We start from the raw sequence: 109,727 nt of genomic DNA, 5'->3' as shown, positions 1-109,727 counted from the left end.
CTATAATGCCATACAATAATAGATCGAAAATACATGCATATTCATGATATGCCTTTAAGGTATACGATGTAGGCCTTGTAGGGCAAGGATTACTTACACCATCCTACGAGCTACAGAGTATGCAAGACGATAATATTAATAGCCTATTTATCGATTGCCAATATTGTTGACTGTTAAATTTTAATATGATGCAAAAAAGTATCGTATAATTTACGTTTTGCAAGTTTCTATTTAAAGTGCAAAATTAACAATTGGGATATAAGAGCGTTTTAATCCTGTATTATAGTTTTATCGAAAGTTTATTAGATTAGATTATATCGATCTATTATATTTAGTTTAGTTTAGTCCTGCTTTTATTTAAATTTAATCGAAGTAGCTTCTTTAATAATAAAACAAACGAGTATTGTACAAAGTAATGTCTGTTAAGCATTAACAAAACTTAATTAGAATTAAGGCACAATGCTTATAAATCGTAATTGATATATAAGTAGTTTTAGTTGCAATTGCACAAAAAGCCCATTAATTAATGATGCTTTATGGATTTACAGTCATTAACAATTAACTAATTCTTTCACAGAACACGTAAATGCCATAACAGGATCCAAATGTTTCGAAGAACTCGTGAGTGAAGAGTAAAGTCGTATGCTAATTTGCACAAGCGTGACAAAGACAACGAAAGAAGTAGAGCCTTTCGCTTTAATGCCAAGTAGCTAAGAACAACGAACAAAAACTATTATTGCCAGTGCGCTGTGGAGCGCAGCACGAGCGTCAGTTCCCTAGAGTAAAGTGTTTTAGAATACGAAAGATGGCGTTCAGGTGCAAAATCATAGTGTTGGCGTGTGTTATAGGTAAGTAGTGATAGTATTTGTATAGTTGGGATATGTCAAAACTGAACCTTGAAAGTAACCTGCGAGTTATCGCGTGTCGAGTCGGATATTATGCTTGCACTATAAGTTGTTGAAGCTTATTATTTTTAGGTTTGTCAAGATTTTACACAAGAATTTCTAATAATATTTATTTTATATTAAGTGATTGTCAGTTATATTAGAAAGCTGTTAAGCTCGAAGTGACCTTCAATAATATTGAAATGTCAAGTAATTTATCCTTTAATTTAATTCAAGAATGTTGTTCAAGCTAAATCGTGATAATATTTAAATATTAATAAGTTGAAATTAGTTTTTCTAATATTTCAAATTAGGAAACGAGTATTTATCGTGAGACTCAACACTTCATGATATAATGAAAAAGTGTGCAGTTGAATATTTACATAATTTTTGAAGATATGCTATTCCCATTCCATTTTTAAACACATCGCATTATTGCTTTTCCTTTTTCGAACGAATAAAAAATGCATGGTGTAAGTCGAGTCTTAAATGTTTATACATCGGCTTTCTATAAAACTCGAAAAAATATTTGACAATTGACGTGGCTTGTCACTTTCGAACCGTTATATTCGAAACGTTTTATAGACAAACATTAGACATTGACATTCTCGAGTAACTTATTCAAGCGTCCTAACATGTGTACCTTTTAACACAAAATATAATACGCAATAAACTGATTGCTTATTAGATAATCTAAATAGCATTAGTAAACAAGGAAAGCCTGTTTAAATATTATCATAAACAAATATTTTTTTTGTGTCTGTATGACAGATCTATAAGCCAACAGTAGTAAAAACTGTTTAAAGTATACAATTTTTCCTTTATGCAAAAAGCATACATCGGAAATATACTAAGTGATTTCATTAGGTTTGGTAATAGCTCATACTTCAAGGATAAATATGAAATTAGAGTGCTAAAAGGTGGCTGTGTTTGGCACTTTCGTATATAACGCCTCGTTAGGTAATAGTGAAACGAGCGTGTTGCCAAACTTTTGTGGGCATTTTGTATCTTACTTATCGGTAATATACATAATTAATTGATTTATAATATCCGTTTTACGTTGCTTAGCTTGTTTTTTTCTTAAAGGAGGGCACGAATTGGACAACTGCACATAATTTAATGTGTTGTAAACTGCATACAAAGAGAACAATGATCACTTCAGTAAAAATAATGAAAGTGGTCTAATTATTTTTTTATAAATAACGGGTTAAGTAGTGATATATCACATATCATAATTTTCTGATGTTAAATCCAAGGGGTTTTGATCAGGTTCTCGGTTAACAGTTTCCGTACTTTTTAAGCGGTGTTGGATAATCTATTAAGCCGTAATTCTTTAACCATCTAGTAAAATGTAGATGACCCTGACCACTGAGATATGGAAAAAGTTCTTCTTTAACCTTAAAATGTTAACGGAAGTCTGCGCCTTCAAAGTGAACTGCTTAATTATTATTACTTTGCACATGGCTGCAGGAATTGCATGCCAGTTTTTAATTAAACATAACATTGACATTCCAAACATTTCAATAAGGTCATATTAAACGTATAAGTTAAGATAAAAGAAAAGGGGTCATTTCATTACAATTAGTGTAATTGTTCTGGAATATTATAACATAGAATACTTTACAGTGTTACTACTTGAATATCAAATTGATTTTTCATAAGACTGGCTGAACAGGCTGTTTTATGGGTTAGGTTCTTGGCGAGATGGAGGAGTCTCTTCATATCATATCATTGTTAGTAGGGTATTACAGTAAACCTATTCGTAGCGAGTTATAAAAGATACAACAGAAAGAAAAGATCGTAAAATTTTCGATACAGTAGTAAGAATGGCATAAGATCGTTTCTTCATGTAATCCTGAAAATACGTTTGTCTCCAGCTTTAGCCTCATCACAAGGATTTAAGAGCTCTAAACGGAAACCTGCTAGCCCTGCACCACCAGCTCATGCGGCTTCAGATCCCGAGACGGAGATCACCAGCTCCTGCCCTGAAGATGGTTTCTTCGCTGATGCAGAGCAGTGCGACAAATATTATCAATGCAGGTAAATCCAAAATAACAAAACAAATTAGATTTATTGATTTTTTACCTTTTGTCTTCTTATAATAAAATCAATGGCTATTTAAACTCTGTATTTCCTACAATACAGTATTTTTATCTGTGCACCACAGGCATACAACACGCATTCACAATTTTCTTTATATTTGTCAAATCGATATAAATAGTAAATATTTATAAAACATTGAATTAAGATTGGTTTCGTTACTGTGCATCTGTTACCAAACGGACCAAAAAATATATTTTTTTTATTTCAGCAATGGAGAAATAACTGAGAAGCTATGCCCAGATGGTATGGTGTTTAACGATTACAACCCTCAGGACGAGAAATGCGACCTTCCCTTCAATCTCGACTGCTCCCAACGACCCAAATTACGTAAGTATTTCAGATTTATCGTATAAAATATTCATGTTACTTACTATTTACTGTAGTAAATAGAAACTAATAATCGATTAACTGGTTCAATTATCAACATGTGATCACATAACCGTTTGGAAAAAGCACGCAAAATGACGGTACAGTTCTGCAATTTATTATACAAAATACATGTAATAAAACGCATTTTTTCAATTAAGTGTATTTGCTATGCTACCAATTTACGTGAGAAGCAAATAACTTTTATTGAAACCGGTCTATAAAATCCTTTAAATCTATTTCACATGTCAATAGAAAAACATGTAGGTATGTTCCAATCAGACTGTATACACGTGATTCTTCACGTGTTGGCATTTGGTCGCATCAAATTATAATTCAGTGCTAAAGGTTAACTTTGCTGAGAACAACTTTCCATTCTCAAGGGAACAACGGCCTTGGCGCGGTAGAATGTATTGATAATAGCTTTTGTAATCAAAGTTTTCACAATATTATTATTTATGACAGGATAAAGATTTTGTCTCGTAGCACAGAAGGATTCATTTTTAAAATCTATATATATCGTCTAGATTTATTGAAACTCGATTAGATACAGACTAAATTACCCATTGATATTTTTTCCATTGGATATATTTCAATTTATGCTGTTTTAAGCCCATTTCAATTAACTTTTGTTTAAGAAATATGCCAAGAAAGAACTGTGTAAACAATGCCTGGCATAATATTTGTTAACCACTAATCTATTGGAGGTTTTATTACCATTAACTCTATAATTTGAGAACTCTATTATGTATTATTTTTATAAATTTAAGCCTATCAACCTAATTTACAGAGACCCCAATCCCAAGTCAACATTGCGTCCGCCAGAACGGGTACTTCCCTCACGAGGAACCCCATGAGTGCGGAAAATTTTTCTACTGTGTGGACGGCAAGTTCAACATGATCACCTGCCCAGAAGACCTTGTTTATAATGAGAAGACAGGCATCTGTACTTGGGCTGATGAGGCAAAGAAGAAGGGGTGCGGTGCTGCCGGTTTGTATTTATTTCATATACATTTTTGTATTTTTATCAAACATATCTATAGGAAATGTATTGGACAAGCCACACTATTAAACATACATATTAATCCACACGTAAGAACGTCTTGGAAAAAATTATCTGGACTTAGTAAATGGATTATGTACTATGGGTTTTTGTTAGTTGAGACTCCGATCAATTAAAATTAAAATTTATTATGATGTTTTCTCTTACAGACATCTTCCAATTCAAATGCCCCGAAGTGAACGAAACTTTCGCCTTGACTCATCCACGTTACGCCGATCCTGATGACTGCCAATTCTTCTACGTATGCATCAACGGTAATGTCCCAAGACGTGGTGGCTGCAAACTCGGACAGGCCTTCGATGATGTCCAGAAGAAATGCGAGTGGGCCAGAAAGGTCCCAGAATGGTAAGGACCAAACAGTAATTACAACTTAGTTTTTTAGGATCTTTTTCAGACACAAAGAAGTAAATTAGGAATAGTGCTACCATCTCCGTGATTTAGTAGGTAGGTGGGTAGGCATATGGCCTATAACTCGCTTTGGAAAGAATTAATTAATATCTACGTATTTTCAAAAATAGCCATGAAGAAAATTAGAAAATATAAATGCATGTAACGTAATGCTGTTATAATGTACGCTTACATTGTACATATGCATTGTGTAAATTAATTTCTTACTATATTTACATATCAAAATGTCATAGCTGGGATTCTGTCAAAGCATTAAGAAATCTATCATAAGACCAGAAAACTAATATTTTTAAAGTATGGGTACAACAGAGACATTAATCTGCCGTTCAGATTTTACTTGTGTTCATTAAATTACTTTCTTTTTCAGCAAAGACTGGTACAAAGACCGTCTCACAGACGCTGAACTTGATGCCCTAGAGAACCCACCCGTAGCAAAACCTAAGCCCTCAGGTTCCCCATCTCGTCGCAAGCCACAAAGACCTAAACTTGGCAAACAAGCAGAAACAGTAGAAGAATAATTATAGACTAAACTTTAGGTTAAGTAGAAATTAATAAATATTTTTATATTATCCATGGATTTTTCTTAATCATTCATGTGGGTTTTGTGACAGCTGATTTATTCACAAATCTAAGTGCTAACCGATCCTAACAAATGTGTGAAAATTGCTCGCAACTGATTTTTCTATGCTTTGCTTTTTCTATATATATAAGTATGACAAATTACTATATATTTGGGTTGTTCACTTAAAATTATCCGTTGTATCGCCAAGGTTTAATCGCTAGACTTTAGAGATAAGAGTACAACCCTGCACATGAATAATACTGCTTTTATTATTACATAAGTTTAATATAAAAATCAAACAGATTATTTAAAACTTTACTCCCGTTAAGGTCGTTACTACTACATGCAGTAGTAGATTAAGTTGTATACATTGTTTACTCAGTTAGTCTAAAAGGTGATAATTAAAAGTTTTGAGTTTATTAAGCATAAACTTCGGCGATTACTTAGTATAATAACTGTTAACTGATAACTCCAGCGCCTTGAATATTGCAGTCACCAATGTACTCGTCCTAAACAAAGCCTCTGATTTATAAGCGTCTCTCATTTGATTGGGGTTATCTGACCAACAAAGGTAAAGTAGAAAACTTTCTCCTCCTACTATCAAAAAATTCGCATAAAAAACGGGCTATGGCAGTTGCCTAGCATTTGTTCATTTCAACTCGTGCTTTTTACGATTCAGAAATATATTATTTCTACGTAACTATTCAAGGAAGTCAGATTTCATAGCTGAGTTTAGTTTTGTCTAAATGTCATGTACCACTTGGCAAAGTAAACAAGGTATTTAAATCATATTGTTTATATACAACCAACAGGAATTGAACCAGGTGTGGTGGAATTATAATCTCGAATTTAATTTTTTTTCGAGCAATCTAGAGGCTTGTCTTTGACTGTGCGCTTCTCAAATTAGGAGTTATACGTTCGACACGACACCAATGGACATCCTTTTTAATTGATTCTATAATGTAATTTTCACTTGCTCGTACGGTGCAAGAAAACATCGTGAGGAAACTGGAATGCTAAGGCATATGGTCTAAGGACCAAAAAAATCAGCAGCGGGTATCAGGCACTGGTGACTATCCTGGCTATTTGATAATGCGTGATTTCAACTCACAAGTCTCATCGCTAACAGAACACTCTCTTCGTCACTCACTGTACTTATGGTTCTAACGTCAAATAATTTCATGTCGTAGGTAAGTTTTTTTGTTTTGTTGGTGAATACAAGCGAATTATGGCTATTATGGTAGGCATGTAGATAAATTTTTCACGATTCTAGAAATAGTCTGGTCTGTAAAAACGTACCCAATTTTTTTCAAAACAATTTGAAGATATTTTCCTTTATCTTACGAGGGTTTCAACACGGCTCTGGGTAACATCATTTAGCATCGTAATTGTTCACTAAACGCTACGCTATGCTAAGCTACGTTATTAATTAATCATCTTTTCAGAGGTTACAAACACTACTGTACAATGATTTTAAGTGGATTTAATTACATTTAAAAGGCATGGTTCTTTTAAAATCCAAGGGAATTCTTAGATTATTAGTATTAACATACTAACCTAGAACATAAACAGAATAAATCGCGATTTAACACATGCCTGCTAGTTTGATATGGACGATTGTCTGGATTTTTTTAAATATGCATTTTTTTATGAATACCGTGACCATAAACCCATTTTACTTATGAAAAGTGTCAATTATCTAAATTTCCTACTAGTAAACAAAACATTTAAAACAAACAATTTCATTTGATAAATATTCGTTTGTATTTGAACGGAAACAATCACATCAAACTTAAAAGCAACACCACTTTGAAACACTTTTTTAATTTAGAGTATAAATGTAGAAAAATATCATTGCCAACCTTATATAGGTAAATATTATGAAGATATTTCTAATCATATTGTTACAAATGTAATAAGTTTTTTTATTTATATTACATAGTTGATATTTTGTATTACGTTACCTGTTCTGTTTATCACTTTCCACAAAGAATTTAAACTTACCATTACCCGACAACAATATTTTAGTTTTGTTTCAGTACAAATCTCAAAATAAAAAAAAAGATCAACATTAGCTGGAAAATATTATGATAGAAATGCCTTTTTATGAGCGGTAGTAAAAATCATATGAATTATGTATCTATAAAGTAATCGTACAGCTATCATAAACTTATATAACAAAAAACAATGACTAACCTTAAAATATAACAACTAACACATATTATTAAAAAAAGGTTCCGAAATTTAAAATTTTGACAATATCACAACCTACCACAAAATACCAACCTTTAACAAAATAATAAAAATATTATCGAAGTCAGCTAGTCTAAGCACTAAACCAAAACTCTATTCTGGATGCCTAAATTCCGTTAAATCTCCAAAATGTCGTTAAATGTTAGTTCAACCTTGAAAAAGCAAGGGTTGCATAAAATAGACAAGGAATATTAGAACTGTTAGTTGCAATATTGTATAATTTATGTGTAATGCATATTATATGCAATCTATACTGGTGAAGCGAATTTAGCGTGTACAATCCGTACATACTAAATTGATTCATTCAGATATCCCTATAAAAATAATATTACCCATGTTTTGTCAACATTAATAAGACCTGAAAAAAGTTCATGTATAATAAATAAATTTATTGAGATAATGGTACTATAGTAAAATAATGTAATTGGTTCTTGTTGCTCATAAATACATTTATTAATATAGGAATAAGTTGTGTCCAGAGAAGTATTTAGCATGTTTATACTGAACGAGTGGTGAACAAAACTTTGGTCACTTTTATCTTGAATTAGAATGAATGTGGTCTTTGTCCAATGGTTTGTTGAAAATAAACAAAATTATAAGTTTTTTGTTTTATTTTTCATATATGAAATCTATTTACATTTTTTGTATTATATTACCTTTATTTACATAAATCTTCATTACATATATACAGAGAAGGAGAATGACATATAATTTTAAACTATGGTAACTAATATCACTCAAAAATGGGTTTTAGTATTATATAGCATATTAAATATGACCAATAAATTATTTGGTGGAAACAATTTTCTAATACTTTAGTTATAAATGTCAGTTATATAAAAACAATATATCTTTAATTGTACTTCGTGGTTCAACAATTAAGTGTATGTACTGATTAAAACAAGGATTTAAGTGTATAATTAAAGTGGCCTGTGATAATAAATTAGCAATTGTGATAGTTTACTTTATAATAACTGATTAGTGGTAACTGATAGGAATGTTGGTTCATGAAACTAATACTTTATATTATTTTTACGCGTGACCACAATGAGGAACCAATTCAGGGTCTTCGCATGTCAGGTTCTGGTCATCAAAGACCTTGCCTTCCTCACAGGTGATGAGACGTGGATTTCCTTCAACGCAAGTGATAAGTCTGTGGCAGTCACCAGGTACGGGGAACCGAGGGAATGGCCAGAATTTTGCTGACTGCGTGTTCGCTGGTACTTTAGTTGGGCACTTGAAACCTACGACGGCTGAAAAAATCAATGAGAACGTGAGTATTGACTAAACAATTTTTATGAGCTTATAGTAGTAAAGGTAAGATGATAAAAATGCAAGATAAAAAAAATACTTCATAATAATAACTTATGTTATCTATTCTAATCTCTTATTCTCCACATTGTCTTGACACATTTTTATACTGTAAAACCGATACGGATTTTTAAGTTTTAATTTTGACAATCTATTATCAATATTTTAGAGTTTTTTTTACCTTCAGGGTTACAGAAAGGCTGTAGAAGATCTGGCCAGTTACAGCCATGAATCCTCTCATCATAAACGAGACCGGGCGTGCAGGGCTCTTGCTGAGGGATTCCAAAGGCACATTTGACGTAGCTGGTGGAACATTCCGCGCTGTCTGGGTAAATTCCAAACTGGTATTCGCATCCGGGAGTTGAGTATGGGGTCACTGAAAGTTATTCATTATTGCAATTAGATGGAATGAAAAGATTAGTAATACTTAAACTATATCATATTATGTTTATGGATAACATTGTGTATGTTTAGTGAAAGTATAATCCTATAAATAATAATATGACATACCATACGTCTATTATAAACAGCTATTTAAAAGGTAAACGTTATAAAAACATTTTTATACTACCGGGACATAGCAAAATGATACCAGTCGCTCATACAATACATTTTTGTAGTAGTCGCACATCCTTGTAACCTTTTGCTGGCTTATAAATCATTTAAATCTTAGAACTAACTAAATGTAACACAATAATATAGATTTTTCAATGTATACTAGTACTTACAATCGGCTTTCCTCTCACCACAGTCAACAGCCCAGTTATAATTGCAGTGGTTGTGTACAGCTCCTTTACCATCGAATAATAAACCATTCTCGCAGGTTTCCACTGTTAATGTACCGTTGATACAGAGGAAAAACTGATCGCATAGCTCGGGATGCGCGTACGCCTGGAAATTAGAAAAGAATATTGTGTTACGTTGTTATTACTATATCATTGAGAAATTTGTAATACACTTCCATATATATTTGAAAATAAAACGTTCCAAATTTGAATTTAGTGCATATCTTTGCAGTTTATGATCAGCAGTGGTCAGCATTTTTACTTAACAAAAAATCTAAAATTATAGTACCTGGACTCCGTATTGTTCTGGGCAAGCTGGTGCATGTTGCAACAGTATTCCCGCGTTTGCTGAAATAATTATTATACTAATTAATATATTTTATATTAAATATTCTACGTAGGTACGTAACGTTCTTAATATTAATATTTTCTTTACTTTAATTTTGGTTTTCTTACTGAGATTTCAATGAGATTTTCTACTCACTCGAGAGTTAACTTGTTAGGTGATTAAAAATAATATAGCTAGCATTTCAAAATACTCAATACTTAAATCACGTTAATTAACCCAGTAATACCTCTGTCAATTATAAATCAGGGCTAAACAAGACGAGTAACTTTCATGATAATAAACGACATTATACGAGGAGGTGAAGCGTGGCTTTGCGTAACGTGAGGTCGAGCCACTGCGTGTGTTTGATTGATTGAGTAATATAGGAATATCTAAGCTTATAAAAATATTTTATACTAATAAGCAGCATTGCACTTTTTGTCCTTTGAAAGCTTGCAACGCGTCTTTGAGAAAATAATAAATTTCATAGAGAACGGTTCGACTGAACTACTAGCACAAAAGCGCGGGATATATAAGATTCGGTGATTTTGTAATCAATATTTAACCTGGGCCTTGGAGAAATTATTAAGAATAATAGTGAATGCTCTTATTTACCTTTTTTAATTTATTTGTCTATACACTCACGCCTCTTTCCCAAAGGGGCAGGTAGAGACCACGGACCTCCACCTGCTACGGTCCTAACACTTTTTAATATATGTATATATAAATATCGCACTTTTATGTTTTTAAATGTAATATATTGGTTATAATTATTATGGTATCCTTTTTAACGATATTTTAGTCATTGCGACAGTAAAAACCTTGTATCTGATTGATTTCCGCGACCTTGCTTTAGTTACTAAATACTGTATAACGTATTGATTGTCGTCAGGCATGAGTGAAATAATAAAATGCTGCATATTACAAAATTATAATTTAACTGTTACATTTACTATAATTTGAAATAATACGCAATAAATTCAATAGCATAAGATAGTACAATAAAGAAAATATCATTAATACATTAAACACTCTAAATTATAACTAAGAATGCAATGCCAGCACGCTAAGCTTATGGCTAGAATTTAGATACAAAATATTTGTATATAGAGGTTTTGTAATGAATGCCTATTATATCAACTTGTGCTGATTTTATAATAGTTTTTAATAAACCATTCGCAGCATTTTACTGGCACATGTAAGCGAAAGTCGAATGGGCGAGTGGACAGCCTTGAGTCAAGCGACTCCGCGTGCACAGGTAATGTTCTGGATTAGATCAATGATACAATACACTCTTATAATCTGTCTCTGGTACAATAGATACGTATCTTTGTTTCGGTAACTATAAAATATCCTAATAAGAAATTGAACAAATTGATAATTTAAATCTAGTTTTACTTTAATTAAAATTGAACTGTTTTAGAGGTCGATGATTAATTGCAATTAAATGATATTGACAGGTGTACAAGAACCATAAACAGAGATGTAGCTTCCTAGAACAGAAATTAAATCTTATCTTTATTAGGATACACGGCATTGGATAACTCAAGGGTTATTATATAACTGGAAAGTTCTTCGTCTCACGTTATTTACGTAATGTACAAGAGATTTAGACTTCACAAATCTAAGTTATATTACCAATAACCTTTTGGATAAATCAAATGTAACAATTTTTTTATTCATGTAAAGATGGAAAAGATTTTTTGCAGTGAAACTTCTTTACCGACACATCTTTCGGTTACTCGCCATCGTTTTCTTGTCTCTACCATAACTAAAATATATAATAACCATAACAATGATAGTAATAATTATATTACAATTAATGAAATTCTGTAATAATCATAGTAGTAATAAGGTAAAATGAAATAATTGTATTATTTGTATTCATGTCTATGATAATAAAAGCCTTTTGTTAAACTTTATCTAATTTAAGTTTATTTAACCAATTTCTACGTTGCATATAGTAGATTATTTTTAGAAAAATAAGGTCAAAAAGAAGTTTCACTTCTTTTGTGTGTACACTAGTACACGCACACATTTTAGTTTTTTCTTAGGTACACATTTCCTCTAAGAGGTACATATAAAATGACTTTACACCGTTTAATTTCTAGAACCTTTTATTGATGATTTTAAAATGTGGGCCATAGGGCTCAAACCAATAGGTCGCATCATCCTTAACCTAAAATAGATTAAATTAATATTTTTCAAGAGAATAATTCAAGTAGTTTGTATTTTATTTAAAGTTTTTACGTTTTAGAGCGTACTTTATTTATTTTTTACTAAGCAATCCTCCTCAATGATCTCGGGATGTTTTTATAAATGATAAATCAACAAATAAATCAAACATGTATGAAATAAATAAATAAATCTTGATAGAATATCATGATCGTTATCTTAAATATATCACAAAGGCTAATGATGAAGCGGAAATATAAGTTTATTACGTAATTTTATTTGCTATTCTAGTCAGAGAGGGAAGTGAAATTTTACTGTTTGTGGTAACGTTAACCTCTTTGTGTATCTTCAATCTACACAACTAACGGAACAAACGTCATGCATTTTCGGAGAATTTATAAAAAAATCTATTTTTTTGTGTAAGATACATATAGAACGTTAATGTTAATAACTCGTGAGAAATATATGTTCTATTAAAAGATCAGTACTTTGTTAGTAATCTATCAATAAACATGTTCATTCACAACGTATTACGTATAAAGATTAGATGTGTAAAATCAAACAACTTTCGCCTCATCGCGTAACAAATATCTCTGGAGACCACGATAATAGGCTATTGTCTGGATTATGTAATGATGTGTCACTAGCAACACACCTGTAATATAACTTCATGTGAATTATCACATGTAAGTTTATCGTCTAAATTATGTAATGTAAACATATTTATTTTATTATTTTGTATATTTATTTGTTCGTTCCAGGACAAATAACGTATATAAACTTGAAAACTGTTTTGTAATTTCATGTAAATATATCAGAAATATTAAGATTGGTTACATAAATGGTTAATATAACTAGTAAAATAACTTTTAATAGTTTATATAAATTTAATTTTTTTCTTATATCACAGGTAATTTGAATAAATTTAATACTGTAAAAGATATCCGTTTGAAGAGACAATTATTACCTATTACGTATAATGCGTGCTCACGACAATGCGCGCGTTGAACTCTTTTGTGTGATATTATCTTTCGAATTAAAGCACCGTTCATATATCACTGTTGTAATGTAGCAATTTATGTTATAATTGAATTATCTTTAGCTCTATATATTATAAATATATATTTATAATGTAACAGTCAGGGAACTATTTTTCTCTTATTATTATGATATATTTACATATATTCGATGTCACATATAGTGGAAATACAAGGCGTATTTAAATACTACACTATAATATGTACTTTATACCAAATAGTAATTATTTTAATATGAATAAAAGTTTATGATAAAAAAATTAGAACAGTGTAATGGAAACATTAACTCGCTTTAACTATGTGTTAAGCACATTAAGATGTTTTTTCAATAGTCGCAAGTAGGCGTTCAATGTTTATATGATGTCTCGTTAATCGAATACCATTTAACCGAATAACTTTGATTTCTTAATTATTTCATATTGTTAAGGTCTTAAAATTACCTAAGCGAATGTTACTCTTTATAATTAACCTTTATATGAATGAAAAGTTTCGACTTAAATGGGAGCGAAAGTGGCAACAATTACGAATATGTCGCAAACTTAATGTACTTAATCAAAGGTTGCAGTGTTTCTGTATCTTGTTCAAATTTCGTAATTATTTTGTTTTATTGGGGAATAAGTACTAAGTTTAGTCTAGTAAATAAAAAATATATTACTTTTGTACTATACTAGTTTTTAATTAAGATTTTTTTAATATATAATGCTTTATACTTAAAATGACTTGAAACATTGCCGATCAGTTTACACTATATATGCTGATCGGGGTTAGACATGTTGAATTGTGGATTTTTACACTTTCTTAGCCAATCGAAACTCTTATAATAATAAATCATATAGGGAAACCTATCATAGTCAAACACAGCCAAATGGTTGAATAATACTAAGAAAAATTAATCATTACATATAGCCAAAAATAGAACTTGCAGGTTCTTTAATTTGTAGGTTATATCATAAATAGTTTTAATAGTTAGTGTCGGTACATGTTCAGAGCCTTGAGTTTTAAACAAACGTTCCGGTCCTTTCCAATCGTGTTGTGCAATACTTAAACAAAATTAACTCCAGTTTTAATTAAACCACTTATGATCAAATGATATTAATAATTTATCTTACGTAAAAAACAAATAGTATACTGGTTTTAGTTTCTATTAAATGTTGCTAAAGTTGTTTTAATAATATAGTTTTGGTTAACGGTTTTGTAAAGAAATTCAAGTTTGGTCTTATTCGTCTGAAATAATTAAAATACGGCTCATTAAAACGCATTATATATTTGATAATTAAGATCGAATTAATCAGTACAATCGTTTCGTACTTATTTATCTATAACACAACACTAAGCCCTCGAGCAGTTTTGTTAGTATTGCGAAGTTAACCTATATTATCAAAATATGTATATCGCAGGTCCTTTCTAATAGTTTAGTTCTTAGGCAACTGTTTTAAATTCCAGAATGTTGCTTTATATTTTGAAATAACACCTTCAACTGTTATCACGCCTATTTAAAATATGAAGTATGAATAATGTTGGCCTCAGTCGTTGCGTTATGAAAACTTCTAAGGTAATAATAATTCATAATCATGGTGAAATAAATGAAAATTTACTTTTTTATATACGTAAATTATAATGAGAATCTCCATGGTAACAACAACAACAATTTCGGTGGTTTTGTGTAACGAAATTTCTAAATTTCTTAAAATTAAAAAGATTTAAAGAAGAAAGCAAACCGCAAAAAGAAAGTCCAAAACTATTAAGTTCTTAAACAGAAAGAAATATGTTATACATACATCATAGAATTGATTACGATTACGCACGTACAATTCATTATTATTCATTATCATTCAATACTAGGAGATGCGATATTTACCTCGTAATAACTACCTGTTGTAAATACACAATTATCTCTTTACTTCATGACGCAATTTTCTCATCTTAATAACAGTTGTTATTTAATTTGTAATGAATGAAAACTTGCTCCTTAACACGTTATGATTTAATAAGATTATGTTTCTTAATATGAAAAGAACATTTTGAATAAAAATGTCACTCTAAAAGATTAAAAACACGCCGATTGTATATAAAATTAAATATACGTAACCTGTTACCAACATAATAAATTGTCAAATCTTAAAAGGTCACTGGATTTTAATGTAAAACTAGTTTGTAATTTGAATATTTGTATATGCTAATTGCATTTCAATCGTTTAACGATATAAATAGTTCATATTTTAACGTAGTTTTGATTCAAAATTAGAACAGATTCTGACGAAATGACTTAAAATAATAAACTTGCCCTAAATCATTTTTTAACATAACTTTGATCATATACAAGTGATTTTACATTGGTTCTCCTTATTCAAATGCATTTTAATCAGTTTTTGTAAAAAGATATTTCGTTTGGAATTATAGCTTTATGTAAAAATTGATGCTCACCCACGGCAATGCAAGCGACGAAGGCGTATGCACAAAAAATCCTCATGTTGATGTTTGACGTCCGCGCGTTACCTCAGTCCGGCAGCACTGCGTGCGCACTCAAACTATCGCTGCTACCACCCTCCTACATCTATAGTTCATGCATTTTATTTAACTATATCAAAGAAATTTGTGTGACGATTCTTTTAATATAATGATATATATTGTAGTACCTATATTATTTAGGTTTGGACTTTTTAAGGTGTTATATATAGGATATAAAACACGTTTGATTTAATTTATAGTTCATTTAATTATCTTTAAACCCAAAATTAGGCTGTAAAATATGTAGCTTTTAACACGTATATTATCTTGCTATATTTCCTTATGTTTATTGTAAGTCGGAACGCCGAGGTAGTAAATTGGCAATTTTCGTACTTTGTATGCGTAATGAATATTTTAAGATTCTCACTATCTGTCCAACTCTTGCAAGTTATTCCTTAACAGTAGTACTCCCAGCTGTGCATTAAATAGTTGCTTACTTTTAATTGGTCCATAAACAGCAAATTCTTACTTGTTTATTAGTTTTCTAGTTAAACATTTTTTAGAACCTATTGTTTTACGATGAGATAGATTATTATTGAAGTGAAACTTCTTTATCGGCGTTGGAAAAAGATTACCGTCACATTTTTCCGTTACGCGCCATCTTTTTCTTGCCCCTACCACGGTTGAAGCCATTAATACCAAAAATATATAATAACGATAAAAATGATAGTAATAATACTATTACAATATCTCTAATAATCTTAGTAGTAATAAGGTAAAATTAAATAATTGTATTATTTGTACTCATGTCTAGGATAATAAAAACCTTTTGTTAAACTTTATTAAACCATTTTTTGTAAAGTTGTATATAGTAGATATTTTTTAGAAAAATAAGGCCATAAAGAAGTTTCACTTCTTACGAGTGTATACTAGTACAGGCACACTTTTCTTTTATTTATATTATTTATAGTGCTTTAAACCATAATATAATATTACAGCTGATACATCCACGCTTTTATAAAAAAATCTGATAGTTTTTGATAAAAGCACCGTAACAAACACGTTACAAACATTAATTATTTAACTTAGGAAATGATATTGCGTGGACTATATATAGAGCACATGTCACATTCAGTCCGAGTCACCCATTACGAAAACGGGCATATACCTTGCGGCGTGCTTTGTGTAACAGATCTTATAAAAAGATATTGTATTTAAATTATTGGTATTTTTTGTCTAGTCTAGGAGATCATTTATTCCTTTGAAAGGAGTCCGACCACATCCCCAAACAAGAGGATTGGACTTCCTATATAAAAGGAGACGTTGTCGTAAACAATCCTGATGACTCTCAGTTGTGTTAACGCATGATCGCAACGATGGCAAAGCATTATCGACGCCCTCTGCCCCATTTAGAGGATAATGGATAATAAGTCAAGTTATAATAATTGATAGGTAATATGCCGTCTGAGCAGTGTTGGCCTAGTGGCTTCATGTGACTCTGATTCCTGAGGTCGTAGGTTTAATCCCCGGCCGTGCCAATGGACTTTCTTTAAATTTAAGTGCATATTTAACATTCGCTCGAACGGTGAGGGTCCTATTAACATCATGGTCATGTTTGATTGAAGCATAAAAATTGATCGAATGAAAAGCCACTCTCTTAAAGCTTTTCGTTTCCTGTGAAGACAGAATTCATAATTTCTAACAGTAAATCTGTAATAATCTAAGTAGTAATAAGGTAAAATGAAATAATTGTATTATTTGTATTCATGTCTATGATAATAAAAGCCTTTTGTTAAACTTTATTAAGCCTTTTGTTAAATTTTGTAAAGTTGCATATAGTAGATAATTTTTAGAAAAATAAGGTCATAAAGAAGTTTCACTTCTTACGAGTGTACACTAGTACACGCATACTTTTCTTTTATTTATATAATTATATTTATAGTGCTTTAAGATTACAGATTTTTATTTATTTACACTTCGTAACATAATTAAATCAAAAGGAGGGCAACTGGCGATCTCTTCCAGGCAACACTGTGAGTAAAGAAAAAATAAAAAATTTATTAAATTACATAAGATAGACAAGTAGTGCAAAAATACATGTTATACACATTTATTAAGACAAAACTAATCAGGAAAAAAAAACAATCTAAACTAAAAAGATGATACATTAAAAATAGAAAGTAAAAAGATTTTGTATATGGTTGTTGGTTGTAAATTGTTGCAACAAATATATTTTCGAAAAAACAAACAACTATGTTAAATCTACAAAAGACGGTAATAATGTGGAGTATTAATCGATGTAAAATGGGGAACCGATTCGACTGTTTAAATGCGCCCAACAAAAGAACGCATGAGATTACTCATGCCCACTCATAAGTGCCACATTTGCTAGAAACATAATATTGCTTTATTAAGACTACACTTATTATACTGACCTTAGCAAACCTAGTTGGGTTATTTCCTCTATTATTTACCAAAGTTTGCCGTCTGCCGTCGTAGGAAAGAAATAAACAATATTTTTTTGTATGTAATTTACATAAAATTGAAGCATAAAAATTGATCGAATGAAAAGCCACTCTCTTAAAGCTTTTCGTTTCCTGTGAAGACAGAATTCATAATTTCTAACAGTAAATCTGTAATAATCTAAGTAGTAATAAGGTAAAATGAAATAATTGTATTATTTGTATTCATGTCTATGATAATAAAAGCCTTTTGTTAAACTTTATTAAGCCTTTTGTTAAATTTTGTAAAGTTGCATATAGTAGATAATTTTTAGAAAAATAAGGTCATAAAGAAGTTTCACTTCTTACGAGTGTACACTAGTACACGCATACTTTTCTTTTATTTATATAATTATATTTATAGTGCTTTAAGATTACAGATTTTTATTTATTTACACTTCGTAACATAATTAAATCAAAAGGAGGGCAACTGGCGATCTCTTCCAGGCAACACTGTGAGTAAAGAAAAAATAAAAAATTTATTAAATTACATAAGATAGACAAGTAGTGCAAAAATACATGTTATACACATTTATTAAGACAAAACTAATCAGGAAAAAAAAACAATCTAAACTAAAAAGATGATACATTAAAAATAGAAAGTAAAAAGATTTTGTATATGGTTGTTGGTTGTAAATTGTTGCAACAAATATATTTTCGAAAAAACAAACAACTATGTTAAATCTACAAAAGACGGTAATAATGTGGAGTATTAATCGATGTAAAATGGGGAACCGATTCGACTGTTTAAATGCGCCCAACAAAAGAACGCATGAGATTACTCATGCCCACTCATAAGTGCCACATTTGCTAGAAACATAATATTGCTTTATTAAGACTACACTTATTATACTGACCTTAGCAAACCTAGTTGGGTTATTTCCTCTATTATTTACCAAAGTTTGCCGTCTGCCGTCGTAGGAAAGAAATAAACAATATTTTTTTGTATGTAATTTACATAAAATTGAAGCATAAAAATTGATCGAATGAAAAGCCACTCTCTTAAAGCTTTTCGTTTCCTGTGAAGACAGAATTCATAATTTCTAACAGTAAATCTGTAATAATCTAAGTAGTAATAAGGTAAAATGAAATAATTGTATTATTTGTATTCATGTCTATGATAATAAAAGCCTTTTGTTAAACTTTATTAAGCCTTTTGTTAAATTTTGTAAAGTTGCATATAGTAGATAATTTTTAGAAAAATAAGGTCATAAAGAAGTTTCACTTCTTACGAGTGTACACTAGTACACGCATACTTTTCTTTTATTTATATAATTATATTTATAGTGCTTTAAGATTACAGATTTTTATTTATTTACACTTCGTAACATAATTAAATCAAAAGGAGGGCAACTGGCGATCTCTTCCAGGCAACACTGTGAGTAAAGAAAAAATAAAAAATTTATTAAATTACATAAGATAGACAAGTAGTGCAAAAATACATGTTATACACATTTATTAAGACAAAACTAATCAGGAAAAAAAAACAATCTAAACTAAAAAGATGATACATTAAAAATAGAAAGTAAAAAGATTTTGTATATGGTTGTTGGTTGTAAATTGTTGCAACAAATATATTTTCGAAAAAACAAACAACTATGTTAAATCTACAAAAGACGGTAATAATGTGGAGTATTAATCGATGTAAAATGGGGAACCGATTCGACTGTTTAAATGCGCCCAACAAAAGAACGCATGAGATTACTCATGCCCACTCATAAGTGCCACATTTGCTAGAAACATAATATTGCTTTATTAAGACTACACTTATTATACTGACCTTAGCAAACCTAGTTGGGTTATTTCCTCTATTATTTACCAAAGTTTGCCGTCTGCCGTCGTAGGAAAGAAATAAACAATATTTTTTTGTATGTAATTTACATTATTTTTAACAATCTATTAATTTACCATATATATCATATTCAACATAAAATGTGAAGAATTATGTATAATGTGTGTATTTTTTATTATAAATAAATAAGTATATGAAAGACGTTTGTTTTGTTTCCGTCCACCTTAAAAATTGGTTCAGATGAGATATGGATATATCTATATTTTTAGTAAGTACTAGTACATTGGTATAATAGAATGTATTACATTTGTTAAAAAGGACTAACATATATTTTAAGGATAGGACATTATAATACATATTTATTATTATTTGGCGAAGTGTTCCAAAATATTTAGTTCTTTGGTTTGCATTAAAAATGGTAACTGAAACTTTTATGTATGGTATAATTTTCAAGCCTATATTATACAATAGGCCCCAAACAGCTGTATTCATGTCAGACAAATCGAACCAGTCAGTTACACAACTGTTACAGTTATCCATAATTGGACTACTCTTATCGTAATCAAGTTAAGGATATGTAATAAATATTGGCTAATTGTTCTCCTATAATGGACAGTTTCATTAACTTTCCTTTAGTAAACCGATTAATTATTATGTCATAAAGCAATCGTATTTTAATATCTAATTCGCCTGAACACATCAAGTGAATTTGAAGAAAATAAAAATGCCCTCTTTAATAACACAGGCGTTATAATTTCTAACAAATTGTTTCATTCATAATTGGTACAAAAGGTTAAGATATATATATATATAGAGAGATAGGATATATAAATGAAAATATATATACGTACTACAATACATCATAAGAGATGTTTTTTTTACTTTCTTTATATGAAAAGATAAATAATTCTAAGTAGTCACTTTGTCGTGCTTACTAATGATGATCACGGTCCTCGGTACAGAAATTTTTGATTCAAAATAAATAGTGAGATAGTAATTATCGTAATTATAATTTATAAACGCAATCAAATGAATATGCGCCTGATTGGAAAATCTGTGAAGTCAAAGGTGCTTAAAATCTGTGGGGTTACGAATAAAGTCATACTTAAATTTATCGAATAAAACATTTTCATAAAATAAAAGTGCGATTTGCGAAAACCAAATAAAACATTATATAGGTACAATGTATCGTATCAAAGTAATATAGTATGTTACGAAATTATTTACAAAACCTACGTTTTTTAAGTTACAATTAATTGCATATTTACGCACATTAGCCTCTAAAGGAAGTGTTTTAATTTCTAATGAACATAGTTATAAAATTTATGATTATTAGAAACATTGCTTTTCATTTTCAAGGCTTGTTAATTTAAGTACTGATACTAAGTAAGGCTGTAAATGTTTTATATGTGTTCTGTTGAAGTATGTATTTCCGTATGTTTTGTAATGATTAGTCATTTGTTTTTTTTTAAATCACGGGACAGGAAAGTAATAAAATAAATAAATCAATGGCGCAAGTAGCATATTAGATTAACAAATGATCAGCCTTCTGTGCCTAACGCACGCTGTCGACTTTTTGGGTCTAAGACAAGCCGGTTTCCTCACGATGTTTTCCTTCAGCGTTCCAGCGAATATATGCGGACATAGAAAGAAAGTCCATTGGTGCACAGCCGGGGATCGAACCTACGACCTCAGGGATGAGAGTCGCACGCTGAAGCCACTAGGCTAACACTACTCGGGAAAGTAACATCTGTGTAAATTTTATTAACAGATTTCTATAGGCAAGTTAACAACGAGCCTCTAGTTTCTTAAGTAATGGTTAAAAATAGTTTGATAGGATATTTGGTGATATTATGTCGTCTTTTTGACTCCAACCACATTATTTATATTCTCAACATTTATTTGGGTTGTTTATTCAAGCAGTATTGTTTATTATTCCAGTGTGTTTGCGATCTTATTGCCCCACCTTCGATAACTTTTAACTGGCACTTGCAAACCGGAGAAAGTTTCTACGGAGATTTTATTAGTCACTCGCTTTGTTATTTTTTGTTAGTAAGTGATCAGTCTATATGTATAATTTTCTCTCAAACTATTTTGTTGGGCCATTAAGGGTATAAAGATGATTAAATTTGCTATTAGCTATACGGTTGTAGTTTAATGTTAATCGATGAATTGCACCCAAGGTCCAAAAATGCTAATAACTCTCTTGTAATCGTGTTAGAATATACTTTTCTAAGAGTTTATTTATTTACGTAGCAAAATAATAACACAATACATTATAATTATTTATTATAAACCTAAATATTAAGTAATAGGAATTTACTAAGAGCTACATTCACGCTTTTTTCGGCAATTTGTTCTTATCCTGTGACTGGCCTTCAAAGTAGTTTTCACTGAAAATATTAAATTTGTTTGATTAATATATTAAAATTGATTTATTAAAAAGATTTTTGTCGATTCTATAACTACTGTCGTAGGGCTCTTGGTCTAAGAAACATTCAGCCTCTATTTGTGTCAATAAAAATAATTCATAATGTACGGCTTTTTCATATTAGTGAAATGTATTACTAACCATCCGGGCACCTTTTCTGCGTCATCACACATGAAAGTATCTTCGTTGTAGACTTTACCGGACGGGCAGCTGCCTTTCTGGGGCTGGACGCCGTTACGACAAATGTAGAACTTCTGGCAGTCTTCTGGGTGTGGGAAGGTGGGGTGGGGTAGGGCCCTACCGTTGGGTCCTTGTACTTCACCATCAGGGCATGAAAAACCGTCGTCAAGAACATCTATTGAAAATTAGAGTATTTGAAAGATTTCTGTGTTTCTGCTAATGCTTATATTGCAAAACGGTTTTTACATTCAATTTAATTAGGTTAATTAATGATATAAAAGAGTAAACGTGGTTGTAATATGACCTAGTGTTATTCATTTTTTAATTTAATTTATAATTAACGTTAAAATAATAGAATTGCTAGATAATCTAGGTACTTTAAATTAGCTAATGTTTTAATTACATTCCTTAATTTAAAGTTTAATAATAGTGAAATTACAGAAAAAAATATTTTAAAGTTTTGACGCATTCAATTTTATCAAAATATTTAAAATAAAGTTGGATACTGGCACTTGACGATTTAATAAGATTAAAAAGAACAAAGGTTTGACAGATTCCGTCCCGTTTCACCAGGAAACTTACTCTAAATCTCTAAATTATTTTGTTTTATCAACTAAGCTATTCATTTATTTCATTTGATACCCGAGCCTCGAGATTCTGTTTATGACTTACCCTTGGTAACTTTATCGCACTGCCGTGGCACGGATTCTTTCCAATCACAGTTTGAGGTTTCTTCATCAAAGAAGAGGCCAGGAGGGCAAGGGTGCTCGTTTGGCACTCCATCTGAGCAGAAGTAGAATTTGTCGCAAGCCTGAAAGAATACAAGTTTAGTTATTATTAAGTCCTACAATAGGTTGTGAGAGATAGCAAAGCATACTTGATATACCTTATCTTGACTGTCATAAACACGATAACGGGAAATCTTACATTACTATCGAGCTAAATGAATTATGATAATTTATGTTGTTTGTGAAAGAATACAAAAATATTGCACCGAAAAGGATGAAATATTAAACCTTTTTAGAAGTAAGCATACAAGAAGGTCCTTAATCTTAAGCTCAAGAATGAGTTCCAAAATATCCATCACTATTTATACGATTACGTATTATATATTAATTTCGACTCATGAAAGTTACCTGGGGATCAGGATGCCTGAAGTAACCATTTTGTCTAGGGCAGCCCTTGCTCGGTTTTGGTTCCTCTGTGAGTTGCAAAATAAATATATTATTATATTTCAGTCTTCTATACCTGTAATATTTTCGTCCAAAACGATTCCAAAACGAACGATTCGATTCAGCAATTTTAGACTTATCTTTCTACAAAAATAACACACAACTTATACTAGTAGAAAAATGATCGAAATGACAGGTTAAATTTACCTAATTAATGTCCGGTTATGTTGATTTCACATAAAATCGAGTTACAGGTTATGAAACATCCGTAATGTAGGGCATAACTGTAAATTTTTATCGAAGTACCTAAAACTATTACATGTTTTTCAACATGCATTAAATCAACAACAATATACTTAAGCCATAATTGAGATTTGTGAAAAGGATTATTTTTATGAAAGGCAGTTTCAAAAAAAAATCATCAGTTTGTGTCAAACAATCTCACAATACAATACAATATTTCCACAAATAAACGGTCTAAAAAAACTTACGCAGCTCTTTTCTGTCTCCACAGTCAACGTTTGATGGGATGTCACATAGTTCCTTGTTTGGGTTTTCATCAGCGAATACTAGACCATCTGGACATAGCCTTGATTCTGCTTTGCCTTTTTAAGACATTATAAAACATGAAAATACCAATTAAATGTTTCTATATAAATTAATTGTACTAGTATATTTCGTTTGGTTTATATTGGTCTAGTGTCTTAAGCTGGCTGCTATTAGGGTTGTAGAATTGAATTCTGGCGGTGCACCAAATTCTTTTCTATGGGCGCATTTGACATTCGCTCGTCAGGTTAGGGTAAAATAAACAAAAACAATGATTACGAAACAGATTATGAAATTTAAAAGACTCAGGCATTGGAATTATTGTTCTTTTTATTAGTGAATGTTGTTGAATACAACAACATACCCAATAATGTTAAATACATTATACAACAAGTTAAATATAAGAGCTCGAAATAAAATTATATAAAAAACTTTCGCCCCACTTCCAGATCAACTAAAATGAATAACAATTCCTAACACGAATTGTCTCATGCGTTTAAGTTGCCGTAAGTAATTTTAAATTGCTGTTGCAAAACTGTTTCAAAAGAAAAAGGAAATCTCTATGCCATGACAACTAAGTGTTGAATACTAATACATTAGGGTTTAAAAAATTTAACGGTTTTGCATAAATTGGCCAGTTGTATCTGCAAGGTCAGCTTGCAATATTAACTAAAATGTATAATAACATATAATGAAATGTCAAACAAAAATTCCTTCTTCTGAAATGTTACCATGAATCGCTTATTAAATCTTTACTCGTGTCTATTATTATAACTTGCTTAATGTGGGAAAACATTGATGTTGAAAAGTCTATAAACGTCTTGTGTGTTTATAAAAAAAAAGAATAAAACAATTTTACTTAACATCAAATACGTTTTCGCTTAGATTTTTTTTTCATATATGTTATCTTGGCGAACTTTAAACTGACAAAGGAAAATTTTTCAACGAAACATAATTCAAATTCGGAACAAGTTTCAAAACCTATCAAACAAGTTTTTCTTAATTTGTTTGACATTTCACACGGTATATATTTGCTTCGAGTTGAAGTTGAGAACCCTTGTAAGTTTTTCTGTAGAAAATAAGATAATAAAACATGTTATTATATTATACGTTACAATATTACGTTAAGGCAAGTAAATTTGTCAACCATAACTTAGTCGCTTCAAAAGTTACGTTTCAACTTTCTCCTAGACCCAGGAAGGAGTCAACGACAAAGCTACCTAGATTATAATGTCACCAGATAAACTTTATAATACCATAGATAAAGTAAAATTTCCTCTCATAATACTTTGTATTCATGTGAATGGATGGAATGGAAACACAAACCCAAATCTTATTTTTTCATAATCTATCTTTAAGATGCTGTGAAAATAAATATTTTCAATTATACATAACATTACATTTGAAAGATATTTCAGATATTAAGACTATTAGAAATAAATCATTAGTTAATAGTACAAATCTATATGATTTTTTTTCTGAAAACACAGAACTGAATGAGATAGGTATTCTGTGCATGTCTTCATGTCATCTTTATCTAACACATAGATATAATAGCAATGTTTACCAATTTTTAAACAATAATTTTAATTGTGAAAGGAACATTTTATTGTATAAATAATTACTCTACGAAGGTGTCTTATTTAAATATTTTTGGAATGTTACATGTTCGCGTGTGTGAAGGTGAGTGACATTTATCGTAGACGTCGACCTTTCACACAAGATACTGACCTTTTGTGCATTTATAATAAAGGTCACACTGGTATGGATCTCCGTAGAAGCCATTCTTGTCAGGGCAGTCGAAATCCTGACCAGCAACTGAAAGTATAAAACAATTTTTTCATAGGAACTTGGACGTTGAAAGTATACTCATAATATAATATATACTATACGGGTGTAAAATAGGTGGTTGGTAACAATTAAATGCAAAAATATTTTACTGACAATATTTTTACTAAGAAACAGTATATAAAGGAATTTTGGAAAAAAATACTATTACGCTTATAAAGGTTAATAAAGAAATGAACAACTCAAAATGTATAACGGAATAGAAGTACTTGCAACCATCCCTCACTTTCATTATTTTAAACTAGCTACTAGCGCTCACTAAATTGTTGTATTCTTTTCACAGAGACAAGACAACCCCATTATTTGCCACGACTTATAAGTAAGTATACTTACAAAGTATGTGTAAGTCGTGGCAAAAGTCATAATTTAATTCAGTATTACATGCACGTCTAAGATCTATTGTTTACCGACGTTTTTATTCATTAAAACATTCTTTTAATCTAAAATCAGACAAAAGCAACACAATACATTTTAATTACGTAGTGTGTCAATTATGTATCATTGAGGTGCTTAAAATTCTGAATGGAAGACAAGGTTCTTAGCATTACACCCGACAACTAGTTTTGAGTGACACGGATGTAATTTGCGGTGTAATGCATGAATGTTTCTCGTTATATTTAAAACATTAATTTGAAAACAGAACAAGATTTAATAGGTATTCGAATTAAATGAAGTTACTTCTTGACTAATTCATTTGGAAACTGCCGAACTGACATTCTATATCTATAATACTAGTTTTGAGTCACACGGATGTAATTTGCGGTGTAATGCTTGAATGTTTCTCGTTATATTTAAAACATTAATTTAAAAACAGAACAAGATTTAATAGGTATTCGAATTAAATGAAGTTACTTCTTGACTAATTCATTTGGAAACTGCCGAACTGACATTCTATATCTATAATACTAAAGAGATTCCTAACGTTCTAAATATAATTTTCTGAACATTAAATAAGTGGAGAAGCTTTCAAATACAAAAATGCATCTCGACACTTGTCCACAATCAAAAATTTTAGTAATTGCTTTCTATGCAATTATATTATAAGCGTGTGTGTAAAAAGTTATGATTGCAATGAACCAGTTTAATTTATCGCCACATTTTTAAGAGGAAATTAGTTTCAATTGCTCACTGTTATACATTACTTAAGCCCATTATCGAGTAAGTTTCGAAAAGTCGATATACCGTGACAAAGTGGAATAGTAAAATTGCTTTACAAAATACGTTAGGCAATTATTGGCATCGTACTTTGCTAGGAGTTCGTGAAAGGAGGACGAACGATTTGCCTATGATTAATACACATCAATTGTATTTGACCTTTATATATAGAGCTTATATTTTATAAAATGCCTAAAACGCAATTCAAAACCTTAACCAAGCATTTTAGACGAAACAATGTTGGTCGTATTTATGATTTCTTCGATATTATTTGAGTAAGACAAGTTCGAAAATTGTTTAAAAAATTTAGTGACGTATACATTTTAAGACGTACACGGTTTTGTCTAAATATTTTTGACTATTGATATTATAAAATCAAATTTTTTAGAAAAATTTATTATTATTGAGTGTATTTATCGTAGTAGTAAACATTGCTATTATCATTTCATAAATGATTTGATTTAAGTTAAAACTAGTTTTTCCGCACTGATCTATAGATTCTGTTAATATTTGACAATAGCAGAATAAATATGATAAAATAATTATTAAAATACATTTATTATTGGTAAGTTATGAACGTTTTTCAGAAAATTGTGGGCGATTAGAATCACTCACACAAACTTTCCCTATTCCGTTTAATAACCCGGAATTATCGAGGTAAATCGAATTATCGTTATCTTGTAAAGTGACAGTAAACCACAGCTCAAGGGAATTCGTAACATGTCCTTGATAGCCCTAGTTACTTTCATTGCTAAAATATTTTCTATATTTTATAAAAGCTTGCATCAGATAGTTTTTATACAAAAGTCTCTTGTAATTACTCAAAAATATGATAATTGTTAATATCCTCGTCATATTTTATGACTTAAGTCCATACTTATTAAGTAACCGAAAACTAACAGATAAATTTGTTTAAGTTGTAAAATATTTAAACTATATGTGATAGATTTATATTAAAATAGTTACGCACATAGCAAAAACATACTATGTAGCTGCCAAATATAAAATAAATTTGACTCACCAAAACAAACAGCGGCACTGAATATAATTAAAAATTTCATATTGTTGGAGCCTATTCTAATTACAGTATGAACAAAAGCACACGTGCAGCTCCCCTGAAAGGTTGCTCTGTATTGCCGAGTAATGAGAGTCGTGACCGGCGCATGCGCAGCCTATAGTTACAACGTTGTACGTTCGTGGAAAGTTGGTGCAACTTTGTGTAAATTTTTATATGAATATATTAAATTACTTGTGTACTACCAAAACTTTCTCATCCATAGAGGGCGTTATAACTGTTTTAATTGTGAATAAGTTGTGCTTTGTAGAAATCATAAGTAAATAAATCAATAGGGCTACCTTTTTAGGTCTGGGCCTCAGATTTCCGTATCTGTTTCATGATCATTTGTTACTCGAATTGGTGATCAGCCTTCTGTGCCTGGCGCACACCGTCGACTTTTTGGGTCTAAGGCAAGCCGGTTTCCTCACAATGTTTTCCTTCACCGTTCGAGCTAATGTTAAATGCGCACATTGAACGCCGGGGATCGAACCTACGACCACAGAGATGAAAGTCACAGTGGTTTTGTAGAAATTACTCAGTAATTGATATTATTTTATGGTTTTAATACAGCTCTAAAATGCATATTTTTATTCAGCGATTAGGCTAATAAACTTATTAATAAAGCTACAGTGAAGCCAAATAATGGCTATATGATGAAGTATCAAAAAATATTGATAACATTCCGAAGGACATGGTGGACAGAGATTATTACAAAAACAAGTGAAAGGAGATAAAAATATCTCCGATAGGTAGAAGCAAACCTTCAACAATATATAGATGTAACAAAAATATACGATTAGCCACTATAATAAGTGAAATGATGCAAGAATTTGTTTAATTACATCAAAACCTCACTAAAGTTTGCTGCGTTAACTATACGAGAGGATAGAAAAAGCCAGAGTATGTAGTTAATACCATTTTACCAGTCCCAAGCGGTCAGCCTCGAATACCAGGACTTACCATGGTCAATCTCATGGATTTAAGTCATTCCAATGGACGTCACGACTTAATTTATAGTCGTTATTGTCACTGGGTTCGTCTTGTAAAGCCATGTTTGGTGGTCTTATTTTAATACGATAAGATATTTATAAGTTTAATAGGTTATTTTTGGAATACATTTCAAATTAAGTTTTACTACGCTTATAAAGCTTTATATGGGATTGTTCAACATATTTCACAATGTGATGATAGGCTTTTTACGCATTTTGAGAATTGTTTTTTCGAGAATACATATTGGCATTTTTAAGAAATGGTTATGCTGCCATTTACGTAGCAGCTAACTCTACTGAAATGTCATATTTGTGAATCCATTACAAATATATTAAGAATTATTATTCATGCTACGTCTGTAATCGATGGAGCTTTCTTCTAAATGAGTATTGTAATAATATCGGTTTCCTAGGAGAGTTCACGGGACACGTGACATGTCTGACAATGAGTCATTCCCTGGACTGCTTGCCATTGTTTTATCAATACGGTTCTTGAACCCCGATTTACTTCCTAGTAAACTTAGATATTTAATTCAAATTACAATAGGGACGACACAAGCCCAAAGTTGTAAGAACTATCAGATATAAAACAAAACGTGATAGAGATAATCTAAACACATTTTTACAATTACAGAGCTAAAAATTCAAAAACACAAATTGTTAATAAAAAAAACTCTAGTTTTTTTACGACTCGAATTAAGCTCTAGCTTAATTCGAGTCGTAAGTGCATTCTTATGTCCTGTTCGTAACGTAAGCAATTTGTTTTTAGTATAACTTATCTAAAATTTAACCCTGAATTGTATAATATTTATTAATTAATGTTTTTAAGAGAATTATCGCGTCATGCTATATTTTGGAGAACGACAGAATAAACCTCAATAACTCGTTTCGGAAGTTATTAAATTAATTAAAGACTCCAAGCAGAAGAAATAGTATCCTTTATGAAGGTCATTTAGTGCTCTTTAAAATATTACAGAAAATAATTAAAATAAATCAAAATAACGATTTAATTACCACAATATTTATATGAAATTATTTTACGACATTACATTATTATTTGCCACATACGAGATCTCCGAATATCTTCTATACTTTGATTTAAGCATACATTAACGGGTTTTGAATTTATAATTATTATGTAAGATGTTTTATCTCGAAAAATAATCAGAAAGTTGTTTCGTATCAACTTTCTACCGGTCGTTAAAATCAGAAGTACAAATGCAAATCTACTTAATATCTGATGTTAAAATCGCTTCATATAGTTTAAAGCGTCATACAGAGGAATAAATTTGAATTGAGCACTAATCTGTGTAATAATTTAGACATAAGATCTCTGACACGTATAATACTCCTCAATTTATGAGATTAACGTTTACAAGACAAGGACTAAACAATCACGACTTGAGGATCTGGTTACATTAGATTTATGTATATCGTATAAGAAAAGATTTTTACAGAAAATTGGTTTATGATATTGGATATTTACTTTAAAATAATGTAAGTAACTTTAGTCGGTAGTATACATCTAATTAATATCATATGAAGCTCTCACTTTTAATGTGTTGGTAAGAGAGTTAATCGATGGTGTCTAGAATATGGCATTGACACCTATTTTTTTTGTCTTCTGTTTCTGTCTTTTACTTATTCTAAATATACGCTGGCCGGTCTTTCATATTATTAATGTAAGTTAGTAAAAAGAATACAAAAGGTTATTATGGCTGGCACACAGTATTTTACACCACGTAGTTTTAGTTGATAGATTGAATTTGTTTTGTTACTCAGCAATTAAGCAACAATATAGGTTGAGTAATGGAATGTCTATCGAAAACTGGTCTTATAAGTGATACCTAGTGTACTAGGTCAGCTAGATGAAATTGACATGGTTATAATACAAGCCTACGCAGTGATTGCAAAAAATATTGCTGAAATAACGAGACAATACCTTTTTATATTGTTCATTTCAGTTCTCATTTATAGATATCTACCGATGACAGCTCGATTATAATTTTATTTTCATTCAAACGAATTATAATATAGTATTGTCTTTTGTTAACATAGCTTTTACACATTGAGAAAACACTTTTTAAACGGATTGAAGCTATGTATTATTATTAAAAACTTATAATTATTTACATAATTTTAAACTTTTTCCGACGTTTCGCGTGCTTTTCAGCGTGTGTGGTCACGGTCACGTTTTTAATAATAATACAAAGCTCAATCCGTTTAAAAAGAATTTTAATATTTCAACACATATACAAATATTTTTGATCAATCACAGTAATATAATGTTTCTTTGTATATGTAATAATCCATAATATTCCTGTTTGTACATAAACTTTCTCTTTCATAGCAATTGTTTTACAATATTGAGTGTTTTTATAAAAATCCAATAAGTAATTCTTTCTCATTGGTCTTTTTTACATCGCTGTTTTATAAAATTACGCTACTGTAGTGATATGACTTATGTGATTAGTGAACGAAATATGAAAAAAATAACAAAAAACATACATACATATGAAAAAGTATTCAGTATAATTTATTTTAGAAATTTGTTAATAATACAAAAATTCTCGGCGTACCAAATGAGTTGAATTATTTTGTAGATGTAATAGATTACTAAGAATGTAAGAAGTTAAGTTAAAAAAGAGTATGTTTTTAAAATGACTTCTAAATAATACTTCTATAGAGATTAGATATAAATATGAATTTATTAGAATAAATTATAGCAGTATCTCTATAAATTAATCTAGTAAATTCTCTGTGCTCTCGCACATTGTTAAAGGATATTTATTGAAATACTGTGCATTTAAAAAAATATAAATCGAGGATTATAAATCTTATTAGATAATTTGTATAGTATATAAATAAAAATTTTAACCTTACCTTATACCTTAACCTATACACACAATATAGTAAAATTTAGTGTACGTGGGTAATACTGAAAGTATTTGGTACTAGTTTAGTTACAAAAATTAAAACATTGCGAATGAAAACTTTTTTGAATTTCAAATTTATAACTATTTGGTACGCGAATCATTCAAAAATCCTGAATGGACATCTATACCGTTAGAATTTCTACAATAATAATGCATGGGAAAAATTAAATATACAGTATATTTATAATAGTTTCTTTTTTAAAGTATTTTTTTTTTCATTTAATATAAGTTAGTTGGTAAATGCTTTGGTTTATTTTTGATAAGTTTGACAGGTCCTTTAACTATAAATTATACAAAGCTTTAAGAAAACTACATAAACTCTGCTAAATTTCATTATTTTCTAATAGTTTTTCAATATTAAACCTGAAATATTTTTCTGTTTTATTTTTAATCCAAACATGATTTTATTATGTTTAATTCATCATTAGCTAACAATCATCACCTAAACTTTTTGTAATATAATTAAATGTTATTATTGTCTTTATAGGGGAGAGGGAGCAGTGGAGAAATAATAAATACAGATTTATCTTAAAGTATATTTAACTTATTAAGCTTAAAAGTAACTTATTTTATATCACTGAGTTTAAGATCTTCCCTTTGGAGCTGGCGCTGCTTCTTCCGCATCCTTGTACCAGTCCTCACTGAAAATACATGAATTGTAAATAAATTACCCGATTTAGAGAAATATCAATTTACATATGATCGTGAAAGAACTCCAACAAACTACAAAATTCAACAGATTTGAAAGCCTTGTTATATAGATATTTCACATGTGATAAATCATAAGTTTCCCTACAAAAAATTCAACAAAATCTTGTTTTGTTACTTAAATTTACATTAAAGAAACAACTTTCAAGAAATATCTCAAGGCCTTTGGAATATAACCAAAATATAGAATTAATGAAAAATGTACTGACCATCCGCGAACATTTTCAGGGGCGTCACACCTCTGGGTTTCCTCGTTGTAGACCTCTCCAACTTGACATCCAAGGTCACGTGGCTCGATTCCGTTGAGGCAAACGTAGAAACGTTGGCAGTCGTTGGGGTGAGGGAATTTAGGGTGAGCGACGATTTGGCCTTGAACATCTACCACCTGTTCCTTGGGGCACTCAAAACCATCCTTGGTTTTCTCTAATTAAAAAAAATAGAAATTAAGTAAATAATTAAACATGAGGTTTTCAAATTGTATATTTTATTCTACGTATTTTTTTCATTTTATTTAGTCCCTTTCAATATTATATTTACGTTTATATAAAAGTCACTAACGAATCTACTAGAAGATAAGCATTGCCAAGAGTCCATCCCCAATTATTAAAAAAATGTTGACATTTGTAAGATAGGATTTAATAATTTTATTTAATCTGCGGTTTAGGTACAATATAAAGGTATTCCAAAAATGGCGGTGAATGCCTGCTACCGTGGAAGGGCATATCACCTCTCACTCTATACATTACACACGACCGAATCTTGCTCTTTGTGATCTATGCCACTGACCTGCAGCCAGGACTGGTTACATTATTTTATTACTTAATGTTTTAATAAGAAGAATACCTATACAAGAAACAACGTTAAATATTGAGCCTTCCTTTCAGTAAACCAAGTAGTGTATCGTAAAGAATCTGGGAAAATCGTAGAAACAAAGTTTAAGCACAACGAAACCAGGACGCTAATTTGGTTAATACCCCAGTATGGGATTTAAAACTTACTGTCTTGAGTAGCGCATCCTTGTCTGCCGGCTGCGTCGGGCCAAACACAAGTACCGGAATACTCGTCGAAGTGAAGACCAGCTGTACATTTTACTTCAACAGCTTCTCCTTCAATGCAGTTGTAGAAAGCATTGCACACGGTAGGGTCAGGGTGGGCAAAGAAACCGTTTCTACGTGGGCATAGGTTGTTTGGTTTTGGGGGCTCTGCAAACAGCATATTAATTACTATCTTCAAAGATACGTTCTACATTATTAATACGTACCATCCCTATTTCAACTAAAATACAAAAGATCTGTATATCTATTCCAATATAATCCATACGAGTAGAACTTCAAAGTGAGTTTTATTCTTGATTTACATTTAGCCTTAGTGTATTTTGATATATCTAACGTTAATAGACGAAGCTTTTGACCAACTTCAAAAAACCGCAAGAGAATCTCTAGATTTTAATAAAAAAATCATAAATCTTTCATCTTCTACGGTGTAAAAAATTTATATAATTTTACATTTTCTGCCAAAAATAAAAGGCACCAGGGCAAGCCGTTGAGCCAGTTTCATAATTATTTTTAATAAACATATTACGTCAATAGAAATGGGGAAACTATATATTGTAAAAAACCTTGAAATTGTTTCACGATTTCTAGGAAACGATTGTCTCCTTATCATACAGGAAGGTAGATTTCTCTTAGACGCACTAATGAGTAGCCGGTACATTTATTTCTTCCGTTCACAAGGCCTGAGTTTAACCTTGAATGGAGGCAGTAAATGCATTCTGCGAATTGTTTTTGCCTTGACGGCCTTTCACATAGATGTGACATTTAACAATTGTTTTTTACTAGAACTGTGTGTCTTCGCATTCACGTTAACCACTAAGTCGTGGAGCTGGTTATGTAGCTTAAATATCAATAGGTTTATAAAATTCGTTCAAAAAAATCGACTAATATTTTGTTTTTAAGTCATGGCATAACCATGATTATATTATACTTTTTTCACTTGAAATGAAATATGAATTTTGTATGTAAATTCAGGTCCCTAGCCGGTCAGAGGTAGACAGGATACTTTCATGTCTGGCACAGTTAACCGACCTTGAGGCATTCTTTGTAATAAGAAAATTTTAAAGAATCCTACTCATGAAGGCATATACATTTCATATTTATAATTGAATATGCTATATTATATTAACCTTATAAGCCTTACTTTTGTTACGTTGAAGGCACTGAATTTCGTAAATGAAAATAAGAACCATGAGAATTTGCACTCAATAATTCATACACAGGACGTTTGAAAATACTTACGTAATTCTGTCCTATCTCCACAATCAACGTTGAAGGGTTGGTCGCATTTGTTGATCTTCCTAATAGTAGGGTCGAACACTAAACCATCCGGGCAGAGTTTTGTGGTGGCAACACCATCTTTGCAGTCGTAGAATTTGTCACATTGTCTATCGTCTTCATATGGGCCGTCTTTGTTGGGGCATTTAAACTGGGCGTCTATAAAACAAATATAATCGTTAGTTATTTTACAATGTATATATCTATAAATATCGACTTTAGTTAAAAAACTATGGGCTTACTAATATTTTACATAAAATGTTAATGTAATTAATTACACCTACACGAGTTTGGTGTTGTCGTGTGAAAGCGAATCAATCAAGTTGAGAAGTAGAGCGCTATTTGATACTACAGAACGGGTCAGAGTTACATAATAACGCACAGTTATATAATGCTAACACAATATTGGCTTATAATACGTGGCTTATGCTCTTACACATTTTGGCAATACAATACTAATTTCAAAAGGTTGTAAAGCGATTCAGAAAAAAAGGGGACTCAATGCTAGTACCTTAAGATTAAAGATTTTATTCTACTTTTTTAGTGTTATTTTAAATTTTAAGTCTATCCAAGTAGGTATACAATTATTTAGTGAAATACATATTCTTACAAAACTGCCTCTTGCAGTGGCTTGCACTATTGCACTTGATGTTGTAATGCAATTGCATGTTAAAAGAGTCATGCAAACAACATTGATATTTTGTTATTGAACGTTGAAATTGATGTGAAAAGTTTTAAGAGTATTTTTATATGAATATAAAAAATGACCTTAATAAGACACGTTTAATACAGTTCAGAAGATGTTATTTCGCTGTTTTAACAAAAATCTTTTACGTAAATACACGAATAACATGTAACACGAATAAAAGTATAACTTTGTAATTTAAATTAATATTGTCAAGGTTGTGAAGCTTTAACCTTCAACCTATTTAATTATTAAATTGATAATTTAAATATAAGTCGTATAAAAATGTTTATTCCTATAAGACATGTATAATGTGTCTATTTGGACGTTTGGCATATTCAGCTAATGTTACATATGTAAATTAACGTGATGTAACCGGTTTTCTGTTACCCAATGACCTTTTAGATGTCTTTATTACAAGAGGTTAAATAATCAACCTACTTTTTAGAAGATGAGGAAGTTTTGTGTAATAATACTATTAAAAATCTTTATATTTTGACTTTTGAAAGTAAGCTGCTGAAAAATCATTAACTAGCAACCATTACTAGTTGACTTAGCGAGTCGTCTTAATTTTTATGTAAATTAATGTTTAATTTATATTGTATGTAAATTTCTAAATTCCAAAGATCTACACGTGGGATCTAAGATGGCAGGCGACGCCTGCGCAGCTGACGCAACAAGTGAAAGTGAGGTGACGATTACAACATCGAATGGTGCATCGCTTGGATGCATCGAGGGTCGGATGATGACCCACAGATCTTATTTTATTAAAACGTTTGTATCCATTGATTTCTAAAAATATATAGCTAAAAGCTTCAAAAAAAAACGATAAATCAGTAATGTCTAACACTTACTTGGTCAAGCTACAGACATATTTTTATAAGTGCACATACATGGCATACTTTCGTTCACAATTTATTTTCAAGCTATTGTGTAAAGGGTATACTTTAAAATATTTTAATGGACCTATGAAGACAGTACCAGAATATGTCATCGTATCAAATGATTTGCAACTTTCAGTCTACATTAGACAATAAATTTGGTCAGAAACAATATTTTACTGATTTCGTTTATATTACTTTAAATCAAATCACGAACGAATGCCTTTTTAGACCTACTTTATAATTATCAATAAACTTACGTATTTTTATGGTAAATTTACGTTACTATATTAGATAACATATTTAACTAATGTTAGATTGGAACTGGACCGGAGTATTTTAGGCTAATTAAAACTTTTAAACTGACTTGTCTTAGAATAATGAGGTATTTAATATTTCATGCTTCAGTTTTATACGTGACGTATGTCTATAAATTTAAATATTTATGAGATCTTTAAAAACTAATTGAAAAGAAACCTTTATTTACATTTACTTTAAATGGAAACTAGAAGGATGTTAAACTTCCTGCGAGTTGCCATGTATAGCAGATAAGTTCTATTATGGTATGTATATCTTTAGTTTCAAGGGTGTTCGACAAGATCGATTATTTTAACCTTAAATTCATATACGGGCTTTTACGGGAGTAAATTGAAAGTTCGTTCATATGTACAAATACCTAGTTTATCAAATAATTTCAATAAAATTCAGGAATTCAAACGTTCTTATGCGTATTTAATTTTGTTGCGACCACAGAGCTTAGTATGAAAAGGTTGTGTTGCAAAAGAGAGAAAGAATGTTTTGCGTAAAATAATATAATTATGTCAACACAATATCTACGCAATTTGTGGCACTATTGCGTACTCTTAGTGAATGTCAATGTCGAATTTCTGCGAACCACTGAAGGGTAGTGCCGGCCTCTGGGTTTCATAGCTTTTCTTTGAATACCTTAACTTGAATTATTATTGATATTTTGATATCAATAGTTATTCATTGTTCTATTTGAAATTGTCTAAAATAATATGAAGACCCGAGTGAATTATAGATTAACGTGAATTAAACGAAAAATATCAGTATATTCTTAAAATAATACTGTAAATCATTCATATTGCATTAAACTTTTTATTGGTTTTGTAATAATTTAAATTATTAAAATTTTAGCCAGTGATTGACAAAGTATTTAATAAGACAAGTTTTAAGACAAGCTGTTCAAAACTCCACGCTCTCGCGTATTTTTCACCAGAATATGCGAGTTTTGAATATCAATTAGAATTGCATACATGGCTGAATACAAATGTAGGTAAAGCTTAAATATATATTTTTATACATATTCCAATCGTGTCCAAATACTTGGTTATGTTAATTCGAAGTAAGATTGTATCATGGATAAATAATTAACGGATTAGAAGGCACTATGTTTACCGATATTTTCAATGTGTTAACTCTATTTATGACTAATTTTAAATATTAAAACAACGTTTTGGTCAAGTGATATGTAAAGTATAAAAATGCTTACTTGCAAGAGCAGCTGCCGCTGCCAACACGATGAACACTTTCATGGTGATATTTGAATGACCAATTTAATAAAAATTATGACTAGATTGATGTCCGACCCTACTGGCAACCCTGGTGCAACTGACAGTTTCAATCGCCGCGCGCGCCTTTTCTTCGCCCGCACTGCGTGTCTATGCGCAGAACCGGTACACACGAAGTCATTTTTAAATCTTATGTCTATCAACAATCAAGTTAAAATTATTAAAAGGATCTTAAAGAAAGTGACGCTATCGATAAATAAAGTTCTACTGTTAATAGTTTCTCTAAGGCCAGTGGGCGGTTAGATGACAAGTTTCTCTTGCCTCTCGGTGAATGTAACGTCACTTTTTCTTACAATTTTGTATGCTGAATGTCTATAACATAATCTGCCACAATGTATATTTATTCATGCTTGTTACTAAAGTCAATATAAATTTGACTAACTATGATTACGTTTCAATTTAAGGCCGAACTTTTATTATAAAAGGTTTTTGTTTGAATTGAGATTTTTAATTCTAACTTTGCTAAAAGCTCTTCTAACGTAAGAATACAAAGTTACGATCAAATTAGGTTTTATCTAGTATAACTTTACTATGTATAAAAATCTGAATAAGAATTAGATAAAGTGTAAGCAAAGGATATACCAGAACGTGAAATTATATTTACATTTATTTAAAGCCTTTTAACATACTTTGACGAATATTAACATTCAGTATATACCTACTGAGTTATTTGCATGAAGTCCCATAACCCCAGAACCCATCCGATGGATCAGTAGCGGATTTACATATTTTGAAGGTAAGGCTGTAAAGTTTTTGCCGCCCTCTACAATTGTCATAGCCTAGATTATCTTTACAATCCAACGATTTAAAATTACTTTTAGGTTAATACACAAAATATCCAATTCGCAGCTTCCCACTAGTAGAAGTGACATGTATGGGATAATAGGGGGGAAAGAAAGGAGGGAAATACGTTTTCTGCAATTTTGCTCTTTTCACTTGTACAAAGTGTGATCTGAGGGTGAAGAGGTTTATTACTGGTTGGGGAGCGGCGAACGCACTGTTTTACGCTAGAATATGGAAGTTTGCTTCAGCAAATATACAAAGACATGTGAGAGAGGAAGGTCATCGGCAAAATTTGTTGCAGATTTCTCTGTTATCTGTAAAACATCAGGAAACGATCATGCAGAAATCTTTATGAGGAGCAAAAAAAAGATCAAATATGCCGCCCCAAAAAGCTGCTACTTTACGCTCCAGCCTATTCAGCCTGCTGGTGAATCCGCCATTTCGATGGAGACGATTTTAAAACAATGGTGACTTTCACCAGTATAATACGCGAAATAGAACTAATTTGAGTGTACGACCAACCAGGCTCCAGAAGATAAACCACTCCTTATATGGAAATTGTATTCGTTCGAAATTAGAGAATTATCACTAAATAAATTCAAAGCCCTCTCGTTAAACGTAAATTAATCAATAAAGCTTTTCATAAATTTGACGAATACTTAAATGTACCTAATCTTTGTGATTGATTTTCTCCAGTTCAAACAATTTGTATGACTCAAAAGTTAGCGATGAAAAAGAGTGGCGGAGAGTTTCTAGCCAGTTCTTCTTACCCGCTCTATGTCCTTCACTTGCGGTAAATGTAAATTTAGAATTAATTTAACTTTTTTTTGACGGTCATAAGTGTACCTAAATACCTATATGAATAAAGATATTTCGGGTTTGAGTTTGGGGCACTCATTCCAACTTAATAATGGCTTTGTATCTGCCTTTTTGGATCCAAGGGTGCTCGTAATGTTCTTCTAGAAGAATTAAAAGAAAAATATAATAAAAGCCGGAGTTCAAACGAACAATTATATGTATACTAAATATACATTTCTTCACAATATCTTTATTGATTCAGCACATACCACTCTATTATTTCTGACCTTTTTATATCAAAGTTGTGGTTATATTTAATCATTCCCTGCGACCCCTGTATAAAATGTACTTTAAGTTGCCGCAATGAATCGTTAATACAGCAAACGGTAAACACTTAATAGGCAAGTGTTTTGTGTATGCAGGGCGCTCTCATAACGTTACTATGAAACAATAATTTGTTTCAAATTCAATGTATACATATACACCATATACAACTGTAAATTCCAAAGAGCGCAGGGTACGATGTGCATGATAAATAAGCTTTGTTTAAACTTTTTAGGTTCCGCGTATGCAAGTACGAAATCGCCATTCACTTTTTAATAAATTATTTATACCTAATTAATATTTGCTTTAATTATAAAATAGCAAAACTGGATTATAACTCTATGAAGAGCTGAAAATAACTTTCAATTGTTTAAACGATAATATATTATACAAATAACATACTATCGTTTAAAAGTGTGTTTGAATGTACATACGCTTCACTATTACTACAACTACTACTTTTTTTATTAATTAGCAATTTAGCATGACATTGACATGGTTCATCTATGGTTTTCCAAAAACTATCTTAGTTTAGTGTGTTATCTACCGTTATTTAATTTTATAACTCAAAAGAGATACTGGTGTAGTACCTGGCAAAACATAATTGATTTTACTTATGTTGGTTTATTGAATGACACCAAAGGATAACTAGTTAATAGATAGAAAAACATTAAGGACCACCGACAATAAGAGGTTAATTTAATTTCAATTATATATTCCTAACGTCTCGACACGTGTCGTGAACACGTAACTTGGTTTGATTGTGTGGGGGAAGTTCACGATAAAGCAACTCCTAGTAGTAATGTCAAAAGTGTATATTGTATATATCTTCTAATATAAATGTTAATAAAATTTTGAAGTGTATATAGAGAAAGTAATGGGCAGTATAATTATTATAGCCTAACAATTACGACCTGGCCGTCCACAATTGCGACACTATTTTGAGAGAGATATATGCGTATATAGAAAAATCACAATGGCATATGAATGTATATGATCTGTATTGAGAGATGTAGTCAATTTGCGATTACAAAATTGACCTTTGCATAACGTTTGCAACCGGAACCTGAAAATAAAGAATCATATAACATTATCGCTCTCTTACGTCATTAATACATTCGTTTTGTATATTGTATAATATAACTGGCTCTCATTTCTATAGGCTTTGTTGGATGTAAAAATGCGGCCTAGTTTTGGTAATTAGTTTCCTTTAAGAATGAATGAATTAACAATAAAGATAGTTTTTAGATGTATAGATTTTGCACTTTTCATTGCAATGCTTTTAAGTTTCAAAAATAAGTAAAATTTGAGCTAAAAATGCCTAAACTTTGTTTTAATATATTACTTATTCATTATTTATAATAGGCTAAAGCATTATTGATGATATCATCTAGCAATCTGGACCACTTTCTCACTGTTCACATTTTCGTTCAAATCTCCGTCGTCCCGAATCGTAAAATTGATAATTGCATGAAATAGAGGATTATTGTTATTATTACTATATATTATTGAAATCTAAAAACTTCAACTTAAAAACTTATTTTAACAAAGATAGCTAGAGTAAAATCCCACTAATAACAGTTCTTAAAATTATTTAGGTTCGTCTATAATCGTTCCAACTATATAAATATTTTTAATTATAATCAACTTATAATTTCTTACGAAGCCTATACCAAAAACTTGTTGAATGACTAATGAGATTAATAATGATAGTAACAATTCTATTTCTGTACTCAATAACTTTCTTTGTTTAATTCATCTAAGAAGTAAAGTTAATACCTATAGATTCTTGTGTTCCGAAACTAGATACAAACTGCTTTATTGTTCCGTACAGCTGTGAAGTGACTCATAACTTAGCCATACTGTATGAATCTACGTCAATACAATAGGTACTAAACATTTCTTTAATAGTTATACGTACGCAATAATCAATAATTTAAAAATAAATTGCCTTTTCTGCAGATTTAAGTAATTTTTTTCTTCTGACTTCAAGTGCAAAGAATGCACTAAAATCCAATAAACAAAACTTTTCCTCATATACTACAAAATACATTTCAACGACCTACAATTATGCCTCCACAGGATTGGACTATAAAGTATGAGGTATGTAGGCTATGACTTTTCGCAACCATGGGCAATGGTAATTATAGTATTATACTATTTTAAGTTGTGTATAACTAATTTTATTCATATGAGCTAACTGTATACTGCGTGTGTTGCGTATGACAAAATAGAACAAGCAAAAATCAAATTAATTTAAAGAATTCAAAAAATCTTGGCAAAAATTAGCATGAATTTTTTTACAATTGCATTAATAACGATTTTGGTCACTATCGCCCATTGAACTATGTGTTGTACTTGTACCGAAAACTAAAGTCAAAATGATTTTTTTATATAATGATAATAGTTTCAACTGTATGCCAGTTTCAAGTAAAGGGTTAGGAAACTAAGTTAAAATGTTTTACGGGACTAAAGTTTTAAATAAATATAAAAGATTCTAAATTCTTAAATTAAATTGATACTAGCGCTAAATATACTCTGTGCGGAAAGAGAAACCGGCGCAGCGGTAATAATTATTTTATGTCATTTCTTATATTTACAAAAATTATGTATTTTAATGTTTTATGTAAAGTAATGGGGTAATGCAGAAGGTAATTTAGCACTGCTACGATCTCAGATTCCACGACGGGACTTTATACACTTAATAACTTTTAACCTTTTTGACAGTTTGATTATAAGTGTTATTTTGTTAGTACATTGTCAAACTAGAAAAAACAAAAACACCGGTATAAACAAACATGTGAACATCATGAATGTCGTCAACGATCTCCGCGATATGAACAGAGTCCCTTTCTAAAATCATCAGTTTTTATTAGGAAAATGATTATCGCCCTGCAAACTCTTTTATTTTTTCGTGAAACTCTTATACGGGCACTGGACGCATTTCTAAGGCCATATTACAAAAACTTCAGCTTAGCTCTGACCAGACAAGGTGATGTTTCCGACGACGAAGGTTCTGAAGATCATGTATTTGCAGAGTACCATGACGAGAAAGGCGTGGTCTTTTTCCCACCTGTGTATGTTCAGAGATATGCAGCGGTAACCGACTGTCTAATGGACGACAATTGGTGTGGACGACTGGAAAAGGTTTGTAAAATACTATTTAGTAAATATTCATGCCCAATATTCTATATGTAAATATATGATCACTAACTCAAGTAAGATTACTGTGTTTGTATTGCCTTAGATTATTTGTCCATTTTATAAAAGGAATAAGTAATTACAAATTTGTCAATTAGATAATTTGCACTAACTATATATTAAAGATGATTTTATATAAAGGTTGTGGAGTTTGGATATCATGATTTGAGCTTTATCAAATACCTAAAGGAAGTGCCCGGGATCCAGCACATCATGGGTGTGGATATTGAGGCTATTCCTCTGCAAAGCTCTTCTGACCTCCTTGGTTGTGAAGATTATGGACAAAAGAGGGAAAATCCACTTAAAGTAACGGTGAGATACTTCAAAATCAATAATTATAATTTTTATTTTGAAAAGAGAGTGTTTATTTTTTTTTATTTTTTATGTTAAATATCTCAATACTTCTTTATTATTTTAGCTATTCCAAGGCAATGCTGCTGATCCTGATTACAGACTAATAGGCTGTGATGCAGTGGTGGCTATTGAAATGATAGAACACATGCTCCCACATGATCTAGAGAGATTTTTGCACACAGTCTTTGGCTTTATAAAACCATGGGTAGTGGTCCTTACAACCCCTAATGGCGATTTTAATGTTTTATTTAAATCCTTAGAGAATAATGGATTAAGAAGATTAGATCACTTTTTTGAATGGAGCAGGGAGCAGTTTTATGATTGGTAACAATTATTAAAAATTTGCATGCAGTATAAACTTGATTTGGTCCAGAGTCTATAACAATTAAGCTCAGTTGTTGTCACTATTTCATGATGTAGTTTGAGTAAAGTTAAAATGAACATAATAATTCATTAAAAAAACTTGTGATGCTAGAGTATCATTTGATAGTTCTATTCCTTCTCAAAGACTTGTCATGTTAGGAAATACATAAATAACATTCAGCTATTATTAATAACTGTATAAACTTCAGGTGCAGCAATATAGTTCTGCGTTATCCAGATTATACAGTTACATGCAAAGGGATTGGTCCAGGTCCACCTGACACTGCACAATTAGGATGCTGTACCCAGATGGCAGTGTTTGTCGCGAAAGACTACCATAAGCAACAAGAATTAGACATTAGTAGTTTAGCACTTGTTGCAAGTAAAGGTATAAAGTTAACAGGTTTTAATCATGCTACATATATTTCTACAATACAAGCTACAATTTTAATGTTTATAAACAAGAATTTAAAACATTAATTATATGACTCTATGTTAGGAGTATTTAGAGATATTCAGATATGCTATGCTACAACTTGATAGATTGCCATTTTAGAATATGATCAATTAAAGTCTATTAAAATTGAGTAATGTAAGAAATTTTCGCTTGTATCTGTTTATGAAGATCTATTTTAATCTATTTATGACATTTGAATAAAATATGTTAGCTATTTGTTTATCATTTCCTGCAACCCTATAAACTTTATAGCAAATAATGCACTTTGGTGTTAAATATATAGAATCAAGGAATCTAACTTTGAGTACAATAATAAGAAATATTAGAAACCAATATTCTTTTATTTTTTAATTTAAGAAAGATTATTAAAAGGCGTTATTTTATTTCAGATGTTCCAAGTTTAAGCATAGAAGATATGACATCCAGTTACGAGTGCATTCCTGATAACAAGATCTTGTGCTTAACAAATGAGTAAGTGTACAGTATTTTCTACCTATAAGTTTTTTTATTATCACTTTTTATTTATTTTTGAAGTATTTTTTGAAGAATAGTAACTGAATTTGCTTTTTGATGTGGTTTAGAATGCACAAAAGTTTCACTTAATATTGTCATTATATACTTAACATATAAGTTTTATACTTAAACAAATTGAGTCTTCCATTCTTAACATATAAATTCCATTCCACGAGAATATGGGGGTATTTAAAAATCTAGGCGTACAACATCAAGCTAGTGAATCTGTTCTCAGTTTTGCAGCTATTGTTCTACACAAAATTGGTGTTATTATACTCAGTAACTATATACATATTTACATTAAGAAATGTTTTCCCAGTGTTGAACTATACCCAGAAATATCGTCAAACAAGCAGTCCTGTGTCACTATAGTCTTAACATCCCCAATGTACTCCTATCATGCCATAGAGTATGATGACAAATCATTCCAGTGTAATTTAGATACAGAACTGGAAAAAGCATTCCTCTTTGAAGATGAACCTTATCGTGTTTTAATACCAAGAAGGAAAAGGCTTTATAAAATATATGATATTGAAGATGTCAATAACAGGTTCTCTCCTATCCTTTCCTAGCTTGAATATAAAAAAATTGTTCAGAAATTAAAAATATAAATAGATTTTAACTTCTTGCATCACACAATTATTTTAAGGGATTTTCAAAAATTAAAACGCGTACACTCTAAAGTGTTGTTTTAAATGATTTATCAGTAGTTAGATGAGATTTTTAACGCAAAATTATTTAAATTTCGTTTGGAATCTTCATTATGCATCATCATTAATCCACAGGAAGATGCCACCATATATTTTTCAAATATCTTACCATAAAATTAATTAAAAATTATTATTTTTTCATCTTAGTATGTTTAAAAATATTCCAGGTTGAATTGTTCAACGTTACAAGTGAAAAAGTTTTCAAAAACAACTCAAAATGTGATAGCCATGAATAAAATGGATTCGTCTTTTACGCGCGAAGTGGTAGATGAAATCCGCCATTTGAAGAAAATGTTGAATTTGAACAAGGAATGCGAATGTACTGGGGAGCATACGTGGTTCAACATCAATTGGGGCGAAAATGCTCCTTATTGGAACCAATACTATAGGGTCGTGAGGGAGTATAGCTATCCTTTTGAGGTACCATTATTATATTATACTAGAATAATGTTATTTTGTGTTCCCTTCCCTAATAAAGCATGTTTTCTACTTGCGTTCTATCTTACGTACATATTATACGCGTGAATTTTTTGTACGTAAGTAAATTTCTTTTAAGCCTTATGTAGGTAAATTTGTTTTAGTAGTATTATCTGTAGTCTTTTCTAAAGTACTTAACTGACGTCTACAAGGGATCAAATAATTTTGAATTGCAGAGAAAATCAGACGACAGTCGTATCTTAGATCTGATATCTGAAGAGATCAACCGCCTCGTTGACAAACAATGGGATGACGACTTCCCGTCCGAAGGCAACTTGGAAATACCGTTGACACTTCTGATGGATGTGGTCGCTCATTTGACTAACGACGTTGATAAAGTCAAGTAAGTTCAAGATATGTTTTTTTTATTCATGTTTAAAAATCTACGAAACACAACCTTTCTTAAAAATGTGGGTAAACTCAGGTATTCAAAATAGGCAGACACTTAACATCAGCTAAGTTAAGGGACACCGTCGCCCATGGACACTACATCGCCAAAACGATCGCGAGGGCGTTGTCGGTCTTTACGAATTGGTAAACAGCGTACGTTCTTGAAAGACGCAGTTCATATTAGTTCGGAAATATTTCTGCAGCTAGTTCCACATAGTGATGGTATAATGAGCCTTTATAAAAAAAATATATTTTGAAATACATCTTAATTTGCGTAAAAATATTTCCGCTGACATGGCCATGGGTTTCTTATGGTTACTATCCGCTTATTTTTCCGGGCTGTTGACAGGATTTTAAGGTTTTTGCTTGAAATGTGTATTTCCCATTAACAATACAATCCACTTACAACAAATATTGAAATACTTTAGATTTCACCCTTTATTATATTACAGCGAAAGTACAATATATATGACTTGGAAATAGAAATACTAAGCTAAATTTAGTAATATTAGTAGTACACCTTAGAATCATCCAAGCTAAAAAAATATTTTTTTACCAGGAATGGAAGCCAAGACTTATAATTGTTTTTCTTCGTTTAATCCAGATTTACTATTTGTCTATTTTCAGGGAGCTGTTAGAATGGAATGGATATCAAGTAGTTGATGATGTTGTGATTCATTCACGCCTAATAGTGGACACAACTTCTGTGGGAACTCATGATGACGATTGGCCCGATAACGACACAGTTTCTGATGTAAATAATTTTGTTTGTTTATAGTCTAGTATGTACAGTCACGTCCTAAAGTATATAGTTTGTATAGAATTACATTAAGTTCCTACAGTACAAGAAAGTCTCTCGCTTAATGGGAAATTGATATATACATACTTCACTGCGACATATAATGTTTACGCGGGGCGTATACATACTTATAATTTGTGTGTTAAAGAATTAAAAAAAACATTTTATATAATAACGCAAATAAGTTTTAATTCCTAAATATTTTTTTTAATGTTTGTTGTAAGTTTCATTTCATATATTATAAGACAAGAAGAGATATATTGTTTAGTAAAATTAATAAAAAATGTAATCATTTAAATTTTTCATTTAGTTCCTGTAAATCCTGCGACTCCGCATTTAATAAATAATTGTTTTTTGGCAAATGTTCGCGATGCTCATTTGTCTTCTCCCATCTATCATTTGTTTTGGTAATATTTCAGTGGGACATATCAGAGGTGCATTCCACTTCGATTTCGGACGGAAGTACCAATATGCCTGATTATTACGGTGTGGCAATTTATAATATGTTGTTAAATATGTAATATTTGAGTTCTTAAGAGTTTTTATTAGTGATATTGTTGATTAACCACAGTACATAGTGAATTATAATGCAGTTCTAGTTAGTCATGTAAAATTAAAATTTAAGTAACTACCGAGTTTCTTAGAAATTTTCGAGCTTGTAACAGATTTGACGATTCTCCGATATTAAATTAGCATATTGTCAATGTAGTCCTTGATTCGCATAAACAGTATCATTATCACTCGGCTAACTTCATCGTTTTAGTTGGTCTTATGTAATACCATGTAATACTGGTAAGTACCAACATTTTACACTACAATATTTAAAGAAAACTGCCTCATCTGGCTTGTGCTAAAATCACCATAAATGTCACAGATTCCCAGTGGAACCAATAATTGTTTCATCTAGAAAAGAGATTTAAACGTAAATTGAAACCATATTGCAGGGTGGCATATGGCTTTTATATGTCTTTAAATACATCTCAAATACCTTGTGTGAAACTGTATTCAAAGTAGTGCCTGTTATAATTTTTTCAAAAACTTTGGTTTATTTAGACTTGTCGCCATTAAAATTCATATCAAAAATCGTGTTCAAACAAAATCTTCCAGGCCGTTGTCTTCGCAAGGCCTTAGACCACAAGGTCCGTAAATTGCGTACATTACTCTCCGCTGACGAGGATATAACCAGTGAGTTGGATGGAGTGGTGTGTCGTCTCATGAAGTTGGCCCTTCATACGACGAGAAACAGGCAATGTCCAGTGCCATCCAGTTGGGTGCAGTGTAAACTATTTGACTTACTTACACTCACAGAGAAGGCTATAGAAAGACGAAGGAAACACTATTTTGATGAGTGTATGTTGAAAGCTATAGATAACGGTAAGTTTTTGGAAAGTGCAAATATACTATTTCTTATAAGTATATTTGACCTTTTATATTTATTTATTTAGGTACCCAACACCAAAAATCTATAGTATTTTTCCTGCTACAGTATATTATAAATATTGGTGGATATGTGTGTGTGCGTGTATAATAGACTAGGTATGACTACTTACTTATTGCTACAAATCATAGCTATCTCACCCTTTACAAGACTGAAATTTCACATTTGTCTGAAAAATCCGTAAAAGTTATTACTATACTTACGTATATTTACTTATTGTATATAAATCACTAGTTAATAGTATATTTATATATAATAAGTAAATATTTAACACACCAAAAAAGTATTATTTTTCTAAACGTTTACGTAATAGGCTGTTAAATATTTTAAACGGCGGAGACTTATTCACATAATTAGACAAAGTATTATATGACTTTATATTATTATTAATTTCAGGTAAATCTAAGGATAAAAATTCTATATTGGCACTAATCAATGTGAAGTTGGAAAATCGGAGAGCGTATGTGTGACTATGTTTTTTTTAATTAAATCGCTGAGTTGTCATTAAAATGTAGATTGTTTTCAGGGATGAAATAATGCATAAATATCGAAATTTGATTGAGCCGATCAGTAAGAATATTATTATTATATTAAAATTTTCATTGTTTAGGTAAAATTGTGTTTCGGTGACATAATTTTATAATTTTACAGGAACTTTCGATGACGATAAATTTAAATTATCAGAAAATTGTATAGAGGAATTAGATCTAGAAGACGATAATGAGTTTTTTCAAGGTAATTTTATCAAATACAATATACAATTTTTATAGCCTACACGCTTGTATCTATTTTTATAACCTTTCACAGATGAAAACCAAAATCTACAGATAGTTTCTGAACCGATCTCGCATGATGAAGAAATTGAAAGTGTTATGCAAAAGCCTAAAACAAAATTGGACATTGTTAGAGAATGGATTGGTGGAGATTATAAAAATATGTTCTCGTCATATCATCAGGACATGGACGTTTCCAAATCTACATATCAGATACATAATATCCAAAGTAATTATTCTGTGGCTGGGTACTTAGACAAGATTGATATTAGTTCACCGTCAAGTGGTACTGTAGACGACAAAATCAAATTAGACAGAAAGCCAACAAAATCTCACCCAAAAACTGCAAAAAAGTCATCCAAGAGAAAAATGAATTATACTTTTCTGCTTAAAAAATATTACAGCAAATTTGGAGATACGGATACAATGTGTAAAAATAAAGGGAAAAAACACCACAAGCAGCTATCAATTGCGGCGGCACCTGTACGCATCAACATTATACACAAGTTAGTAGATTGAGTAGCAATAATACTAATCATTCTTATTTATTTTAGATACCTAATAGCTTAATTGAGCTTTGTAGAAAGACAGAAAAGGAACATGTTAAAACTGAAACAGAAAACGCCTGTAAAATAAGGGATGTATCGGATTATGTAAATTATGATAATATAGCAGCTACTGAAAAATGCCATATCATAAGTATCATTACGCAAGATTCAGAGGAACAAGTCGCTTTGAGACGGTCTATTGGCACTGATCCTGGCCCCAGTATTATTGACCACGAAGCTGCTCTTGAAACAGTTATTAATATCACAAAACATGATAGTCTTTGCAATTTTAAAGAATATGATTCTGAAGATGTTCCTGGCCAAATGATATTTTTGTATGGTATGAAACTATATGTTATTTTTATAGTTTGCACTAAGCTTCTTCAATTATACAATTCTTACAGATATTAATGAGCCAAGTACTTCAAAAGGCATACGTCGCGGTGGCCTAGACGTACAGTGTGGCCCAGACGATGTCCCACATTGCGATATGCTGTCTGCAACTACATCTTTTACCAAGTTTCCAAAACTGTTTTCAAAAGGTATCAAAATAGAACATTCGACGACAAACATATGTTGTGAGAAGACTTTTGACGAAGGAACCTCACCTGATTTTACTAGCCCTTATAAGTCGGCACATCCTTATATGGGTATTCGGATAATTGATTCTGACACAAAAATACAAGATAAAAATGTTACCGAGTCTACCACTATGACAACACATGATTTTTTAGATGATACGTCAAAATGTTGTAACCCGAAAACGACATTAATAAAATCTATTTCTGTAAATGAAACTGATCATATAAAATCACCGAAGAGGCTGTTATCTCCACTACTTAAAAGTGACGTACAAATACAGTCAGGTGGTAGTAAAGTTGATATCGGGAGAAAGTCACCCGTTAGGGTGAAATCTAAGCTGAGCTGTGGTGGGATTCATGTTCATAGCTTCAAAGATAGAGAAGTCTCACAAGACGTAATTTTTCAAGGAGGTTGGAATGAGATAACGCCCGATAAACTTGCAAAAAAGAATAACAAGAAAGCGGTGCCTAAAAAAGTAGTATATACTACAAAAAAACTAAAACGTGGTTCTAATACATCTGTAAAAAATCATGGTAATAGTGATGTTAAAAATGCCTTAAAAAGGCCAATAAAAATAAGAACCACAAAGCAGATACTTAAGAAAGAACAAACAAATAAAATTATGCCAAACAAGAAATTTCCACCCACAAGGAATAGAAATATGTTAATAAGGAATGTCAAAAAGGTAATAAAAGACGTAACTAGAAATGAATATTTCATTATTTTTCGTAAAACTAATCCTCCTCCCAATTTCAGGCTTCTTCGAAGACTGTAAGGTAAGCATTTGAATTGAATTTGCGTTTCTAGTTAAGTATAAATTATTATTTTAATCTTTCAGCAATACGCTGGAGAATACTAATGCCATAAGACATAAAGAAATTACGAAACCAGCTTCTTTTGAACGGCCAAATATTGAACATTATTTACCAGCCTATTTAAAGAGAAATAGAAGCGCCGGAGTAAATAAGTTTTCGTCTAAAAGCTTGGATTCACCCAAACTTATAAATATTAAAAAGCCCCAATTCTTGAGGTCTTCTATGGAAGAGAAAAGTAATTTGAGACAACAATTTATAAGATGTAACTCAGAGGATGAAAAAAGAAATGATTTAAAGGAAATAAAAAACAATTCAACTGTTTATGTAAGTTATCAAGTGTTTAGGAATGAAGTTAAAAATAAAAGAATCACGGAGAAGGTACAGTCTGCTAACCGCCAAGTAATAGGAAGTAATAGTACCCCAAAACGCAGTGGTAGCCCCGACTCTCAGCTTAGTACCTGCTCGTCACCTAACAGTGTAGGTACTGTTCGAGCTGTTTCATCTATTGTCACTGTGGATTCTTGTAAAAAGTGTTCAACGTCGTCAACAACAAATAACCGTAATTCCCCAACCGCAACTATCCCGAAAACCAACTTTGGTTCTAAAATTAAAAATATTATTAAGAAAAATAAATACGAAAAGAAAAATGATAATAAAGAAAATATACCTACACCATTAAAAAATGCAAAGCGCGGTTTTGTGGGTACAACAAAAAATATTTTTAGGGCACACACTAGCTGTGATACTACACATCTGTCTAAAACTAAATTACATTTAAAAAAATCTTCTAATAAATTGCCAAATATCAAAAGTTCGGGTAATTTATTGAAAAAATCCTCGTCTTTATTGTCAGAAAAAGTAAATGACGAGCCTTCTAACGAAAACAATGTTCTTCAGTCCAGTCCCTCCGACACTGTACTTATTTTGGAGAGATTCTCCTCATACAAAGATTTGTCAAAGGATCTTGATGAATCCATAAATTTTAATAGTAACAATTTATTTTCCAAAACTACAGAACATATTGATGAAGTATGCATTAACCCCAATTGTATCACATCGAAAAGTGCTCACAGTATGGAGATTTTAATAAAAGACATGCTGGAGGAAACACTTAAATCTATTTCTATTACTCCTGAAAGTAATTTAAAAAGGGACATTTTATTTAAAAACGATAAAAGTTTAAACAACACGTCATCTCCTATAAGTTTTAAAACAGTGATTGAAAATAAAGATTCATCTTCTTTTAAATTAAGCTTGGAAGAAGCTATTGATACATCGTTTAACAAAGTATCAGAGAATGCGACTATCACAGAAAAGACGGAAAAAAAATCATTAGAGTCCATGTGCACTTCATCAAAGCAGTCTGAATACTTTTTAGCGGACAACCAATTAGATTTATGTGAATTTTCTTCAATGATAAACGAACCGAGTGATTCTGTTCAAGGATTATTCGAAAGAAAAAACCAAAATATTGTTACGGTAAGAAGTTCAATCTTATTTATTTTAATACCATCAGTAACTTCTTAAGCAAGTTATGTTCTTACAGAATGTTGGCGGTCCCATAGCTCTGCAAGCTTTTAGTGGATTTTCTGTGAATGGTATACCTCTTGCTGGAGATCAACCACAATATATTAATTTAGTTGATCCAGAATCTGGTCTCCTACGTCCACAAATTAACAGACAAACGGTAAGTTTAATTTTAATTACGTATAATATGATTGAATCAATATAGCTTCATTTAATTTTGCAGGAGTCTGAAGAAATATTGCTGTCTGGGAGATCATCAGATACATATGAATCGTGCTACGTCGAAGATGAGTCTTTTGTTCCCAGTTGGTTATTTAACTTAATCAACCAGCATCATTCGGTAAGCTTGTTTTTATTGTTCTTACTTTTTCGGTACCTATGTCAACGCGATTTTCTTAATAAAATATTTTCTGAAGTATGTTAAATTAAACGTGAGGATATCAAATAATATAAGTCTTAACTTTAATTGGAGGATAATCTCTTTTTTATATATTATTGCGTATGTACCTATTCATTGATTATATTTAATTAATTCAAAATGTTTGGTGTGATAATGAATCAGTTTTATTATAAATTGGATCTATCCAGAACGATGAATCTGAAGAAGACGAGAACCTCGTTCCTTATCCTTTGCCGATAGCTGAGCCAGTGCTGGATATTGACGATGTCGATATTGATGGAGTGGGAGTAGGCGCGGGAGCCGGAGATGGTCGAGGTGTTCATAGTGACCGCTCGCGGGACAGTTCAGGTCGAGGCACGTCACTGAGCTCCAGTGAAACTTCCACTGATACACCCACGGGAGGTGAGGTGCGTACGCATTTTTTTTGTTGCATTAGAGATAGAAGAAGTATCTATAAAACGACTTGTTGAACGCGTAAACATGTGAAAATTTTAACAAACATATCCTGGAGCGCTGATATATTTAATGATGCCGACATCATTAGATCGTTTGAGGACCAGATATGAATGATGGTTAGTAACATTGTAATTGAGAGGTCATTCCATGAAGGTAAGGTACATGTCCAGCAAACAATCTCCAGATTTAGAGTCAAAATTTGGCAATTGAAGCAATATATTTGTATTGCTTGCTTATATATTTATATCTTTATTGTGCTTATATTGTATCTTAATTTATTATTTAAGTTTCTGCACTTCTCATTTCCTTACAATTTATAATAATATGTTTTTCTTGAAATGTCAGAAGAAGTAGGAACGCTTTTCGATACACTTTCGGATAATATACAGAAGCGCCCGTTATTTTTAAAATACGGGAGTCATCGTTCGCGCTAAGTCTCGTTTTTTTTTATCTCAAACTGATCCATTATATGGTATTCTCTAGTATTTTTTTTATTTTGTGTAATGTTGTGTCCTAAAATGTTTAATAAATATTTAAGAAAATTCGCACTTAGTATTCTAAGAATAAAAAGGGATATTTCAGGCTGTTATAGTGGATCCATCAACGTTCGTTGGTCTCTATGAGTTTGTTCGTGAAGCGGCAGATTCCTCGACCTTTGATCGGCCAAATGAATCACCAGATACATCATTTACAACTGCTGAAGGTATGTTGAGATTTGTGGAAATCAAAATGAAATGTCTATATAGAGACTGGATTACTTAGACTGGATGGACTGTTAGTAGTTTTTGCAATAGATGACCTATTATATATCGCCATTTCCATGAAACTAACCTAACTTTTAGTTCACTGTTTTTACTTGTTTAAATCATTAACGCTGTCATGAAAGGAGGCGCGTGAGATTTTAATTGGTCAATAGCATCTCTTGTCTAGTTATATACTATACTAAGGTAACAAGATTGATGAGAATTAAAGGCACAAAAAAGAGATTTTTTTTTTGAGATTATATTTCGAGTATTCGTCTACATCTTTTAGCTGACACCGGGGATGTCAATCGCCCAAGATCCCGCAGTAGGACCGCGGCCAGTGACATCGATGCTGACGTCAGCTCTCTTGACACCGATGCTATTGATTCTGACAACTATGAATGAGGTTATTAAAATTTCGAACATTGTCAAAATTCAAAATGCCTTATGGAAACGTAGTGTACATACTATTCTCATTAAATTATTGTATGTTGGTATTGTAGCTTTTTTATATTAATATGCTTTGTTATCGGCGTTACCTTAAAAAATTAATAAATAATATAATTTCAATTAAATAATTAAGCAAATCCTTACTCTTAATAAAAAATATGTTGGATATACTATTTAGTAAAAAATTGTTCTGTTTTTAAATTTTAGTTTTTAATAAAAAACTAACAATAATTTTGAATCACCCCCATATGAAACCAGCCAGTTGTTTTGCCCGTTTGACCCATAGAAAAAATTATGTGTATTATTGAGCACTGATGTGTTGTTGTCCGTTATCCTGCTATATTTTTATTTGGCACTTACGTAAACATATTTGGTCCAGAAACGACGAATTACATCATTCATATGACTTTCACTACTAATTATAATCTGTAACAAAGGCCATCAAAAAATAAATGATAAATTTAGTTAAGCTCCAAAGATCTCCGAGCTTAAGATTTCCTTTAGTAGATAGTAGGTACTACCCAACGTCGTCAATTTTTACGTCTACGGAAACATCGTCATTTGTTTGTCATACGACCAAATATTAATGTCGCTCATAGTCAACATAGCTCAACAATCGCAACTATGAGTCTTAAGGTGATATTCAGAAATGATTTTTAGCGCGAACTCTCGTGTGTGAAAATCAAATAAGTGTTTCACGTACGTGAATCTCACCCTAAAACTGATTTCAATTATGGGAGAAATAATATACATGCATAATGAAGAGGTTTTGTAAATAAAAATAAACACAAATTATCGAGGAAATGTCTTCTTGCATTTATTCATATTGTACAATTCTTATAATATGATTCATTCTGCAAAATTTTACAGGCGAGCAAATTCATATATAAAACATTAGCTCCTTTGTATTGTACATAACCATTTTTACCAGTATAGTGAAAACATGCGTATAGTTTTTTTTTAGTTTAGGATAATAAATTACTTAAATACTAATTTAAATTTGGTTCTTTATTAATACAATAATTAGGATGCACTATCCTGCAATGTTATTGAAACGTACCAAAACATACTATGGTGCTCTCTTGTCGCCGATGAACTTTCTATGCTAAATTATATATTCATTATACTTCGGCCAACCATTTATATTAATTTTGAGGGAGGTAATTGTCGAGATAAATATACAGATGAAACTGAAAAAAACTTGACGCTGTTTACATTTAAGTAATGACGCGTAGTAGTTCCAATTATCACAATCCAATGTATAGACTTACTAAGTTTACATAAATTAAGAATGCAAAAACTTGTTTGTATGTTACTAAAATCTTTATGACTTTGAAAAATTTATTGGAATTGAATTAGTTTTTGAATTAATTAATCTAGAGTAAAATAATTGATTTATCGAAGTATGATGAATACAATTAAATCCACGCAATTATACAAATATAAGGCAGGCGATATGGCCCGAAGCTCCATTTCGCTTAAATCAAATATTACGATTTACCTAAGCGCACTCGATACAACAAAATGCAAGGTACTAACCATTCGTATCAGTAAAAACATTCGGTAGCTTTAAGATACGCGTAGCATAGCTTGAACACGATTATTTATTTGCCATAATATTATACATATCTTACATTTTTTATTATCTAGCTCAACTAGCGTTATCGTCAAAATTAAGCAAACGTTACATTGTGATGTTAATATAACTTAAAATGACATCGAGTAAAACCTATATTTGCTAATTAGTCGAAAACAAATTCGCACTCAGCGCTCATACATTAAATTTTTTAAAGTATATTGAATGTCTTATCTGTAGTAGTTAAGGTAACTAATACGTTCATTATTTTAAGGCAGTGAAACACCCAACTTAAATTCAAGGACAGTCGGGGATGAGTTTACCTAGCTAACATTAATTATCTAGTACATATCACTAGACATTTTCACATGCGACCCTCTACATCGGCCGCGTTATATATTACAATATTTACATGTCTTAAACACATAGGTCTGCGACGTAGAAACAAGGGTACCACGAACACAAGCGGGACGCACACGCGAGTAACATTACTCTAACCTCTCAGTCATTGAAAGTCCATCGGCTGTATCCTATCGCCCCAACGTAAAACGTAACGAAAATCAATAATTTATATTGAGTCAATAACAAAGTAAAGCTACAAATGAGATCTTTTATAGGTGAATATAATTGGAACAATGTTTACTGGATTACTTTAGCATTGAAGGGTGCTACAAATCTGTTAATATTATTAACAACGATATATGAAAACAATAATTACGTTTTAATTTTAAAGCAATTGGTTTGTATCGCTAAAATTTTATAAACATTGTCTATAAACTATAATTAAAAAACATAACATACATGTCAGAATGCACAAAGGCACAATCAAAAACTGCTATCTATTTGAAGACAGATGTCTCGTTATATTTGCTATTGAAATATTTCTCTCATTTGAACGAGCTCTGTGTATTTGGACAATGACGACATTATTCATAAATGTGCTATAAGTGTACTTTGAATGATGATATTTACCACGTATTTTAAAGTAAGTTGTTTCGTGACTTTCACACAATGAATGTGTAAGGCTTATAGTACATTTATGATTAGGTCGTAAAATTCTAAAATGAAATCTTTGAATGAAACCGTTTAAGGTTGTAAGTCACAAGACATGCCTGACTTATACATTTGTTATTTAGAAATACAATTTGAAAATGATGAAATAAGCAGTAACCATTTGAAAAACAGTAGTTTCATCCACAACACAGCGCCTCGGCAAAATAAATAACGTTTCTATGCAATCACACTGTCTAATAATAAATTTCATATCATGTTATCACAGAAAAATATTTATTTACAATTTTGTAATATACCTACAGCATGCCTCGCAACATTTTCCGTGATTGTTTCTTTCCATTTTCTTTTGTAAACCTTTTTCAAGAAAATCTACTGTGGAAAATTGTAAATTAGATTAGCAACGTCTAAGGGAGATTCTAGTGTATTAAACGTGTTCAAAACATTAAAAGAACAATGAGTATCGAGTTAAGAGCCTTTGGTAATATGAATTATGGACATAACATTGCTTAGTTTTTCTTATACCTATGTTTAATATGAGCTTTGAGGGTGAAATAGTTATAAAACGAATTAAAACTAATCTTTCTATTTCGTTTCGAGTTCTCGAATAATATTTTGAAGCGTTTACGGGTATTATTGACGTCTAAAGGCTGTTCACATGTCGCAGAAACAATATTGACAAGGTTTGAAATAATATTGTCCTAATTAAAACTTAGTTGATTACGGTAACATTAGTCGCGTAAGATTCAAGAGTAAACCTTAAATCGGACTTTATTCAAATGTTTCACTTATTTTAAGATCATTTTCTGTTTTACATTATGATTGAAAAAAAGGAATATTATCAGTGTGATATATTAGAAACGTTGACGCCGGCTTTTGAACCTATGCGACGCAAAATATTTTATACTAATTATTGATTGATGACGTTACTTTATTTATCATGAAGCAAGAAAATCCTCAATAAAAAATATGGACTACACGTAGATAACTATGGCAACAAAATGTTTAGTCCTCGTGTAGCTCTATTTCGGACACTTGATTGTTTTTTGCGATATGTGATAGCCTTCGGGCCTATAACTCTTTAAATATATATAATACGATATAAATTTTAAATAAATTGCATTGCCGTAATAAATTGAAATACAGAGACCTCCAGTCAAACGAACGTTATGTCACATTTGGCTTTGACAACATTATAAAATCTACAACATCCCTAATTTTCATTTCAAATATAAAATATAGCTTTATAATTAAAGCCACTGTACAGTTGAGCTGCCCTTAAATTTGAATTTTGCATATCTTAACGTAAGGATTTCATGATTTTACCTGATATTTAGTATTCACGAAAAAATGTGGTGAATTAGTTATTATGAATTAAATACAAACAGTACCGTTAAGATAAATAACTAAACGCTATAGATTTTTTTACAATCGTTAACGCTGAAAAGTAGGGATTTTTTCATGCATAAAATAAGTTCCTATATTGTTATGTTTCTTAAATGTTCTATTTTGTTAGAAGCTCGACGTTGTTTATCGTTGAATGTTGGTTTAGGCTATGCTTTGGCTATGTTTATAATGCAAACAGGACTTAATATAAGTATAAACGTAGACTAAATAAAATATTAATAGAATTTGAACAATGTTTATCTTATATTAAAACGTGTGCACGACATCTAAGATGGTAGATTACCGGGCAATATTAAAAGTTTGCTTAAAGTTTCTTTCGCTAAATAACAACCTTCATCACCAAATGTAACAAAACACTAGGTACCTATCGACTGGCCTACACACGATTTAACAATTTTAGTTAATTTTATGCAGAATATCAAAGTTTACATACAATCCATGCTATTATTTATTTGTATTTATAAGTAACGTAGATATAAAGCACTTGGGGGAAGGACAGCAAATTCAATAAAAATGTTAATTATGTATTAAGTATATTAACTAAGTAAAAATTATTTTGCTATGTAAATATATCATACAATACTCTAGTATTAATTTGTCTGACGATGAAAGGCTAGATTGTTCCAACGTCTAACTGGAATACGAAAAGAGTTGAGCGAGATCCCGAGGGTCCCGTCGTCTAGAGCTGTACGGCGATGAGCCGAGTGCCGGAATGATGAACAATGCGTAGACCTCGGTCCCCTCCTTTCATCAGGCGGTATTATGATGTAAATTTTTCGTAGTGCAAATTTAATATAGAAAGTTACTTTTACAATACAGACTAATAACTTTATGTAAAAATCCTAGCACAAACGAGTCGCCTGGCACTGTTTTATACTTCGTCGATTACCTTAACCATAATATAAATCAAAGAGTAAAATTTTAGCGAATTAAAAATTAAATTTTCCAAAACTTTGTAAATACTAGAATTTGGATAGTCGCCCGCGGAAGCCCTCCGTCGGGGCGAGCTAGTCTATCTACACATATACACACGTGGAGTCCCAAACGCGTCAGTATGTATGCGCGTGGGTTGCGGGCGAGGCGGGCGGCGCGCGCACGTCCCGCTGGGAGCGCGCGCGGCGGCGCCGCTAGCACCAGTCGTCCTCATCGGAGTCCGAGTGGCGCGCGCGAGGCTTGTACCCATTGGGCAGTCGCGTGCCGCTAGGCGAAGGCAGGGCCCGCGCGCCGCCGCCGCGCCCCATCGCCAGCGCTGCCTCGTAGCTTAGCGGCGCCGGCGCATCGTACGTGCGTACGCCGCGTTCGCTCTCGTAGCCCCAACCGCGCCTGTGTAGTATGACATAAGTTTACATTTTTTCATTTGTGTAATTAATCCAATGTGTATTTTCAGTTTGACGACAAGCTAAATACAATTTTTTTTTCGTACAATAGCAGAACCATTTATTATTTAGTTATTAATTAGAGGTTACTAGCTAAAGCTACAAGATAAAGCTTTTTCTTTTGCTTATTTTTTCCAGGAATTGTGCTAACCTTCACTATTTATTTTTCCCTTTCTTACCTTTCCCTAGATCTATAGTCTCGGTGTATCAGTCTTTCAACTTCTCGCCCATATTCATACTCATCGTGTAGAGGCTCTAAAGGTTCTCGTACTGTATGCCTTAATGATAACTGGAAAAATTTAATCCTGTGTTAATCATCAAAAAGGCAGAGGAAGATGAAACACTAGCTATTAGTACTTACGTGTGAGGGGCTGTGGCTTACTCTGCCGAGGGGCTGCTGCTTGACCTGCAGCGTGGACGGTTTGGTGGGCGTGGGCGGTAACTGGCGGCCGCGGCCTCGTCGCCCGCCTTCGCGCTCCCATGACCGGTCGCGCCACTCTCGCCACTCGCGGTCTTTATCACGATCTCGGTCGCCACCTATGGGTGCCCAAACTGTCTTTTGAATAAACGAGTAGTTCCGTACCTGGCTTAACTAATTTGAAACGAGCGACTACATATATTGATGCTGAAATTGAACATGATGATCGAAAAGCAAGGAAAATAAAGATCATAATGATGAATCGATTATATAGCGATGTTAACAATAAACAGATGTGCAAACAATTTTCTTATGAATAAAACACATTTGCATTTGCACGCGTTACACAAATTATACAAATTACGAGGCTAAGACTCCATTGACAAGTAATCGTGCAAATAGGCATCGAATTTGAACGCAGCAAAAGGTCTTCTATTAAGAAAGTCAATATTGCCAATTCTGATAAGAATTTAGACCTTTTGCTTTACAAAATGTAACATTTGATATTGGGACTTATAAGGTAAGGAATATCAACCATGGTGAAAAGTGCCAACTTTTTATCTGGTTTGATGAGTAACCTACGTTATGAATATTTGGCGTGTGTTTCGTTGCAAAGTTGAATGACTCTGAGTGTGAAATGCAATGGAAGTATATTTGAAGAGCTGGGATTGAATGTATCTGTATGGCGTCCAGTGCCCGCTCTGGTGGGAGCAGTGGGCACTGTGCGTGTGTGGCGAGGACGCTCACCGTAGGTGTGGTGGGGCGGGCTGGGCGACCGCGAGGGCAGGCTCAGGCTGGTCGTGGGATAGGGCGCCCTCCACTCCTTCCCTGCCGTCAGGAATACCTTCATGTACCTTTCACCACGCTTTAGCCTAGTCCGTTGGTTTACCGACCCGTACACATTTTATTTTTGCTCATGAAAGTGACGCTAAAAGTTTTGGATTATAAGGAAAGGGAGTCTTTCTACGTTAATATTTCATTTTATGTAAAATGTGTAATAAAATGTCAAGAAGCATCTAAATTTCTTATATCATACGCAATTACAATGTAAATATCTACACTTACGTAATAGCTATTGACATGGTTTCGTTTAAGCTAAAAGTTAACTAAGCATTTGCATGCTGCATGATACGGTTATCATTGTGCATGCTATTTTATTATTTCTGAGCTCAAAAGTTAAAGCGTTATTGTGCAGCCGGTAGAGGCTCCAATATTATGTGGACATGCAGCAGGCAAATCAATTAATTTTCACAAAATATATAATTACAAAAATTACCACACCAACCAAATAGTTATTGTTTCTAAACTTGAAAAGTATAGCCCATTACATATTACTTATTCTAGTCTATTAAACAAAATATAGCCGATGGACTCAGATATGGTATCTCTAATTAATGGGTTGCTGAAAATATTGTGACAAATTCCATTAGAATAATAAATAGCTACAAAATACTTTGTACAAAACTAGATTATGAGGTTTCAATATAGCTAATGTACAAATTTCGCTAAAGGTACTAACTTAATATTAAATAGCTTTGTCTCAAATATATTATACCTTATAATTAACTACTTCTACAGATTATGAAACTCTACAACTACTTGTAAGCTAAAATTCCAATCTTCTCACAAAACTTTCAGAGTAACTTCATGAGAAGAAAAATGTTTGCAAAACTGTCGGGTCATAAAACTGAATCTAAATGAAATATAAGAGTAGTTATATGATTATGATAAAATATTTTATGTATGAATACTAATATGAAATTATAATATATAATAATGTTTCACGGAAGTATAGAAGTAAAAAAAATCTTATTTTCAGATCTTAGATCTTACGAATTTGTAGTGGTTTCAAGAAAGTACTGGATACGTAGATCTAGCAAAAAACTAGTACAGTAAATTTGTCGGTACTAAGCCACTATAGTAAGGGTTACATTACAGACGAGCTAGTACAAGATTCATTTTGTATCGCGTTTTTCGTAGGTACAGCTTGCGAACATTAAAAAGAGTGCAATTAAAGGCGATATGGATAATAGCGTCCTACAATTATTAAAAAAAATATGACTTTCGGTTTACCCGAAGATAATTTATTCGACTGAACTTGTACTAGCCCCACATTCATTTAATATTTTGAGAATGTACCGTCAAGTTTACGAGCTCAGATATATTTCAATATCTTACAACTATTTAGCAGTTAGCTCGAATTACATATAGAACCACCTACCATGGTAATGATGAGGCGCCCTGTGTGTCCGCCCGTGTCTTTGATGTTCGTGTTTTACAATCTCGACAACATTATTGACGGTGTCAGAGAAACCGATTTCATGATGATAACCTCCGTAATGTCGTCTTCTGGGACTTGGTGTGCGTCTATAAGCAGTAAATTTATTATGATTATGATACACGTTGATGCTGAGATATTGTGTACCCAAGACACGATATTGCGGTACTTAGTTAATTTTATATAGTATTTTATTGGCCATACATGCATCTTAAATGGAGAATTATCATGCAAAGATTCGTTAGTTTTGAAAATATTTTATTGAGGTTAGTCGATACATTATTTCTGCTTAATAACATACCCCCTGACACTAATAAGCGTAGAGCAATAGAATCATCGATGGCACTAAAAACAAAACAAAAATGTAAAAAAAACAATAGTTTCTAAGCTTGATAAAAAATAAACCTATCATTTGAATTGAATCATTTAAACTTAGTAGTATAATTTACAGTCGACCAGCCTACCTTAAACTAGATGATCTTCCGTGGTGTCCATTTTGATAGACATGACTTGCTTGTAGTCTTCCTTCGTCTAAAGACTCCATGGAAGCATGGTGAGATCCAACATCTTGTAATTCTAACACCTAGAGAGTAAAGGAAACCCATTAATATTTAGAACATAATATTAATTGAAATGAAGTATGTTCGCGTATTTTATTCGTTCGGATGAAATTACTGTCCCATATTTACAAAATGTTGTTAAAACAACACTTATGCAATATAGAAATTCAAAGGTGCCTCATGCAACCGTGCTAGTGCGATAGAATAAACACGTACTTACCGGTGTCTCTGAAACTTATAAACTAAGAAAATATGCAATACCGTTTAGATAACAACACATGCAAGCTACCTAATACATGCAAAACATGAATGTTTAGATATTGTGTTTTTCATTGTTTTGCGTTTTGTAAAGGATGTCAGAATGTTACGATGTTAGTAGGTTTGTTAGTGTGGTGTCTAACGAATAAATCATTAGAGCAACAATGTTACATTAATTATATCATTCACTAGTAAACAAAATAAATTATATTGTAGACATTCATCTTCTACATGAAAATATCCTATCATACTGAAAATATTACCTAAACATCAATAACCATCTGTAAAATTCAAATCAAAATTAATATCAGAACAGCACAAATCTCTAACAACGATAACTGATTACATTTAAGAGCCTAAGGCCTTATACACGAACCACCTAAATAAAAAACAACTCGTTTTAATTCTCACAAACAATAAATAAACATTTATTTATAAAACATTATTAATTAATCTCGCAACGGCGACTAACAAAGTTACAACATCAACTATCTATGTCAAAGTGCATCAATTAATCTGTTGTCTATAGCACACCAAACTAAACCATCGCCCACGATTATGTTAACAAATTGGAACACCCACTTCCTATACATGTATACAATATAGCAATTTTAATACTGTATCCAGCCATTACGAAGGTATTCACCTTTTTGTTGTTGTTTCTGGAACAAAAGAAAAAGGAGTTACTACTAAATTTGGTATAGCAGATCAAGTAAATATTTGTTATAACTCATTTTATTAGCACAAGTATTTATTGAATCGGTTAACAGGCAGTGAGATCATATAATGATTAATTTTCTTATTTACCCATCTAATAACGAGACTAAGTGTATGCGGCTTACCTTATCTCAAACCGCTGATTTTGATACATTTTTATATTAATAAGTATATATACAAGAATTTTATTTGAATTTAAATTAACTTACTTGTGGGGTTTCCTTGTGCTTCTTCTGGCAAGGTCCATTATAGTATGTGTGTCATCACCTTCCGTAGTAGGAACAGTAATTGGTTGTCCTTCTTGACTTAAGGAGCCTGTCCGAGATCCGTGGCCCAAGCCCGTTGCCGCCACGTCGAGCAAGCAGTTAAAGAAGGACGCCTTCTGTACCAGCCATTTGACTTCATCCTCCCTTCTTCGTATTCACTTGCGCACTCTCATGGCCGATTTAATTCGGCATTTATCCTATAGCTCGTCTAAACGAGCTGCAAGACTTAATTTTTTTGTTTTATTTACAAAAACAAAAAAATCATCGAAACATTGAATCTTATAGTACTAATCTAGATGAGTTTGCGCAAATGGTTCACACACGATATAAGCGCCGTCACAAATCAAACCAACAAAAACTCGATCATTAATCTAAGTTATATCTGCGCTCTAAGAGATGCTCGTCAGTCGACAGTATTATGTTATATGGCATTATGGAGGTGTATACTGCTAGTATCTGAGGAAATACTAAATATTATGTTAGATATTGGTTTGTCACTCATGTTGTTGCTACTTGTTGAGTGTCCGGTATATGAACCTGTATGCTGAAAGTAAATGTTGAGTTTTTGTGGAAAATGTATATAAAAAGATATTTGTAGATCTTATGCTGAAAATTATGCGATTAAATTGAAGCCAGAGGCAGTTTTGAAGACGGGTTTATTTTATAAACATGTTTTATATACATACATAAATAATATTTATATTAAGAATTACGTATGATTTTATTTGTTTTTATTGTGCATGCCCAATATTTATTTGTTACCAAAATGCAGTACATAATTATTTAGAACAAAATGCAGCGGAACAAAAAAGCATCGTATCAAATTCCAGGCTTCTAGACTGGAATGACATACAATTGAGCCGAAATGTAATAAAACTATAAAATAATTATATGTAAAAGTGTAAAGAGAGTGTAAGAATTTGCAAGATAAGTATGAAATTAAACGTCATGCAAGTTCTGTGAAAGTGTAAAAGTCTAAAGTTCATTCTAAAAAAAATTAACGTATTAGCAAACTTCACAAAATTGAAAACAAAATCTACAAGACACAGTGCTAACTCTACGTAAAATTTCAAACACTGCTTAACACGGATTCAAACCTCTAGACTAGGCTATGTATTTTGCAACTATAGGACAGGTTACTAGGTACGCTTTCGAGAGTTAACCTGCAAAGGCTATCGTTATTATTTGGACAAATTTGTGCACACTAGCACATGTTTGTCCAAGCTACCGAGTGAAGTGCGGTTATGTTAGAAACTGAGGAGTCGTACAGCTAATGAAAAATTACGGGTTGTGAAACTAACATTATTCATCATCGTGTCCTGAGATTCTTTGAATACTTATGAAATATTATTTAAACACGATGCGAAAGAAATTTATGAAAAAACAAAAAATCTAAAATAGTGCAAGAAAAGGTAGTTAAGTTCGTTCCGTAAAATATTTAATACTACCGGCTGATTGGCCGTAGGGCTATTCTCGCTGAATGCCTGAAAAGTAAACCACCATTGTAGTCGACTCTGAGGAGTCGATTTCAACTAAAGTGACTCTGTATTGTTGTACTCGATCCGTTAACGAAAAATAGCTAACACAAAGCCAATCAGTGCGCAGATTACACTTCACGAAATATATACACAAATGGTTGGTTCGATGGAACACCGATAATAACAACAATACATCCACAAGGACAACACAACGCTAGTCTGCTAACTATAACGTGTCAGTCATCATCTAATGTAAGGAAATCGGGGACATTAACAATCACTACTTCTTCAACAGTGTAATTAACCTATTCATCAATCTTTACATTTGGCTCAAAGTAAAAATAATTTCTAAAGATTTTATTTATTTTATATCGTTAACTCTGGCTTCATTGGGACCGACATACCTTAAGATATCTTTGTAATAAGTTTCTTATCTCGTAGTTTAAATGAAACAAATCTTACCGGCAGACCAGAGGGTTCATTCTGGCCAAACCTAGTGGACTTCCAACTCTCGAGGATGAGGAGACCTCCATAGATTTTTCCAACGGTTAGATTTCTTCCATTTAAGACATCACTACGAGGAACTAACAGGTCCAACATTTTCCTCGCTTGCAGCGGCCAAATCCGGGTTATTGTTTCCCTAAGTTCTTCATCGGCTTGGTCCATTTCTTCAGCTAAGTCATTATGTCAAAAATATTATCATTGTTCAAAATATGTTAATATTTTTAAATCTAGCAGGTACTGACCTGTTCTCATTTTTATACTAAGATTCTCTCGAATTAATGCAAACAGCGTTGTCGTAAAGTTTACTTTTCCTTCTTCATCTAATGGCATATTCATCCTAATTAATTTTTTATATGCTAATCTATTGGGACATTTGTTTCCAAACCCCAGCGGCGGATCCATATTTTTTAACATATCATACATTTCTGTATAGTGGATCTTCCCCCTGAAAATAAATATATATAATAACTTTATTCGTGTGGATGATTAAACTGAGAATTGCTGCCGTGTAGCGAATATCTATTTCTTTTATAAAGCTAAATTTTCAGGAGAATTCGGAGATCAAGATAAAAAAATTACTATAGTAAAAACTATAATAGAAACTTACGTGGCATTTGGGTCATATTCAGCCCATATCCTAACAAATTCGTCTAGATGATGCGCTCCGAGAATTGATGAATCCCTCGTTAAGTAATCAAAATTATCCATAATGACCGCAACGAAAAGATTCAACATCTGGAAATTTTCAAATTAACGATTACATTACACAATTAATATATACATAAAACTTAAACAGAACAATACAAGAATATCGCAGAAAACTATTAAATTCAATTATCGCTTATTAAAATCTATTTGAGAAATTACACGCAAGGAATTAATTTTACAATGGACTCACCAGAAAGGAACAGAAAAATATAAAGGACACGAAGTAGGCGTACGCAAGTGTACTGCCACACATCTCGGACGGTGACTTCCCCGCTTCTTTATCACATTTGGCAGGCTTTAAACATGCCAACATTATATTTGGCCAGGATTCACCCGTAGCACACCTGTTCAATTAAGATACACATATTACCCACATACTTGGAACGAAAATAGTAAGTCTCGTTACGACTTTGAAGCCAATTACTTAGTTTATGGAGATCCGTAAGGTGGAACATATTGCGTCTCTTTAGCAAAATTTTTGTGCCCAATATGTGCCACCCGTATGTGTGTATAAGACCGCACACTTTTAAGCAATAAAAAAAGACTGGTTATCAAACTTAGTAAAGAAGACCTATATTTTACTAATTACCTAAATAGTAACATGAGAGCTTGAATAAAGCTCCGAAAATTGTTGTGTCTGTTCATATCAGACTCTGCCGCTAAATCTATATTTCCGAACACCTGAAAATAAAAAATAAACAATTATTATTTCATGAGCAATATTCAAATACTTTATTTATTTTTGTGCTAATATTCAAAAGTTTAATAAACGAATAATACGCTAAAATACCACTAACTATATCTATTGTGTTATATTGCTTTCAATGGTAGTAACGCACCTGCATTCCGATGATTGCGTAGATGAAAAATAACATCGCGATGAGAAGGCACACGTAGGGTAAGGCTTTAAAACTCTGCACGAAAGTCCACAACAGTATTCGAATGGTGTAACCCTGTCGGAGCAGCTTGATCAGTCGCGCGGCTCGGAACAGGCGGAGGAAACCAACGTTGAATGTGTTTTCCTGTAAATTATTTACAGACATATTTTATTAAACATAGTTTTTAATAAAAAAAATTACACGCGTGTAATCACTATTAGTGTCTGTGCAACTGGTAATGTTTTTAACGTATGCAGCTAAAATTTTAATTGTATTTTTAACTAACTTTTCTAGATGTTATAATAGGTTTATTAATATTATGTTTATTAAGTACTTCGTGATTTTTAAATAAAACTATTTTAATTGTTATAACCTCAAATTTATTACATTATTTACATGAACGTATGGAACGTGTTTGGAGAGTCATGTAAATAATATAAAATATCTCGTTCTATCCGTTAAAGAAGTTTTATTCAAATGCGTAATATTCGCGTAAACCAAAAATAATATAACTTTAATATGTGCTCTAGTAATTACACGCACTTTAAATTAAACGTTTTTAAAACAATGTAGTGACGCTACGCAGAACAATGGTTATTAATTTTCACCTAATGTTTCTTATACGTTGAAAGGCTATTTCTAAATCTAATAAAATAGTGGAATTCTAATCTGTATGTCTATAAAATAACTACTATTATTTTAGTACTTTGTTATTAAACTTCATTTATAATCTAGATGCCTACGAATCAAAATGATTTTTACTCAAACAATGAAAAATTATAGAAAGCGAGAAATCTTCTTAATATTCTAATACTACAAAATATATAAATACCTACATTCAATGGATTTAAAATTTGTTTAGTACTTAACAAAGTACTAACGACAAAGTAAGTTCCAAAAATTGTACGTTCAGTTATAACATAATTAGCAACATTTCAACGGGATAAAGGGTAAATACAATTTCGGACGTGAACCCACGTACCCTAACTACATTTTTCTATCCTAGCATTAACGTTTAACTAATGACTATCCATTAATGATACCTAATGAACTATAACAGTTCTTTAACCTGGACAATACTGGAATTCTACTGATACTAGCTCTACAACACCGTCTCAAAGAACTATAACTCCTAGAAAACCAAAACTCTTTTACCTGCTGACAGGAAATGTCAGCACAGTTTTCGCCCAGTTCACTCTGTAATCAGGATATCATTCTTAAAATTTAAAATATTGTATAAATAAACCTTTTCACTGTATGGTCATATTTGTATTGTCTTTGTAATTCTAGGTTAAACGAAAAATAGTAAACAATAAAATTCGCTCGATTTCACGATTGGTGTAGAACCTAATAAATAACTTTAGTGAGCCTTTCTTGCTTCATAAAAGTTTATTGATATTATTATACTGTTACTTCTGATAAATATACGTACAGATAAAAAATTAACTTACTCCAAATTCCATAATTAGGGCGTCAATAATACTTCCAATGACCGTTATGAAATCAAAAGTATTCCACGGATCTTTGAAAAAATTCTGTAAATATAAAACCCGTATGAGTTTGAAGATTTGATGATATAATATATTATTGTAACAAACACAAGCATTTTACAAATGTACGCTTTCTGAAAAAAAAACATATACGTTAAGTGCACACTTTGTATAATTTACACATTATATTAAAGGATAGGAACAGGATTTTACTATTATTAAATAGCAATAGTAAAACTTGCTCATCACAAATAAAAATCTCCTCAAATTTCCATACAAAATCATAAGTCTATAATGAAAATAAGCAGCATTTCAAATTCGATAAAAGTCTATAAAAAGATACATATTCAAGTCAATGTTGAATATTAATTCTACGATATTTGAAAATTCTTAAAAATGTTGAAAAGGGCGATTTTGATGTTAACTTAATAATAACAACTGAAAAATAACAACTAATTGCTATAAACGCACACAAACGCAGCATTTAAAGTCATTAAATATATTAATTAAACAATTTGATGCAATTATTACGTCAGCTGTTGTGTGTAATGTGAAACCCTCCATAAATCTGTCTTAAATTTTTTCAAAGGAGTTTTAATGCATGGGTCCTTACTACTTAAAAAAAGTAACAAACTATCCAACCATTCGAATCGATTTTTATCATTGAAACATTATCAACAAAACTATCTTATTGCATATGTAGTTATAATAGAGACCTTACTAAGATCATCTACAATTCGTCAAATAGGAAAGTCGTAGAAAAAATTCCTACAATATAAAGTAAAGCATTTTCATAAATATTACAAGCGAATATAAAGTGGTTATTTAGTTAAATCAGTTTTGCTGCTACTATTATCTTTCAAGTTTTTAGTTGGGTAGAACTTAAGGAATCTTGAGAACAATCACATGAGACATTAGTATTTGCTATTTGTTCTTATGACTCACGACACGAAATAGGTCCGTTTCACATTAAATAACATCAAAATAACCCACTACTATTAAAAACATGACATATTGTATTATTTATAATGAATTATGGTTATGTGCTTAATTATTAAGTGATTCTTACCGTACATCCGAACGCAATTAACTTCAGAACGGTCTCGAGTAGGAAGAAGAACGTAAATACTATGTTCATGACTGTTAACACGTCCATGAGGATCGGTGGAGCCTCGTGAAACTAACATAAAAACCAATACCAATAAGATTTACATCGAAAACTTAGTAACACTAATCTATAATTAGATATATGAATATTTCTCAATCCTAAATATTAGCAGAAATTGTCTAAAACTTTACTCGTTATATAGACTACACTAAGACGCAAACGTTGCGATTCGTATCAGTGTATGTGTGTGTGTTTGTAATCTGATGGCTTTGTTGAGTTTCTCGTGGACAGTGCACATGCAACATGCGAAGGCACTGGGCATGCCGACACACATATCTCCATTTAGTAATAAATTTGGTTACTTACCTTTCAAAGTCTGCGGAATGTAAACTTACCTCTACGACGTCAACGTGTGGCTAAAAACCTGGATTGCAGATTGAGTATTTGTGACCTATAGTGCAATAAGCGCAGCTCTGTGATCACATGTGCAACATGCATCGATGAGGGATACATGCACATAAATGCAACATATAATAAATTAGCTTCAACGTTTTTCATCTCTAATGGATATTTGGAAAGGAACATTTACTTGGTTCGAAGTTATCCCATACAGTCATGTAAGTATACAAAGTTATGTTAGTAACAGAAAGAGTACATTTGTAATACTGTTTATGGTATAAATATCGCAGTGTCTGCTCAGTGAGTGTAAGGTGTGTACTTACTTTGACACCATAAGCGATGATTTTCAACACAGTTTCCACAGAAAACATTCCAGTAAACCCCATATTCGAATACTTGAGGATATCCGAGTAGAGATCGTTTTGATTATAGAACTGCCATGTGATGAGGAGTTGGTAAAACCCGTGACAAAGAAAACAATTTATTTGTTATTTAGATTGCATTTCTGTTATTTGGGATGAAATTGTACCGCGTACATTCCCAATTAAGTATTATTTAGGGTAATGTATGACTACTTAATAATATAGGTATGAATGAAATATAACAGGAAATAAAATAACTGTGCATATATAAATAACATTAAAAGATTCTTTGGATTTAAAGGGAGTCGGGATAAATTCAGAATGATGCGTTTAAATTTTTCGAATCTTAATCAATTTTGTTTGCGAGTTTGTAAGTCCAATAAAATCAAATTGCAAAGCCCCACCTCAATTTGTCGGCGTAAGGCCGCTTCAATCATGCAATCTGGTCGTAGGAGCAATCAGAGCTCGCTGTAATGTCATGCAACACGAACAACATGTATGGCTCATGCCACAACTGGTTAGAGAAGTTGTGCATTCACAGGGTCTTCGGACTGACTAAAAAGTTTATCAGTCCGGTGCAGCAGTTGTGCAGGACGGATAGGTTATCGTGCAAACACATTTATACGAACATATAAATATATTTAAAATAGCAAGCGAGGAAGAAAGGAACATCGAACAGAAAACACATAAGGAGACAATGGAAATATAATATTGGCGATACACTTGACGATACTGGTAGAATTTGGAAAACGGCGCATTCCGATGCTGTGTACACTGACGCCGAAAGGAAACTAGCATTTGTGTTGTGTTGTGAGTGTCTGTATTTTGGCAGTCTACATTTATTGCCAATTGTTAATTCCTAATTCTATTCTAATAAGTGTTTGTGAACTTAGCATAGTTTGGAATCAGATCAAGCTTCGTTTGGATTACGGTATTTTAATTTTTGTGCTTATTGTGACTTTGGGCACGATCATCTATGCTAAGTATGTGCCGGTGTAACGCCCTTTGTGTTTACCATTATTTTAGTGCTTTTTGATTACAGTAAAGTAAATATCAATGTGTTAAGTTGATTATGAATAGAATAATCTTTGATATCAGTCGATTTTGGGACATAGCTTAGGTCCATTATGATATTTTTGCTAAATTGAAATGTTTTAGGATCATTAGCTGATAATTATGATTATTAATTTTACGTTCATACTTAGCTATCTGTTGATGATTTTACTGTAAGGACGTAATGTTATAAAATAAATTGTACGTATAGATTCTAAGTGATCAACTCAATACATACCTTCATCATAAGCAATAACGTATTAAGCACGATCAGTGCCATGATGAAGTACTCAAAGGGTGTGGAGACGACTACTCTCCATACTTTGTACTTAAGGCTCCCCCTTTTACTTGGCATATACCTTTCTAAAGGCCTCGCTTCTATCGTAAAGTCAATACACGATTTCTGAAAAAGTACTAAAAGTTAAGGAAACAGCTCATTTTGTTTACTGCAAAATTATAAGATTTTTTATTAATTAGAATAATATTAATAATTGAGACTGGTGCATTTTTTGAACTCGGCATTACGAATTACGAATTATTGATATTTTAAACACACAGAACGTATAATTGTATTATTTTGTGTAAATAAACTTATTACCTGATTCTTATCGATTTCACCATCTTGTAACTCAGCTTCACCCTGTTCTTGAAATGTAATAATAATCAAAGCTACGAATATGTTAACGAAGAAGAACGGAAACACTACAAAGTAAACTATATAAAATATGGACATTTCTATTCGAAAATTCTGTATAGGTCCCCGATCTTCATACGTCGCGGCCATTGAGTTTTGAAGCACTCTGTAAAGAGAAGAGATTTTTAGATTATTCTTAAATAATCTTGAGTTTCCAGGGCGTAAGTTTGTAAAAATGGACGCATTTGCATCCACCGATACCAATTTATGATTGGTTTAGCTCTAAAGTTACTAATATTTTCTATATACTATCTTAATCGTTTAAAAAGGGTATGGAGTAAAAAGACGATCCCTCTTTTGAAGAACAATGAAACCAGAATGATAGATTTTGAAAAAAATTTAAACTGCGTAATTTTTTAATCGAATTTATAAAATAATACTTTATTCATAGTTTTTTCTACATACTGTGGCCATCCTTCTCCGGTCTGCACCGCGAAAAGCGTGAGCATGGCCGATGCGACATTGTCGTAGTGAAAGGATTGTGTCGTCCACTGTCGCTTGCTCACGCGCGGCAGCAGGCTGTTTGACTCGTACACGAAATACGATCCTCTGAAATTAGAGATGTTTAGTTTTCTATTTGTCTTGTACGGGTTTATTCGTGAATAAATATAGGTACTATAAATAAAAAAAATAAAATAAGTTAAATTTACTACATGAATGAATCGTTTGTGGACGGTGACTAACATGTTTACTTATGAGAATAATATAAAAGAAATTGTATATATACTTACTGGCAGTCTTCGAAGGTATTCTTACTGATATCGTTGCAGAAAAAAAATTTACCATTAAAAAGTTGAACTGCAATTACAGCGAATATAAATTGAAACAATATGTACACTATGAGAATGTTTATCACGTTCTTCAAAGAGTTCACAACACAGTCAAACACTGCTTTCAACTTTGGAACACGTTTAATAGTTTTTAAAGGTCTGAGCACTCTCAACACTCTCAACGATTTTATTGTGGACAGATTCTGCCCCGCTCCCTTCTTTACACCTCTGTAACAAGAAATTCACTTTAGTTCATATATTCTACAACTACGCGGTGACTGCTTTGCAAACACATTTTTCTAACTGTATTAGAATTTATTTGATACAAATTTCAATATATGATGACACGGCCTTAATTTCGGCTAAAACATACAAAAATTTGTTTTAAAATATAACTAGATACTGTTTCAATAGTATTAATAGTTGTGAACGCATATAAGATTATATAGCTTCATTGTTATATAATACGTGTATTATTAATTTCAGCTATGTTCCTTGTTAATAAATGAATAAACCCTATTATATAATATGAATATCTAAACATTTGACTTACCCAATTTCAAAGCCGAAACTAACGAGTGCGCATATGACGACAGCGGCATCCATGATATTCCAAAGGTCCCGCAGATAGGCACCTGGATGGAACAGGATGCCGAGATCGACTATCTTCAGCAGCATCTCCACGGTGAACACGCCCGTGAAAGCGTAGTCAAAGTAGTTTAGCACAGTATTTCTAGAACGGAGAAAATTTTACAATTGGAAATATACATAATTCAGTAAAACTGCCCATGATCATTATTTGGCGTCACGTAACATCTGTGTACTCACCAATATATAAACTTAATTACAATAAATTAAACAGGTCGGTTACAATAGTTTAATCCTAATAAAGAAATCTTTTTTAGTGTGTTATTAAAAAAAACCCGTGGCAACAGAATCTTCGCCTCAGTTATTTTTAGATGTGACGTCATCTTCTTTTTCTAATATATGCATGACCTTATGTGGCTGACACATGCCGTTGGCTTTTTGAATCTAAGGCGTGACGTTCTTCCTCACGATGTTTTCTTTGACCGTAGGTGCGTATGTTAAATGCCCAATCCGGTTTCGTCCTATAAACGCACGAAAAGTCGCACGCTCAAGGCTTTAGGACAACACTATTCACTGTTGCTACTATATATATTGTAAGGAATCTAAAAGCCCATCGACTCAGTTGATAAACCTTGTCAAAAATTACGATGTTTATTACTAAAAATCTTACCTATCACTATCTTCGACTACAGGGTCCTCTGCTGCTAACGCCACAGAACTCATACATATAACTAACATGATAAAAAAATCAAAATATCTTAAATTTACAATCCAGTGTGCGCCTCGTCTTATTCTGAAACAGACAATTTAAGATTAACCTCGATATAAATAACAATATTAATTCGCTTTTTTGTTGGACTTACGGATTTGTAGGTGACAAAATAAACATGGACGAATATGGCAGCATTGGTTTTGGTCCATCCGGTACTTCCTCATCCTCTTTCTTTTCTTCCTTCTAAAAAAGGAGATACAGTAAACAATTGAATTCCGATGAAATAAGATTACTTTATTTTGATTTTTGGAACCTGATTGACATTATGTTTATGTCAAATATATATAAATACAGTTAAATTAAAAGCTTAATCTCGTCAGACGCTACATTTCCGGCTAAGAAAGTTCCTATGTCCATATAACATGCAACTCTAAAACATAAAAGATGGAAACAGATATGTACTCGTGAATCAAAAAAAAAAAACGTTTTATGAATACATCTGAAATCAATTAAATTAAACATCTAGCTTTAGACTCAAATTTAAAATTATATTAGAAATCCTAATATCAGTTCGCCCACAGAAGCAACATTGATCCAGTAATGAATGTGGCAACGTAAAATATTGTTGTTACAAGACTACGAGTATATGGGATATATTATATTCATTAAAAATAGTATAAAACGTCTCTAAGTTATAGTTTTGTACGTGTAATTGTACGAGTTGACCTGACCGATATTCGACACAAAAAAGATAGCAACAATATTTTAAGTCTTATAAATCAGTGAGCACTTGAAGCACAGCATTGCTTAGCACCATCTTCTGTTACCTTCCTAGCTGATGCCGGAAGTTTGTCTCCACTTGGAGTTCCGTCAATCGCGTGTAAAGCGTCCATTTCTTTCTCCAATTCCTAATTAGCCGAAAAAGTTGTTGTTGTATGTAAATTTAAAATTTTGTAACAACGATCGCGGTCATACAACAACTATTTGACAATTCCATAAGCAATAAGCTTGCATTAGAAAAATACACAAAATTATACACACCTGCGATTGTTTTTCCTTGTCTTCCTCTACCTGTTCTTCTTCAGCTGCTGTCAATTCCTGAAATTATAATGCGACATTTACACGAGAAGCGGCATACAAATGTACAAGGGGGCAAAAACGATAAACACTCAACATTTCAGTGCTGACAAATGTAGGTATATTCTGGCCGACAACGTCATCATATACCTCTTTAATTCTTACCAAACATATCATTAATTTTATATTATTTAAACTCATAATAGAATCGTCTCGGCTAAAATATATCCTATTTTTATAATGAAAATACCAACCTGTGCATTCGCCAAGTTGTCAACAGCGATGGCAAGAAACACGTTTAGGAGCGTGTAGTTACCAAACAGCACGAGGATGACAAAATATAAAGAATACAACATTCCTTTTTGTATGCCACCTTGGGATTGGATACCGTGATACATAACTTCATTCCAATCCTCCCCCGTTAGGATCTAAAAATAAATAAGAGAACACATATATATTTTTTATAGTTGTCGTAATGTCGTAATACGTATTAATTTAGTACAAACCTGGAAGACAGTTAGTAAAGCGATGGGAAATGTATTAAAGTTTGTAGGTGGCGTGCCTTCCTCGAAATTAAATTGACCGCCAAATAACTGCATTCCCAACAATGCGAAGATGAGAATGAACAAGAAGAGAAGAAACAGTAGAGAGATAATGGATCTCATCGAATTTAGAAGAGATATCACAAGGTTTCTCAGAGATGACCAGTATTTTGTGACCTGAAACAAGTATATATATATATATTAGAAAATACTAGTTTTTACCTTCACTTCAATTAATTAGTGGACTAACATTACCTTAAATATCCTTAACAATCTAAGAGCCCTTAGAACTGACAGACCAAACGAGCCTCCCTTTACTTCAGACCACACCACTTCGAATATGGAGCCAGATATGACTACGCAATCGAAGCGATTAAACGATGACTCGAAGTAAATCCGTGGACCGAGAGCATACATTTTGATCCACATTTCCATCATAAACAGACCCAAGAACACAAATTCGGCATAGTCTGTAAGTATCATATAGAACCAATCAATATTAAATGAGTATTTTTTTACGATTGCAATAAATAATGTGTATAGATGAGAAGTATAAATTAATTTTAAAAAAGAATTTAGTGACGATGTACTAAAAAGGTCTTTAAATGCTTTATTTCGTAGCCTAATTGAAACATTCATTAGTTACGAGTACATAATTAGGTATGTAACTATAGAGAATTTTATACCCAACTATGCGTGCCGGTAGTCATACGTAAGCAAATTTAAGTTTAAATACTTACATAAAAACGAAGTAAGCCACTTAGGTTGTCTATAGTGCTCAACCGCAACACATATTGTATTAAAGAGCACCAAAACTATGACGAACCAGTAAAACCACTGAGTTTTGACGGTGTGACGGATCCAAAACCTAAATCTTTTTTCTTTCCTCCAGAAGTCAGCGCATTTTCCTGCTGATCTTGTTTTGCTTTTCAAGAAGCCTGCAATAGTACATATTTATTTACAAACCATAAATTTGAATACCAAATGTGTTCTACAATTAAGATTTTTTGTTAATTAAGGCTAGACTTAACTAGTCATTATAGTTTTGGCTGAGGTATTATACATTTGTTTCAGATATTCGATATCGAGCCAATATATTGGTCAGTGCGAGTAATTGGACATTTGCTGAAACACATCTAAATTCAGTATCCGTTGCAATTTGAAACTTGTCTTATATAAATCTCATTCAACTATCCCCACGAGACAACTATCATGTCCGGGAAATGGAAGCGTTACGCTTTAGGGTAACTTTTAGTTAAGTTTGCTATTTAAGCTTTGATCTAAGGAAGGTAGGGCTTAGTTACATTTGGTTAAGGGAATAAATATCTAATAAATTAATCTGGTACTTGTACTAGGTATCATGAGGGGAAATCTATTTTCCTACATCTAGGTCTAAACTATGTATACTACGTAGAAGATGAAAAGGAATATTCTACCAGCGCCACGCTTGATCCCATACCTTGCTTTTTCTTTGGAACTGTAAACAACCAACACATAATTTACAGTAAGGAATTGACGTCATGAGGGATGTGTATAAAATAAGATACTGGAGATAGACACGACATGCGACATGTAGCCAATGTTTGAAATAGTTACGGAAATCCGAATTAGTATTTACAGTAAAAGCAAAAGATCGATCGTTAGCCTATTTTTTTTGATAATATTAATAAGATGGAGAATTAAGAATTCAGTACTGTAGAAAATTTTAGCTACTACAACGTTAATAGTTTCAACTAAATAAAACTAAAATGATTATCTAACACAACACAAAATAAATTTTAAACATTACGATGTGCTAACTAACCGTCATCGCCACAGTCTTCATCTTGTTCTTCCTCTTCTGTGTCTGTGCTTTTACTCTTCCCTAGGTTCTTTAATTTCTTTTTTGCTGCTGCTCTTCTTCGGGCTGTAAAATTATTAATGCGAAAAAATGGTCCTGACATTGATACACATCATAGTTATTAATGAAAATGTAAATTGTTTTATCGTATACCTTCTATAATATGCATCCTTTCCTCTTCTGTTGTTCTTTCTTCCGCTAATATTACTTCCTCTGAAAAAAACGTGAAAAGTGTTTTAAAAAGTTCCCCAAACCAAAAATCATAATGTATAAGATTCTACAAAATCTTACCTGCTTTACAAATCCACTCAACGTAACCATTGAGTTCTCTCTCTAGCATTTGTTGTCTTCTTATTTTAAGAAATTCTTGTCTATTTTCTACTTTCTCTCTTTCTTTAGCAAACTCACTGGAAAATAGCGTTAATACAAATTCTACTGGAGCAAACAATGTAGTGTTGGATATTTTTATATTGAAACAAAATATATAACATGATAACAAAATATGAATAAGAATAACGAGAAAAACGAAGAGAATAACACACAAATAAGAACACAACAAGAAACGAAATTAGCTTTGATGATATTGGGGTTTGAACGTCTCTAAATGTGAACCACAATAAATAGCAAAATACACGTTATATCACACGTCACACCTGCTTCAGTAATCCAGCTAATGTACCCCGTGAAGTCTTGGTTAAACATTTGCCTCGCTCTTTCCTTTTGAAACTGAGCTCGACGTTCGACTCGAGTTCTTTCATTAGAGAACTCTCTGAATAAAAACTTAAAATTGAACAAAAATCGAAACAAAACAACGTAAAAACTGAGGATGTATAGTGTTCAACTGTGGAAACTACTCACCCGCTAAGAACACCAAGAACTAAGTTGAGCATGAAGAACGAACCCAATACTATTAGAGGCACAAAGTAAATCCAGTTAAATGTGCTACCTAAGGCGTCATTCGTCTGAAACAAACAGAATTTGATTATTTAGATGTAATTTGATAACACAGTTTCGTTTGTAATCTATTAAGCAAAACAGCTCCGTTCTAACAATATTATATTAACGAGCATATGATAGATGCATACCGGGGTACTAATTTAATAAAAACATTTTATATACTATTCACAGCAACATATACAATATGTCTCGGGGAACAAATGCATTAACTGCTAGGCAGAAGCATTGAATTCCTTGAAATATAAAAATTACCCAGTAGAGTATAGCTGTCCATCCCTCCATAGTAATACACTGAAAGACAGTAAGCATAGCGAATCCAATGTTGTCAAAGGACGTAATTCCTCTATTAGGTCCTTCCCACTTCTCCAAACACGTGCTTTTGTCGTAGCCACACACATGCGCACCGTACGGAGCAAGTGTCTCATTATCTGCATTGCATGGTGTTGCACTGTCTCCATCATTTACTATTTCATCTATAACGATTTTAAATTTGTTAGCTTATTTATTATACGAAACACAAAATAGTCTAACTAAGATGTTGTTTCATCTAATGAAGCTTAAACATTAACGAAAATAACAATAGCGACAAAACGATATTAGCAGCAAGAACAACTTACTATTTTTGTTAATGAAAATTCTTATTCATTATATCTATTCAGTAATGTTAATGTTTTTATATCTTTAACTGTTAGGTGTACAATTTGATACGAATGACAAAGAATTGAGCAATTAGCGCAGTAGATAAAATATCAAAGTTAATAAGGATAATTAAAAACTTTTAATAAATGTAACAGCTTAAAGTTGGTGCTTGGATCGAAGTAATACTGAGTTTATTGTGGCTGCTAAGTAGGTCATACCCACGTTGGCTGCACACAACGCGACACAAATTTAACTTGTTTACAGCGTACAACTTCAATTATCATAACAAGAATTTTATGAAATCTACTAATATAATAAATGGGTTTCACAAGTTCAGTAAAGCTCGCGTAACATGAGATATTTTCCCTTTAGTAAAAAGTTTATGAGTGTAACGGCGACTAAGTAATGCTCGTATGAATAAAACACTTACTTATATCCTCTAAACTATAACAAGTCTTATGTAAAGCCCCTGAGTAAAATTCAAGACCAATAATGGCGAATATGACAATTGCAAAAAGCACCAAAAGGCCGATTTGTAGCAACGGGGCCATTGCTTTGATGATGGACTTCAATACAACTTGTAGACCTGCACACGGAAGAAAATACATAAAAGTAAAACAAATCAAATTGTAAATATATATGATTGGGGTACATGATCGCGACAGAGATAATTTTGAATTGGAACTAGATGAATCTATAACTTTGATGACCAAATCAAATAAGAAGCCAATTTGGGAGATTTAGTATATATCTTAAGTTTATGTTTACAGTAAATAAAAAGCATTACAGGAAAATAACTAAGAGTGATGAACAACAGTTTGCAAAATATTCATGATTTTATTTTTTTATTTAGTTTGTCAGTTTATGGTCACAACTATGCATTTTAGAATATTTTGCAAAGATCCAAACAACTAGTGCCAGTGATGCTAGAGGTGCTAAACTAAAAATGTACTATAACTCACTAGGAACGCCCGATACTAATTTAAGGGGCCTCAGCACCCTAATGGCACGCAAGGTCCGGAAGTCGACTTCGGGCGCCACCTCCGGCATCTGCGTGATGATACTGCCAAACACATTGCACTCCATACTATAGCTGTACTAGCCGCTAACTTAACGATAACATTACTACAAAGAATATGCTTGTTTAGTCACCTAAGACAACAAGCTACATCGTAAAGAACTTTTTATATGTCTTCGTCTCGGAAGTGCGCAAAATCAAAAACACATTCAGTGAATTTAAAAAAGGAAACAAGCACATTCCTCTATAAAACAACTCTACTGTCTATCGTATAGCTAGTTACATATTTATTATTTAGCTAAACACTTTATTTTTTACAAACGTTTAAACTAAATGCGTTACATGTATACACCTATATTTCGTGTTATATCTAAATTCTTACATATTAGCTTTAATCTGTAACACCTACGAACACATATCTTCTATTATGCAACATTTATTAGACACATTTGAAGTACATTTAGCATCGTCCAAAACTCACAAGTTTAAAACCACGCATCTAAATATTTATTAGAACAATTGTTTAAATCTTGCAAATGGCAGGAACGCTACATTCGTCGCTAAAAAGTTAAAAGTTCTATTTCAAATCTAGCGTTGACTACATCAAAGAGTTCGTAATCGAAAAACTAGCGGAAACACTAGAACAATAGGAACAATAATTTATATGTGAACTTTTCGCCAATTACTGTGAATTACTTGGTATCCGCGAGACGAGCTTCAGAGGGCGCAGCACTCTGAACGAGCGCAGCATCCGGAGATCAACGTCCACGTTGTATTCGGCGAAAATCGTCATCGACCTAGTTTTTGTTATTCAACATTTAGATTGGTTCACCCATCCTTACCTAATTTATTTACTTTATTGCGCCAATTCGGTTCGGTATCGCCTTTTGGCACCTAAATTTTGTAGCAAATTTCAATGTACCTCGTAATTACACATGCTTACATGAGTGATACGGATAATGAAAAATAGACTTACCCAGTTACTACAACGAAAAAATCCATTATGTTCCAAACGTTTCTAAGATACGATCCTCTGTGTAAAACAAAACCTAAGGCTAAAATTTTTAACGAGGCTTCTACACAAAATATCCCTAAAAAGTACGCCTCGGTCTTTTCCTGTAACAAAGAAAATATTCACATATCAAATATTTCCCTATTTAAGTTGCCCGTAATTTATCTAAAATAGTTAACTACAGAGGCTTAATAATAATATAACTTAAATAATTCCCTTGGACACTCACTTACTAGCAAGCGAATGTGGCTTTGAAATTATACCTTTTGGAAATTATGGGTTGCAATGTCGATATTTAATTGCCTTATAAAACTAATATGGCGACTGTACAATAAAATAATTCGGAATGTCAACTAAACTAGAATTAGTTATATACCATAATAAAGGACGGAATACCATATGCACGGAATGTTCTAACTCCCGTGGACTGCTAAACGCTTCGTTGCGTTTGTACGAGTATTAAATCAAAGTAAATTGACTTAACACATTGACTACTATACATTTGAATTGTGTCGTAGAGTTACAAAAATGTTTTTTTTATTTCAACAGTATCACTTATAATTTTAAAACTTATGTCAATTACTTTCAAGAAAATATTTTTTCAGCATCAGATACGGCGATAGTTCCTAAAAATAACCAGAAATCCTTTTGAAATTAACGAGACATGGTGGAAGAAATAATAATTAGTTTCGTACCAGATTCTGTGCTAAGATGGTCTTATCGCCGTTCGGCAAATGCTCCTCCAACGCCAGCACCACACAGTTGGCGATGATGGTAAGCAGCACCGCGTACTCAAAGGGTGGCCACTCGATAATAAACTTTGTATACCTGGAAACACGTTTTATAATAATATAAAATTCATTTATTTACGTAAAACATCTTGCTGATGATTTACTTAAGAATTATCCCGATTATAAACTGAGTGAGTTGTACTGTTTCAGGTAAGTATTCGTTACTTTTTGTTAGATCGTAGTTCCGCTGCGATAGAAAGGGAAATTATATTGCATTAATTAAAATAGATTTGTGCATACGGTTTTACAAAGATCTACTTCAATGATTTTACTGACGTATGATTATAATATGTAAACTCTCTGTAATGAAACCTTTGTAACATAATTGACATTATTACTTCCCTGTTATACTCGTAGATAAATCAACAAATATATCGTGTTCCGTTATAATTGAATATCATTTTCTGAATGCGCAGTGTAATTGCATCCTTCATATTGACATAGGCTGGCTCTGTTCATTGAATTATAAGCTGAGTTATGTATCCCTCTAATTACGGGGAATAATTATGTTATAGCATTGATAATAAGAACCTTCAACAAACATCAATCTTCTTACAATGCCTATAACACGATGGTCAAAGCAATATTTTATAATAAAATATATACTCAATAAATAAAATTAAGAGTATTACTTTTAATTGTTGTATACAATAAAAGTTACATTTTACAGAAAACGGGTTAGGTCTGTATATGCATAGTTGTTCCCCTCACACTTTGAAATCTACTTTTCTTTAGTTTTTTATAATTTAATTTTTAAAGTGAAAATTCTTTATCAGCGTTGGAAAAAAGTTACCATCACATTTTTCGGTTACGAGTCACATTTATCCGTTACGCGCCATCTTTTTCTTGTCCCTACCATGGTTGATTCGAAAAGATTCGAAGCCATTAATAACAAAAATATATAATAACGATAACAATGGTAATAACATTAGTAGTAATAAGGTAAAATGAAATAATTGTATTATTTGTATTCATGTCTATGATAATAAAAGCCTTGTGTTAAACTTTATCTTATTTAACTTTATTTAAACAATTTCTGTAAAGTTGCATATAGTAGATCATTTTTCGAAAAATAAGGTCATAAAGAAGTGTCATTTCTTACATGTGTAATTCTCTTAAGTCATGTGTGTTTCTTACACGCACGCATTTTTTATCTCTTCATGTATGAATATAAGTCCTGAAAAGTCCCTATCATATTTGATATTGTAGGTTTTTTTTCTTGTACCAATGTATCAATGTCCCGAGCGTTGGCAAGCTTTTGATAAATAAACAATAAATAAAGTTATAACATTTTACCAAAATTAAGTTATTGCAAAATCTTACTTTAGTGATGGTTTGGCTCTTAATCATGAACTAAAATCTAAAACCTAACTTGTTTTAGGTAACTTTGTTATACTTGTGTAAGATAGATAATTCTTTGAGATCTGGTGAAAGCAAGTATCGTGGCTTAACCGGCATATGTTAAGCCCATGAATCGAAAAATAACAAAGAAACGTATGGTATCTGGAGCTAAGATCAATTTATGATTGTAGCGCCACTGGATTATTAGTATTGGATAAGTATAGTTTCCACTCACTCGATGTGACTTTGACTCGAGATTTTTTCTGGCGCAGGTACCTTTTGCCCGTAAAAAATATAAATCTTGTTCGCTATTTATATTTTTATCATGTATCTTCGAAGTTTATGAATAGTTATGTTAGCGTCTACTCAGTTTGGCCTCGTTGCATAAATTACTAATTTTATACCACTTGACCCGCTTCACTTTCTAATACCAAGCAGTTCATTATTAAGATAATATATAAAATCATATCATAAATTAGATCAATATAGCTTACTTCTAGGACGCTAATATTGCCACAATATCATTTACGTACTATTGAATAAACATTATTTTGTAAATTAAATGATAATAATAAACAATATAAGGACGCTACGATTTATACCCACTACGTCTAGAACAATTTTAAAGTATTGCAATGACTTGAGGCTGTATGAATTTTTGTGGATTATCTTAGTTTACGATAATTTTACTAGGATGCGTCTGCTTTGTTTCCTTGTAATTTCATTGAACAAGAAAACGAGATTACCTACGAGTTCTGTGGGGACATGGGGATGAAACATTGCTTTTGTTATTTAATGACAAGGTGATCTTCTGTTCCTTATAATCAGAAGACGTTGAGTATCGTCTCTTTATCATAAGTGACTTCAAAGATAATCGTAAGATGCAAGGTAATATAACAATGCACGAGGAGGCTGGATAACGCGCACGTCGGGTGTAATATTAATAAAAATACTCCGCGTCAGTAAATCAACTATAAGGAGATAAGGTTTACCTTGTGTATGCAAAATAAATAGGAAACGCCACTGTTAATTATGAAACATGCATTAATATCCACTGTGCTGTATGTCATGTTAATCTCGGTACAGATCGAGGCTATTAAATATTTATATTAGCGGAGCGAAAGTTTAGCTGAACTTTGAAAACATTCTAATTGGAGATCCATATTATAGGCACTTGAAGGAGCGTGAACTTTTTACATTTAAAAGGTTTTGTTATATGTTCAAAGTAAATATCATTATCATTTCATACATGCTATAAGATTATGTCAAAATAATGATAACTATTCATTGTACTGTTTTTGAATAACTTTAATGCAGTTTCAGCTTTCATAAGATTTTTTGGAATCTATAACAATGACTATTCCTATAATAAATTAGAATATATAAATTAAAACAAAGAAACAATTGTGAACCCAATGTTGCATTATGAACAAAAAAATATTTTTTCTGGATTTTCTATTAAACTTCAGGTCACCTAGGAATATTTAGGTTACTTACTACGAAAATATAAGTAACGGAAACTCACCTCCGTATAGGATTTTCGTCGGAGAATATAAATAGCGAGCTGGGCCCCGGAGTAGCGGGCTGGTGGGCGCCGCCCATCGTATCAGCTGGCGCCGCGCGTCCCTGCGCGCCCGCCGCCTCCTGCGCTGCCGCCAACCTGAAATTCACCATCATACATTATATATTAATTTTAATTAAAATTATTTTTGGTTTACCTAAGAATACGCATGTCAATAGAATAGGTGATTGTGCTAGTTTTTTAGTCTTTAAAAATATACTTTCGGACTTTTTATGTTAAAATATATACAAATTTGACTACCTATATTAAGTAAGGAGTAACATAGTACAATTGTTTTCAGTTAAATTCTTCTAATAGCAAGGAAAACAAGATATTAGTCTACTACGTTCTGATGTCGTGCTAATAATTTTAATATAATGCAATAGCGTGCGGGGCCGTACAAAACTTTAACCGCTTAACTATCATCAATTAAAGTGTAACATGGGCGTTGAATTTAAAAAATTAACAGTTTTCCATTAGTAGAATTCCTGTGGGGTTTCAGTATAAAAGGTAATTAACATTATGTTTGTCAAAGTCTTATTTAAAGACCTGTACAATAGTAATATTGCTGTATCGGAAGAAATTATAGTGATAATTAATACATTTAAATATACATGAAAATAAAACCAATAATGTATACCCACAGCATACTTTCCATATTTCTTAATTCATAGCATAAATAAATTGAGTCTGAAATCGACACATTTATTTTATCTTAATTAAAGTTTAAGCGCTGCTGTCGCTTCAGACATAGGGGTTAAGCAGATGGATCAGATGCTAATTGACATTCACCAATCGTCACTTACTTGGGTTATTTTTACTTGTTGCATTCTACGTTTTATTCAATTAATCTTTGATTATTCTTATGAAGCTGTCTGAATTAACGCTAATAAGAAAATGAATATCGTATAGATGGATGTACTTCAAATTTTAACTATTCGTGATTTTACTAGAGCATCTGATATGCGAGCGTCCCGAGAGATGTATAACTCAAAGGGGTATAAATTAATTAAATGCAGTCCCTTTCACGAAGGCGCCCGCGCCGCGTTGACCTACTTAGCTGTCTATCAAATTGTTACTTTGTTTTGTAAGGCCTTATAACCAATGAATTACACATTGTCAGTAGACGGTATTGAGAGATTTCTTCATGTTTTTTTATTCATTCAACTGTCAGGAATGAATTAGGAATTTCAGAATAACTAGAAATTAGTTACTTACACCATACTTATTATACATAAACTTAAATATTTTATAATATACCCAGATTTGAATAAGCATTTGCATTAACAGCAACCAGCTGTTATGGATTAATATGTGTTGAGTTAAATTTAATTAGCCGTCTTAGTGTAAAAATTATTCGACGTTATGATGGACAAAGTTTTTGATGAAACAAAATCCACAAGGAAAATATCGATACATAGGTTATTGCATAATTACGATAATTCATAGTGAAGTAAATCAGTAACATAACATAACAATTTATAAATATGGTACTTACATTTTTGTATAAACTATTTATTTAAACTACTATAAAATCACACTCAAACTAAAAACCATATATAAATTTCACTATCAAGCAAATGTGACTTTAAAGGTCAATGTGTCAAAAGTTTTTACATATACCCACTTATCAATATTGAATTTTGATTTTGAACCCTCAATTTAACGATAAAAAATAACACTGTGATTTAACGATAAATGCGAAATACGTGGGAAATTGACTTTTTGACACGGTTTTGATGCATTGTTGAATATAAATTTAACTTTTTAAAATATGTCAATTTAATGTTGGTTGAATGCCTGCCACTGACCCTATGGTTGTGTGTTCAAGCCTCGGCTATGCACTAATCGACATTTCTATGTGCGTTTTGAACTTGTTGGGACGGTTTCCCCAGAGTTGGTATCGAAATAAATACAGATAACACAACTTTCTCTACACCTGTGATACTTTTGACATTCAACACCTTTTGTCTTCAGTCACCGTGACCGCGCACACTGCAGCACAAACCAGTAAGAAAATTACATATATCAAACGTTTCGTACAGAATTATGAAAAAAAAATCTAAGTAGACAGTGCGATTAAGTTAGTCATATCTTGGCGAAGAGAAACGCCAGGAAGGAAGACCTTTAATGAAAGAATTATTAGAACACTTTACATGTCTTGTGGAAAATATCAATGGTGCAAAATTGGACTTCAATGAAATAAATTATCAATTCAGGATTGATTATTAATTCAGTCGTGATGTTTAAGACAATGTATATGTAATTAATGTGTAATGTAATACTGCCAAATAAATAATAAGACTTATTTCAATAGATTATTTACTAAATGATATATCCTAATACAACAACAGGACATTATGCTTTAATACATAATATAAATAATAATATTGATAATATGACGTGCAATTGGAAGCGGCAAGTTTCTGGTAGGTAACAGACTGTATGTATACTCATTTAAGCATCAGAATGCCTAATCAATTTTATTAGCAATTAACAATAACTTTTAACGGTCCATCATAAAACCGATTGCCGCCTGTGTCAATATCATTAATAACATGTTTATTGATTCTCAAGTTTCGATTACTCATATCAGTACCTAAAGTGACCCTTAATGATAGGCCGAAAACAAATTTAAAATGTTATGAAATAAAAGTGTTTATTTGTATAACTATGGACATTTTGGTTAAAAAAAGATCCATGACGTACCTACTAATATTCGATTTGAAATTTACTCTAGAGCATATCCTTATGTGTAAAAATAATATATTCAAAATTAAATAAGTGTATTTTACCTTAGGTGACTAAATGTAACCAGCAAATTGTGTAAGCTAATAATTTTCCTTCGACAAAGAAATTACCAAAAATAATAATAAATAATATTATTAAATTACAAAATTTAATAATATTTTTATTGGGTTAAACTTTCTAGAATAAACATGGTTTTTAAATAATTAGAGCGTTGCCGATCTTACGTAAAATAAAGAATTTATTTTATTTTTCAAACGTACAAAAAGGCAACAAAATAAAGTAACTAACGCGTATTTGCTATACGTGAATCTAAGTCCGAAGTGGTAACTGTTTTACGCATCCTCCACACCACTGAGAGGTAGAGGGTTGTCCATGGTGTATGCCTATGGCATTAGAAGATGACTTTTAAGAATTGGTACGCTCTTACCTTAAAGGATATTAAGACGTATTGGTTCGGAAATATTACATATATATATTCTAAATAGGTTGCCAATAATAATAATAATAATATAACAATCAAGGGCTAGTGATGTTAAACAATAGAATTTTTGTACAACTTCCTTGAGATCGTTCTCGGACATACTGGCTCGTTCATAACCTAGTTAGCCAGTACCAGTGCGAAATTGAAGCGTAGTCGAAGACAACAAATCAATGCTTATATCTATTTACACTAATAATGCATATTTGTATGACATCGCCAAGTTCTTTTATTTAACGTACTTTAGTTACATTTACCGCATACTAGTTGGCTATTTTCCATTTTGCCAATTTATAGAGTCACAATTCTCGCATAACATGTTATTAGCTCGGATTACCGGAATATATTGTCTTAGCCAAGCCATTTTTATTGTTATTTTGAGAATGTTTCGCGTATTTTGTATTATTTTGTGTCGAAAATGCTCTTGTTTTCTTAATACAAGATAAGCTTGATAGTACTATGTGATCTAGAATATATTTAATTACAATCTTTTATAAATCAAATTTACCAAAGTAAATTTATTCCGGAAATATGTTTAATAGTTCTCTTTTTAAATCTTCCAACGTCCATTATTTCCCTTAAGCTCTTTCCAGATGGTTACATCACTGAAGATTTTCCTAAAGAAATACTAGAAAAAGAAGGGAATTAAAGGCGAAACTAATAGAAGAACGTGCGAAAGGAAACTCTGCATACATTAAATACTGATCTTATTGGTAAGGAAAGAGAGGGGCTCCCAATGAGAGAAAAAAGGGAAGAAATATCAATTAACTACGCCGGATAACCAGAATTAAGCCAAAAAGACAACAGTAACCAACACGTCTCTATAGAGTTCCTTTATTATTAAAGAAAAATAAAAAGAACGCATTTGATGTGATGAGACTATTTCAAAGAACTAGCAACTGAACATTAGCAACTAGAGACAGGCAAACCCCAATCCGGATGGTCCCCGTGGGGCACAACCCCCCCCCCCCCCCATAGAAATAGAAACACAACCCTATACCAAAATAGAAACTACAATAAGACTTACGTTGCAACGTTAATATCGGACATCAGACTACAAGAATTGGACGAAGCTATAACACCTATTAAATGTGATGTCATATGCTTTGTGAAGTAAGAAAAATAGGAGAAAAGATAAGAGAATATCAGAAATACATTTTTTATTAGTATGAACAACAAAAAGGTATATATGGAATAGGATTTTTAGTAAAAAAGTTTCTAAAAGATAAAATAATTAACTTCCAAGGAATATCAGATAGAATCGCCGTACTCAACATTCAATTAACAGAATCTAAACAATCATGGTCCATTATTCAAGTACATGCACCGACAGAACAAGACGAAAAATTAGCGAAAGATACATTTTATACAGACTTGACAGAATTGATGCAAAAGAAGAACATAATTATCATGGGAGACTTTAACGCTAAGGTTGGTACGAAATCAAACAAACATGAATTTGTGTAAGGAGAGTACAGTAGCGGTGACAGAAATGATAATCGACAGAGATTTTGCTTTCGCTTACAATTTTAAAATAATGAATAGTTTTTTCAAATAACGAAAGTCGAGAAAGTGGACATGGTTAGAACCGAATAGCATAGATAGAAATGAAATTAATTTTATACTTACTAATGAAAAACATACATTTAGTGACATTGAAGTACTTAATAGGTTAAATTTTAATACAGATCATAGAATGGTAAGAGGAGTTATTCTACACAGAATACCAAATCAAGAGAACATATAATAACATAACTCAACCATGAACAAGGTAATAACATCACCAAAACCATAAAATATATTGAATGATCTAGAGACAACATTAAATAGAATGAAAGATTCTCAAACATTGCAAGAGAAGTATATTTTTTTGGAAAAAGAACTTATTAACCAATCTAGTATGAAAAATGTGGAGAAAATTAAGTTGGGTGCAAAAATTGATGAAAAATCCAAATTCAAAAACATATTCAAAATTCTTTATTTGTTTAGCTATATGTACAATAGAATTCAGATTGAATCCTCCCTAGTAAGTCAAAGACCTATGATAGGGAAGCTTCGCTCTTCTTTTTTCGCTATAAAATCACAAAAAAGTGAAAAAGCTCCTGGAGATGATAAAATATCCAACGAACTACTAAAACAGTCGTAGTCAGAGTAGACTGAAAATACATAAAAATCATAAAATAAATTTACAAAAACACCACAGCAACAGTCCAACTTAAACAACAAGAAGAAGAATTTACAGTTCAAAAGGGCGTTAGGCAAGGCGATCCACTTTCCCCAAAACTCTCCACAGCAGTGTTAGAAAATATATTCAGGAACTTAGGCTGAGAGCATTTTAGAATCAGCATTAACGGATTGAACCTAAATCATTTAAGATTTGCTGACAACATAATAATTTTCTCTGAGAAACCAAGCATACTACAAATTATGTTACAACAATATTTGATGAAAGAAGGAAATCAGGTTTATCAATGAACCCAACGAAGACTAAAGTAATCACGAAGTATATTTTCTAGCAAATTTGATTTTGTATTTTTATTAAAAAAACAAAAACGTCTGTAACGTCGTGTGTTAATTTTATAAAAAATATTATAATGGATAGTATTTAGGTTCGGGTACAAAATTTTACCAATATAATACAATTTTTTTTAATATCTTTTAATACTTTTTAATTATTTTACCATTTATTTCACTGTAAATTGGTTTCTATCATTAACATTTGCATAAATAAATCTGCAGTTCCATAATCCACAGTTAGCTATGTTATAAAACAGAATATACACAAGATTTTGTATGCAAAAGAATACTTTAACAAAGAAGTATCTCGTCTATAATTGTTGATTTATAAGTTATTCTAAATTCTACACTGGCATTATAAAGCATATAATTAAAAAACTTAGAAGCTGTACAAGACAATGACAAATATGATACGCATTTTGCCGATGGCTATTAACATAAGAGTGACCTCGATGCCTACATCTATAGGAAAAAACAATCTGGGCGGGTTCCAAGGGATCTTGGCTGGCTCGACAGACCCGACGGCGCCGAGTTCGCTCCGACTACGCGGCGCCAGTGAAAGCTTCAATGCGAATCTTTATCTACACTCCATTCATCAAGATATTTACGAAAACATTTTTACAATATTTTAGTAATCTATAATATTGTATCCTTTACTCTCTTATTTTAGACTGTAAACCATTCGATTTTTAACTTATCCAAAGATATAGACTACAAAAGCAATATTAAATGAAATACATTTCATACAATGAAGATTCTGTAGCAGTTTAAGGCTTTGTTTACAATATGAAACCTTGCTTTTTCAGATGACAGATATGTTTAGTTATTCTCTAGTAAAATGAAGCGAAATTAACATTAAAATTGAAGTAAATAGTTAATAATTTAATAGTTTTAGCAAGTGTACAAGAATATCTCATTTTGTTTGAGCGAGGCTCACATTGTGTTCCACCTGGAACTGTAAGGGTTAAGCTTTTTCAACACGTAATATTATATTGCTTGTTTACCGCAATTTTAGATCTATTAAGATTTCAGATATAAAGTTACACAATTAAATGTTAATATTATCTGAAATAATATTTTAAAGACAAAATACCAATTCAGTCATAAGGTTATTATGTTATACCAAACTCAAAAATATCAAGTTTATAAGCGTTTCTTGAGATTTTCTAGTTAAGGCATATTCAATATGTGGTGCAAAATACAACATAAAATAATAAATAATGAATATTAATTAGATCTAATGATCGGAGTATTAAAATTCTGCTACTTATTTACTTGCGTAATACTTCAATATATTTTTCCAGTTATTGAATTATTCCATGTTATTTCGTAACGAGGTACGCTGACAATACCTATAGTTCTCGTAAAACACCATTAAAGCCAATTTCCCAATTTCCAAGTATGTTCTTGGAAACACAATCATTAAGCCATGATAAGTAGAACAAAATGTGTCATTTTAGTGATGAAAGTTAATGTAATGTAACATAAAGTTCTTGCAACATATTTTAAATTCTGTTGAAACCTTAGTACTGTTCTTTTTAGATTTACAAATAGTATAGTATATAAATAAACATATGAGTTCGCTATATTTTTATCTATTAATTTAGAATTTAAACCTATGTAAAAAGTTTTAGCATTAAGAGAAATTTTATTAAATTTAGAATAAATACATAACAACAACTTATTAAGTATTAATGAAACCCTTTCTGCAGAGTGTCAGACTCTGCAGAAAGGGTTTCATCAATAGATAAAGAAATACCAATAATTTTATAAGTACTTCTATAAAATTAATGTTTATAACAATACGCCATAAGAAAAAACTCAACGCAAAGCTCTTCTTGAAACAATTAAAGCACAAAGAACGCACGAAATGAGCCTTAATTTAAAAACCCCTGGTATTTTAATCGGATTCAAAGTAAACACTCCGCAAAAGTTGTTAATGAACCTACGTGATTCTAGATTACGTAATTCTTGCTTGCTGGAGGGAAGCCAAGTCCTTGGTCCTGGCGTTAGATGGCGGGCGGGCACCGACGTGGCTATCGACAATATAACAATGAGCCCGACCGCCCGAATCGTAGACTAACGATTGGCAGCAAAAAGTGAGCTTACTTGGCTGAATTTTTAAAATATTTTTATACTTATGTGTGTATATATTTACTAAGTGATGGGCCGTGTTATTTCTTTTTGATTACTTGAAGGCGACTAAACGAAAAGCTTGCAATGATATTGTGAGTTTTGTGAGCTCTCACGTTAAATTCAGATATATTTTAGTATATAGATAAGTAATAGTAGGTACTGTACTTGCGTAAAGTAATATATGTTTCGTTCGTGTCTGTTTCTCTGCACCAAAGTTATAACCCGTGGAGCCATCAAAACCTAAACGTTGTTTCTATGCTTTCACCTATACATACCATACCAAAGCATACATTGCATTATAGACTGATTCTATATGATTTTTCTAAATTAATAGGTGCACCTCATCTCATAAACTCATATAGGATCGGCTAATTAGGTGTAAATAAACAGTTTAGTACGGTTAACTGCTTCTGCTCGATTATTAATAGCTGTAACCGAGATATGGAGCTGAAATGTTCGCAATACTAATTATATGTAATGTATATTTATCTTTTTAATTAGGTCTCGTTTACTACATTAATTATGGCTCGTTTTAAAGCTACTGTAGCGATTGATAATTATATGTTCTAATATTTTCATACATAATTATAATTATTAGCAAATATTTTATTTTAAATTAAGTAAAAAGTACTTATTTAATGACCGACGTAATTGTTATTTCTAATATTTGTTTCAAATGGAAGCGGTACAATATTGTTGTTTTTTGTTCAGACCCATTCGAAATTTAAAAAAGTACACTGGTGTTTTAAATTTTTAGTCCAATAACTTTGACTACTTAATGACTTTTTTATTCTTCATTAGAATTAAATAGCAAACATTTCGTCTTTTAAAACTCAGTCCTATAGGAATGTATGTGTCGACTTCGATTTTCCATGCAACTAGGTGGCGCCCATGAGAATAAAAACTGTTCGAAAAGGTGTATCGCGATAAGATCGGATATAGGCCAATTTCCCGCCAAAAATGACCAAAGCTGTCATCGAGACGAAACAGGCGTGAAAAATGTTACTTCACTTTGAATATTTCTACAGATTTGAGACTATAATAGAGTGTATTTTTTATAAAATAATACAACAAAAAATAGACAACTTTACTGTAAGCGTTCTATACCTTGAAGTGTGAAATGTCAAAGTATGTAAATTACATATAAACTTTAAGGAAATTTGGTTGATATTTGAGATATTTTTATAATGTAATGTGATAAGAATATACTAATAAGATATCTGTTAGTATAAGATATATGTTAGGCATCTGGCTTATAGATTTAAGGTTTATTTTAAGTAAAACAAAAAATAGTATTAATTTAATTATATAGAAATTTTGAATGTTTGAATTGAATAATATTTCTTAATTTATATACGAGAGAATGATAATCAGAGATTTTTTTAATATACATATTATCGTATATCGCATAAGTACCTCAGCAAAACGGGAATTATTGGCAATATAAAATTTAATATTTATTTGTTTCTTATTATTAAATGACAAAATTTTATAATCCTAATAAATCCTTTATAACACTTTCATATATTTCTATATCACTGTTATAAACTGCCAGTGTACAGTCCATAGACTATGTATATACAAATATTTCGTAAAAACGATCATTATATATCTCAAGCCATCAAGGTTCAATTTAGCGATCGAATGAATAGTTGGCTACCACGTGTTCGTTCATCAGCCCGAGTCGTTGCGTTAAAATAAATATTAGTAGCGTATTTCGTTTCGTTAGGCTTCGTGGGTAAAAGAGGGACACAAGATATTACAGACACGTGCGAGAACGGGATGAGACGAGCACATCCGATCGATAGCCGCAGTCGCAGAGTGTGGCTGGCGTGACGTCACGCTCTTGTCATCTTCCCTGATCAAGAAATTGCCACTGTATTTGTGTTTGAAACACTATCGTACAGTTTCTGATATTCGTTTGAAGTATGACCATATAGGTTTTCCTATGAATATAACAAGTCATACAATTATATATTTGATTGGAAAAGGTAATCCAGCTTTATGCTAAGGCAATGATATAAGTGTTTCTTACTTATTGTACTACGGTTTATAAAAATACGTATCAGATACACCTTATAAATATAACTATCGTTTCTTTATTCCTAATCTTGTTTCATACAAGGTTTCGTCTGTGAAATCATACGCAATAAATAGACTTATCAATAACGCATCCAAAAATATTTAAAAAATACCTATTTTTAGTATAATCTTTAATAGTGATTAACCTCACACATAAATACGCTTCATTGGAATTTAGATTTATAAATTAGAAATAATACAAAATTACTATTAAACTCTGTATGCAAGTGATATAAATATTTTCAGGGAGCTAAATTTGCTATGATTATTTATTTCTCATTTAACAATTTAGGCCAAGACGTGTATAGAGTTAATATTGAATATGTTAAGGGCGGTGTACCTCTATTATATAGATTTAAATTCGTTTGTACCCAGTGAGGGAATATGATACAGCAACTAGTATGACGAGTTCTGTTATCGGGTATATTTAAGTTTAATATTTTAAGAGATTCATAAAACAATTATTATTAATATATAACTCACCAACATTTCACTATGGACTTTTATTAATTAAGAAAATATATAGATTTTAAGTTTTAGATAATGTTTAACAATAGATTAAAATTAATACAAGTGAGTGATAAATTCATTTAGATAGGACCATTTGATATACTCTTTATGAAGCTGGATAATTGAGTTAAAAATTAACGCTCGCGTAAGTTATTATGTGAAATTTTAAATCATTTCACAACATGTGCAGACACTATATACATAGTAAAAAGAGTTCCAATCTAAACACGATATCAGAATTGCCTAAAGCATACGATTCGGTTTTATTTGTTTCATTTCACGTTATGCACCACTGCTTGGTTAAGGGTTTTCATGAAATTTTATTCAGACATATTCAGAGATAGACAGAGATAGATAGATTCGTGCCTATATTTACAAGGTACCACAGTATTGATCGATTTATTCTCCTGTATTCCGGAAATGCATTTTAGAGAAAGCCTAAGTGAGCCATATACCATGCCAACACATAAAAAATAATATTTTAATCATGTTCAATACTTTATTTGTGTATGATGAATAAGCACATAAATCTCCTAATTAGGTCGTAATGTGCATTCTGCTAGCAATTTTGGTTTTTACGCTCTTGTGGACATTCCAAAATGTTCCACCTATCATAAACGCCAACGTCCCAAACATGACTATCATTGCAGATGAAATATAAATACGAAAAACAATTTGACCTTGATTAGATTTTAATTAAAATTAGTCAAAATGCGAGGACCAATATTCATGTAGGTGTAATGCCATAAGGATACAAAACTCGTCTATGACGTATGGCAAAAAAAAACCTTCAACTTGCGTGAAAAGAAAATAGAAATCTAATCTAAAACGATATAATTTTTTAGAAGAAATGAAAGTACCAAAATTGCTTTTTTAGGTAGTTTAAGGTATATATTATGTTGTAGTGTTAAACGTGCTATATGTAGAATGTTCGACAAGATTCTACGCTTTTCATATACTTCGCATTCAGACTTATGAAACACAAATTGCATATTGTCTGCAAGCTATATATTAACAAAAATTTCCACATATATGATGTTCTATGTAAAAAATATGCTAAAATTTAGAAATGGTATAGTTTCTACATAAGTAGCAGACCGATGTCATTTGGAATTAAATTTTTTGATCCAGTTGCTTCTAAAGAAGCAATTCAAATGTAATAGGTCTAAAAAAGAAAAAGTTCACTGTTTTATTACTGTTCCATGAACAACGCAATGTCACTATGTTAGAAACTTGCTCTTTATATTTTATATTTTAAGGAACACCAACAATGCATATAGACAGTCTCACAAATACAAAAAGACATTACACAAATTATGAGTATGCAAAACAAAAACAATACAGTTATTGCTCTCGCTAAACAAGACGTCAAACTAAATGTATCAAAAGAAGTTTTAATTCTACAAATTTTAATTCCAATTCACTGACATTTATAACAAAAGAACTTTCGAAAAGCCTGAAAAATTATTTCAACAATGTCTACGATAAGTTCCTTAAACCAGAAAATACAACGAAAAAGCAATTATCGATGACATACTACATTTTACATGTAATGAAGAACAGAAAAGGCAGCATAAATATTCTTACACTACCTTTGCTGTTTTAATCCAAGCTGTTATAAAGAACTAAACGCTTTAATCCGCAAATAAATAAGAACTTTAAGGGATGTTTCCTACATTGAAAAATGCGGGGTCACCGAAAGGCTTCATAAGAAGCATAACTTTAATCTTATAAAAATCTAAAAGGATTTAATGGTAGAAATGAAACAAGTTTAGTTGACTCAGTTGGAAAGTCTGTTGATAAACTTAAGTAGATAGGGCGAAAATTCGCTATATATGTATATACAAAGTAAGGAAAATGTTAAGGTTAAAATGTTAGCAAAGTCATCAGGGCCAGATAACATTCATATAGATGAAATTAATCTATTTAATGTTAAAAATATAAATATGCTCTCCCTGTTTTTCAATTTTCAAAATTCTGTGTACAAGTCTATTGACAAATTTTATTATCATTGTTCCTAGACTGGATAAGGTTGAGCTATGATGAACAGAAGGGAGATAATAAGTGTGGCGTTCTGTCTGGCGTAGAAACGTATGACGCTTTCTTGAGGCCCTAAATATCTTAATACAAATAGTCAGCATGACGGTTTGACCTTAATGCAAAAACCTATATTACTGTTAAATCTGTCAACATCGTAGCAGCTCTTGATTGCGTGCGACAATACAAGTACTTAGTGGCGTGGGTACATGAAACATAGGATTCCGATCAAGAAATCAAATCTCGAATCGAAAGGCCCGAGCTTATTTTGATAAACTGAAAAAGTAGTATGTTGTTGCCATAATAGTATCAAATTGAGGGTTCGAAAGTTACTCTGTTACAGCCGCTAGCGCAGGCTGTGAATCATAGACTATAAAAGACACAAGAAGGTGCCTCGAAGCTTTTGAGATGTAGTGCTACAATTGCATGCTTTGCAGCAGCTGCATCCAAAGTGAAACGAATGAAAGAGTCCTTCGCGAATCGGAACAACATGAAAGTTTATGCAGTCTGTTAAAATATGAAATCGCTCATCTCGGCTATGTTTTGCGTCGATAAGACTTGTTAAAGCTCATTATGATAGGGCATGAAAATTCAAAGCGAGAGTCGGGTTGGTAGAATGAAGAAGTCATGGTTATATTTAGTTTATTGAACAGGGGGCAAACAGTCGGATGGCTCACCTGATGTTAAATGATACCGCCCATGGACACTCCGAAATCGCAAATGCGTTACCGGCCTTTAAAGAAATGGTACGCTCTTTTCTTGAAGGGTCCATCAAATTCGTTTGGAAATAATTCAGTATGCGCGGCAAAAATTGCCTGAAATAACGCTCATTTGTGAAACAACGGACTTCGAAGTGGTACGTGTAGAATTTCGTATTCTGCTTCGACGTCCGATGATGATCAGCTACAGGTATAATAGAAGATGCAGTGACCCCGCATCTCTACGCAAAGCCAAGGGATCAAATATAAATAAAACATATGGGGACAAATTTGAGTGAAGTACCGTTTTGCCTTGCTAAGCTCAGTAAGCTTCTTGGAGGCTAATTTAGCGTCAAAGATTCCGATGCTGGCTGTGGCTATAAGAAGAGTGTATGAAAAGAGGAGTAGTGACAAAGGTTGGTGCGGCATCACATCCGCTGAGTAACTGTTTAGACTAGATACCGAAGGAAGGTAGGTATTCCTGTAGTAATAAAGTGGCACCTGAAGAAAGTGAATTGTCCTTCTCTTAGTTCTTCTAAATAATAAAATATCGACCTGTTAGTTGATGTAGGATATGTATAAGTTAAAGAAACAACACTTTGTCACTCATCAGTTAAAACAACTTTATTATTACAAAATGTTTTTTTTAAAACTGAATTATGACGCAATTTGCACTTCGCCATCGGACAACAGTTTTAATTTTGTAATTATAGTCTTCTGGGCTCAGAATGTGTATTTTTAAATGTATTACTTAACACACACTAATAATGAACACAACAAAATATATTGTAATAATACTACGTGGGTAACACTGAAAATGTTTAGTTTACTGAAGATGTTCTAACTGGCCAGTTAGAAACATTGCTAATGAAAACTTTTTTGAATTTCAATTTTATAACTCTAGCAAGCCTAGGCATTGGTATGAGTCAAGTTCAAAAAATATTACACAAACATTTAAGCGTCAGAAAGCTTTGTAACAGATGGATTCCCCATACTTTAACCGACGACCAGAAACACTTTCGCATGAACTGGTGTCGCCAAATGTTAGATAAGTTCAACGGCGGTAACTAAAATACTGTATGTGACATCTACACAGGTGATGAAAGCTGAATATTGCTACGAACCCGAAACCAAAAGACAATCAGCTCAGTGGGTGTTTCTTTTCGGGATTCGGATCGGCCAACTAATGTAAAGAACGGAAGAAGTCAAGGAAACATGATTGAATCATTCTGTGGTCGGAAAGATCAGTTCGCGACTGTTCTGCTAGAAGATGGAACTACAGTTACTGCAGACTGGTATGTCAATCATTGTTTGCCTGTTGTCTTGGAAAAAATTCGACAGCAGCGCCCTCGAAGCAGTATCCTCCTTCACCACGACAATACTTCAGCGCACTCCGCAAAACAGACTGTTGAATATTTTACTATGGCAGGTGTCGAGATAATGAGTCATCCGCCATACAGTCCTGACCTGGCATTCTTCGACTTTCATTTATTTCCAAGAACTAAAGATACAATTCAATGCATTCACTTTACGAGCCCCGAAGCTGCGGTGGAAGCGTACGAAAAGCCATAGAAGAGGATAAGAAAGAATGGGCCTACCGCTTTTCTCAGTGGTTCCATCGAATACGACGAAGTGTAGAGAGGAACTTCCACCTATTGGCAACTTTCTACATTAAGCCGTTTTTCATTTTCTAAACATTTTCAGTATTACCTAAGTATACTTTATAATTGTTTTCTCTAATAAGCAAAAAGAAGTAAACCTAATATCACTACATTCATAATAAGTAAAAACAGCTGCGGGTCGTAAAGTAGAAGTTTTGTTGTAAAAATTTAAGCAGGACCCGCGAATACTAACTTTAAATGATGGAATTTAATCTTTCCTTTCCTTTCTTGCGGTCACTGAACCACCTTAGCTTATTTTGATCGAAACCAGGAAAGGCAGATGACCTACAGTAGGGATAGGATCAGTCTACTATCTACTATATTCCTTTTCTAAAGACATCTTCTTCGTTAAAAATTAATATGAAAGCTATCAAATATACTCGAGAAAGTAAAATGGCTTCGCTTTAACAATGGGTTGTTTACAGAAAGCACTCATATCAATAAGCCGAAAGCACACGCAATTGCATGACGGAAAATAACGACGATTTTAATCATCTAATATTTTTAAAGAGAAAGGTTTGTCTCAAACTTCGGGTTCTTTATTAATGTTAATAAAGATTGGAAGTTTTTAAAGATGTTTCATACCTTTTACATTATGTTTCGTTTAGCGGAAGTGGCTTCAGGACTGGCTAAAAACCCTAGAGTTTGACTGCAACAAGCTTTGTTCCAAAACATTAGTGTTCAATGATAATATTCATATGTGTAAAGTATTTTGAGGGGCCAATAAAAATATTTTTTTTCTATTTTAATTGCATTTAATTGGAAAGAGAAATCCTATTCAAACGCCCGTCTACAGAGTTGAACCGACGCTTTGCCAAATTGACGAATATCTCTATTCGCTGATATAAAAATTGAGGTGTTTGTTTGAAGAAACGTGTTATTGCAAAAATTTGCGATAGATATGATAAATGAAAAACACAAGCGAAACGGTAAATAAAATTCGTAGCCTAGTACTGGGGCAATAAGGAACTACTATAAAAACATTATGGGTGAGTCGATTGACTGCATTACATTAATTTTAATAACGTTTACAAATTTTGCCAATGACTTTTATGACTTTTGTATATACTCTGTAGGACTTAGTGAAACTTTTTTGTCTAACGATTTGTACACCTCGAAGTGTTAAAACGTTATTTTGCATTAAAATACATGTAACTCTTAATTTTAACTCTTATACCACCAACACCCATTTTTAATAGCTTTACTTAGATACCTTTACTTAGCAAAACAATGTTAACCGATTCATCTAGTCCCTATATAAAAATATAACTGACTACAAAAATAACTAAACAGAATAGTACAAATAAAACGTATACTAAGAAGTGAATTAAATTTATTTATATACAAGGGGATCATGTCCTGTAATTCCTGAGTATCGATTCGATGGACACCTTATTCTTTTCATAGACGGCGAAGATATAAAAATACTAAGGGTCTTGTAATACATACAAAAAGACCCGAAATTTTTAAATGCGATAACCATGGATCCTTTTTATTCAGAGGAGAAGAGATCGCTCGAAACCGATAAGGCCGCCAGTTTAATCCTTTTGATTTAATTATGTTCATTTTTTAATATTATAATGTAACGAAGTGTTAATAAATAAATAAAATTTTACTTTAAGACAAAACAGTAATTATTTCAGATGCATGAGGGGTCATCAAACTTGATTAGGGGTTTACGAACAACAAAATATCGGGAAATTCCATCAGCATACGCGTGCACGAGCATCACAGGATGTAACCAATAAAATAATTCAATTAGTTTGAGTGTGACCATTGATAGTCGATATTGAAACGAATCCCTATAAAGCCAGTGACTGGGTCGAAATCTAAATTTTACTTTGAAACTGTTTTAAGGAAAAATATATTCGCGTTATATATACTGTATAACAGTTGTATATTATAACAGGCTATACTTCTTATCATTCACTTACATAGATGAACTAATCAGACGAAAGTAACTTTTGCTGTCTTTTATAGAGTAGATGCTAGCAACGTCCTCCGCTAAAAATAAGGACAAATAGATCCTAACCTCGCTTTAAACATATAACAACCGTACTCAGAATCGTTCACTTATCTTGAATAGTAGATTTACTAAAGCAATTATATCATACAAAATCTTTTTAGCTTTTGATGGGATCTATGGTAAAGTTACTTAAATCTCCAAACCAGGCCATAAAATTAATTTAAAAAAATGAAATCTCCAAATGGCTTAACGTTATTTCGTGATGAACGATTCTGATTGTAATGATAAGTCTTGATAGTACGATAAGGCTACTATATTATAGGTATACTATTATATAGGTGAAATTACCGTAAGCGCCAAAAAGCTAATAAAAATGAATAAATGAGAAGCATTCTATAAATCCCAGATGCTTGAACAGGACGAGAGATTGAACAAATCTTGTGGTAAATTCAGACCCTCTTAATTCAACAACAACCTAATTTTTTAAATATTTATGCCACAAAAATGAGATGACCCCCTTTCACACGGGATATTTATGAAACTAGATTAAAGGGAAAGAATATTATTAGTATTATTCGTAAGTTTAAAACATTTTCACGTTCATTGAATAAACTTAAGGGTAAACTTTGAGAGGATTTCTGTGGATTTTGTACAGGTGTTTTTATTATATAAATTATCTACATAATTCAATTCAATGTACCTAAATATTTTTGTTGAACTTTGGCCATGTATGGGCTCTAAATAAATAAAAACAAAACCGTACAAAGCTACAGAGACATAGACTTATTATGCACGTTATTCTAGCGTTTTTTCATAACAACAATAGGCAATAACTCCGCACAGTTTGTTTTAAAAAATATCCAAATTTGACTTGACTCCTAGGAGCTGAAGATGTTTAAGAAATAATATTTTATTTTTTCCAAGGATTTTATATTAGTCAATGTTAGGTAGATAATTGTTTAATTTATCAAAAGTTTTCATGGTGGGGGTGTTTCAAAGTGTTGTACTCGCATGAAATCAAGACAATATTATAGTTTTTCTTCTGTAAATTTACTCACGCTTAAGTTAAAATGCTTATACTACCACCAACACAAAATAATGAAATCAAAACTTTATTTATTCCTATTGTACATTGACATAGTAACTACATTTATGAACGTCAATATTTAAACAAGTAAGATCTAAATTTACATTTTCTACCAATACCCAAATCAAGTTTTAGAGCGTACGACAAGAGAGGAACAAACTCTCCACTACACATACACTTGTCTACGGTTTTAAGATATTGATTTTTGGGTTGGTAATCGTAGACAAAACTCATTTTATAGATAAGAAATGTTAATAACACTCATTACCGCGTAATTATAACTAAAAGAGGAAAACAAAACAAATTCAGTAATGATCATTCGGCATCTTCCCTACATACAATATAGCAGATACCTTTGTGACCCAATTTCAAAGGTTGCAACTTGTCCTAATTCCACAGCCGCCCTGTCTGTCTTAAACTGGACGGCATTTGCAACAATATCATCGATGACAATGCAACGATTATTCTTGGTTATGATTTTGCAGTTACCAATTTTGAGAACAATTCGAAGCGTTTTTGCCGAGTTTGATACAGCACTGGTAATAGTTAATATTTTTAGGAGTAATAATCATTCTTATATTATAAAATAAATAATGTTTGATTATTATTATATATTGACAATTACATGACAATATCATCAAATATGTATTGCATGTAACATTCATAATCGAGATTCAATAATAACAACAAAAAAAAGTTTAGCAGTCTGGACATGTTTAAAATATATTACAGTTGTTTATTGTATACTGTCTTGATATTAGATCAATTGTATAAATAAAAAAAACAATTACGCTATATTTTAGGTCTTGACCCCAGACTTCTGTATGCTTCGTGATCATTTATTGTTTCTAATAGGTTAGCTTTTTTTGCCTGTAATACGCCATGGAATAAGGTCATAGGTATGCCGGTTTCATAACGATGTTTACTTTCACCGTACTAGCGAGTGTTGAATGCACATATAGACTTGAATGTTGGTGTAGCTGGGATCAAACCTCTACGCTCTAGTTCTACGCTCTAACCACTACGTTAACACTGTTTACAGTATTAGTAATGGAGGTTCAGCTCTTTATAACGAGTGTACCACCTACACATTTATATTTTAGTTTAATGTAGAATTTGTCGAGCTATTATTATGTAGTTGTATTCCATTAGTTCCAACTGTAAAGTTAGTATTTATAATGTGGAAATTAAATAATAATTTTGGTACAAGCCATATAAGTTTTTCTAACAAAGTTGTTAAATAACTTAGGACATTATAATATTTAAAAAAATATAAAATTAGCAATAAGCAAATACAAGAATTCGTTAGTTACATATAACAGTTTTTATTATTATTTAGAATAACACCAACAGGATGCGACGATGTAAGGATTACTTTTAAAATTAATTTGATTCAATGTCCGACAATGTAATTACGAAACTCCCTAAACAACAAGTAGCTTAAATATCAATTTTGCAGGGCTTTCGTCTATGGACGGGTTTTTATGCTATTTTTAAATATTTAAAGAAAGAAGAATACCTCTGTGTTCTTTTTTAAATATCCAGAATTACTAATCATTCAATAAATCGTTTTGAATCACAATAATCTGAGTATACAGTAAATAAGTAAAATAATCTTTAGTGGTGATAAAAACTTAAAGAACTTATATGTATTTTTTTAATTAACGAAGTATACATTTTAAAATTATTTAGTGACAACAGTGGTGGAATATAATTTTGATTTTAATTAATATAAAAAAGCGACATAATTCAATCAATATAAGATTAGCCATGGAGTTTATCTTTGCACATTTTATTTTGTCTTAAAAGGTTTTCTTGTAAAGAATATTGATTACAGAATGTAGATCACGGTTAAACAATAATGAATTAATGTTATCTGGGTCAGTAGTATATGTTATTCAGTAGTTAGAACACTAACATGTATAAAAATAGTAATACATATATTTTGACATTTACGAATCTTCCGCGATTAGTTTTCGTTACACATTACAAGTATGAACGAACTATATGAAAACCATTCTAGAGTCGTTAAATATAGCTTATGTTATATAGTACCAGTATATGGTTGCATTTAGATATTTAAAAAAGCTGTTATATTGAATCATAAAACTATAGGAATGCTATAGGAAAGCTCACTCGTCTTATGTGTTTCAATTACGAAAGTATGTAGTACATACCATTTAAAACGTATAAGATACATCGATTTTTATGTCAATAATTCACCTTTGGATAAATGGAAAAGCGAAACGCCCTTAGTCAATATTGGCGAGAACGTTACGTAGAACCTGATATAATATTCACCAAGACAATGCCTGCATATTATTATTGTCGTGTTGACATGTAACTCGTGAGCTTGTATCCACGTGATGGTTTCCATTTTCCTACAGGAGATTGAAATTCAAGTAAATAACGACGAAACACCTACACAAGGTTCACGCGAAATGGCACGTCAAATGAAGCCTTACAGAGTAACACTCACCAGACTTAGGGGCATGGGCGCGGCGCGAGGCTCGGGCGCACTCCTTTAACTAAATGAATCCCTTACGAAATATCGCCTTTCGTATCTCCATTTCCGTAATAAAACCACAAAGCATCTAGCTTCAAGTCGATAAGAGACGTCCGTCCACGGTCGCGTTGCTAGGTACTGATCAATCGCCGTCCCTACGAGTGAATTACATGAATGAAACCTACACACTTTCGATCCATTAGCTATGCTCAAGGCGGAGCAGATTTTTTTATTGCTTTTTTCGATACCGATCTAACACAACCGATCATGGGACACAAAGACAGTGAGAGTTTTAGTAAGATATGACGGTGACGTTTAGGAGCGGCAGACGTCGGAAGGTCGGGGAAGCCGCGGGCGGCGAGCCCGGGCTCCACTGACGTCAGCGACGGCTCGGCGCCTCACGGCCCTGTCCACCACCGCCACCGAACAATTATTATTTTATGCACACGAACGGGAGAGTGAAAAAGACACAGCGGGGCGCGGGCGGAGCGAACGCGCCGCAGGAGCGACTCGCGGCGCCATCTAGCGGGCGGTGGGGCGTCTAGTTTCGTTCTGCGGAGGACAGGAGCACGGTCAGCTCGGGAGGAAGAATCCGTACCGTGGTCAGAGCGTGGCTGCGTGCGGTGTTGGCGCTCGGTGCGGCCATGCTGTCAGGCGCGGGACGGGCGCGGGCCGGGCATGGCGGGCTGCTGCTCGTCACTGCGGTGCGGCGGTGCGGGCGTCCGCGGCGCGCGCTCCACGCCACTGCCCGCGCACGTAGCCTACCCGCCCCGCGCCACCCGCCCTGCGCGCGCATCCGCTCGCACGCCGCGCCGCAGTGCTCCGATCTGACCCAAACGTCGACGTTCGACGCTCCACTTACCTGCGACTATTTGTAAACTCACAAATGTCAAACAAAACAGATTCCTTATAAGGATACAGAGATGTAAACTTCAGAGATGTAAATTTTTAAATGTGGCTAATATCCTATACTTATTATATAAGAATATTCAGCCCGATGCAACGTTGTTTGCTAATATATAAATCTATTACTTGTGGCTTTTTAAATAGGAATATTATCCCAGACAATTTAGACTTCGTCGTCTTTTATAATATTAATACGAAATGTATTTATAACTTAAAGATTAATTATAACTGTCCATATCCGACATACATTTCGAATTACAAAACCAAGATAAATTGAATTGATAAAAGAACAATTTGAGTTTCGGTCGCTCATATCTTTGGAGCATCAATTGAGATGTTTCTAGGAGACAGTTTGGCGGTGACCCAACGGCAACCGCCTATAACACTTTTCGCAAAAGGCGCACTACACTAACAATGTCCTACTTTTCTACTCTTCATATCTTTACCCTCACAATTCATTTATATAATACTAGCTTGAAGCTTTACATTTGTATTCAAACTCAACGTTAACAAATTTTAGAGAAATTGAATTCTTAGGTTGGCTTAAATTAACCATACTTTGAATATCCATTGTATGACTGACTGGCATCTGCATCTAACTGTAACTGTGTAATATAATAGTCTATTTAAATATTTTCTTTCTTCGTTTATACGATACGAGTATATCTCTTATAAAAACCTTATCCTTATAAATTGAATCAACTAGAATGGAAGCACTCAAACTCAAAATAAATTGGTAGTAAATACTTTACATTTACTACCAATTCACAAGCCAAGGGCGTAGAGCGGGTAAGAAGAACTGGCAAGAAACTCTCCGCCACTCTTTTTAATCGCTAAGTTTTGAGTCATACAAATTGTTGGAACTGGCAAATCAATCCCAAGGATGATCCTACATTTAAATATTCGTCAAATTTATAAAAAAGCTTTATTGATTAATTTATGTTTAACGAAAGCTTTAAATTTATTTGGTGATAATTCTCTAATTTCGCCTGGGAGTTTGTTGTAAAAACGAATACAATTTCCATAGAAAGAGTAGTCTGGAACCTAGTCTGTTTCGAGTATCATAGTGGTGAAAGTCAATGGTGACTGTTTGTTTTAAATTGTTTTTTATTTTTCCAACAATTTTCAAGAATATATTGACCAGATATTGTCATAATATTTAATTCCTCACACACATAAAGACATTAAAACAAATATGAAATTAATACTATCGTAGGTAGACGTAGGCGCGCTACGGCGTAGCACGCAGTAAACAATAACGTATCCAGGAAATATTTGTGTGAATAATCATATTTTTTAATCACATTTAATCGTACGCTATAGCTTGGTCGAAATCAATCCCATTGATGCATTACTTGACACACATTATACGAAGAAACAAGAGACCTAAATGATAAAGATAAAGGGCTAACTAGCTTCAGCCAAAAACATTGAAATACAAATGGCAACGCACAGCAACAACCTGGCCTATTCACGAGAGGCTTCTAAAAGTAATCCGTCACGTGCTAGTCGTACGTAACAAAATACAGCTAGCTTACTTTATAAATTATTTCGTTAGAAGAGTACCTTGTTACGA

The 109,727-nt window shown here is 32.0% G+C and overlaps 6 protein-coding genes across 8 annotated transcripts; 2 read left to right on the top strand and 4 right to left on the bottom strand.

Annotated features, from left to right (window-relative positions):
* The first annotated feature begins 750 nt into the window (after window positions 1–750).
* On the top strand, window positions 751–5,393 carry LOC123706708 (protein obstructor-E-like). Its single transcript, XM_045656072.1, has 6 exons — window positions 751–848; window positions 2,762–2,924; window positions 3,196–3,314; window positions 4,144–4,344; window positions 4,566–4,761; window positions 5,192–5,393. The coding sequence occupies exons 1-6, from the start codon at window positions 806–808 to the stop codon at window positions 5,340–5,342; spliced, it is 873 nt and encodes a 290-aa protein (XP_045512028.1). The 5' UTR covers window positions 751–805; the 3' UTR covers window positions 5,343–5,393.
* A 2,960-nt stretch (window positions 5,394–8,353) lies between these two features.
* Window positions 8,354–15,802, bottom strand: LOC123706712 (protein obstructor-E). Its single transcript, XM_045656075.1, has 5 exons — window positions 15,700–15,802; window positions 10,025–10,083; window positions 9,679–9,841; window positions 9,132–9,326; window positions 8,354–8,892 (listed from the first exon to the last, which is right to left on the bottom strand). The coding sequence occupies exons 1-5, from the start codon at window positions 15,743–15,745 to the stop codon at window positions 8,672–8,674; spliced, it is 684 nt and encodes a 227-aa protein (XP_045512031.1). The 5' UTR covers window positions 15,746–15,802; the 3' UTR covers window positions 8,354–8,671.
* A 6,426-nt stretch (window positions 15,803–22,228) lies between these two features.
* Window positions 22,229–28,471, bottom strand: LOC123706709 (protein obstructor-E-like). Its single transcript, XM_045656073.1, has 7 exons — window positions 28,370–28,471; window positions 26,077–26,163; window positions 24,291–24,404; window positions 23,764–23,828; window positions 23,300–23,438; window positions 22,589–22,802; window positions 22,229–22,409 (listed from the first exon to the last, which is right to left on the bottom strand). The coding sequence occupies exons 1-7, from the start codon at window positions 28,407–28,409 to the stop codon at window positions 22,352–22,354; spliced, it is 717 nt and encodes a 238-aa protein (XP_045512029.1). The 5' UTR covers window positions 28,410–28,471; the 3' UTR covers window positions 22,229–22,351.
* Window positions 28,472–32,852: 4,381 nt separating this feature from the next.
* LOC123706710 (protein obstructor-E-like) lies at window positions 32,853–38,585 on the bottom strand. The gene is made up of 5 exons (XM_045656074.1): window positions 38,448–38,585; window positions 35,333–35,527; window positions 34,037–34,240; window positions 33,248–33,461; window positions 32,853–32,971 (listed from the first exon to the last, which is right to left on the bottom strand). Exons 1-5 carry the CDS (start codon window positions 38,488–38,490, stop codon window positions 32,914–32,916), a joined length of 714 nt encoding a protein of 237 aa, XP_045512030.1. The 5' UTR covers window positions 38,491–38,585; the 3' UTR covers window positions 32,853–32,913.
* Window positions 38,586–43,202: 4,617 nt separating this feature from the next.
* Window positions 43,203–55,474, top strand: LOC123707143. 3 transcript variants are annotated; one of them, XM_045656954.1, is made up of 24 exons: window positions 43,203–43,578; window positions 43,774–43,944; window positions 44,051–44,310; window positions 44,559–44,737; window positions 45,196–45,277; window positions 45,639–45,869; window positions 46,197–46,449; window positions 46,683–46,849; window positions 47,524–47,650; window positions 48,115–48,181; window positions 48,803–49,069; window positions 49,530–49,593; window positions 49,660–49,703; window positions 49,785–49,868; window positions 49,941–50,389; window positions 50,461–50,794; window positions 50,859–51,721; window positions 51,793–51,812; window positions 51,875–53,330; window positions 53,398–53,538; window positions 53,602–53,718; window positions 53,967–54,185; window positions 54,817–54,937; window positions 55,267–55,474. In XM_045656954.1, exons 1-24 carry the CDS (start codon window positions 43,312–43,314, stop codon window positions 55,380–55,382), a joined length of 6,099 nt encoding a protein of 2,032 aa, XP_045512910.1. In that variant the 5' UTR covers window positions 43,203–43,311; the 3' UTR covers window positions 55,383–55,474. The 3 variants fall into 3 exon arrangements, with proteins under 3 accessions (XP_045512910.1, XP_045512911.1, XP_045512912.1); XM_045656955.1 differs by having other exon boundaries at window positions 49,941–50,412; window positions 50,490–50,794; XM_045656956.1 differs by lacking the exon at window positions 45,639–45,869.
* A 745-nt stretch (window positions 55,475–56,219) lies between these two features.
* On the bottom strand, window positions 56,220–107,932 carry LOC123707736 (voltage-dependent calcium channel type A subunit alpha-1). Its single transcript, XM_045658048.1, is given in 41 exon segments — window positions 56,220–60,620; window positions 60,622–60,744; window positions 60,977–61,086; window positions 61,159–61,349; window positions 61,963–62,043; window positions 63,437–63,582; window positions 63,958–64,076; window positions 64,958–64,973; window positions 65,238–65,410; window positions 67,235–67,446; window positions 67,519–67,721; window positions 67,884–68,011; window positions 68,175–68,328; window positions 68,574–68,665; window positions 68,824–69,006; window positions 70,314–70,397; window positions 72,183–72,293; window positions 73,513–73,677; window positions 73,873–74,074; window positions 74,374–74,517; window positions 74,700–74,966; window positions 75,292–75,471; window positions 75,997–76,119; window positions 76,190–76,281; window positions 77,080–77,136; window positions 77,370–77,543; window positions 77,622–77,834; window positions 77,913–78,127; window positions 78,398–78,595; window positions 79,462–79,563; window positions 79,651–79,710; window positions 80,151–80,266; window positions 80,356–80,459; window positions 80,707–80,927; window positions 81,524–81,679; window positions 82,056–82,156; window positions 83,088–83,227; window positions 83,819–83,951; window positions 86,781–86,915; window positions 107,219–107,400; window positions 107,844–107,932. Coding segments are annotated over 39 exon segments (5,553 nt in total). The 5' UTR covers window positions 86,858–86,915; window positions 107,219–107,400; window positions 107,844–107,932; the 3' UTR covers window positions 56,220–60,433.
* Between the last annotated feature and the right edge of the window lie 1,795 nt (window positions 107,933–109,727).

Source organism: Pieris brassicae, chromosome 3, assembly GCF_905147105.1.
Source record: "Pieris brassicae chromosome 3, ilPieBrab1.1, whole genome shotgun sequence".
NCBI classification, from domain to species: domain Eukaryota; kingdom Metazoa; phylum Arthropoda; class Insecta; order Lepidoptera; family Pieridae; genus Pieris; species Pieris brassicae.
This window is presented reverse-complemented; position numbering and strand designations above follow the sequence as displayed.

What these genes read in the sequence shown, in the direction of transcription:
- LOC123706708 (XM_045656072.1), top strand. Translation starts at nt 806, where the DNA reads ATGGCGTTCAGGTGCAAAATCATAGTGTTGGCGTGTGTTATAG. An exon ending in CTCCCAACGACCCAAATTAC is followed by an intron (nt 3,315 to 4,143) that starts GTAAGTATTTCA and finishes CCTAATTTACAG; the next exon opens with AGACCCCAATCCCAAGTCAA. An exon ending in GAAGGGGTGCGGTGCTGCCG is followed by an intron (nt 4,345 to 4,565) that starts GTTTGTATTTAT and finishes TTTCTCTTACAG; the next exon opens with ACATCTTCCAATTCAAATGC.
- LOC123707143 (XM_045656954.1), top strand. Translation starts at nt 43,312, where the DNA reads ATGATTATCGCCCTGCAAACTCTTTTATTTTTTCGTGAAACTCTTATA. An exon ending in AAGTTGGAAAATCGGAGAGC is followed by an intron (nt 49,594 to 49,659) that starts GTATGTGTGACT and finishes GATTGTTTTCAG; the next exon opens with GGATGAAATAATGCATAAAT. An exon ending in ATACACCCACGGGAGGTGAG is followed by an intron (nt 54,186 to 54,816) that starts GTGCGTACGCAT and finishes GGGATATTTCAG; the next exon opens with GCTGTTATAGTGGATCCATC.
- LOC123706712 (XM_045656075.1), bottom strand. Translation starts at nt 15,745, where the DNA reads ATGAGGATTTTTTGTGCATACGCCTTCGTCGCTTGCATTGCCGTGG. An exon ending in CGTCGCTTGCATTGCCGTGG is followed by an intron (nt 10,084 to 15,699) that starts GTGAGCATCAAT and finishes TAATTATTTCAG; the next exon opens with CAAACGCGGGAATACTGTTG. An exon ending in TGGTGAGAGGAAAGCCGATT is followed by an intron (nt 9,327 to 9,678) that starts GTAAGTACTAGT and finishes AATAACTTTCAG; the next exon opens with TGACCCCATACTCAACTCCC.
- LOC123706709 (XM_045656073.1), bottom strand. Translation starts at nt 28,409, where the DNA reads ATGAAATTTTTAATTATATTCAGTGCCGCTGTTTGTTTTG. An exon ending in TCAGGCATCCTGATCCCCAG is followed by an intron (nt 23,439 to 23,763) that starts GTAACTTTCATG and finishes GTATTCTTTCAG; the next exon opens with GCTTGCGACAAATTCTACTT. An exon ending in GCAGAAAAGGTGCCCGGATG is followed by an intron (nt 22,410 to 22,588) that starts GTTAGTAATACA and finishes TAATATTTTCAG; the next exon opens with TGAAAACTACTTTGAAGGCC.
- LOC123706710 (XM_045656074.1), bottom strand. Translation starts at nt 38,490, where the DNA reads ATGAAAGTGTTCATCGTGTTGGCAGCGGCAGCTGCTCTTGCAA. An exon ending in TGGAGATAGGACAGAATTAC is followed by an intron (nt 34,241 to 35,332) that starts GTAAGTATTTTC and finishes TGCTGTTTGCAG; the next exon opens with AGCCCCCAAAACCAAACAAC. An exon ending in AGGATGCGCTACTCAAGACA is followed by an intron (nt 33,462 to 34,036) that starts GTAAGTTTTAAA and finishes TTTTTTAATTAG; the next exon opens with AGAAAACCAAGGATGGTTTT.